This window comes from Amblyomma mixtum, chromosome 7 (genome assembly GCF_055824585.1).
Source record: "Amblyomma mixtum isolate Tamu chromosome 7, ASM5582458v1, whole genome shotgun sequence".
In the NCBI taxonomy this organism is placed as follows: Eukaryota; Metazoa; Arthropoda; class Arachnida; order Ixodida; family Ixodidae; genus Amblyomma; species Amblyomma mixtum.
The window spans coordinates 101834700-101978878 of NC_143018.1; the positions used below are offsets into that span (position 1 = coordinate 101834700).

At 46.4% G+C, this 144179-nt stretch overlaps 3 protein-coding genes and 1 pseudogene across 7 annotated transcripts in view; 2 read left to right on the forward strand and 2 right to left on the reverse strand.

Moving 5' to 3' along the window:
- The first annotated feature begins 11213 nt into the window (after positions 1-11213).
- On the forward strand, positions 11214-104622 carry LOC149337029 (ATP-binding cassette sub-family C member 3-like). The gene is made up of 26 exons (XM_089554801.1): positions 11214-11372; positions 18405-18539; positions 19111-19251; positions 20819-20953; positions 25040-25101; positions 26311-26427; positions 30000-30131; positions 41925-42087; positions 43547-43804; positions 48147-48350; positions 50480-50626; positions 53997-54093; positions 57481-57683; positions 60446-60622; positions 67623-67790; positions 73184-73365; positions 76510-76582; positions 82413-82611; positions 84398-84708; positions 86889-87221; positions 90953-91054; positions 92431-92604; positions 96460-96618; positions 99229-99395; positions 101908-102102; positions 104418-104622. The coding sequence occupies exons 1-26, from the start codon at positions 11214-11216 to the stop codon at positions 104566-104568; spliced, it is 4344 nt and encodes a 1447-aa protein (XP_089410927.1). The 3' UTR covers positions 104569-104622.
- LOC149337030 (uncharacterized) lies at positions 35427-37366 on the reverse strand (annotated as a pseudogene).
- A 24460-nt stretch (positions 104623-129082) lies between the features above and the next one.
- LOC149337031 (uncharacterized) lies at positions 129083-130857 on the forward strand. The gene is given in 6 exon segments (XM_089554307.1): positions 129083-129248; positions 129338-129397; positions 129448-129651; positions 129764-129867; positions 129869-129902; positions 130400-130857. Coding segments are annotated over 6 exon segments (1026 nt in total).
- A 1421-nt stretch (positions 130858-132278) lies between these two features.
- The window catches only part of LOC149337032 (uncharacterized), a 121687-nt gene continuing 109786 nt past the window's right edge, over positions 132279-144179 (reverse strand). The window contains exons 22-27 of one of the 5 annotated variants that reach the window (XM_089553239.1): positions 143462-143509; positions 140682-140804; positions 138543-138743; positions 135103-135215; positions 132664-132729; positions 132279-132441 (exon numbers count right to left, since the gene is read on the reverse strand). In XM_089553239.1, the coding sequence (XP_089409365.1) occupies positions 135127-135215; positions 138543-138743; positions 140682-140804; positions 143462-143509 (461 nt within the window). In that variant the 3' untranslated portion in view covers positions 132279-132441; positions 132664-132729; positions 135103-135126. Of the gene's footprint in view, positions 132442-132663; positions 132730-135102; positions 135216-137082; positions 137956-138542; positions 138744-138809; positions 138889-140681; positions 143510-144179 lie in introns of those variants that run through there. The other 4 variants (XM_089553238.1, XM_089553237.1, XM_089553241.1 and 1 more) reach the window with 4 other exon arrangements.

Sequence of the window (144179 nt, forward strand, 5' to 3'; positions counted from 1 at the left end):
TGGCCGGGAAAGTACCGCGTTTGATGTTCGCCGTGGCGTCCGTCAAGGTTGTCCGCTCTCCCCCCTTTTGTTTGTCTTAGCATTAGAGCCTTTCCTCTTGGCAGTGAATCGCCACTCCCTTATTAGAGGTCTGGCTTTGCCAGGGAGCGAAGCGGTACGCGTCACTGCTTATGCAGATGACATCACTCTGTACTTAGCTGATGAACGCAGCTTGCTTGAAACTCTAAATGTTTTTCGTGAGTACGCCTCCTTGTCTGGAGCTGCTCTTAATTACTCGAAGAGTTGTTACTTTTTTGTGGGGTCTACCCAGACTCGTATTTCATCTGCAATACCTTTGCAGTGGTGCGCGCAGATGCGCATTTTAGGTGTGACCTACGACTGTGCTGGAATATGGGATGGTGTGTGGTCTTCGGTCGTCAACGACATTACAGCTCGTGTGCGAAGGGCGCAGACATTCGACCTGCCTCTGCTTGAGAGGCGCTACCTGGTTCAGTCAGTCATTCTCGGTGCCTTCTGGTACCTTTGCTATACTGTTAAACCACCCCTCCGTGTCATAAGGCGGGTGCAGACTACAGTTTTTTCTTTTTTTTGGTCAGGCGGTACCGAGCTTGTGGCTCGTGCTGTTCTTGCACAACCACGGGAGAGAGGAGGTTTTGCCTTTCCAAATTTGTCTGTTACGTCCTCGCTGTTAGCTTTAAAGGGTATTTTGCGTATCCTGCTAGGAAACGCGTCTCCGGCGCGAACCCTGACTCGGTACTTTTTGGGCCCTTCTTTGCGCTTTTTGGATCCCGCGGCCCCTGTTAATCATGGACCTCAGTCAGAGCAACCTTCCGCTTTCTATGCCTCGTCAGTGGCCTTTTACAGGCATGTAACAGCAGTAGCACCTGATGTCAACATCGTCGCAGACCGTGTGGTGGACATTATGGGCTCGCTATTGTTGCCTGTTGTGCCGGCGGCTCGCCGCTCACTTATGCGCCGCGTTCAGTGGGCGCGCTTAGCGTCGACACCTCTCCCAGACCATCTACGCGACTTTGTCTGGAAACTTGGCTGGGCAGTGCTCCCTACTTGTGATCGGTTAGAGCGATGGGGTGTTTTACGCTCCAGTACCTGTCCGAATTGCCCGCTCCCGGAATCTAATCGCCACGCTACAGTCACCTGTGTTGTAGCGCGTGTCTTTTGGCGCGCGGTTCATGCGGGATTTCGTGGGCAGGGCATTTCGTGCTTCGTCTCCCGCGGCCGCTTCCCCAGCGGCCGTTTTGCTCGCCTGTTAATAGTTGCAGGTCTTTTTAGTTTATGGCGCAGTCGATGCGCCGCGGTCGCTAGTGGCTTTCGACGCCGCGCTGTGTGGCCAATTCTCGGCCGTCTCCGACGGGAGCTAATCAGTTTTTTGTCCGAGGAACTCTTTTTCTTGGGTGAGGAAGAGTTTCTCCGACAATGGTCATGCCAATTTATTTCTGTTAATAACGGTCGTCTTGTCTTGGTTTTTAGGCCAAACTGGCGCTAAGGTCAACTTTTCAATGTTTCAATGTCTAATTATCGACTTTTCGCTCTTCTGTCAATCGGTATATATGCATTCCTATTTTACATTGCCCATTCCTGTTAGTTACTTAGAAATGTTTATGGTACCTCTTTAATTGGCTTACCTTACATACTTAATGTCATGTGTTTTTGTAAATGTGAATGTATCTTGTAACCTTGGCATGTGTACATATGTAAATAAATTTTTTCTAATCGTACTTATCTGTTTTTTTTCAGCAGCGTCTCCTTCCGCGGACGCTGTTGTCGCTGCGGCGCGCGTCTTTCTTTTCTTTTCTTCTGACCTCTTCATTCTCCTCTATGTTAATTAGGCTAATTGATTAATTAAGCAATTAACTAAACTCAGTCCAACTTAGTTGCAGCATCACTATACGATCCCTTTGATTGGTTCATGGTTACTAGCCAAAGTACAATTGGCCCCATTTGAAATTCGCGCACTGTGACGTCACGAGCATTTCGACCAATTGAAAAGCGTTACATTGGGGGCGGAGCTGGTTACGAGGCCGACGCCGACGCCGACGCCGACGCCGACGACGACGCGAAACCCAGGAATGGACGCCAAAGAGCTGCGCTCTAAAATGAAAACAAACAGCGGCCAGGAAACGCTTTCGCCTTGCAGCACTTTAGAGAGCCAAAGTGCCCCCTGAATTTTTTTTTATAGACGCGCCTTTGTTCATTCCAAACTATCGAGCTGGCGTGCCGCAGTGGTCAGCGTTTCTCGTGTCGTATACTCCGAAGGCCCTAATTCGATTTCCCAACTCGACGAATTTCCTACTCGGTTTTATGTAGTAATGCTTCTGGGATTTTATTGCGAAAGCAATACTACGCTCATGAACGGCCTTCCGTGTAGCGGCGGCCGGTAGCCACGCGTGACATTTACAATGACCTCTGACGTCATGCCATGCCTAGTGACGTCATAGCGTGACATCATACCACGGTGAGAGACGGGCTACCAAGTCGTTGCGCAGCGGCAGCCGGTAGCCACGTGTGACCTGTAGACGCGGCGCACTGCGTTCCTTCTTTAGACGCGGCGCGCCGCGTTCCCTCGTTAGAGGCGCTGCGCTCGCTTTCGCAACCTACCAGGCTTAACAAAAGCTAAGCCCCCGCCAGTTTTTCGCTCACGGCCAACGCCGACACCGGCTTTCCTGCGATACGGAGCCCTTGACGCTGTCGCGTTAAAGGAGAGTGCACCTAAGCCACAATCGTTGCCACGTGCAGACAGAGCACAGTTGAACGATGTGAGAGGAAAGATTGACAGAACAGACGCAGTAATTCTCTGCCATCTCAGTGGACACCCGAACCGCACCGTAAAGGAAGGGAGGAACGCCACCACCCGTTCGGCGCGATGCCTTGCCCTTTGAACGCAGCGCTTCTCCCCCGGGCCCCTGTGCGCCTGCGCGGCTTTGCTTCGATGCGCGAAGCCCCTAAGAGATCACGTATGAGAACGAAGTGTAACGTGGAACTTATGTGCTTTCTGCACGCGTTATTAGAAATCGGAAATTATAATTCCGTGCATTATCAAACCCACAGCTCCACTGATATCTTGATAAACATTGAGAAGGCACTGGCAGCAGTTATTTTTTGTCTCGTTTGGAGACCAACCGGCGCTTGCATGCCGGTCGCGTAGGAGGGCTTAGAGAGTCTCGTTAAATCTCGTTAAGTCTCGTACGGTGCCCGGATGTTCTCGTTTCAGAGCCCGGATGAGTGGATTTCAGTGCCCGGATCATGGCTCTCGGTCTCGGCGTGACGTCACCACACTGCCGACAACGGGAGCTAAAAGCATCTCATGCTTAATATTCGAAGACAGTTGCGTGCTCCGTTAACTTTTGTCCGCGCCTGTACATAAGTGGGCCACGGTGCGATGTGTCACTGAGTCGAGTGCAAAAAGTTAGCGGTGGATGCAATGGCAAAAACCGAGCGATTTAACTGGTGCTGCACGGATGTACCTGTGTACCTACATCGGTTATTTTCAACATCGTAGTGCAGAGTGTTTCAGCTAAGACTTTGCGCAATTTTTCAAAAATAGCATTCAGAGTTAGGAGAGCACTTTTTGGGCATACCATTGCCAGTGTTGTAGTACATACGAATACAGCTAAGAAGTCCTGGCTAGCAGGCTATTAACTAATATTGAATAGTTAACGTTTTAACTGTTACCGTTATCCTCCCTAATTATTGAGAAGTGTGCAGCCTACCGTAATTAACATCCACATCAGTTTCTACAATCTCGAAAAAGCGGTTGCCCACAGCGCTGTGGCGCAAGAAAAATTCGCTATTTTGACGATTTACGTGCACTATAGAGGTTGCTTTGCCTGAAAGCTTCTCAAAAGCGCATGTATTTTGGCGCGATTTATCCGAAATTTGGTGGGCCACAGTTTCGAGGGCAACTGCGTCTTCGAAATTCTAAAAACTGATATGGATATTAGCTCCGGTCGGCTACACGGCCCTCAATTAATAAGGAGCCTAAAAGTAATAGTTAGAAAGTTAAATATTCAATATTAGTTAACCGGCCCGCTAATTAGCACGCTAGCTGTTTTCTGTTATACTACACCGCTGACAGCGCTGTTCTCAAAAAGGCGTTTTTTTAACTAATAAAGGCTATCTTTAAAAATTCAATAAACCTTAAATGAAACACCCTGTATACTGGGCATGCGCACAACTAAGCTTATAACGTTCATTACGCGGGTGAAGTGAGGCTGGCGGAACTTCTTCACCGGTGTGCTCTTGCAATGCTTTCGTAACGACGGGGATCATCAGATAAAATGCTCCTTGTTTGAAAAGCCAGACGCTGCCTATTTTGGGCAAGAGAAAAAATACGACGGTGTAGGGAGAAAAGTCGCATAACGCTCTAGAGTTACCCTGCTAAACGGCTTTCTAGCCAGCAAGATTTTACCGAAGGCCAGTCGTAGTGCCGCGTGTTTTCTAGCGAAGTATATGTTTGCGCGGCTCCTTAGCCTTGAATACTCTTCTGACTGCTGTACTAGAAATGCGTCAGAAGCTGACGGAGGAGGAGCGCAGCTTTCAATTTTTTAGAAAAGTTGCGCATCACATGCGTGTTCTCCACAAGACTGGATGCGAAAGCAACCTTGTGCCATACGGAGGGTCGTTTTTTTTTTTTTCATTAATTGCAATCACCTTTACTACGAGGGCGAGAGAAGATCTTTACAGACTACTGTGGAAACATTGGCTAGCTCGCCCTACCCTAGAATACTATTTTAGGCGGGACTGAACGGAGGCGGCATGTAGAGAAAACTACTCCAATTTTTGTGAAAGAGCCTGCGTGACTGTCTCTGAAACATATGTGCGTGCATACGCGCGTATCATGCTTCAAACGCTACGGCCATGCCGACCAAGAGACGTTCCCTGGGACTGCTGTTAAGGCCTTGAGTGGCATGTGTGCTAGCTAGTGTTTACGTGTTAGTCTGGGTTATAATTTGAACACCAGAGTCTGAGACATGTGGAACAGATTTATTTGCCATGTGTGCTATAGGTCACGTGTAAATAAACGTGCATTCTGGCTAGGACACCTTTCTTTGAGACACGCGTTAGGGCTCTGCGCAATGATGGCTAATTCTTGTATGTGCGCACGCGTGCATTATGTCATGAAAAACTGTGCTTGAGGCACGTTTTAAAGCAATCTGTGCCGCGTGTGCAGTTCAATAGATATTCACATTTATCAAAGACAACTGTTCTTGAGACATATGTTAAGGCGATGTATGGCTGTGCGCTCGCGGAAGTGTGCATGACGCTTGGAACATTTGGTTGAGACACGCTTTCAGGCTGGTAGCAGCGCCAAAATGCATTTTTTTTCGGCAGACCTGTGTGCCATTCTTGGAATTAAGCCGTTCTGTCTTCCCAGACGCTTCAGTCGCCACAGGGTACATGCGCACTGTAGAATTTTGGGTGAATGTACCCGCTGGAGGTAGTCGGGAAACGTAACACTCGTGATAATCTCGAGGCGCACGAAATCAACTTTTCTTGCGGTGTGGCAGTGTGAGCGAGAGACATGCGTAGCCGGGTGGAACAGCGAGTGTTGTGGATGGCCGTGTAGGCGAATGGGATGTAATCGGTTCCTCCATGGATAAGAGCCAGTCGACCGAGAAACAGCTGAGGCAAACCCAAAGCTCCGTAAAAATAGCTCCAGCATCCATAGCTTCCAGACAAGCTACGTTAGGTGACGGAACCGGTCTAAAGACGACGAAGTGCCCTAAGTGAGGCAGACACCATGAAACGTGTGCGGCGCATACCAGAGAAACGTAACACATTAACAATGGCCGCACCCGGCGTTAGGTTGTTTTTGTTCCGTGGCCATGGGTGGAGCAGTTTTCTGCGCAAGAGCACGCTTATTCTGCGAGGCTGCTGTCCGTGCATTGGTTGCCCATGTAGTGCTTTAGCTAAGTCCAGGATAAAAGTGGTGGAGTTGCGACGTAGTTAAACGTAGTTAAAGCGAATAGACATGCGAAAGTATGTGTTTAGCCTGGTTGGCTCATGGTCTCGTTTTGTTGGGGTCAGGTTAAGCTGACCTGACCTGTTCGCACAGATGGAAATTGGTGAAGAGGGAGGCGTGCAATGCACAGCGCGAGAGTGTGTTGCAGTTTAACACGAATCGCGATCGGCTAGGGAGATAGCATAGCACTCTCGGGCAGTGGCCAACGAGGCTGATCTGTTCGCACCGTCACGTAATTGAAACCCAGTCGGTTATTTATTTCATTTCTGTACACCCAAGGTCATGGACGTCATGAGATTCTTGGCTGGGTTTGACCCCGTAAAGTATTGTTTTTGTGCGTTCGCTCTAAATTGTGTCACATTGTGACAGTACCACGCATCTTTAGAGCGTGTAGCTGGCAAGTGTTCCGTGACATGTCCTCGATTTGACGTTAGAACATGTGCTGAAAAACACGAGTGACAGAAGGAGGTCGGCGTTTAGTGGTCAGTTGTTGAGGCTCGCAATGCACAGAATGAGTCAGTGTCGCACAGGTTCACGGAGTAAATGTGTTTCAGAGAGGAACAATCGGTTAAATAACGAAATGAAGGATGATACAGAGAGCTTAGACCTCAGAGAAAAATACGCATGCGGTTCAAAATATCAGATTCAGAATAGAAGACGTTACACTAAGGTTTAAGGGTACAGAACGGTAATACGACAAAGAGGCAGAAAGCAACGCGCAGATTATTCACCACGATTATTCACAGTCCGTTGACTGAAGCAAGCTAGATGTGGCCTCGAGAACATGTTAGGTATTAGAGTGCCTTGCATTTCTTCGCTAGTAAGTCGCTCTGGGCGACGATGGATTTGATCCGGCAGTCATGCTTTAGCGGTCTCTTTAAAGAGTCCAAACGGTCGTTCCTTGGCACAGGTTCTTGACATACTTTGAGCACTCTTTCATAGACTCACCGCATCTGCTTGGTTTTCAACCTCAATTTGTGGCGCACACAAACACAATCTTGACAGCGTAACTATCCTCTTAATGCATTTCGCGTCGGCGCACGTGTTCTCATTGGTCAGAAGAGAGAGAATTGTCCAGACACCTGGAGTGGTTTCCACACCGGCTGTACCGCGACTACCGAGTGAGGTGGGGAAGGAATCGTGGTAGCCAACACAAAGATACACTAAGCAGAGCAGAACGTTGGGCCAGTTGGTGTAGCGACACATTTAGGAAAACTCTGCGCGGAATAACCCAAGACGGGACGTGTCTCTCCCTCCCGTTTTGTGTTATTCTGCGCAAAGTTTTCCTAAATACAACGATACACGCTGCCTCAGTAAGTCACGCAATCTTCGCCATAATTGCAGAAATAAGGTCCATGCGGTGTGCTTCATTTCGATGCACGTCGGTTAAAGAGGCGCGCACCGCTTTTACGACGCACATTGTTCTTCTACGTCTGGTTCCCAAATCGCTGCTCTGGTGCTCACTGAACTGCGTCAGTACTGATGGGCATATCGCAGAGCTTTTAGCATGGCAAAACGCGTGAAAGCCAGACGTGTGACTGCTCGTAAATATCGGCATAGTCCAGCGAAAGCTCGTAGTAGGCTGAGGTAACTCTGCGTTCGCAATAAATGTGAGGTTTCAAATGCAGAGTTTTCGCGCAGGGCACGAACACCGTTGTTGACCTTGTCATATACGTTAAATGTGCTTAGTGTCTAGGGACATAGAATTAACGATGAAGACAGAAGTAATCAGGTTGTTCGTCCAACAAATTTTTGTGATGTTATTTAGACGTAGCCAGATAGCATGACATACCACGCATTGAGTTCGTCTTCCTTTAGGTTTTGTGAGTGATCTCAGTGCTTCCACAGGTTTTTTAATTGGTATGACTATGTATTGACATGAAACAGGACAACCAGTGTTCTGTGTTTGTAATTACACTATTTCTTCCGTTAAAGAAAGTAAGCGATGGACCTGAGCTGTTGGGCTGAGTGACTCAGCAAAAGCCACTCCAGGAGCTGGCATGCCTTAAAGATTGGGGCAGGTTCATCACTTACTTTCTTTAACGGAAGAAATAGTGTAATTACAAACACAGGACACTGGTTGTCCTGTTTCATGTGATTATATAGCTACTTTTCTGCGAGGACGGGGTGTTCAGTGCTGTCGCCAACTAAGGGCGTGCCGATGCGGCACCGAAACACTCTTTATAGGAGAACTAGCGTGCCTACGAAAAGAAAACAAATATGCGATAGCAAGCAACAAGTGCTCACGCCAGTCCTTCACGTTAAATCGGTGCCTTTATTTGCCACGCTTAGATTTGTGAGGATAGAAAACATGAGAGGTAAATAGCTTGAAGCGGTGACGCCATCTTTGTGTGTCCTGCAAACAGCTCCTAGTAATCTTTACCCTTCCTCCGCGCTCTGGGCATGATTCGCCAAACAAAATGGCAAGGCGGCGTGCCGGTAGATATGAACAAAGAACATTGCAGAACAAGCAGAAAGCTTAGTCGGGCTGGTTGGTTCATGTTGATGGAGACGACTGAAAAGCGCTAGCAGACAGGACGCATCTGTTTGTGTTCTTCTCTTCCGTCCTGTCTGTTAGCGCTGTTCAGTCGTTTCCATCAACACTGCTGAACAAACAACAAAGCTTCGCTCTAATAGCGCATTGATCATGTGGACATACGTAAGAAAACACTGTAATGCCAGCTACAAGGCTAAGCGCGAAGGTGCTTATTGTGCGTTGCGTTCGCTAGTATATGCATCTCAGTGGGGCTGTAGTCGCATAGATAAATGTAATTTAGGCCGACATCTTACGTTGTTTGTCCGCCATGGCATTAAACCAGCCTAGAAACAACTCCATTTCAATAGTGTGAAAATCTGGAGCGTTTCTTCCTTAAGACACTAGCGCTACAGCAGTATTGGTGTGTGTAACGTTCCCCGCTCTAAACACCACGTATTTGAAAGTCGAAGTTTAAATGAGTTAAGGAAATATGATTATGGAACGATTGGTTTAGTTTTATAGGATTAGCGTCCCAAAGCGACTCAGCCTGTGAGGGGCGGCGTAGTGGATAATTTTAACCACCTGTCGTTTTTTTAATGTGCACAGATATCGCACAGTGCATGGGCATGCATATAGCATTTCGATCGAGGCGAAATGTGACTGTCTCAGCCCGGATCAGACCCGTCTCTTTCGCTTTTAGGTTGAAGCAAAATGCTAGATGCTCATGTACTGTGCAATGTCTGTGCACACTGATGAACCACAGGTGGTCAAAAATATTCACTATAGCTTCTCTCACATCTTGAGTCGCTTTGGAACGTTAATCCAATAAAGCCAAACCGAAACCGAAAACAGGCGCATCAGTCAACGAGACAATTCACCGCGCACAAAGCGGATATGAAGTGGTGGTCCCTCGGTCCGAAGTGAGTAGTTCATGAGAGACCATTGTGTGTTCGGCAACTAAGCTTCGCATCAGCCCAATATGGGCAGCGCACCAAGACACCATGGGCTCTACATAGATCCGATGTGGGCAGTCCATGAGGACGAACGCCGGTTTAGCAAACGGGTTAGCTCTTCCAACACAGATACGAGATGGCGGTTGTTCCTACAGGGGCAAGCGCTCCTTCGCAGAGTGATCAGCGGTGGATCACGGATAACGCATTCCGTCTTGAGTGCAAGAGGACCGTGGTTCAAAACCTGGCGCTGCGCAATTATATAAAGAAACTAATGTCGATGGAATGAAATAACCGAGCAATGGGTGCAGTCTTAACATGGTGACTAGAGCTGACAACGCACCCTCTTACCGCAGACAGTAGATGAGTCCGACAGAAGAGGAATTCCCGCTCCACAAAAGTACCGCGGGTACTCTCTTAGTATAGAATATAGATGAGTCTAATTAGAGTACACTCCGCGCACCACTTAATTATCGCGGGTGCTCTCTTACCACAATAGGATTTCGCCATCCTTATATGCCTGGCGACACCGTCGTATTGCAAACAGCAATTAACTCCCGGCGCAAAGTCCCCAGCCTGCACCGAGTAACTGACCCTGCTGGTGGTCACACCCGTGACAAAGCTGGGGGTGCTAAGAATTTGGCTCTGGACAGGCGGCCATCTGAAAGTGAATTTCAAAACCTTAACATTCTAAAACTATTCAGAGAGGCTAGGCTAGCAGTGCATGGTGTGCAAGGAACTACCAGATATTAAATGGAACCTTTAGCGTCACCACCACCAGCCCAACCTGGCACGTGGCACCCTGCCCCAGGGTTTGAGCTACCTCCTGCCCGTGTCACGTGTCAAGTAAATTAAGCAAAGTCAATGCAGTTGGCACCTGCCAACAACGACTATGTCCATGAGCCTTACAGGAGCCCGGCAAGAGCAACCAGATTCTCGCAAGACCTGCCGGTGGCTGTGTTTGAAACAGCACCTGCCGGTTCAGTGGCGCATCGCTTAACCGCTGCAAGATTTATGAGGACTCCCCGCGATCTATGAATTGCGACTTAGATCGTCCTTACGTCATCGACACCGGGTAACTTGGCAGTTGACAAATCATAGGGCATCATAAAATTTTAAATCTATGATCAGCCCCAAAATTTCGATGTCAGCCTACCTCCGAAACTGTGAAATTGACTTAAATAGAGATAACTGCATAGAAATTGCCGAATAGAACTAACTGTCTAGAAATGGCCGAACTACATGTGTATTGTGAGGATTCAAGAATTTGTCATGAAATTCAAAAACTGTATTTGCGGTCATTGCTTCATCCTGCCACATTTCAGGGTTGTTGTGGCAAGGGATGGTCCGGGAATGGTCGCTGTGGTTTAAAGTAAACAAGCAAGAAACTGAACTTAAGGAAATGACGCAAAATTTTCTCGCGAGGAGAACATTAAGAGTCACTGTAGGCATCATAGAAGCCAACCTAAATGTCCTGAAGTTTTCTTCTCTAAGAATGTGTTTAATAAGGCACTCAATCTGTTTTGACTTTACACCTAGCGACAATGCGCTACTCGGTGAACTCTAAAGACAAATAGTATGCGTCCTAAGCCAGCCAAAGGTACTGTGTCCTTATTTACTATACGACAAATCAGCAGTGACAAATCTGCTACGACTGCTACCGCCAACTGCGCGTGATTTCAGGCAAGAAAAACCTGTGTTCTAGCTCTAATTCTTCTTCAGACATTCTGCTCTGTAGAAGTTTATTGCGACTGCAATCCCGCGCTCTATCTCCTGCATTATACTAGGAAGATGCCTTCTCTTGCAGATGGAGTACTCTGCCCAACCGTCTGAGGTCGCGTCGCAGCTGCTTAAAGGTGCTGTTCTCCTCATCCTGGTCTTGTTTCGCAAGCAGCAAACGGCTCAGGGCAACTACCCAAAGTTTCCACGAGGCCCTTTCCTGACGCTGCTGGATGGTGCACAAGTGGTACGTAGAGCTACTTTAGAGCTTATTCGCTGGTTTGAGCCACATCACGGGCGCTCTGTACTGACTAGTTATTTTACTCTTAAAAGAGCAAGCTCTGTTTATCGATGTGAGTGTGCTGCCTTATACTTTTTGCGGTCGCCAGACGAGTTATATGCTGGACAGGTGTTAGACGCTAGGATATGATCCGCATATGTTAGCGATCACAACAGCCGCTACGAAGGTGAACGGCCGTTTTTGGACGCCTGTCGTCGAAAGAGAGAGGTTTGTCATCATTGAAAATTGCAGACAGTGTAAAGTTCTTTTCTTAATTGGAAGGAAACGTGATTAATGTGCTTTATTTGCTGCTTGATAAGCTCAGTGACAGCCAGATCACAGATCTTTCAGAGAACAGAGCACGAATATGGCCGGGCCGAGCTGGTGCCCTGCGCTGGTTATCAGTGAATGCAGGCCAAGCCTGAATGGTAGTTATTGGCATGATGCAATAAGCTCCTTTAATTCCTCTGGTTTAGGTCAACAACCCGAGAAGGTTGTGCATACTCGTCTACTCGAAGTTGTTTCGTTATGATGTGCGCACTATTTCAGAGTCTCTCGGGCTACTGTAGGAGGATCTCTAGCTTTGCACGTACTGGTACCCATCAAAAACGACATCCGGGTCGGCACTAACCAGCTAAATATCGCATCGCCGATGCGAAACTCTGAAGAAGGCGTTTTATGAGTGCTGACATGCACTAGTTCTTGAACAGCTGTCAGACACTGAGTATGGAGCGAATGTTTAAAGTGACATACGTAATAATCTACGATACACAAGTTCAGCCTCGTGCTAGATAACCTGCCCCCTTTCACCGTCCAAGTAGCAAACCACGGAACTCCAGAACATTCTGCAGTTTCTCCATTTCAACTTACACTTGAAATGCAACACCCCTTTCTTCTCCTAGTTTATGTATCGCAACACCAACGTTTATGTATCGCACACCAAGCCTTTATCGCCGCGAATGTTAGGTGTGGTCGCTCAAGAGCGGCCGGGGCCAAGACACGTCAAAGAGCGAAATCAAGCGATCGACGCCATGCATGCTGCCTAGTAGTCAAGCAAGCAAGCAAGGATTATATACTGCCCTGTTTATTAATGAACCATGTACAAAGGTGGCTGGCGCATGTGTTGCGATTTATCGTTAAATCACAATACAACGGTAATTCGCAACACATGCGCCAGCCCACCTTTGTAGTTAGAGTGCTCGTTTCACTGGTTCATTAATAAACAGGGCAGTACATAGCACTTGCTTGCTTGCCTTCGGTGATCTATCTTTTTTATATATTATGTAAGAGGAATCTGGGCATCTGAGAGATAAAATGGCCCGGGCACGCGCTCTCCGCTCAAATGTCCCGGGTAGTTCATCTTGCGTTATTTGGTGGCTATGTTCGGTTTCCATGTATGGTTTTGATGCAGTACGTGCTGTCGCACTCAGCCGCTTTCTTTTTCAAACTGCTAGGCAGCATGCATGGCATCTGTCGCTTGATTTCGCTCTTTGGCGTGTCATAGCCCTCGTCCTCTCTTCAGCGGCCATAGCTAACATTCGCAGCGATGACGACATCCAAAGCATACCCAGAGAGGCTACGAGCTAAGACAGGGAGAGTGAGAGTGAGAGGCTGCAGTGATGGCAGAGGGCTCGAAGGCATCGAAAACTCTAGCGCGTCTCTGGCTCCAATTAAGATTGATTATTCTTTTTTTTTTCTACTTCATACAGTTCTGTGGCAACAGTTCTGAAATTCGGAAGCATCGAAATGGGACCTAACAGCTGCAACGAAGAGAATAAAAGACGAACCAAAGTGTGTAAAGGATAATAGATATCTTATTTTAGTTTCATGCTATTGAATTCGGATATCGAACCCAGCTACCTTTTGTTGAAACGATCGCCACTGGACAAAATAAATCTATTCGCTGTAACACATAGCGGTTGCAGATAGCCTAAGATAGGCTTGAATGTTGAAGCTTACGGCAGCCTAACATGCGAAATCAACACAAAATAGAAAAACTAATATATATTAAACTCCAGCTATTGGAATACAGTTGGAATCTAGCTACCTTGCGCGCTGTTTTTCTCGCCCACGTGACCAGTGCATGAGAGCGCTCTGTTATTTGTTTTACAACCACGGGGCCCCTATGGCAGCGCAACTAAATTGCACTGATGAACGCAGTACGAATATTACTGCACTTAGGGAGTGAAGCTGCTGGTGCCCCGGGGTTTCATGACGCTGGCCGTATATTCCTTACTTTAAGCTGTGCACACGTGTTTGCGCAAGCACTGAAATTACTATCTTAAATACACATCTTTTAATCAAACTAAAATTAAGAGGGAATAAAAATCCTGTGCGACGAAATTCTCTGCATTCGTTCTACACTCTGCTTTCGTGCGTTAGACGTGTGTTTGTTAGTGTTTCGTGTGGTTCCTGAGGTAAAGGGTGAAATTTTTCGGCAATTGACGTTTTAATAAAAATTGGCTTCTAAGCAACAAAAATAGGTTTGGTTAAACATTGCGAGAAGTCGTTTGGAGATAATTTTCTTTGAAGTGAAAAAAAGCTTTGATGTAAAATTACACTGAAGAAGTGCACGCTGATGCACGAATTTTCAGGTCAGCTGTGTATCAAATTTGGCAAAGTAAAGTAACCGCCGGTCAGCCTTAGATAACCACTGTGCAGCGTCGTGGTTAAACACGAAACAAACTGAAAAAGTCGGCTCGGACAATCCTGCCGTCGTTAAAAGTCAGCATCGCATACTGGATATTTTTAGTGTCTGAAGGCCCTGTAGCTCGCTCCAGACAAAATTGATGAGGATCCCATTGCCAACAGCGAGAGTTTTGGATAAGAGCTTTTGGTATACGTAGAGCCCTACGTCGGCAGTATTTGCCGGAATTCAGCATCATGATAGTCAACTCGCAGAACCGATGCTTCAAGAAGAACTTCTTCAGCGTTATTCATTCCATTCCTAGCCTGAAAAAGTGGATATTTGAGATCGTGTTCCTTACTGAGTCTGTGAAACGAGCATTCTCTAACTGCAAAGGTCTTTGCTGTATGTGTTGTGTTTTGCCATTTGAGGTTATGGCTGTGATAGTTCTCCCCTCCAGCAGCGCTGCACCGTACTCAGATGTGCTGTTTTGTCGTCGTGCAGTTTTCTCCTTGCGCTCTTCTCTCATGGTGCAGTTTTTTCGCTGTGCTGTTTGTCACTGTGCAGTTTTTTTCGGCGTGCTGTTTTTTCCCGGCGCTGTTTTGTCGCCATGCTGTTTTTTCGTGGTGCTATTCTGGTGCTGTACCGTTTTTTCCGTGCGCTATTTTGTCTCTGTGCTGTTTTTTGTGCGCTGTTTTGACGCTGCCATTTTCACGTGCGCTGTTCGTTCGTGTCCTCGGCTTTTTCATATAGAGATGTGGCGCGGCGCCTTGCTCATCGTTCTCCTCCACCACTACCGACCACATCCTGAGTGACTCGCGGGCGGGCTTTCGGGCTTCCTTTAACACACTACACCACAACTGCCACCCCACTAACTTACTCAGACCCTTTATGTCCTTATCACCCTCGCGACCTTATTGCCTGTGCGGGCCGCTACTCCGCTAATAAGAGTTATATGCGCTAGGCCGGAGACTGTCAAAACGGGCTGCCGCCAATGCCGGACAGCACGCTTTTCTAATACTGAAGTGACTTTGAATCGATTTGGCTTACTCGGCAGCATTAAAATTTTGTGTCAACTTACCCTGACTCGCTGAGAGACTAAACGACAGCATTACTTTACAAGCTTTACCGCTCTGCTGCTACTTCCACCTCTCTATCGATCCGCCCAAGTGGCTGTACTGCGCCAACCGTCCCACCCGTCTCCACATGGCCCGGCAATGTACGGCGGCTACTGCTACCATTTAATCTTTCGCGAGCACACCAGGACACGTTGAAGGAGCGGCTTCACAATTGCCGGCCTCTGGTCACAGCTTGCATATAGACCTTTCCGAGGCGTTGGGAGGTACCTGTGCTGCCCACACTGAAGCCTCCAAGCGAAGCGAGTCACCAACTCATAACTTTTATATTATTCAGTTAACTTCATATACCACACCCATTACACAAAATGGTAAAAGTAATTTTCAACAAAACGAGGCTGCAATGTATCGGCCAGGATTGAGTAAGGCTCATGTCGCTGGTACGTTAAGCGAGGATTTTTTATTTGAGACCCAAATTCATCTAATTATTAATGCGCTGATGAGTGCATTGGTGTGAACTTATTTGAGTGCGAAAAATGAAGCCTGTCTATGCCTCAGTAACTGCACAGTTGTTTTCAAATTGAAACTATCGTTTACTTTTCGAAGTAATACAATTGTTGGTTTTACAATTTATCTTAGATTAGGCTTCTAAATTTTTACTTACTGGCCCCTGAACAGCCGCATTTTTAATGGCTACGGACGTATTTAAATAGACAGTGCCTGATGGTGAGTATTGCCCCCAATAAATTTTTCTAGATGCAAAACAATAGTGGTACTTAAGTTTTGCGTGCCTCTAAATTTGAATTCTCGCCATCTTTCAACCTCACCGTTATGTGCGGTAACTATTCTGCCTCTGCTCTGTTGAGCACCGGAGCTGGCGCTAGGTTCCCATGGCACACCCACAAACGAGGCAGTACAGGGGGATATGAGCTCGGCATCGTTCGAAGCAGGTGAAGCTCAGAGTAAAATATTATATGAAGAACGTCTGATAAATTGAACGATAACAGGTGAGTAGCTAAGATATTTAAATACTTACTTATACAGAAAGAGTTTTGACTTAGAGTGACGGAGAAAGATTACGAACCTATCTAGTAAGAATTCAGGACACAAGAACATAGAAATAATGACCTTTAAACTATAGGTAACAAATGCAAAGTTGAAACTCCTTTATTTCATTGGAAAACAAGTGTACTGTAGAACTGTATCGAAATCCGAAAAGGCAGATCAGGAAGGAATCATTCTATGATATTTCAAAAGACAGTGCCCTACTTTTTGAAGCTAGATCTTTTTAAACTAAAAAAAAGAATCACTAACATATAAAAATGAGCGTTCCTATGCCCTCAGTTCGGCACTTGTCATGTCGTTACCAAACCCTTCACTGAAATGACGTCAGCTACTCCCCTCACCGGTACTGGCCGTTCGTGCTTTTGTGTATAACACTCACAATTCTTCAACATTGCCTTCATTTTGTGTCTACGCTTTTCTGCCTTTGTTCCTGTGTTCTGCCATTTGTGTTGTATCGAGCTAGCGCATTTTTTCCTTGTGGCTGCGTATACCACACTAAACAATGTTTATGGTTTCGTATGGTGTATCCTTACGTAATGCCCCTTAACTGGGGGTCTTTAAAGTAGTAAAGCGATGTGATGCGATCTTGAGGAAAAATACAGCGCACTCCTAAAACACGGACAAAGAAAGGCAAGACGATACAGCGCTGGAGCGCTGTAAAATGAACAAGGAGGGATGTGATCCCTCCTTGTTCATTGTCTTAATGCATTTACGGAGAACGCATAGATGTCAGTTACGGTCATCCTCTCCGAACTGCGGTGCCAACAACGACACTGCACAAATATGTGCCCTGCCAACAAGCGCTGGGCGCTTCTGCGGGCTGAGATAATACCTCTGCTTCTCGCTGAATAAAATTGTGTTGTATTATATTGTGTAAATTAAATCATGATATCTATTGCCGTGAGGCCTGCATTTCTGCACGCCACTGCAGAATGAACTAAGAAGAAGGAGGTTCACATGAAAGTCAACTGCCACTTCCGTACGGCCGTCGCTCACTTTGGGTGAGCACCGCCTGCCTTCGGGAGCATGAAAATATCCCTTGAATTGTTATAAACAATGCTGCTTTGTTCGTTTGAAGGACGAAATGAGCCCATAGAACGAGGTGCGCTTGTGCGCTGTTGAAGAGTACGATGGTTTGGAATGAACGAAATTAATTCATTTTTTTTTCAATTCAAGTTTATTTGCATGTATACATGTACAGATGGCGGGAGTGCAGACAAAAAGCCAAACGGATTTGGCTTGACGGGGTCTGTACCCACTACAGAAATGCAACTATGCACAATAAAGAGAACCCAAAGATACAATAATGGATAAACTAAAAAAAAGCATTAGTGAATATTCTATAACAGAAATACATACAGCAAAAAAAATCTACGATAGAATGCTGAAGGAATGAAATAGCAGAAAGCGTATAGCATAAAATGATACAAATAAAATAGCTTTGAAATTCACAAGCATAAATAATAAGTTACTAATAAGCAAAGAGAATTGGTTACGCATTCATGGCGTCAGTGTGTACTACAGCAAAGCCAAGAAAACAAAAAAGGAATTCACAATGAGCCCATAAAAGGAGAGATACGTTGTTTTTGAGTTTCTAATGAGTTTAACAAAGATGGCAGTGTGTGGCGTAACATTTTTTGACCGTAGTTAATGCACGCTTTAGGAACGTACCATGTTTCTCTGTGACGTGTGTTGTAAATGTTAGAACTCATTGTCAATAGAGATAAATGCGCGAAAAATTTGGTGTTCTGTTTTTTCGCAGTAGTGAAACGCTTGAGTAAAGTACTACGTTATATGGAGGTGACCGGCTGTAAGTTAAGGGCGCTGAAAAGAGGCTGCGTATGAGCGTCATGTGAGGAATTAGCGATAGCGCGCACTCCTTTCTTCTGCAAAAGATAGTTTTGGGATGTTAGGCATTGTGGTATTTCCCCGGACTAAATGGCAGTAATTCAGATGGGACAGGAAGAGAAAATTGTAAAACTGCTTTTTCACGCTCAAAGGAAGAAAAAATCGAAGTTTCGTTAGTATTCCCCTCAACACGAGTGATTTTGTTAGCAACTGAGTCTGTACAAAGATTCCAATGTAAGCTCTCTTGAAATACGACCCCGAGGCATTTAATGGATGGCACAATGTTGATAACCGAGGAACCCATTTGATCTAAATACCGTGCAGACGCTCAGCCACTCAACAATTTCGTTAATACCCAGAGCTAATAGATTGATTCCGACTTAGATGCTGCTCGTCACGTCGACTGGACTGGCTCTGGCCACTGGGTGTCGCACTCTGAAGCCCGCTCTTTCCGTTGACAATCTGGATGCGTGGACACTCCGCTCGGCGACAGCGGACTTGGCCATGGCCCTCTCCCTGGTACGTCCTGTTCCTTACGATCTCCTCCTTTCTCCTGTTGTACAGTTTATCCATAATCAGCTCTTCTGTCATGCAGCACAGATCTGAAGGAAAACACGCCGAGAGTGGACTGTGCAGTAGCCCAGAAATTTGTAGAAAGAAAAGCCTTATGTGTCGCTATTTTTACCTGTCAAGTGCCTTGACACATCGAGGACTGCAACGCGTTTTCAGCTTGCCAATCACGGAGGGAAGAGAGTTAGTAGGGAAAGGAACACTACAACGGCGGCCGTAGAAACTTAGGCTCTTCTCAAGCCATTCGCTTTCCTCTTTCACTACGCGGTGACTCCAGATTAAGTGTCACGTAGTTGAGGGCACTCTCCTGTGGCCAAAGAAATCGTCCACCCGTCGAAAGTGGGTTCGACTTGCCTTCATTTCTTATGACGGGGCTTCGCAGCTATGAGTTGACGCTTCCTCCTGATTTTTCTTTCGTCTACAGTTCTTAACTCCTGGCATCGCCGTCTTGCCGGAAGCCAAGATAGACCCTGATTGACCATCCTAATGGTCGTGATCTTCATGTCTACTTTATGTGCAGGTCCTCATGGCATCGTTGCTTGCGAAGCGCTGGATCCGATGCCTGCCACCTTCAGGTTTTGTCTGCACCCTGCTTGGGGGTCTCGCTACAGCCACGGTCCTCGACGCCTTTCGCTTCTGGGCCCCAGCACACTCGCTGCCGGTATGTACCACTGCCATTAATTGGGGTAAAACTGTTTACCCGCATTTCGAAACGAATGCCCTTGTTCCTGCAATACATAACCGTACCTAAGCGTATACCGTTCATACACACTGAGCGCTATTCCTATGAGAGGCGCTGAAACTTAGGCAAGCCTGGACAAACCATGGCTAAGAGCCTGAGCTTTTGGATCATGAGAGCAAAACAGCTTAGCCCAAAACGCAAATGAAAGCCGCCAGCTCGAAGGCATTGCGGCTGGGCGTAATCTGGCATAGCAGCATAGGCGAACAATGCTGTCTGATGCAATTAGGGAGTTTGAAAAGGGGCCGTTTACGACTACTTTGATTTTCGGTATTGTTCTTCAGGGCGTCATTTTCGCATTACTTAGCGAAACTTGATGTGGCCAGATTTTGATGTAAAAAAAAAGGAGAAACCTTAGTCACTGGAAACATGAAATTTTGTAGAAAATAGTATTACTACCGTGCTGGTCATGTAAAGAACAGCCAAACTTGGCCCATTATACACGAAGCGTTTCCACCCTTTCTACGAGCCGGTAATCAGTTTTCCAAGGCCCAGTTGAACGCGCGGGCGTGGTGTCTTCTGCTGAGTGAGCCACGTGAAAAAAAAAAAAAGCGACTCCGGCAAAGTGTTTTTAGAGCAGAGTTAAAACCGGAACTCCAAATGCGCTTGTGCCGCGCGTCACCGAGCGCCATGCGTCCCGCTCTCCAGCCAGAACCAGTCTGCACACGCGCGTGGCGCCAGACGCGAGCCCCGGCGCTCCGATCTGTCCGTCATATACGCGTATTTGGCGCGCGCCGCACTCCATCTGCACACGAGCCCAGAGTGAACGAGTGTCGATAGTGGTGCGGGCTCTGCAAGTGCTGAGTTACAGGATCACAGTGAAAAGGCGTGCTTAATTACTTGTGTACGAAACACATTCCGGACATTTTAAAATCACTTTAATGCACTAATCACTACCCCTCACCACCCTTGGCAGTTCAACTGCTTCTAGCAACATCATCGTAGCACGTGACTTTATGCTTGCCCAGACGCGAGCGGCGCGAGCCAGCTCAGGGAGAAAGGAGATGCGTACCTCTCTCGACGTCCGACGCGGCGCGGCGCTCAACGCGCCAGCGCGAGGGTGGACGCCTAGGAAATGTGATTGGATTCAGGCCTTCATGCGCTTCCGTCGAGCGGCTGTGGTCGTTCCGGTGCATAGTCGCGATGGTGACGTAACGACGCAGGGCCAGTTAAGCGACGCTGGTAATGTGACGAGTTGCACCGCCGCCGATGGCATTTGTGCCTGAAATGAACCATTAACAGCTGCGCTGCAAAACCATAGGTTCCATGAATGAATTGCGTCACAGCAGGCTCTAGATTGTCCAGCTGAGGACTGAATCGAATCGAAAGAATCAGTTGCTCGCGTGTGACGCTGGTGAGTAGGGGGCATGAACGACTAGGCACTGACTCGTTTTCCCTTTTTCTGATCGCCCCACACCCCGCAGTCTCTTGCGTACGAGAAAACACTGCACGTGCGTTTAGTGTTTACCGATGGTCTGTTGTCTTGCAGACTTCCCTGATGCAGCCCGAGTTGAGAAGCAAGCAATCGCTTGTCGTTATATTTGTGCTGGCCGCTATGATGCTCGGAAGCTTTCTAGATTCAGGCGTGCGTGATCTCGTGTTGTTCCAGCCGAGAGTGAGCAAGGTACGCCTGCACATTGACCCCTCGCACAGTATGCAAATCAGCTTTGGTATCGCACAGTATGCAAATCAGCTTTGCAAATCGGCTTTGGTATGCAAATCAGGATTTGAAAAAGGAATAATTGTCGTTAAACATATATATATATATATATATATTTGTTTCAAAATTTTTTTCCTTAATTGCACAAAACAGTGCAAAATGTATTGAGGTCTGATAGCAGGCTGTCATTTTAATTCCTGGGGCCTAAGCTTCGGGAAAAATATTCTCTCAGGTTTCTGCAATAGCAGATAAAGCTTTGCAATGTTTTCAAATATATTACAGAGAATTCATGTGAAGCTAAAGGGACAACATAGTAAAAATGACGAACCGTTTTTTCAGGGCACCGGCGCGTGGGCTTTAACAAAATAGTAGCTAGGGTCAGCCTTCACTAAAAGAGCCAGGGACTACGTCGATCTGCTTGAGTAGGGGTGCCGTTTTGTAGCTTGGAAAGTGTATATATTCCCCCTTATGAGCAGAAACAGTAAAGGCAACAGTAAAGGTATAACTTGAGTTGATATCCATTAAGGGTGCAAAGTTTGGGCACGGCATTGCTAAAATGGTTTCCGAGATAATTCTACGCCCTTGCCGTTGGCAGAGAAAATGTTGTAAATATCGCGTTAAAACATTCCACCCACGGAAATTGTAAAGACTTTCAAGAGTGTCAGAGTGCATATTTTAACTTGGAAGGCCATGTCACCGATTAAAGCTTGCTTGGACACGCGTAGAGCCTTTGTCAAAAGTTTAGAGTCCAGAGTGTTTCCTTCTAAGGCGTGTAGTGATGCTTCTGTAGTATTCCTGGAGGCCTCACTCATTGGAAGACGCAGTACCAGAGGTCTGAGACCAGGCAGGCGGGTCAGCTGTCGCTGAAGAAGTTATATTTAGCTACCGCACAGGACCACTTTGCCTTTCGAGTGCATACTGTGGGGAGGGGGGGGGGGGGTTGATGTCACTGGCAGTGTTCCGGCCACTGCGCTGTATTTCACCCGGTCCTCCTATCCGGCCCCGAAGCGATCTTGTTCTTTTGCGCTGTCACGATCGTTCTGCGCGCTCATTCCTATGGAAAGTAGTCTGCCCTGTTACCCAGAAACTGCGGTTGTAGCAAGCAGAAGAGACAATCACGCAAAGCGTTGCACAGATAATCTGGTCTAGGGTGCGACCGAAAGTATCTATCAATGTGCTTGCCGAAATGCATAATTTGTGTCAGCTTCGCGGAGCGCAGAGAGATAAGCACGTGTATTTCATGTCATTTGAAATACGTTCAAAAAGAAGTGCACCCAATCACTGAAGCTTGCTGTTTTCAACCATTAGAAAGAAAAAGTAAACGTGCAGATACACGCAATAAAAACCTCTACAGCATCAGATGCATCTCTCATGTTCAACTGCAGTTAACCTTGTCCTGAGCCCTGTTTGCCGCCCTATAACCTCCAACTTCTAAACCCAATCTGCCCGCATGATTTCTTTCGCGCCTTGCTACGTTTAGCCTTTTCTTGAAATCAATTCTGGAATTCCAAGGAACCACCACTGGCGCATGTGCTGGAAATGGTGATTAGTGACCCGAATGTATGAGTAATTTTGCGGACAGGCTTAAGGGCGACTGCCCATTTGTGCACATAATGCTAGATATTATTTCTCTGCATGAAATTTAGGTATATGTGCGTCAGGAAAAGAACGCATTCAAGATACCTTCATCTAGTCGACGGAATAAATTTGCTGTTTGTATCTGCAGCATACCATTACGCTTGTAAGCTTGTAATACACGGCGTGTTAAGTACGGCAGACATTGTAAAAAGGTTAATAGGTTTCGTCTATACTAGCGGAGTTTTATAGATCTCTGTCCTGACTGAAGAAATGCTATTTCCCAACACAATTTGCGAACGACGCATCCTTAGTGTGCGGGCTGCCATAGACACGAGAGACCTGCGGGACGATAACACTGCAAAAGCTAACCGTAGCGACAAAACAACCTTGGATTTTTGTAGGATGCTGTATTGCCTGGAAATAGCACAGTTCCTAAAGGGTGAGTAAGGAAAAATTGAATTAGGTCTGTATATAGAATGTACTGCGTTCTAATCAGTAGATCAAAAGCTAGAAAAAAACAAAAAAAACGAAAAAGAGGTTTCGCCATCACCAACCGATTTTTGAAGTAAGATGTGTGCGCCGGCTCCGAATTTTCGGAAGGAGATCTCAGAGGTTACGTTATACCATAATTTGCTTCAAACCGGGGGCAGCCCCTCCTTTTATGCAGGGGTATGACCATTTTGAATGAGCGGGCCGTAAGATTATTAAACTTAATCTTCTCCGCGGTAAGTGCGTCTTTGGCGCGGTTCAGCACCGCTGAAGAGCCTCAATGCTCGATGTCGAATGATTGGCACATTACTATAGGAACGATAATAAAGCATAATTAGATTGCACTAAAGATTTCTGACTTCCATGCATTACTCTCTTCGTGGTCTAAAGCATCGATCTGACTATTACGGTATTAATGTAACAGTAAAGTTTAGGTTCTTTTCCTTCTTCGCACCTGGCGTGTCCCGTCAGTGACGGCTTGTCGACTCGAAGGTTGAAGGTTTTCTTTGCACCAGAGGTGCCCCGTCAACAGGCAATATCCGGCAACAACACAGGAATTGCAAGAGAGATAAACTGATGCTTTATGTACGCGAATTTACATAGTTACAAGTTGAGCAGCGAGCACAACGTGGAACTGGCTAACACTTGGGGAGGCCACTACTCGACATAGACGAAGATGCATTACATCTGACCGTAGCCCATAACCCCTTTCCAGGGTTCCAGGGCCCAGTTCTAAAGATCTATACGCCCGGCCCACAATCAGCAGCATCCAGTCATGTGAAACTGTAATACGATTGGTTCATCAACCATGTGGCCCACCCTCCAATTTTCATTAGACACGTAACCCTCTCCCAAGTATACATAGCCTAAAAAGGACATCACCTTACTTCAAAAATCGTTAATTCTGAGAATGGACACACAAATTGATTGGCACCTCGGGTAACGTTCTAAGCCCCACACTTCCACTGCATTACACAAACTCTGTCTCCGCTATGAAAGAAAAAGAAAAACACATAAAAACAACATAGCAAAACATTCCCACATGTGCACTGGTCTGCCCACGACACGTGACCGTGGGGGCTGTCGGTCGGGCCCAAACGCGAGCCACCACCGTCTTGAACACCGCGTTCCCATGCGAGTCGAATTCCGTCACTCTGCTGACTTAGCAAGCGCCTCCGGAAGTCCGGTCGGTGGCATAACTCAACGGGTCGTCATTGTGTTTTACCAAGTGGCGGCATTCGCTCCATCCGGCGGCGTGTTCCTACGCCAGCCCGTCCCTTGAGAACTGTTGACGTTCAGACTTTGCAGCTGTGGAGCCATTACCGAACACCAACTATCCACACCGTCGCTGAAAACTCACATTTACCTCTCCCCGTCCAAAGTGCGCGCCTGACCCCGCTTTGTCTGGCAGTGTTTCCTCTTCAAAAGAGCCGCCGAACTCCTGAACGAAGTGTTCGCAGCTAGGTTGTGCCACGTCTGGTGTCCATCAAGACGGGGAGAACTGTCGGCGTGCGGCACTCTGTCGGTGCAACAACTCTTACCGCTCCTTGCATGTCTGGCACGAAGCAGCCCTGGCGAGAAACAAACCCCGCGACTCCGCCACTCGCGTCTTTCCCGGAAAGGGGACAATAGGGGGCTCGGGCGACCCGGTCACTCGCCCTCTACGCCACTGCTTGCTTTAAGCGCTTCACGCCGCCTCCCGCAGAGGGGTCTTCGGGGTTCTGCAGCGGAGGGACACGGGAGTAAGAAGGCCGGACGGTAGTAATGATCCCGAGCGCATCCCCCGGTACCTTTGTGGCCAACCGCTCAACGGCGAAATTGACCTCTTAGCCCCAGGAAGGATGCTGGGGGGGGGGGGGGGGGGGTGAAAACTGTGCCAAGCGCTGGCAATGCACAATTGTCGTGAACTCCAAGTGGCAACAGAAAATACCTGCACCAGCGTAATATTTTAACACCAGATGTATGTCCTTTGCCTCTTTCCAGAGATCGAAAGACGAAGATAGCTCGTCAGTATTTGCTCGGATCGCCTGCGTGACGGTTTATTCGTAAGTGACAAGAAAAACCCATCTCTGCTGCCTTATGTGATAGTAGGCATTCAACGTTTCAGAGCTGTGATTTGTCTTGTTTTTCGTAGTTTAGGCTAGAGGAAAACCGCAAATGAACAGTACAAATTTAAAAGGACAAAATAGGCGCTGAAAACAAGTTTTAGAGGATCGAGGTTTTCATTCCGGCGTGAAATTAAAAAAATAAACGTTCGAATGGCCCCGCTGCCAAAATTCTATATTGCTGTAAGCATTGATATTCCAAGCAACATAAAATGTCCTTAGAACAGGAACCTAGTTCTACGCACAATCTTCGCTTGCCAAGGTCGACAGTCTCAGCCTCGGGAGAAGTACTGCCTTCAGAGGAAGGGACGAGGACTGCGAATGAAGCACAGAAGGCTGTATCGATCACCTACTTCTTAGAGTAAGAAGAGGCACTTTAAGCTAGACCTACCTTGCGCCCCTGCGTGAGGCTGATCTTAAGCTAGTGTCGTTTTTTTAGTTATTGCTGTGAAGTTTTTTTTTTAAGGCGACATTCCCGTCATGGAAAAATTCCCAGAAGTCTGCAACATCAGTGCCTTTTCATTTGTCCTTTTCTGTTTGTCATTCTTTAAGCTAGCAGATCCGGTGCCGCTCATAAAAGAACTAAATATGCAATCATTTAATAAGCGACCTCACTGCCACGGCCAATGCGCGCGGGCGAGGCTGTCGTCCTCTTGCTCCACTGGTTGCAAACAAACCGTAAGCTTCCACTGCGCACACACATTTCATGTTAGTGACAGGCGGGAGCGACCGAGGACGACAGATTTCGAGCCAACTCTTGCCACTTCGAAAACTCATTTGGCGCCGTGTGGAGCCGCAGCGCCCCTGCGTCGACCACGGGTGCTGGTTTGCAACCAGTTTTGTGGTTACGAGACAAATTTTCGCGCTCGCCTCAGGAGAATCTTGAGGAAAAGGTGGATTATCTAGTGTTTTGACTACTGATCGTGGAGTCGATAAAGTTACTTTAGTTGCACAACAAATACTAAAAGAAGGGAATAGAAACGAAGCATTTCCTTACCCCCTGCAGAGCTCATGCCGTCATAATGGGCGTCAAAGAGTGTTCATAAATATGAATAAAGAGCTAATTTAAATGCGACTTAGTCTCGTACAGAGGAATAATTGCAGGGGTTTTGCTCTGGCTTCTATTCGCGAATATTCTTCTTCCCCAAGGCAGTGCAGAGACGCCATGAGCCGGGAAAAATTGACAAAAATCACTTTTCCCGTGGTTCGAAGAGGAATGCGCTGCAAGAGACTCCTGGAGCGACTGGCACCGCGAATGGATTCTCGGCAAGTAGAACTCGCGCCAAGAATTGGAAAAGAGAACCTGTGCAACCGCATTTAAAGTGGGCAGTGTTGTAGCCGAGAATGCTGCTGAGGAATCATCATTTCTTCCTTCAGTGGTGATGGCGTATATATTGACTTGATATGCTTGCAGCGGCATGCATTGAAATAACCCACAACTTCGCACTGTAAGCTTCCTGGGTGACCGTGTTTTCCGAGCAGAGGCTCTAGAGCGATGAACGACATAACACGTGCGTCATCCTCGACTTTAACCAGAAGAATACTCTAACTTGATATCGACTTATCCCTTTCTTGAGGCAGTAGTGGCCCCATTTTCCCACTAAACTGTGAACGAATATATGTGATATATTTTGCCATGCGGCTCTTTAATCTACATTTCGGTTCACGTGATATGTACAATGTCAATCTAAGCGAATATAGTTGAAATTCCCGCCCCATTACTTGCCGCGCTTTCATTCCCTCCGTTCCCCACATTTTAACTAGGATATCAATTTGCATTTGCTCTCGGACGAGGGCTGATCACTTGGTAAATCGGGTTTCCAGTGTTGTCTTTCATATTAGTTGCGGCTGTAGCAGTTCATTCCCAAAACCAAGATTCCAGCCGTAGCACACTGTCAATTATGCGCAGGGCACCTGATGGTTGTTTGGCAGAAAACAAGCGGGATAGTGAGGATGGATAGAAAGAGTAAAAACAGAGATGGGATGTGGAGCAAAAATGAATAGTGAGCAGATAGACTGGCTAGGCACACGCACTTAGTAAGCTAACAAAATTGCAAGGAGACATACGCATACCCCAAGAAAAGAACTAAAAGCAAGTGAATACCCGCACACAACTGTCCTGGCAGTGTCCTATACCCCATCACAAAAGTTGTAGGAAGTGCTGTGTAGGGTAAGGCGATCGGTGCCAATCTGAACGCAGTGCACCACAAAACGTGTTCCTCCACTCTCGCATCGCGATTTGTGGCTCCATCGCAGGGAAGGAAATAACACCAGTTCCAGCTGCGGCGCGCCGGAAGCTCGGCCGACTCAGCGGACACCATTTTTATGACTGGCGGCGCACCACCTCACACCAGGCTTCCGCACGAGTGTCTTCGCGCGGGCTTTCTCTTTTAATTTAACCAGTGAATGAAACGCCCCCTACTCTTTCAGAACATCATTGACGAACTACATTTCTCAGCTACTGCAATATTGTTCGAAAATAGCCGCAACTCCGGTGAGATATTTGAAGGACTTTTTGTTGTCTTCTTTGGAGCTGATCGAACTTGTACTTTCGTATTGAAGTTCTATTTTTTACAATGACTTTTCATAACTTGTGAGGTGAATTATAAGCTATACGCGAGAGATTACAGCATAAATATATAGACGGTACGTACAAAGCAATACGTGCGCCCCGTTTTGGTTAAGTCCACATGAGGTGCCTCTGACTTCTCTAATGTTCATTGCTGCGTGTCCGTTCGTAGTTGCTACCCTGTGAAGAGCCGCCCGGTTGTAGAGCAAGATCGATCGCCCAAAGCCCACAAGCTCAGTAGTGCACTGGTGCATGTGCCCTCTTTGTATCACGCCGCAGCAGCGCCGTCTTATTGCCCGGTACCAGAGGTAATGCTCCGCAGGCCGCTGCTCAATTGAGGAACACGTTTTTGAATGCTTGAACTGCATCGCATTCGTAGAAGGCGTCGCTTTTGCAAAAACCGTAGCGCAGCATGCTGCCCCCGGGCGACTGAAAGCTGGGTCGTCCGACTCGGAGACCAACGTGAAAAGACGCTTGTACACGATAGGTGGAAAATAAATTGTCAAAAACGACATTTATTCATGCTCTTATGCTATGGGGCAACATTTATTACACTACAAAAATGTTTTCATGATTTAAAATGCGCACTAATATGAAAAGTGCACTCTTGCGCAAGAGAAAAGATCCTTTTCTTGCAATATTTTTTTTTCCCAGTTCTAGCTGTACCACAAAAGTTTGCGAAGGGGTCATTAGTACGAAAAGTTAATGGCATGGTTGATTTTGAGCGAATCGCCATGTGCAGGATGGACTGCTCGAGTCCGGTATGCCTCGCGTCACCTTAAAATTTACGACATTTTTACGCGCCCGCCCTTGAAATGCGCATCTACGCTTCACTACACCTGCGCTTATTTGTCAGCCGCTCGAATCAATTTGTTTGAAGTGGAGCGTTATCATTCATCTTTCCCCTGCATCCCCGGTGCTTCTGCTGCTTTTTTGGTTATTCTATACTGTCATACACAGTTCTCTAACTTGGTATAAAGTTTGCCCGTGCGCCCCTGCTAAAAGTGCGTATGAGCTTAACCTCTATGACACATCTCATTATCAGCCGCCCTGGTGGCTCAGTAGCTATGCGTTCAGCTGGACACTTCAGTGTCACAGAAGAGAACTGTGCCCACAGCAAGCGCAGTTTTATGGAGGTGAATCTCAAGCATGCCGTTGTGATGTGCGACGCCAGTGTACTGTAAAGAACAACAGGCGGTCGGAAATAATCCTTGAAGCCTTCATTACAGCGTCTCTCATAGTGAATGTCCATCTTTATTACGTAAAACTCGAGATGCCATGCAACATGGAACCAAAGTAGCTGCCACTTTGTAGAGAGGCAATGGAAAGAAAAGTAGGATTAAGAAATGTTGAGATTGTCATTACTGTAAGATGCGATAATTATTTATTTCTTTTTATTCAAAGTACCCCTAAATGTGCTCGATTGAGGGTATACGAGGGCGGGGAGGGGAGTAAAAAACAAAATACGTTACACCTAAAAATGCTTCCTGCGCAATGTAAAGGGGGCGGCCACTTACTGCACTCAAGTGTGGGGTCTTCTCAACAAAGCTGCTATTTTTCGATTGGGGTTTGCAAAACGATCCTTGGCTTTAAGCCTGTGCTACACTTAGCAATATGCCTTCCACTTCATGCATACCAAATTTGTGTAAGCAACACAAAGAGAACGGGATGGTGGCGCGGAAATATGCATTAATAAAATGAATTCGGCCTATGGAGTGGAATGCAAATACGTACTAGAAGGAACTGAATCCACAACTTGTAACAGCGGTGAGCTTTACCTGACAGCATGCGCTGCGTTTAGCATGGCTGTTGGCTTGTAGGGGTGGTGCGTTGTCTTCACTGAATATCCTGGCGATATGCGTGTTCAGTCAGTGCGAATGTTTAAAAAAAAACTTCTTGATTGATATCTTCTCGTTATAAATGCTTGTTCTCCGTGCACCAAACAAGATTTCCGCCGACAGACGATTAGGGCGTACGCCCTCCTCTATTCATTAGTGACAAGAATATGTGCCGGACTTGGAAAGAACATAATTTATTCTTGAAGAAATAATAAAGTATCCCCTTACTGTTGTGAGAAGTATAGTGCGAAAATGTTTATTTCCAAGAGTTTAACTACTGAATGCCGCGGTCACGTTTTGTTCGCTGACGCGCTGTTTCGAGTGAAAACGCGGTTTCAGGTGCTGTACAGAATTGATTTCGGCTCGGTTTGTTCCTGCGTTTCTGATTTTCTCTGTAAAATAACAATCTTTCCTGCGTTTTTTTTTTTCAGCAATCTTCACTCCATACGCCACAGAAGTTTCATTTTTAGTGTAATGAATGTCCTTTGGATCGACGCACTGCGCCTGGTATTGTGCACGATGGCCTATTTCAGCTGCCTGTTCGCAAGAATTCCAGCTCTTGAGTTGAGTACCATAGACAACCATTTCCGTTGATAGATTCTTTTGCTTTTCGCAGAAAATGCCGACCCCCACAAGTTCAGAAAAGGGAGCTTAAAAGTAGTGTAAACATTTACAGGCGTATTTAGTCGACAAAAGTTGTGGAAGATGAGGCAGTACCGGGGTATTCCAAAAGCGAGCCCCAAACAAACAACGCATTAGAGGAACAGTTAAATTACTTTTATTGATTTTGCCATTTGGGTGCCAATGAAATGCTCATTACCAAGATAAACTAATGCTCGAGGAGGGGAGCGGGGCGCTGATAAAGGGGGCAGAACATAAAACCGGATTTTTACATACGGCAATCTTGCCTTCTCGTTGTATACGGCGTCTGAAAACCCCGCCTTCGGGGACGTGACATATATTAAGGCGGAAGCCTTTAATGTCTCATCGTTGTAAGCAGCAGTTATCGGCAGAAAATGTCACGCTTTTCAATTGGTGGAAACGGTCGTGACGTCACAGTGCGCGAATTTCAAACGGGGCCAATTGCACTTTGGCTAGTAACCATGCAACCAATTGAAGGGATCGGATAGTGATGCTCCAAGTAAGTGGGACTGAGCTTGGTTAATGGCTTAATTACCCAATTAGCCTAATTAGCTTTACTAGTCAGGCCATATAAATAAATAAAACCGATTAAGAAATTGGTCGAGCTCAGGAATCGAACCCCGGTCTTCGGCGTGAGAGACGAGCATGCTATCCACTCCGCCATGCCAGCTTTTTTTTTTCTTTATTGCCTGTCTTTGGCTCATGGCATTGCACAACGAAAATACACATAACGCTATATACATACGACACTGTCGTGGTCAGCCAGCACGAGACTGGCTTCGTCAGCTTAAAATTCCCGCAACATACACAACGGCTCTAGTCTTGAGAGCCACTCGGGAGGCTCCGAAGCTGCTTTTTGGATTGCAAGAAACCAGTCCATGCTTTCCCGAAAATAAATTCGGGCCGGTCGTGCGTCTTTGTCACAATGGTAGCCTGCCATTCTGGAGCGCCATATACAGTGGAGGCCCAAGAGCATTATGAGATCAAAAGGTGCCCCATCCTCATTATCAGTGCTTAAATAGCGAATTCCGTGCGCGTCAAGTGGTAGCTTCCGCCATGCCAGCTCGATGGTTTGGAATGAACAAAGGCGCGTCTAGTGAATACGGTGTCTTCACTCACTGTCATCCTCCTCCATTCCCTTCCGGCGAAGTTTAGGTGTCCACCGACAAATGAGAGACAGATACATTTCCTTTCCTCAAAAACCAATTTACTGACGAGCGAGGCGTAGAACCGAATGGGCAATGGCGTTCTATGGACTCCTTGGCAGCGTTGCAAGACGCTGTCACGTTCACTCTTAGGGGCGAAGCTTAATATCTTAACCACACATCAGTGACCACACTTTAGGTCAAAAAAGTGCCCCTCTGAATTTTGACGGGTGTCCACCGAGATATGTAAGACAGTTACTGCGTAATTTCCTTTCCTCAAATACAATTTTCATTTTCTTCATTACGGCTCCTCTTTGTCTATATTCTGTCACTCCCACTTCCTCCCTTCCTCTACGGTGCGGTTCAGGTGTCCACCGAGATGACAGAATTACTGCGCCATTGCCTTTCCTCAAAAAGCGTTGCGTTCAAAGGGCAAGGCATCGCGCCGAACGTGTGGTGGCGTTCCGTGGACTCCCTGGCAGCGCTACAACGCGCTGTCGCGTTCCACTCCTAAAGGCGAAGCTTAAGCGTCATTAATTAGCAGTTAATTAGTATTCAGACATTAATGAGTAATTAACAATTAATTAGTGATTTGCCATCACTTAGTAATTAGTACTCAATTATGTGTGACGCCACCAGTGCCACAGAAACAGCGAAGGTGGTGCGGAAAACGCTTCCGCCTCTGCCCACTTTAGACAGTCAGTGCCCCCTGAATTTTTAGCATAGTAACTCTGTGCCACTTCAGAGGCACAACAATATCCGCGCAAGCTTGTAAGAGTAGAGTGAAACTATTTAGCGCTGTAGTAAAACACCTGCTATGAGTAAAACACCTGGTGATATCTATCACAGATACCAGCCTCCCTTCTGTCGGCCGCATGTCAGGACCATTGGGAATATAATGGCAGTGTATTTTCCTTAAGAGAGCATAAGAGGTGATCAGAAAGTAAAGTTAACAATGCAAGAAGCGGTGACTAGTTGAAAGAGAAAAAAAAATTAAGGTGCCTGATGTTTCTTCTAGCAAAAATAAAAATATATAGCAGTATCTAATGCACTCAGTCCCATAAGTCTCATTCCAAAAGCGTTTTATATCAACTCCAGGCGGCGTTGCCCGATTATTTGGAGAGCCAAGAAGCTCTAACTGAGTAGTTGAGGATTCGGCGGGAACCCGTCCGGCAAGGGAAATTCAGCATATTGAAGAGGGCACCGAGGTCACCGAGGTCACCGAGGTCACCGAGGTCACAGAGGAAAAGAAAAACATACAGAACATAAACACATTGACGTTTCGGCACCGCTACGGGTGCCCTACTTACAATGGAAATGAAACGAGATGGGTCGTTGCTTACGAAGTTCAGGTGTTGCGTACAAAGCACAGGTACACCTCGGGTAGATTTTCTCGCGCCTATTTATCCTGTTTAGTTCACAAAGCGAAGCTCGCTCACGAGCCATCGGAGCGCTTTCCTAGCTTTAAAAAGGCAAGAATGGCTTCATCACACCCGCAGAGCAAAGAGCACTAACCAGACAGAAACAGCAGCGACGTTGTGATATTTCCTGCCGACAGAGGTAACGCCGTTGTCGTGTTGGACCGCATTCACTACGCGCAAAAAATGGATGCACTTTTGAGTGATACAACGGCATACGAAAAGCTGGCCCGAGACCCTACAATGTAAATTGAAACCGAGTTGCAGAAGCTTCTGACAGTGGTTTTCAAGTTCGTTCCTCCGGACAGGGGCTACCTGTACAATCGTCTGCTCTGCCACAATGGCTCCGCGCCAGCCATATACGGGGTACCCCAGGTGCACAAAAAGGATGTGCCGCTTCGCCCGATTCTGGACTTTGTCAGACCAGTCAGACAGACGCTCGTGATGGTGACCAAGAAATGACCCCTTTTAATGTTCCGTCGTGAAATATATACAGCCAGAACGGTCACAAGACTTATGCGAGAACTGGGCGAGGGAAAGGAAGACAGCGCATATATCAGCGCGTATCGTTGGGACGGCCGCGCGCAGAGTGCTTACCAGGATGACTGTCACATCTTCTTCTGTTTTACAAGCCCTGTGTGTGCCCACAAAGAAACACAAAATACACTTCAGCATTCAGTCATTGATACCGAGTCTTTTCGGCGTTCGTACGATGCGCCCATATCGCGTCGTTCTTTGCAGTGGTGTTGAAGTTGCATTTTCAGGTACGTTCGCTTGGGTGTTGGATGACTGCTCCGGCACGATGGTCTTGCCAAGCGAATCAAAAGCAGTTCGTGTCCTCACACCGTTGGTGCTTGTCTCTGTAAGCTGGCTGCTTTGTTGACCCTGGTCGACCTGTGCGGGGCTTTCTTCTTCAGGGAGCAGCACCAGATGAGGTCTGTTTCGGCGCATGGCTCCCCCTTCAGTCTGGACCCAGTAGGCCCTTGGTGTCGAAGACGTTCGTAGGACTTTGCTTCGGGCGCACCTGTCTTGCAGCCACGCCTGGTTACCTGCAGACAAACTGGGAAGAGATCTAGCAGCATGACGTCTGTCAAAATATAGCTTTTTTCTGTCGGTACTTTTCGTCTTACTTTTTTTCAAGACGCACCGACTACTCGAGGCTTTAGCGCGGATGGCATGCATGACACTCTTGAGCGCAAGCGACGGCTCATTAGCAGTTGCGCTGGACTATAGCCGGTTGGCCGCAGGGTATTTCTGTAGATCAACAAGGTAATGTAGGGTTCTTGCGCTTTTTTCAGCAGCCTTTTGAGAGTCCCTACCATGCACTCTGCTTCCCGGTTAGCCTGAGGGTAACGAGGGCTCGTCGTAACACGCTTGAAGCCGGAGATTCTTGCAAACTCAATGAAAGCAAATGTGATGAACTGTGGACCATTATCCGGTATCACTGTTTTCGGGATCCCGTGCCTGGCGAAGATGCTTTTGAGATGCTGGATGACCACCTCTGACGATGTACCTCGATCCAGCAGGGTCAGCTCAGGATACCTCGAGTGATAATTGACAACAGCGAGATAGACAGCTCCTTTGAACTCAAATAAATCCACTCCGATTTTTTCCCATGGAAGCTCGGCTGATTCAGAGGGGACCAGTGGTTCAGGAAACTGGGTGCGCTCTTGCGCAGAGGTTGGGCAGCTGGCTACGGTTCTTGCGATTTCCTGGCTTATGCCCGGCCACCAGACAAATCCTTTAGTATTTGCGCGACAGCGGACATCGCCCTGATGTCCCTCGTGGAGTCGTTGCAACATTTATTTCCGCCGCGCTCATGGAATTACTAGTCTGAAGTCCTTCAGAAGTAGCTTCTTGCACACCGTGATGTTGCCGCGATATGCCCAAAACTGTTTTAGAGCTTGTGGTAACCGGCCCTGTTCAGGCCAACCATGCACGCACGCTTCGAGCAGAGAGGCGTATTGGGGATCCTTTGCCTGCTCTAAGCGTATGCGGTCTAGCATGTTATCCGAGAACGCACATTGGACAACTCCGTCCACGTATGCCAGACGTCAGTTTCAGGCATTTCTCCGATAGCTAGTCCCCTGTTCATCCTTCTGGCCCGAGAAAACAGACCGCCGTAGCGCTGCTTTTGCCTGGGATGTGTCTACGTGTGAACGAGTATTGCATGAGACGCATCTTGAACCTCTGAATTCTGGGTAGGAAAGAGTCAAGGGGATCGCGACTTAGCAGCGGAAGCAGGGGCTTGTGATCTATCTCAAACATAAACGTAAGACCTCTCAGGACTTCGTCAAAGCGCTCCGCTGCCCAAGACAAAGCCAACGCTTCTCTCCCGACCTGCGAATACCTCTGCTTAATTTTCGTGAGCGATCTGGAGGCATATGCTACAGGACTGCTTTTGCCTGAGGGCTGATCTTGGAGTAGAACTCTACAAGTCCTTGCGAAGACGCGTCCGCCGACACGATTGTCGGGTACCTGAAGTTGTACCTTGCAAGGCACGTGTTCGAGCTGGGAGTAGTATTGATCTTCTCAAAGGTTTCTTCTTGTTGAGTTTCCCATAAACAATCACTGTCTGCGCTGAGGAGGCTGCGTAGGGGAGGCGACATGGACGCAGAGTCAGGAAGGAACCTTGCGAGGTGTTTCAGCATGCCTAACAAGGATCGAACTGCAGCGAGTTTTCAGGTCGCGGCAACTCCTTGATGGCCTTAACTTTTTCAGGACCTGGGCGCACACCGCTGCCGACGAAGATCATACGAAGAAAGGTTACCTGCTTGACAGAGAAACAACATTTTTCTTTGTCGAGGGTCATGCCCGTCTGTTGCAGCCGGTTGAGCACTTCACGAAGGCGGTTGTCGTGTTTCCCTTTGTTCTTGCCGTACACCAAAACGTCGTCCTTATAGTTCAGCACACGGTGTAGGCCTTATAGGACTTGCGAGAACTTTCTTTGGAAAATTTCTGGTGCGGATGTGATCCCGAACGGTAACCTGCAGTAGCAGTACCGCCCATACGGCGTAATGAAACTTGTGAACTTTTGACACTCTTGAAGGCCGTATAGGTAGAATCCGGAATTCGCGTCCAGTTTAGAGAAGACCTAAGCTTCCTAAAAGCTCCCCATGACTTGCTCCACCGTTGGCAGCTGATGGCGCTCCCGTCTTACAAACTGGTTCAGTTGTTTAAGTCAACGCAGATTCTTACTGCTCCAGACGGCTTCATTGCGGGGACAATAGGCGCCCACCACTCCGTCGGGTCTTCCATCTTTTTTTATCATTCCTTCTCGTTCTAGCCTGCCCTGGTCTTCCTTGACCCTTTCTCTCATGGGTATAGGAATCGGCCGAGGCGTAGACAACGCGTACGGGACTGCATTCGGCACGAGACGTATTTTATGCTCCCCAGATATGGACCCTGTTCCTTGGAATACTTTAGGATATCTGCTTACTATGTCGTCAGCAGTCAGCAATTCGTCTAGAAAGTGTACGATTCCTAGGCCTTTGATAGCTGGCAATCTCAACAAGGGCGTGCGCAATTGTGCACGGCGTAAATAGTTTGCTGCGAACGGTTTTCTTTACAAACTACTTCAGCGTAAATTTTTCCGATTTGTACGGATACTTGCATTACTCGGCCCGATCACATCGCCTGCTTGGTCCAAGGAACGGGGAAGGGAAGGAAACTTTTCACCTAGAACAGTCACTTCTGCTCTAGTATCTACTTTCATGCCAACCTCGTGGCCGTTAATCAGCACTTTGACGAATTGCGCAGACGATCTGTTCTGAGATTGCTCGACCGTGCCAAGAAATTTGTTATCAGCTTTGGCAATGCCGTCGAGATTTCCGTCTGCCTGCTTCTTTCTTCGGCACGCTTTTTCGAAGTGACCCAACTTTCGGCAGAATCTGCACCTTTCTTGCTGCGCTGGGCAGCTGCTTCTCGGATGAGATTGACGGGCGCAGAAGTTGCAGCTCTTTTGACTATAAGCATTCTTCTGTCCACGTGAAGACGTGCTCTTTCCCCCTGCTTTGCTCGACTTTACTGCGCCGACACAGGCTTCCGGGACCGTACAGTCGTTGCTTTTTATCTCGGCTTGCTGTTTCTTCACAGTTGCGCTCGTAAGCACTCTTGCCAAAGCCGTGTTTAGTGTGAACTTCGGATCCATTTGTAGTTCTTCCGATAAAGCTTCATCCCGTAGACCGACTACGAACCTTCTCTAATTAGGCGGTCCTTCATGTCTTTGAACTCGCATCTGTCTGCTAGCTTGTTCAGCTCGGTGGCGAACTGGTCTACTGTTTCGCCGAGCTGCTGACGGATTTTATTAAAGCGAGCACTCTCGTAGACTGTATTCTTGGTGTGGACAAAGTAGCTCTGAAACTTCGACTTTACGAAGCTGAGGTCCTTCATTTCTTCATATCTGACATTTAGTAATAGAAGAATTCCCGGCGACTTCCTGCCCATTGTATAGAGAAGAGTCCTTACTTGAACTTCGGCTGGCTTCTCGCGTAGTCCCGAGGCGAATCTGTAGTCGTCAAATTCGTCCATCCAGGCGGGTCAGTCCGCGACGTTCTGGAAGTCGAAGGGCTTCGGAAGCTTGATTCCCGCCATTCTGAAGTGTATCTTATCGCCTGTCACCGGGACGACTTGCTCTTGTTGCAGCAGCTTCTGGTCATCCCGTTGTTGGCGGCGCTGTTGCGGTGCCTCATTGGAGCCGGCCTTCATGCCACTTCTGACACCATGTCAGACCAGTCAGGCAGACGCTCGCGATGGCGACCAAGAAATGATCCCTTTTAATGTTCCGTCAAGAAATATATACAGCAAGAACGGTCACATCACTTATGTGAGAACTGAGTGAGTGAAAGGAAGGCATAACGCATATCTCAGTGCGTATCGTTGGGACGACCGCGCGCACAGTGTTTATCAGGATGACTGTCACAGACTTCATCCGGTCTCCATTGTACAAGTTGATCGGCTACTTACACCGGATACTTGCTCCTTTGGCCGGAAGAACCAGCACTCACGTGAAAGACTCAGCACAGTTTGTGGGAGAACTAAAGCGAATATCGTTTGACGACGACTACGCTATGGTGTCTTTCGACGTTGGGTACATGTTTACATGTGTGCCGGGGAACTTCGCAGTCGAATGTTGCAGAACAGGGATGAACAACGACTTGTCTGTGCTAGAACTTGCACCCATTGAAACGGACGATCTATGCCCGCTTTTCAAATTCTGCCTTTCCAACACGTACTTTATGTTCAATAGGACATTCTACAGGCAGGTCTTCAGGACAGCAATGGGTGCTTCCATCTTCGTGGTTTGTGCCAACCTCGACCTAGAAACGATTGAAAACCGCGCGCTCACGTCCTGCAACCCTCCACTAAGGCTCTTTCTTCGGTATGTTGACGATTGTTTCTGCCTCATCCGTCGAGAGGAAGCCGAAAGATTCCTGCGACACCATAACTCGCTTCAAGAAAGCGTACAGTTCACTATGGAAGAAGAAGTCAACGGGCGCCTCCCCTTCCTTGACGTTCTTGTTGAAAGAACAAGAAGTGGTTTCGCGACGAATGTATACAGAAAGCCTACCTACACGGGTAAATATCTGAATTTTCATTCAGCGCACCCAATAGGACATAAACGATCGGTTTCCTCAGCGCTTTTTAATCGGGCCTTCATGATTTGCTCAAGCCCCCAAAAAACAGATCGTGAACTGAGGCACATACGGAAGAACCTTAAAGAAAACGGATACCCATCCCAAGTCCTCCGTTCGCAAGAACTACGCGCTGCAGCCCCTCCAACCGGAGAAAGAAGAGAAAAGAAAAAGCGTGCTGTAATTCCTTATGCCCAGGGTGTCAGCGAAACCTTATGCAGGATATTCGCTGCTTACGACGTCCAAGTGTCCCATGTACCATCCAGCAAGCTCCGAAATCATCTGGTACGAGTGAAAGACCCTTTAGAGAAGACAAGCTACCCTGGCGTCGTCTACAAAATTCCTTGAGAAGATTGAAGCGCTTCCTACATAGACGAAACTGGCAATTTCAGAATTCGGTTGAAGGGACACCAACGTGACGTTAAGAACAAAAAAGTGACTTCTAACGCTCTAGCAGAGCGCAATCAAGACACGGTCCACCTGATTGACTGGGATTCCGCACGGATACTTGAAACGGAAAAACTGTTATTTACCCGCCTACTGAAAAAATCATTACACATCCGAATGACAAGCGAGGCGATAAACAGGACGCGGGAAAATCTACCCCAGATGTACATGTGCTTTGTACGCAACAGCCTAACATCATAAGCAACGGCCCATCTCGTTTCATTTTCATTGTGAACAAGGCACCCGTAGCGGTGCCGAAACGTCAATGTGTTTATGCTTTATATGTTTTTCTTTTCCTCTGTGTCCTCGGCAGGTGCTGTTTTCTTCAATAAGCTCTACCTGAGCACGATGGAACGGTTTCTTCAGGCTTGACGTTCTTTGCCAGTTTAAAACACTTTCCAGCTTAAACCGGTAGTTTCCACTGGCTGCTGCCATGATGAGGAAAGGTCCACAAGAATGAGCCGGCATCTCTATATTCGTCGTGAACACAAAAATGTACCTTTAATACAGTTTTAGACTGAACCCCTGATGATATCTACTCGAGCCTTGAAATACCAAGCATGTTTCAAATAAATGCTTCAAGACCAGAAATACAGCCGACAAATAAACACCACAAAGGAAGAAAGGACGTACACGAGGCTGACTAACAACTCACTGTTTACGTACTTTGTCACTTTCTTACTCACTTTGTTCCTGTGTGGTGTTTATTTGTCGGCTGTATTTCTGGTCATGGTCCACCGACTAGCTCAGAAACGAATTCTTTTACAAATGCCTCAAGATGCCAGGACTACACATGTTGCTAAAATGAATCTGCCTTTGTCGTTGCACCCAGATTTAAATATATATATATATATATATATATATATCAATTTTGCAGGCAGTGAAAAGTCTCCACGGTTTTAGGACTCATGAATTATGCACATCTGTCAGTAACTCAGCAGAAAGCAAAAAAATTCAGATTTTCCTGCTGTTTCTCTTCTTCGTGCGCATGATTTCAGTGCGCGAAGCAACAGATAGCTGCGTCATCCGTTGGTGGACGGACTACACACAATTGTTCAGGAGTATTGAAAACTAGGCTTTGTGATATTATGTAATAATAGGTCAAGAGAGACATGCATACAGAAGAAAAAAGAATTGCCTCAAGGCACGTAGCTACTAACAGCTGAGATCCCAATCGCTGAGGCTTTGATGCCGGTTATTAAAACGAACCAGAAAGGAAACGCAGAGCGCTGACTTTTATGACGTCGCCAGATTTGACAGTAGAGCTGCACGCAATTTCAGGCCGGAATAAAACGTCAACACTATCTATGAAGAAAACGACGTATTTTGTCTTACTTTCAGCAATAGCATACACTAGAGTTCTACAGATTTCTGTGTAATGCATCGAGTGAAGTAGCGATTCGGAAACGGTTGGAAAGAAATATATCGTTACTAAGTAGAAAAACACAGCCTAGGCATGCTCGAGTGTCATTCCAACCTGGTAGTAAATTAACTTTAAGTGCGATCCGCTCGCCCTCAGGTGTCGCACTGCAAGCCTTGTGGCATGCGAGGAAGGAGTTGGCCCTGATTTCTGCTCAAAAGTGCGGCCCTTTGCCATCTCTTCTTGCAACTAAATGCACTGACAAGGCGTATGGAAGAAAAAGGCCTGTGGCAACCCCCCTTTATCCCCACCCCCTCGAAGCTCGCCTTTTCGAGAAACATGGTTAGCATTTCTCGGCTGGTGAAGCAGTAGAAGTCTCTGAGGGAAACGGTGGAAAGCCAGAAGCACAGCGCTTAAAGCTGGAAACGCCTTCGACTGCTCCAGGTCGTTTTCGGAAAATTTATGCTCAACAGGTGTACCGAAAGTCTTTGCAGTCTATTTGTATCGAGTAGTGTTTACAAGCGGCGTTAAGTGTCCTTTACTTGCAGCCATCATTCTCGCTAGCTACAACATCGAAAGATCAGTTTTCATTGCGGGCTTTTTTTATGTTTCGAAAGAAGACACAGTTTACAAATAACGTGTATTCGCTACAGAAATTGGAACATAGGGTTAACTACAGGATGAAATTACCTCATATTTTGGTCAATAAGTGAAATTAATTTCATTCGTAATAAAAGCGGCTGAGTCTATAAAATGAAGACGATTTTCAACGAACAACCATGGGTGTGGACAATCTAAATAATCCGATTTATAGTCTATTTGCTCTCAAAAGAAAATAGCGACAAACAGACTGATTGTAACTTTGGGAGCAGTTACTTCAAACGAGGTGTTATCTATACATACTTTGGCATAACGTTTTGGTGCGTGGTGGGCGGACAAAGAGAGGAAAGACAATTTCTCTGTCTGTATCGTCCCTTTATGCTGCAGAAGATCATAAAAAATGTCGTACCAACAAGCTCAACTTTAACTTTTCATTTTTTAAAGTCTTTTTCTGAAATAGAATGCGAAAATTTTCAGCTGCTCTGCTGCCTATTGTTTCTGTGCAAACATCTCGGGTCAAGGTTCCTTTACAGACGCGCCTACCTTAACTCTGAATGCGAAAAGTTTAAGATGGCGAGTACGCAAACTGTCACTTTTAAAAATTCTCTCAAAATAATTCAGCGTGAAATTATTTCGCGCATTATTGCGCCGACGACCTCTAAGTATACCGCACGTGTAAAAAATTGTAAAGACCCTCCTCCTTGTGCGGCTGTGTTAAAAATTGCCAATTTTTTTAAAAATTATACTGCAAGATTTTCTTTTTCATATTTATTTCTTACACTTGTCTACTACCTCCCTGCCGTCAAAGCACGTAGTAGAGTTTGTAGCATACTGCTTTTTTGCCGTGTTGTTTGCTTTCGTGGTATATATGCTCTTGCATGCGAATACTATTATCAGTACCGTAGGAAACACCCGCTGGCACAGAAAAAGTTGGTTAGTTAAAAGAAACTAACCCGTTGTTTTCCTCCCTTCTGTTTAAATATTAACTTTTCGTTGCAACAGAAGCTAAAAATGTGCAGTTAAAGAAGTCCATCTCGGAGCTGAATCAGTGCAATTAGATGCTTGCTTTCAACTCAGGTTTAGGCTTTCACTGCTGTTCTATATCTTTCAGGTACATTGTAACGAGTTGTGGTACCGCCTACATGCCTACCGCGTCTCTGCTCTTCATCGTAACCTGCTTGGGTGAATTTCTTCTCTCGGTGTATACCCTGGAAATCACCCATGTCTTCGGATGCAGAGTTCGTTCCTTAATCCTATCCATCATCTACCAAAAGGTGCGACTCTATATTCTTCGCTATCATCAGATGTGCAGCGGCTACTTTTCTCAGTGATCTAAAGTCGACCCCGTATTTCGCCAGCCGCACTCGACTTATCCGAACTCTTTCTCTCATGCCTACCAAACACGAGCTCTTCGCGGTATTCGACGACCTTTATAGATACAATAGGTTTGCAACCTCGTTGCCTCAGAGACCACCGCTTTCTATTGGTATTGCTACCTATATATCGCTGTCTGTCTACTGCTGTATATATTAAAGCAATAAAAACTTGAGTAACTCTTGGTAGTTGGGGCTTCCGAAAAAAAAAGTAGATATCAAAGGAGGTTTTTGTTTCCAAATAATAAACACTTCTGCGCTGATATTTTGTATATTTTTAGACATTTTGATATTTTATTCCTAAAGTGGGTTCAAGCTCCGAAAAGCAAGCAGCCAAACTTCTTTTTAGTCACCACAGAAATAGCGACACTTAACGCCCAAAATTAGCCAATGGTGGTCATAAATAGGTGTTTCTGCGCTTAATAGTTATGAAACTGTATATATCGCGCGTGCACTTCGAAAGTAACTTTACTTTAAGTAATCTGCGAATGTGTTCTGTCCACCTGTTGTCCTCTTCCCTTCTTGTAGGTAAAAAAGTATTGACTACTGGAGCTTACACTCCGACACATGCATGATTAACTGTTAACGAAGATAGAAAACCGCAGGAAATAGATGGGTTTGCTTAAATCTCCTAACCACTTCTTTTCCATCTTTCACCTGGTTGAAGTACTTTACTTTAATAGAGAAAAGAAAATAATTTGTATAGGATGTAAAAATATTATCAAATATGCCAACTATTTCTTTTTTGAAATAATACATATGGTGGGAAAGGGAAATGCTTAAAACGCGGCGATTTTAATAAGGTGCTGTCCTGACTGTTCGGGTAATCTGCGTCATTTTGGATTAATTCCAAATTAAGCACATTGAATCTGAATTTGAATGCAAACAATCCACATGGGCTGGAAAGAATGCACATGAGGTGACTGAAAGGAAAAACTATCAACATGGGCACGTGTTGCAAATATGGAATCCAGCAGACTTCAGTTTCCCTGATAAGACCGGATTCTAAATCGCTCTTTTTGACCCCTATTTAGAAAATCCCGCTAAGGTGGACACACTCTAAAGCAGGCGCTAATTGTTATTGCAGTATTCCTGCAAATTTTCGCCTTCTGTTCTAAAGGCGGTTAGAATTACTCCATGGTGTCAGTATGCTAAATTGGCCCTCGGTTAGCATGTCTAGACCCTTGGAAATAATAAAACGGCAGTGTGTAAGGCCCTGGACCTGCGCCATGGTAGAAAAGCTGCGCCTGACAAGGACAAAATCAGAATGAAATGTCTTCTTAAGTTTGCAGCCAAAAAACTTCACCAATTTCCTGTGGGACTCACACGCACTCATACCGTGGCATTCATCTCCCGACAGGTTACCGGAATGACCTCGCGCACTCGTGCTCTCTACCCGACTGGCCGCATCCTCTCCATGCTGGGCGTCGACTGCTTGCAGCTCTGCAATCTGATTTTCGTGGCGCCCGTGCCCTTAGTGGGCTTCGTGACGCTCCCCTTCGTCCTCTGGATGCTGGCCGTGAGGGTGGGCGCAGTTCCCGCGCTCTGCTGTGCTGCTTGGATGGTACTCGTCCTGAGCCTTCCCTTCATCGTGGCGCCTGTGCAGCAGCGAATATGGGTGAGTCTGCCCGAAGAGGAGTGTCTTGGGGTATGCCAGGCGCCAGCTGTAGAACATTCAGTTGAAGCATGTATGTAAGAAAAAGAGGCATGAGGCCTACTGCAAGTGTCAAACTTTGAGGATTCTAAACACAGAACACCGAGAAGGAACTCCTATTTGTCAGCAAATGAAGGGGTCCCGGTCGGAGATATCAACGGGATAGAGTTTAAAGCACCGTTCTCTAAAAATCCAGTGTCGGCGTTGCCAGCGTTGGAGTTGTGAGCGAGAAATTACTGGCAAGGCTCTTGCAGGTGGTCCCGAGAGAGCAACCTAAGAGGTAGGTGGGCCAATCATGTGACGTAACCTTGTGGTCTTATCACAACCTGAGAAGTACTTGAAGCTGGGCTTGTTGGTGCACATTCGTGAAAGACATGAGAGCGCAAAACGGCAACACGGCTCGCCCTGTTCCCTTACTCATCCGTGTTGCCATTTTGCGCTCTCATGTCTTTCGCGATTATCACAACCTGCCCACTGGGTATTTAGCAATTTCCCACCGTGCCAGATGGCAATTAAATTAATGATTGGTCGCTCGGGAAGAGTAACCTAGGGCGCACACAGCCCACAGCTGAGAGCAACTGCCATCGCAGTGCAGTGGCGCATCGCTTAAACGCTCCACCGCTGCACCAGGAGGCTATGGCGCCTCTCAGGAATCAATAAATGTAAAGTACCTTCCTTCATGTAGGGAAATATACCCATTACGCTGTTGCTTAGTATCTTTAAGGCGGAGATTAAGTCTGCCTTCCAAGTTTTATCCTCTTCTCTTGATGCCAGTGTGTTCTCTGGAAGGCAAGCTGAATGCATGGATAATTGTTTTCCTAAATGCTTCCGTAAGTATTTAAAATTGCATAATAGTATATGTGTTACCTTTTAATTTTTTTACAAGCGCTTGAACCGTGTCTTGTAGAACACCGCTTCTTCGCGCAATTTTCTAATTTTGGAAGAGATGAGGAACTTATTACATCAATAAAATAAATATCGCTAGATCAAAGCCTTGGCGGGAGATGTCTCCTGCCTCCGATGTTTCTTTTTCGGGACCTTACGCTGCTTACTGGAAAACTTCCATTGGACTCTGCGCGTAAGCCTCAAAAACTGATCCTAGTACGTAGCTTTGAATATGTCAGAACAGTTCGTTAGAATAACAAACTTCTTTTGGACGCAATGGTGGATAAAGTTAGGCTCTTTCAACATACGTTTCATAAATGAGTCTCCAGGATGATGTCCCATGTTAGCCTGATTGGTAATTTGGGGCACGGAGCATATAAAGTGTGAAAAGTAGGCGCTTTCTGTAATTTAAACGTCAAGTGAAAATTTCAGCTGTTTGTGCCCTCAAAGCAGCTGCATTGATAGCTTTGGTAGCCAATAAAATCACAAAAAGTATGTTGCAGGGAAAAAAAGAATGAGTAATGGTCAGCATGACCAGATGTTTGCGCAAGATGTTCCGACATCCGGTTCATATTGGCACATCCGTAGGTGCGGACTACAAAGAGTGCTCCTAGTGCTGTCGCGAAAAACTCTTCGGCTGCGCTTATGCCAGCAGTCCTCTGTATATATTTCTCCTCTTTCGGAATACATCCTTATGTTCCATTAAATTGGAGACGAGGGCTAACGCGCCAGACAAAGCAGAATTCTGCAGCAGCCTCCCATGTTCCTCAGCCTTGCTTAGCGACGGTAATGCTCCACTAGTGTACTCCACCTCGACCGCCATCCCTTCCCACCCTTGTGCTCCCGGGATTTCTTGCACAAATGACAGGGTTGATGTAAGAACTGGATCGCCATGTGTGAGGTTGTTAGTGCATTCAACTGGCGGGATCCTAATTTTTCACCTTCTGCCTGGAGGGAACGGCAGGGGAGGGGGGGGGGTGGTTCGTGACTGACGAGGACGACGTCTTTACTATTTGGAACCTCTGCAGGCAGATGGACCATGGCCTTTTTGGTAAATGTGTGAGTTGCCAGCCACAACTGAAAAGGACGTCACAGGTCGCGCACAAACATAACGGTAGTCACACGTGGTGTGTGCAATATCAGAGCGCGAAAATGTTGGGCATATGTTTAAAGGCATTGCGTACGACGATTTCAATTCCTTCGTGCATAAATAATCTGTCGTGGTTGACAGGATCATCGAGTATTGTCGATGTTTTGAATAAGTGAAGAGCCGTCGCTTTACCAAGCCGCTCATCAGTCGGCGGAATTCAGGTGCGCCATCGTCGAGCCCTCACCCTATGCCACTGTGGCTGATGCCGCCATGTTACTCAAACTGTGCTCTGCGTGCTGGAGGCCATGTCGCTTGTGGCTTTTTAGCCACTAGGATATGACTCATTTAAGGAAGTACCCCTCTTTCAGGCGGTTGACCGGCTAGGATTCACAAATCTGGGACTCCACCCTGTTAATGCTATAAGTGCCCAAGACATCCATCCTGTATCTCTACACACACATGGTGGTAACCTCTCCGAGTGGAAAACACCCGATCACGGACTTATGTGTTTAAGTATCGGCGACTGGGCCACATCTCTCGACAATGATAAAGCACATGTTCATTGACATGCCGCCGCTCTTCGGATTTCGCTACTTTCCGCCATTATCAGTCGCCATCAGACCCGCACCTTTGTAAAACTTCAAGATCCTTCGTTAAGGCACGTTTATCCCTCCAGCGCTGCCAATCTCTATCGCCCCAGCCATGGCACACCTCGTCTCCTTCCACGAGTTCTCACAAAAAAATCGAATCCGCATTTCTACCTCAGTATCTCCTAGGACCATAAGGTCACCGTTTAGAAAACATTATGCTAGAAAGGAGAACTTTCTCACCACCACGAAAACAACTATCCACCTCGGACGCAATAAACCGGAGGAGAATACTAACAAATATCGTAATCTTCCCATTTTGAAACGACATTACTCACACAAAATACGCAGGTTACTGCCATTGGTGCAGAGCAAGCCCCAGGCTCTATTATACTTCTTGGGATTACCAACACCAAAAATTTGTCCACGCTGGGTTTTAAGGATTATGACAATGGACCTGTTGGAAATCATTAAAAATTTGTATGATGAGGCTGCAAGATTTCTTTGGAGATAGTCCACAACGGATGAGGTCATTCATGAAGGGCTATGAAATTTTTATCTCTTCGGAAGATTAGAGGCTGATTTGCATGACATACAAGTTGGAGATGAAAACACGTTCATTGCGCGTGCGAAAACGTGGTCTAATAACTAATCTAAGTGGCTTTACGAACGTGATTCGTGTGATGGTAGCACAGACGACTGCAGTGCAGTGATCCAGATGGATGAAATATTCAGTGGCATTTCCAAAGGTCCGAAGCTCCAATTCTTCTGCTTTCAACATTTGATTTCTCTAGTCTTGCCATTACCTAGCTATACTGGACTTCACAAACGTTTTCACCGACCTTTGTATAAGGGCACGTAAGAACACACCAGATCAGCAGTACTTCCCATATAAACCGGTTATTGTTACATGCTGCTATGGCTGCACAAATGTAGCAAACAAGCACTGGATCGATGAAGACCTTACGCAACATGTTTGAGCTGTTTGCTTCCTAGATTTTATAATTGAATCTTTTAGTTATACAATATTTTTCCCTCACGTGGTTCGGGCCCTGAGAGTCTCGAAACGTGAATGGATGAACGTAGTATCGGTGAAATGTCACGTCAGTGGCTACACAGGCACACTGCATGGACACGAAGTGCATCAACTTTACAAATCACAAATTACTGAATTAGCTTCACCTCACCAAAACATGATTCAACCTTGTCAGTTTTCCTTCAAGTATAGTTACTGAGGTAATCCGATAAGCTGAGTGTGAAAAAAATTCGCCGTAAAACAAGACATATGTGCAACAGTATAGCAGCTGCCTTCTGGCCATATTTAATCACTAACAGCTCTCACGAGGGGATATGCAACTCCTCTTTAAAAGCAGTGCCGCTTGGAAACGGATTGCCGAAGTTTACGTTTACCTAACGAAGCCGTGCTGCACAGAACAAGTACGCGTTATTAACGGCAATGCATTTTGGTAAGGATGGAGCACACCTAGTCGGAGCCAGGCGCGTTTTTGATAAGCCTATTGACAACTTCGTAGTACTGAGGCACCATTACATTACTTAAAATTGACCTGGAAACGTTTGAGGCTGAGCAGGCATTTCTAACATAAAGAGCTACAGTGTGTAATGAGGCCAGTTTTGGTACGCCTATGAACCAAAGCTCTACCAAATACTCAAAGCCAGTTGTACATCCAAGAGAGCCTTTTGCGAACGTGGAGAACCGCGCGCTTCTTTGCATGTCTCTCCGCAGATTCGTGCCCAGGCTGCTCGCGAGGAGCGCCTGAAAGCTACCTCGGACCTTCTGTCCACCATTCGCGTGGTGAAGATGTACGCCTGGGAGGACGCATTGCAGGAAAGCGTGCTGCGCGCCCGCCTTGCCGAGCAGAAGTGGCTGATCAGGGTGAACCTGCTGGATGCTGTGATGGACTCTGTGTACAGCTCGTCCAGCTCTGTGGTAGGCACTGCAACAAAGAAACAAAACTCGAAAGAAAAGCTTCCGTAGCGAGGGAAAATCGTCAACCGCTGGAAGATAGACTTTTCAGCAACAAATGAATGTTTGCGCAACATATATAGCGAGCAGATTTGCTACCGTGCCATGTGGCGCTGGCTAAGGCTGCATCTCATGCGAACAGATTTCAAAGACTAATGCATTTTGATTTGCTTGCATGGATATTTTTTCAGTGTGAAGCAATATATACTCTGGTGTTGGTTAAGCTTCCTTGAGACGTGAAGTATTGCTGATTTCCGGCCATGTTCTGGCTTTCATGCACTCCCAGTCGAAAAAACAAGTGAAAAATTTCTCTCTTGACCAGAGACTTTTGCTTAATTTTTTCCGTAAACTTCTAGTAAACAAATTGTTTCGAGATAAGAAGAAAATTTATATTCAGTAGTATGCGCTGTCCCTTGTAGCGACAGAACTAAAAACAAATACGACAATGGAACGGAAAAATACAATATAACAGAAAACATTATCGTTACGGGAAAGTAACAACATATCTGGTTGTACTTTTGGCAGAATTCTGCTGTTTTTTTGCTTGGCTGATTGAAATTACTTTGCCGCTTTCGCTGTGGGCACTGCTTTGCTACTGACAAAGGGGGCATAAAGATCGGTCAAGATGCCATAAATCAGCTTTTAAACTTCAGGCTCGCCGTCTTGTAGATATGAGGGCTAACGAAGTTGTTAGTTTTATTACAATAATGACACTAGTTTCATAGCTTTGAAATATCTCTAGTGTTGGTGACCGAAAACAAGCTACACTTCGAGGACCAAATACAAACATGATGGCTTGTGTTTTTGTTTTCCAGAGCAACCATGCCATTCCGTTTGAACATGTACGGTACATGGAAATGAGCGCACTGTATCTTTGGGCCTTTGAACTTATCACTCAGAACGCCGCCTCTGCTCGAACACCACAACAAGGACAAATGCGTGATGTCATGATGTATCTCTGAATTGGCGTTTTGAGTTATAGATTTGTGTCAGTACGGTTAATAAGAATCATGGTTATTAAGTTGCAGCCCACAAATGAGAATGAAGGCCTCGCATGGTGCATGTTTTCAATGTCTACATGTGATTTCATGACAGAAGTAATTAATGACAGTGATATAGACTCATTAATTCTACCGAACGGTCAAATTCCAAGCAAACGTTGTCGGACGAAAAAAGTTACCCCACGGTTACGTTTTTGTAACGCGAATTCGAGCGACAGCTGGGATGTCGCCCAATGCCTATGCAAGTCCCAGTGTTTAGTAACTCCGGGCGCGCGTTTAGGATGTGTTACCTTTTTGCCGCTACCACCGCAATAGTACCACGAGTAAGGTTTCTGAATGTCTTGCGATCTCACAAGTGTCGTCATCATGTTCGGCACATTCAGTAACTGACCTTCTGACCAGTGGGCCGGGCACGTTGTGATGTCATTATGTGTAACGCGACTGCACACAAAACAATCAGCGTTCCTCGTTGTCCTGAAGCCATGTGTGATGTCACTTCAGTCGGACCAGTGATCGTGATGTGTCACGCCAAGGACACCGCCACCGCATAAACGAGAAACGTAGCTTTAAGTCCATGCTATAAAGGGCGAAGTACTTACGGTATCTCTCACCCTATATAGGCTAAGAGGAGTTCGACGAGGAAGCACGGAAGGCGGGAATGGCAAGCTTTACTTTAAACTTCCTTATATGGGGAAAATGAGGGCACGTAGAGTTGTCACAAGAGTAAGGAAAAGTTGGCAGTAGAGTTATTTCAACCATTTTATAAAGATGGTCACTTCAGCCCGTCAACGCCCGTGCGGCTTTGAAGAGCGTATTTTAAAAATGCCAAATCTTACCGACGAGCTCTCTCTACACTTGGGAAATTGGGTTCGTATTTGTTCAGCCTCAAACAAAATCTTAGCCTCATCGTTGGTTCTGCTGCGGAGAATCTTGGTTCCGTCAAATCATGCGTCAGGCCCACAGGCATCCATATTTACCAGTCTGAGCATCAACAGCATTAACTGGAACTGACAATGTACTGAACACCTCGCGTCACGATTCGTAGCTTCATTAGCGTTCATGACTAAATACAACGGTCATTTTCTCTTGCAGCTCATGATTATCCTCTTTGCTGCGTTGTATTTTTTGGAGCCTCAAGTCGTCTTGAGCCCGGCGCTGTCCTTCACCTGTGTTTCTTTGATATCCATGACTGATCTGACAATGAGCGGATGTGGCCAGTTGCTGAGAGTTTCGAATCAGGTAATTACGAGCCAAAGAGGAAGGTGCTTCTTGTTTAAACACGTTTTTTTGCATGCCTGAGCATTTGGTTTACCTTAGTCATGGTTCAAATATTAGATTGGACTGCTGCAGTGTATTTGTCCAGCAGGAGCGATTTGTAGTTGATGTATTTGATTGCTTACCTCCGAAACTTAGAAACTAGTGAGCGTAAAAACTATTGGTTGATCGGGAAGCTGTTACCAAGTGCTCGGCGCATTATAAGAAATCCCTCTTCCTCTAAATCTTACGGTTCATTTACTTTGCATCAGTTTGCTACTAGAGGTTTTTCGTTTACGCCTGTGTGCACACGGTCAAATTAACTTCTGTTTCCTGCATTCGCGTTTCGCTGCTTATTTTTATCTTATTTACCGTGTATCGTTTTGTTTCCTGCCAGGCACTGCCCCTCAAGCCATCAATGGCTTTGGCAGGCCTGAATATATATATATATCTATTTTATTTTTTCATAGTAATAAAATATTATGATTATTATAATGTATTAATTTTACTGCCACAAGACCATGCTAGCTCGTCTTGGGCTATGCGATCCAGCTTGTTTTTCTTCGAAAGGTCTCATCAATTAGGAAGCATTTTAGCGATGTGCGTAATTGCTGCTTTTAATCAACGTACGTTATTTTCAGAAATATGTTTCTTATTTAAACAGACCAGAGCTGAAAGGCATGTCATTGTGCATTGATGTAGAGTGCCTCCCTGCCAACGCATCCACTTAGCTTTGTAGGAGTTGTTTTTTTATTGAGATACACTGTTTTGTTCATCAAAGCTTGCATAGAGCTCTAGGACGGACACTGAAAAAATAAATTCCTCGTTCAAACGAGACGCCTGCTCCCGACGACTTCATTCGCGATCTCGCGGCCCAGAGGGCCTAAAATGCTGGATTTCTACATAGCAGAGCGCCACGGGTTTCAGCCTGTTTGACAAAATAGCATTGCTGTCACCATCATAAGCAGTGCAGCTGGAAAGCGAAGGAAGCTAAATGGATAATTTCGGCAGACAAGTGCACATGTAACTTACTATGGTTGTAATCACAGTTTAAGCATCAAATGCATCTATGTCCCATTCATCGCGAAAAACCTGCGGTGGACCTAACGCTGAACGTCAAGAATAATTTGTCCGGAACATTACGAAACTGTCTAGCACAATGGTATCCCGCAAAAAAAAAAAACGTAATCAAGCTTCGATCGCTATACACACCAGAGCCGAAATAAATGAGCTTTGTTAAGGGATAACTTGCACCATTCGGCCATCGCAGCAGCCTCTCGCGCTGAGCATTCGAACTGGCAGCCTCTCACTGTGTGGGCTGGAAATCATCGTTTTATCGTCAACACCTTAGTTCTGCGCCACAAATGTTTGCTGAGCCATTGAAAATGAGGAAAATGCTATGGCTCGTCAAACAGCGACAACGGCGTGCAACTGTGAGCACACTCGCCAGAACAAAAAATAAATGTGCTTAACATGGCGGCTCATGGAGCACCACACGAAAGCAGGCAGGAAGATCTTTCAGGCTGCTGAGCTAAAGAAAGGCCAACTAAAGCGGGCGAAGTTGTTACTTTGTTCAGCAGCTAAAGCCGGGGGCTTATACCGTTCTGCGGCAACCACCTATGCGCCGTCCCCGAAAGCGGCACATGTTTCCAGTCATGAACTTCAAGCTTGCGTGTACTCTGGATGAGGAGAAAGATTGGTGGTGTTGAACACACGAGTCCACCTCTTTGTGTCCGCACGTTTTTACAGATACTCTTGGAAAGAAATCAGCCAAAAATTTAAAATTAGGCAGCAAAAGCTGATGTCTTAACTGTGTTCGACAGCAGGCTACATTGGTGCCCAACCCGGAGCATATCTGCATGGCACTTGCAACCACTGTGGGTTTTTATCGCATTGTCAAAGCAGAGTAGGCGAAGAAAGAGTGCAAGGCAGAAGAAAACCGGTCAACAAGGGACATTCTAAAAACGTTAAAGAATATTAAAAAGCAGGTTGTAACTTAAAGACTCCTATTCTCGCCATCAAGACTCACGTTACTGTAACTTCAAAATCTATCATCGGCAGCACTGGCTGAAAACAAACCATTAGGCTACCGCCGCAGGACTGGTGGCAATTCGTCTAGATGGTATCTGCGCAAAAACTTCTGGTGATTCAGCTTACACAGTGTAGATGGATCGTCGGATCCATCTACAACATCTAGATGGATGCGGATCGTACGCGCATATTCTAATTTTTCGCAGTTTTATGCTCACACGTGTTCACAAAGTCCACTCCGCTCAAGTAATAACTGCTGAGTTTAGATGAGTGATAGAGTGCAGTGTAGTGTAAACAGCATTTTACTCTGCATATAACTGACTTACTCGGTGTCAGATATCCGCACTTGCTAATTGATTGCTGTTTCCTCCGCAGTATGCTGACATGAACTGTAGGAATGATTTCCAGGCTTTATTTTTTTCCTTCGGTCACGAACGCCCCACCTGCACACACAAAATTGGTGACACATCTCAAAACCGCCGCTGAGAAACATCTTTGGGGAGAAAATAGAGAGGTGCAATTAGTACACAACGATTTCGAAGATGACATTGCTGGTAACTTCCCACTTTTCTAACGATTATACCAATATGTTGCTTTTTTGTGCAGCACTGGACTGCATTTATTTTGAGCATATAGGATCGCATATTCTCTACCATGATCTAAGATATTGTGACAAGAAAAAAGATAGCTCGCTTATCTATCAAACACTTATGCTGAACGGAATCAAAGATTCCAGGCCTACGTTACTTATTTTCCAATACTGGTTTTATCCTGGATCAATTCTTTTATATTTTAATGGTGACCAGGAATTATTCGCGCAGAAACAAAGAGCGGTAGGACCGAGCTCATGTCTGGAATTTGTACGGGTACGCTTAAAGAACGATGTATACAAGGTTGGTTTGAATTGGTTAGGTAGGGTATAGTCCATTACAAGCACCTCCTGGAACTAAACAGAACTGCTCATCGTCACTCTTTTTTTTTCTGCAAAAGCCCGGGACGCTAGGAAACACAAGAAGAACATGGATTGTGCGTTTTTATTTTGTTTTTGTGGCAAGCTTCGCCTTCTAACATTGTGACTGACGTGGAAGATAAGGTGTATAGAAATTATTTTCAGTGACAATCGGCTTCAATGTTAAAAACTAAAATCGAGAGGTTAAATGCGGGGCTAGGTAATTAGATGTTTTATTTTGGACAAATAATTGCACTTGGGGACTCCACAGAGAGCTAAGTGGTCAGAACAAAACTAACTTTCGGAGCATGTCAAGTTTTGAAGGACGCATGGCCGAGAATGAAGTATATGTGACGCAGTCGTTTTCCTGTTCAGGCCTTAGTCGCCCTCAAACGCATTGCCGGATTTTGTAACGCCAAAGAAATGGACGAAGAAAGGCAAAGCAAAAAATCTTCGCATGTGAACGGAGTTGGTAAGTTTTAATACCCTCCATAGGTCGGCATAAACGGAGTGCTACACGGAGCGCAATCTTTGTTTTGTATGGGGAACGTTTCAAAAATCGCACATTCATCTAATAAGGTTTGCCTGACGACAGGTTTTTGCGCAAGTTAGGTAATTGGAATTCGAGATCAGTAGGCCACATTGACTGCGTGGCTTGGGCAGTCACGAGCATTTTTATGGCCAGAAAACTATCTTTAGTGCTGTTATTTGAACTCTGCTCTCTGTTTGATCGAACGGTGTCGTCTTGCAGCTTGTCTGTCAGCACAGACCCCGGCGCATACCGGCATATGGCTTGTGCGAACATCCAGCTGTCAAGGTGCAACTGATAACTTGAGAACAAGCTCCAAACAAAAATGCCACAGTTTCCGGCAGACAGGCCGCACCCGATGTACAGTCGGCAAAGATCAAGTTTCCGTGAAGATTGCTTTGCAGGATTGGAGAACCCCAGTAGTTAATTCTCAGGGGCCCGGTGTGGATTCGTTGCTAAAATGGTATGGCGCGTGCTGAATGCCATTATCCCGCCTCTAGACGCAAAAATAGCCGTTCATTTGTACGCCCACCGATTACTCGTCATTGTATACGGAAGTTTCACTGCAATTCTCAATGTCGTCCCTACACGTCCGCCAGCCAGATTTAGTCAAACTCCTGGCGATAACACGACAAGGCATCGATTTACAGTATTTCACCAACCACTCGTACATTTCTGTGTAATTTCATGTTCTTCAAATTTAGATACAGACTGTTGCCAGTAACCATACGCGCAACCAGACAGCCACGCAATGGCAAGATGAGCATAGCGTGAGTATGAAAACACTTCTTGATGAAATCAAGTACGGCAATATTTGAAAAAAACATACCGTACAGTACGCACCAATAGGTTTCGGTTTATGGAGGTTTAACGTCCCAAAGCGACAAAGGCTATGAAGGACGCCGTAGTGAAGGGCTCCGGAAATTTCGACTACCTGGGGTTCTTTAACGTGAACCGCGGCCGCGATCGAACCCGCGTGTTTTGGATCAGCAGCCGAGAGCCATAACCTCTGAGCCACTGCGGCGGCTCCCAATAGATAGCCAGCAAAGCATAAAATTATTCTGATTTCTGCATATATATGCATAGTGTATAACGCGTAGTGTATAACGTAAATTACGGTAGTTGCATTACGCGAAGTTCTAATGCACAAGAGAAGAGTTGCTCTTCAGGACTGCCTAAGATGAACTGGACGTTCCGACACACTTGACTACAGCCTTCATTAAATATGCGAGATGTATCAGGGAAGCCCTAATTGTCAAAAATAGGTTTTTTAAGGTAAAAATATTGCTTTTTCAGAGTAGTGTTACCAGTGCCGGCTGACTCCAGAAAACCGGTGAATCGCTTTAAGTAGAATGTCCTTGCGGGCAAGTTGGTTCATTGCAGAGAAGATTAGTACCGAGCGAATGGGACAGGGCAGGAGAACGAGGAACACAGACGCCTGCGCCTGTGTTGTCGTCTGTGTTCCTCGTTCTGCTCTCCTGTCCCATTCGAGCAGTACTACTCTTTTAGTTTTATGTAGGAAGCGGAATGACTAATCGTTACTGATTAAGTTTTTGACTGTTAGAGTTAGGCGCCTGGCTGAAATTAGAGGTTTTTAGCTGGCCGTTAGCAAGAGCCACATAAGTTCTTAAAATTTAGAAAACGCGATTACCCTTTATGCTGTGGCTCCACAAAATTTGGACTTTTTGACTAGTGAAGTGCCCTATTGTCGGATACAACTTAAGTCTGCAGTGAACCTCCGCAGACATTCAGCCTACGCGCATAGAATTCCTCCACGACGGAAAAGTAGTCCGCTGCTAAAACGTTTCTTATTACGTAAACAAGAAGCTTAGCACAAAAAAAATATGACCTTTACAACTTTGATACGTGGATTGTTTGATATATTCAAACATTAAAAAGCCGACTTAGTTTGCAGTTACGACTGGACTGCAGGGTAATACAGGACGGCGGCGGACCGCGGCCCAGTGTTAGCAACTGCTGTTTTTTTAAGTTGTATCCTACTATACAAAGCTTGCTTTGCCTGCATGCTTTTGGAAAGCAGATCTATTTTAGAACGATGCAGCCAGACTTTGTCGAGCCACAACACCGAGGATAATAGCGTTTTCGAAATTCTTAAAGCGGATCAACTATCACTAACGACCGGCTACAAATTTCCAATTGCAACCAGTTGCCCAGCTCTTATAGTTAAAAAGTTAGTGATAAGAAATTGGTTAACCAGCTTACTCCTTTAGACAATGCTCCGGCTTTCCGGTGTCCGGCAATGCTGGCAACACTATACCACAAAAGTCATATTTTGAAGCAAAAAGCTTCGCTAGGCTAGTCAACACCGAGGCTACAGTGGGCCCCATCGTCAGATAAAGCCACAGGTGAGCATGCGCGAACTGCGTGACGTCACGGTTGACACCGAACCGCGCCGTAAGGGAAGGAAAATGAAAAGAAAATTGGTTTTGAAGGAACGGAAAGGACGCATGTGTCGCATATCTCGGTGGATACCTTGAAACGCGCCGTAAGGGCCTTAAGGAAAATGAAATGAAATGAAAATTGGTTTTAAGGAAAGGAAATGCCTGTCTCTCATATCTTGGTGTACACCCGAAAGGAGTGACGTCACACGCTGCACAAATAAAAATAAAGAAAAGACAAGCAGTGCATGAGGAACCTCTCATATCTCGGTGGACGCCTGAACAGCGCCGTAAGAAAAGGAAAATTAAAAGAGAATTGGTTTTAAGGAAAGGAAACGAATCTTGCCTCTCGCATACCTCGGTGGATGCCCGAACCGCGCCGTAAGGGCCTTAAAGAAAACTAAATGAAATGAAAATTGCGTTTAAGGAAAGCAAATGCCTGTCTCTCATATCTTGGTGTACACCCGAAAGGAGTGACGTCACACGCTTCACAAATGAAAATAAAGAAAAGACAAGCCGTGCATGAGGAACCTCTCATATCACGGTGGACGCCTGAACCGCGCCGTAAGAAAAGGAAAATTAAAAGAGAATTGGTTTTAAGGAAAGGAAACGAATCCTGCCTCTCTCATATCTCGGTGGATGCCCGAACCGCGCCGTAAGGGCCTTAAAGAAAATTAAATGAAATGAAAATTGCGTTTAAGGAAAGCAAATGCCTGTCTCTCATATCTTGGTGTACACCCGAAAGGAATGGACACCACAGTACATGTCTCTAAAGCAACCTTCTAAGACAGCACCGTATTCACTGCACGCGCGACTCCTCCTCCGCCTTGCCGCGGCTACCGTAAGGACTCTTTAACGCTACCGCGTTATGCCGTGAAGGTGAGATTCAGCGTCTGCAAGTTTTTTACGGGTATCTATATTTTTCCGGCAGGAGCTGTAAGAATGGCGAAGTGCTCATTCTCCTGGTACCAGGATTCGAAAAGCAAGACAGAAGCCCAACTTCAGGACATAACGCTAAACGTTGAACCCGGCTCACTGGTGGGCATCGTCGGCTTCGTGGGCAGCGGAAAATCTTCGCTGCTCTCCGCAATTCTCGGGGACATGGAGCGTGTCAAAGGAGCGTCCATGTCCGCTGTGAGTATGAGATATAGTGAGAGAACTAGTCGACGTTTCGCCCTCTTCCAAGAAGAAGCGATGGAAATAGTAAAACCGTGCTCCTAACCCGCTACTACTAGTGTGAACTGCCGGGGACAAACGTCTCTGGACCGCGTGTGCCGTAAAAGACGGCGGTACCTCTATTTTCAGCCGCCTCCTGAAGACCACACCTGTTGTTGAAATGTACAGAGGAGTAGGGGAGTAAGTGAGTAATTACTCACTGACATCTACCCGAACGCTCCCAAAGGGCTAGAAAGGGTTTGGAATCATATTTACTAGCGCTTAGTGAACACACGGGACAAGAACACAAATACACAGGACAGGCGCTAGTCTTTTGTGTTCTTGTCCCGTGTGTTCACTAAGCGCTAGCAAATATGAATCCAAACGCTCTCCAACTAGCCTAAGTTTCCGTCTTAATAGAAAGGAATGTTATACAGCTTTCTCAGAAACTTGGTAGATACAAAAGATAAACTTGAAGATACAGTAAAATGTCTGGTTTCCTTACAGGTGGTTGCTCAAACCGGCGGCTGATAAAAAGTTAGTACTTGAGCTCATAGGTGAGGTCACGCTTATGTTCTTCTGGAGTGCTTAACTTAGGCTACGCCCGAGATCGTTCAACACGTGATGATTTCAGCGCGGAATGCTAGCACTAGCTCAGCAGTAGCTCCAACTGACGCCACCTGTAGAAAGGGCTCTCCCTTTTAATTATGGCAGCGTATTTGTGAATAGTCTGCCAGCCATTACCCGAACGACAGTGAATTTAGGGAGAGGGGGGGGGGAGTCTTCAGATGAAGCGTAATGAGGCCCCTGGTACTTGACACAACTCAGCGCTCTTGCCTTGCAGGTACTGACAATATTCCGCTGGGCTCACAGTGGACACACCACCGCATTGTCACGAACATGTTTCACTTAAACGCAAAATATATCTGTTTCTCTGGGAGGCTTTTCAATTTACGGCACCACAGCTTCGCTGATGAGATATACCACACAAGCAGTGGTATATAGCCGCTTTCAAATTAATTTTGTACGAACTTGAGTTTCCAGTGGGTAAAAATTGCAGAATAATGCTTGTCTTTAATGGCTCCACCAGCATTAGTACGTCAGGTCAGTGTAAAATAGCGAGCGGGCTAACCGATCTTTTTTGAGTGGATATGATCAAGGTGCGGGCTTTGAAGTTATCCCGATGATGTTGCGCGAAGAAACCAGCTTACCCGCGGCGACATTTTTACGAGTGTTCGCTTTGCCATTTTTAATTTCGTCTCACTCAAAAGCCTCGAGCTTCAAGACGCCATCCCCCTCCCTTTCTCCCCTACAGCTTTGATAGCAATGTATATTCGCAGGACCTTTCCTTGCGAAAACTCTTCTACTTACATTCCCTGCGTCCAAAGAGTGAAGTCATAGTGCTGGAGCTATACTTATGTTGAGGAGGATTCAGTGTAAGTACGCTCACGTCTATTCCGATGTGGAGGACAAATGGCGCAGACTTTGCAGCGTACCTCTGTGGGCTCACATGCACTTTGTCGAGCCACAGAGTGAAGAGTCTGCAGCAGTGAACTAACATGCTTATCCACATGGCTGAGGCGCTTGCAGCAGAGGAAGTCTGCTGCAGCCATTGATGAAAAACACTTCATTGCTTGGCATCCTACTGCTGTCACAGTATGGCTGCGAAAGTCATGTTAACTCCTTTTACATTATCAAATAGACAAACTTCGCCTTTACTTGCTGCATTAGACGCGTAAACAGCGCCATTTTTCTCAATGTGCTACGTGGAATAGCCAGCTCAACGACTTTCCAAACGCGCATTTTTGACATTGCTTATTTGAAACAACAATGCTTATTTGTAAAAATTGAAAACTAGGCTTACCTTCTATATTGATAGTCTTCAATCTCGTAATATAACCAGACCCTAAAGTAAAAAAATAGATTGACCTCTATCACGTACTTTGTCGTGAAGCAGGGCGCAAAAAAATGTGAAACACAGCGTATAGAAAAGGACTTCTAAGGATCGCTATAACGTACAGTCTTTGTCAAAAGTAACCAGGCTGCATGTTTTTCTTCTCAGTCGTGTAGTAAAGCTATTATACCAGCCCTGAAGCACTAAATCTCTGTATGGTAAGAAGAACCCCTGTTCTCACCTTCAAAGAACCTTTTGATCTTTGGGGAAGCCGTGAGGGCTCTGTTATACGAATGAGAAGCAAACCATGGAGCCTGGTTACTTTTGACAAAGACTGTACTTAATGTCCGCCTATGTTTACACTACATTTGCGCAGACCGCACTAAATCATCTTATGCAGTTTTGAAAATAAACATCTCTAAACATTTATAAAAAATCAACTGTAATAGTTGGAGCTTGGTCATACCTATGTAACTTTTAACATGGGAGGCTGGTAAGATCCAACGGTGCCATTTGTGGGCTAATACCATATGATATAACATGGGACGGTCACATGAAGTTTTAGCATCAAGAGGTTTTGTTCTTTTCGGAGGCCCGATATTGCGCACTTTTATTGAGTACCTTTCCTACACTGATGCTGGCGCGCAGCATGCCTTAAGAAGTGTGTACTCTGCACTCAATTCGACATTGTTTTCTCGATGATACAATGGGCGGTTTTAAAACATGCCATCTTATATCTTGATTTTACCTTTCACTTCGGAATAACCATAATGGATGTTGCTGCGGACAAATCTGTGTGTTGCTTTGGAAGTGAAGAAGTCAACAATACGATCGCTTCGCATTCCAGGGCCGGATAGCATTCGTGCCTCAGCTTGCGAACGTGCACAACATGACCATTCGAGACAACATACTCTTCGGCAATCCCATGAACACGCCACTTTACCACCGCGTCATCTCTAGCTGTCAGCTGATGAGCGACTTGAACAAGCTGCAGTCTGGAGACATGACGGAGGCGGGCGAAAAGGTAATGCAGTCATTCGTATTCAGTAATCAAGCGCTATGTATTTCCTCGGTGGTGTTGGATCTTTTTGGGCTCAATTTTCGTGCACTGGCGTTGCTGACAGCAGAAGCGCACTTTTCCACATCAGCACAGCAACAAATTACTTCTACTTGTGCTCCATAAATCATTTCTAATTTCTGTCTATGTTTGCTTACCACGAAATCACTTGCATTCATGGCAAACAGATATAATCTAGAATACATGGTAGGCAAGCTACCACGGCTGCTATTATGGCCTGTGGGCAGATGAAGTTGGTATTTGGAGCCTTCCCCACGCCTTCCTTATTACTTAAATGGGTAAAGAAAATTACAAGCGCTGAGCTGCTGCTTAAAGACTAATTCAGCTAAAAGCTGTCACCGCGGGGGCCCTTCCTGCTTATGGTCGGCTTTGCGAGCTGATTGTTCCTCCATTAGCGCGTGTTTAGCAGCCGGCAGCTCCGTTGAGTGTCTGGGCAGGGCCAAAGGGCAGTTTCTCCAGAATATATTCTGTGTTCATCTGGCGAAGTTGTTCGGTAGGATAAGGAAGCCTAGTAGCTTCGCGTTCCCCCTCACGTACGGCCGGTACCTTACCGCACGTACGGTCTTTGCTGACGATCCTCACGCGTGCGAGTACGCCACACTCCGCTGCTGAACGCGGCTGACTCCATGGTCCCGTCTCTGGTGAGGCCAGGAAATCGAATGGCCCGCGCGGCCTTCGCTCTGCTTTGAGCCGTAAAGACGAAGCAGCTATGGGTGCGTGAGGTGCACTCCAGCGCATGCTTCCCAGCGAAGCACATGGGGCCAACCTGCCAGATGTGTACACTGTTGGGACTGTGACATCCCACCGCTGTCGCCTCTGTTGGGTCTGGGGCATCCCACCGCTGTCACCACTGTTGGGACTGGGAGTCCGAGCCAGGAAACGGTCGAGGCGACGGTGAGTCAAATGAACTTTATGTACAGTATGTACAAGGGCTTTTATATGATACAAGGGCCAAGAGCACCACGGGCGAGCACAAAGAAGAAGGGCGGCCCCGGCGGCGAGCGTAGCTCCGGCGTGATGGCTCTTCTGCTGCCCGTCTGCTGCTCGGGTTCAGCGCGGCTCCGTTTTTGTAGCCGCTGGTAACGGTTACGGCAGCCAGCCGTTCAAATCCTCGAATCACTGGCCACCGTTCAAATCAGACCAATGGTCGAGAGGCGGCGAGCGGCGGAGGAGTTCGCACCGACGGAGAGGAGGACAGGAGGAAGGGTCCGTGTCGGCGCCGCGGCGTCGGGGTGAGTCACGCTGCATGTCGCGACTTGACCGAAAAAGTCTGGGCCTGCTTTGAGCGTCGGCGAGCGCGCAGCGCTTGTTTAGACAGGCCCGCCAGCGAAATGTGGGCGCCGGCACGACAGCACCACCGCCGCCAGACAATGCGCCACGAAGACGAGCTACTTCCGCGTGGCTCGGATGCGGGGCGCGCTCGTACGCCAGGCTCCTCCAAGTTCTCGTCCGGTGTTCAGCCGCAGGTAGCTCCAGGCTCCTTTCCGAGAACGGGTCCCGCTCGTCAGGACAGGATCACTGCTCCGCAGCTTAGTCGCCCAGGTGACTGGATCAGCTTCGCTCGGTCCTTCGGAAGAGCTTGCTTCTCAGCATCGGTCGTTGATCGTTCTGCATGTTGCGAAGAACCGACCGACAACAGGCAACACCCAACTCGAGCAAGTGCCCTCTGTCACCCGTCAATACACCAGACTTCAAGTCAAAAAAACTCTGCTGGCTATATTTCTGTCCCCTTTTTGTTCCCTCTTCTACAAGAGACACATGTGGGATACAAGAACTCTAAAGTAATTAACTCAGACAAAGTGTCGAACACATGTCACACACAGAATAAAATGAATGCAAAATAAATTCGCTCTCTGGAGATCACTCGGCCAGGAAAATACTCAACTGAGGCCACAAATGAGGATATCAATTTTTCCCCGATCTGCGAGCGAACTTAACAGCTGTTCGCGAAGAGACAAAATGTACGTCACGAGGAGGCGAAGGCAGCCTTGCTCAGAGCGCACGGCTTAGTGCGTCTACGTTCGCGTTTTTCTCGCCTCTAAACGGACGTTAAACAACACCCGCTACAGCGGAAACTAATGACTCTGCCTCTTTCGCTGTGCTGCGCTTTTCTTTCTCTCTCTACTACCGTGGTAGCTAACGTCTCTGCCTCTTTCACGGTATACGCGCTTTTCTTTCTCTCTGTACTTGTCTTTCCAGTTTCTACGGGAGCTACAGTACGAGAGCGATTCGCTTTCATAGACTGGCAACTTCTCCCTTTCTTTGCGCTTCGCGCGCCAGTCGCGACGTCCCATAGCGAGTGCGCAACGCTTCCGATGGGACCGTTCTTTCTTTCTCTCTGTTCGTGGGGGCAAGTCAGACCTTGCGCGAGTCTTGACTTTCTCGCGCACCCGTTTGCCTTTCCGCTCGGTGTGTAGTTCGCCTCTACACGGCCTTTTGATTTTACGCCTACTAAGTGGCGTCATTTCGAATCGCGGCTTTCTATCGCGATAACTGTGCTTGGCTGAGCGCTTAGACGGTTTCTTCTTGGCAATTTTCTTGCCCCTGTCACTGCGGCCTCGTACAATCTTTCGCTCTTTGAGCCGTACACGCGCTTTCCTTCCGCGCGCGTGCCGCTTTCTATGGGAGCGCGGTTTCTCCCGTGAATGCAGCGGAAAACGAGAGCCCGCATGAGAGCACGTGCCTTTGCGCGTCTCGCTCTCTCTGTGCTGGCGGCAAGATTCACACTTGTCCCGCTCCTTAATTTTTCGCCTCCCGGGCAGCGCTCTCTTGAATCTCGGTTTGGTGCCTTGGTGCACTTTTCCCCGCGAATGTTTGCACGATTTCTTTTTGCAGTTTATTCTACTGCCCAGACCTATGTGCCCCGACACACTTATGCGCTTCGCTTTGCGCGATAGTAATGCCTCGCACACTTCTTTAGCTCTGGTTCTGACGCTAGTTTCAGGGCTGACAACGTGACTGACCTTACTGAAGTCATTTTGCCGGCGACGCTGGCGCTTCCGATGGTGGAAACCAGTTTTCGCGCGTTTGCCCTTTCTCTCTTTTCGGCGGCGTCTGTCTTTCTTATGCCTGCCTTTCATATTTGGGCGGCACCACTCTTTCTTTTGCCTGCCTTTCATCGTCTTTCGGTGACAGCTCTCTCTCTCAAGCTTGCCTTTCCTCTCCTTTCGATGGCAGCACTGTTTCTCTTGTTTCGCGATCACCTTGTGGCGATAGCTCACATTCCTGAACTGGCGGTGCCTTTCCTTCCGGTTGCAGCTTTCTTTCTCGTGCTTTCCTACCATTTTCTCCTGAGGAAGCACATGCTGCTTTCGTCGCCTAGGTTCCTGTTCTCTGACAATGTCACTATGATTCTCAGCTGATTCACGTGCGCTACCTAGATCAGACCTGTCTTTGGCGCCTTCACTAGCCTCCTCCAAACTGCGTTCTTCCTTGTCAGCGTCTCTGAGTGCGCATTCGTCCTCATCTTTCTCGGAAGGAATGACGTCTACCGCCCCTATGTCGTCTGGAACGTTCTGTTCTCCACTGTCGTCCAGCGCCTTAGCAGCTTCTTCAGGCGCAGACGAACCAGTGTTTTCTCCTGACATTAGTGTTGACACGCAGCTCGCGTCGTGCTCCTGGCGCGTTTCAGCTGATAGCGGATGAGGGTCGGCTCTGCACTCAGTCGCGGTGTTCCCGCTACTGCAGCTGCTTTCTGGAAAGTCGCAAAGCTCAGAGCAGTGCGAAAGCACGGGACTCGTTTCGCATCGCTCGCTGCAAACACTAGCGCACAACTCAGCGTCCGCAAACTCTATATGCGTCCGCATCCGTTGATCGGAAGTCTCAGGTCTCTGCATTTCTGTTAAATGCGCTGCACAACACGGTGTGCCGTCCTCATCTACTTCGCTTGCGTCGGCGCAAGTGTTTTCACTAATGTCCAGACGGACGTCCTCTCTGCCCTGTTCGGCAACTTCTCCTGCTTTCGACACGCTAGGAGATTCGCTTTCCGGTAACTCCGCCACAATTTCAATGGGCGAGACCTCTGTAACTGCATCGCCCGATGCTGTGACTACCTTTCCCGATCGTATAGAGGATTTCTCTGTTGGCGAATGCGGGGCAGTTCCCACTGTTACAGCAGCAGTTACATCTGCCAAGTACGGACTACGTTCCTCTGTGCCGCATTGGCAGTGCTGCTCCACAGCGACGCACTCTGCCTCTGTGTCCCGATCTTCCGAACCTTCAGCACTTTCGAGCCACTCTAAAATGTCGGCTTTAAACTGGTAGGGAAAATCGTAAAACGATGGGGTGCTATACTCTCGCAGGTAACTTTGGCGAAGGTCCAGCGGTGACACGTTATATCTTGTCAGTAAAAAGCTTTTCAGCTCATCGTAGTCCGCCAAGCCGCCGTCCAACAGGCGCTTGACAACGTCATACGCTTCGCTGGAAAGCAGGGCTACCAACTTCTGTGCCCAACCATTCCGCTCAACGCGCTTTCTCTCGCAGACGCGCTCGAACTCCGCAAGATATTTCGCCATATCTTCGGCGATCACGAAGGGCTGCGGCCTGTCTCTCAGCTGATGACCGTTGTTCTTACGCAGAGCGAACAATGTTCTATCTCTGTCATAAAAGATCTCGTGTGCTTCAGACTCCAGGTCCATCAGTTTCTTAGCGCGAGCATGCCGTTTTATCTCAAGCTGCCTCCGTTTTTCTGCCTCTTCGCGCTCAAGCTGCTTCTGTTTTTCAGCCTCTTCGTGCTCACGGCGTCTTTTGGCCTCCTCGCGCTCACGGCGTTCTGTGATCTCTTCCCAGGCCTCATTGGCTTCCTCAGCCGTTACATTCTCCCTTCGCATGATCTCAAGAATCGCATGCTTTCGTTTTGCGGGGCCCAAATCAATGCCCAACTCTTCACAAATTTCGATGAGTTCCTTCACTTTGAAGTTCTCCATCGCGCACAATAGCCTCTTGTAGTTTGCCCTTTTCGTAGAATTGCCTTGCCGCTCACTACTATAGCGCTACTAGTATGACACGCGCAAGTAATTCTTTCCAAAACGCCTCGTTTACTCCCTCTGCACCGGCTTTCGTTTCAAAGCGCTCCGACTTGGCTCGAAACAGCAAAGCTCTCTCCAGTGCAACACACAGCCCTACTCTAAACTACAATCACGTGTGCTAGAGCAGTCTGGCGAATGGAGGGGAAAACATCAGGCACTCACCGCGCCGAGGTAGCTGACGCCGGTCGATCCCGCAGCTGCCATCCACTGTTGGGTCTGTGACATCCCACCGCTGTCGCCTCTGTTGGGTCTGGGGCATCCCACCGCTGTCACCACTGTTGGGACTGGGAGTCCGAGCCAGGAAACGGTCGAGGCGACGGTGAGTCAAATGAACTTTATGTACAGTATGTACAAGGGCTTTTATATGATACAAGGGCCAAGAGCACCACGGGCGAGCACAAAGAAGAAGGGCGGCCCCGGCGGCGAGCGTAGCTCCGGCGTGATGGCTCTTCTGCTGCCCGTCTGCTGCTCGGGTTCAGCGCGGCTCCGTTTTTATAGCCGCTGGTAACGGTTACGGCAGCCAGCCGTTCAAATCCTCCAATCACTGGCCACCGTTCAAATCAGACCAATGGTCGAGAGGCGGCGAGCGGCGGAGGAGTTCGCACCGACGGAGAGGAGGACAGGAGGAAGGGTCCGTGTCGGCGCCGCGGCGTCGGGGTGAGTCACGCTGCATGTCGCGACTTGTCCGAAAAAGTCTTGGCCTGCTTTGAGCGTCGGCGAGCGCGCAGCGCTTGTTTAGACAGGCCCGCCAGCGAAATGTGGGCGCCGGCACGACAACACCTGGCAGGCCTTTACCTCGGTGAAGGCCTGGGCGAGGGTACACCTGGGTGAAGGTATTCGAGGTTAACGCCTTTAGGGCAAAGACCTTTATGTCAAGTGCATTTCAGTATCTTATTGTAAAGGCATTTAAGGTAAAAGCATTCATAGTAAAAGCCTTCCGGGTAAAGGCCTTTAGTTATAAGGCATGTAGGCTTTATGGCAGAGACATTTAGGTGAAATACCTATAGCACGTAAGAACCTTAAGTGCCCACCGTAACTAGTCCTACTGCAAGGTTGTCCGCTCATGGCCGTGCTAAACCGTCTGCTAAATTTTTGTAATAGATTCAACTGTTGGCGCGAAGTGCTCCTGATGGCGCCGCCGGCTTATGCCTATCATTGTGCAGCCGCAGAAACTGTCACTTAAAGGCATACGCCTTCACACCTAAAACGAGTCGTCAAGGGTGGCAGGAAAGCGATCTAGGGGTGGAAAAGTAGGATAATGCTGAATGGTGACAGTTGTTGCATGGTCAAACAAATGTCTACGTACTAGTTAGTTGTGATGGTTGTAAATTTTTCTGGCCCAAGGGCATCTGGTGCCAAAGAGCGCCATGGCATAAGGTGTTTTTGTCTTCTCAAGGTGGGGTCAGAGACCCATTTCCCAAGCAATTAGCCATAAGGAAGCCGGGCACCAGGCAAGAGAAAGCTTGCACCCATTCTATCACCGTTAGGTACTCGGCAGCACTGGGGATCGATCCCCTCACCTCCGGCATGCGAGACGGGTGCTCAAACCAATAGGCCATCGCTGCTGTATACTACTAGTCAGTTTCCCCAAAAGCAGACAGTAGCAATAATTTTCCGCTTGTGGGTTCAATGGCCGAACGAATATTTAGGACTTTGCACCTTAGGCAGTGTCCTTAAAAGCACATGAAAAGCTATGACGTTCAGGTGGATTCAAAGGCACCTTTCTTCTTTGGGTGTACGCCAGCCACAATGATCATCCATGATCCAGTCAAAGCTACGTATTTAGTTGCAGCATTAGGAGCTTGCTTAATATGCTTCTAAAACATTGGCCGAAATTCTCGAATGGAAAGGTTAAGTACTGTTTTGGGCGCAAACCTACTACTGTGGTTCAGGCCTCACCCAAAGTAAGCTTGATGCAGGGCACCAACCTGAGTGGCGGCCAGAAGCAGCGCATCTCGATCGCCCGGGCCGTGTACAGCCAAAGCGATGTATACCTGCTGGACGACCCGCTCAGCGCCCTGGACCCAGTGGTTGCCGCCCGCCTATTCAGAGAGGTTATTGGGAGTGAAGGCCTGCTCAAGAACAAGGCGAGTTTAATCAGCTGCTGATACCTACGTAAATCAACCAGATACCAGATCTGTGCTGCAAGATTGAGATTTTATTTAACATGTCTAAGTGTGACCAAGGTAGATTAACTGCGAGAAGAATGATTTCAAGGCTAACCCCCCAGCAGCTACATATAACCTAAATTTGCAGAGAAGTTTACAGTCGTGTGTGGTTGCGTCAAATGTATTCGATCTGCGCGCTTAATAAAATAGGAAAAAAAACAGAAAGGCTTAGAATTCTGTCAAAGTATGTAATCAATAGAACATGGAGAAACCGGCAATCCTTGGTTCTCATTTAGAGATCTATATGCACTCCGCGCAGAGACAACAGTAAATGAAGGCTGCGGCCAAAAAAATCAAACACCTTGGCTTTTTGTCCACTTCGGGATGAAGTGACAGGAATGGCTCTATGACCTTCTTCACGCATGTGGCAACGCTCGTAACAATCACGCCTTCGTGTAAAACTATAGCGATGGCGTTCAACGCCGATCGTAATGCACATAATGATTTGCCTGCTAGAGCGCACCGATTGCCATTGATGACGATAGAAGTTTTGTTTACTGGCGCGGACAGCAACTTCAATTGTAAATGCTAGTAAAAATGCCGTCTCCCTCGCCATCGAGAGTACATGTAAGCAAGAGATGCTTTCCAGTGTATGTCTGACACAACATAGAGAATGGCTCTCATTTAGAGGTCGCCTACCGGCCATACACAACGAAATCATCTTTAACGCAACTCAGCGGCGGAGGAGGGCATGCGTAGTGCGCAGCAGACCCTTTCCACTACGCTAGTTTTTTTTTTTAAAGCAGGTTCCGCGGCCCGCCAATGGATGGCGTTATAGCTACGCTAACTGCATAAAGTAACGAAATCCGGTATCGCGCGGAATATTTAACAGCGGTGCTAACAGAAGGGCCTTGCGCAGCTGCTCTCGCTTTGTTTACACCGTGACCAGGACGGCGCGTGCGAAGCTCTGGCCGCGTAAGCGCTGCATGGGCAAGATGTACTATCGCGCTCAACCTCAAGCAGCGTGGCCGGAGCGCTCCCCGGAAGCATGGTGGAGCCAACAAGCGACGCGCTTGAAAACTAAAGGGAAAAGATTTTGCTTTTCCACCACTCAGCTTTCTCCCCTGCGGTCTAGGCTGTACCATAACATTCGCATCGCCGGCGCTTGCGTGACGAATGCAAAGCGCAGGTCACGATTGATTTTGTTTCATTCCTTTCGCTTTCACCTGTCATGCCCGACAAACCCGAGGCCCAAATCGCTCTTCAATCACAGTATGACTGCAGCGGTTTTGACGATTTGAAATCACGCATGTGGAAGGCTAGACGCGCCGGCGCCTGTGTGAATCAACCAGCTATTTCGTTGAGCAGACGACGCGGGGGATGCGCATGGCTGCTGGAACAGCAAAATCCTTTCCCATTTAGTTTTCAGGCGCGCCGCTTGTCGGCTCCACCATGCTTCCGAAAACGCTGCGGCCACACGCTCGCGGTTTGCAAGTCATATTGAGCGCGATAGTACATACATATTTTCATGCCACGCGCTCATTTCGTTCCCCGCGTTACCACGACGGCGCTTGCGCCATTCGGCAGGGCTGACTCACAGATTCGCCAAGTTCGCTTTAGGTCCTGCTCATATTATTCCTGCGTTTGCCAGATTAGGGTTGTGAAGGTCACCATGTGTTTTGGCGTCACGGTGCTTCTCCGGCTCGACGCGGGTTGCCAGAAACGGCAGCTAAGGGCATTCCATGCTTAAAAACTTACTCCTCAGAGAAATTTACATGTTCTTCTAGCAGCTGGTACGTAGACTCATGTGGCACTAGCAGCGCTGGGATTGTTGCAGTAATGGTGGTGTTTATTTGAAGGGAACTAAAAGAACAGGACTGGGAACAGTTAATGACTAAAGATAATAAATATGCCAGTAACCTGCGATTCGCTTGCGAGATTGTCTAGCTAAGTAACTGAACCAGCCTACTGCGAAGCATGGTCGAGGAAGTTGACAGGCAAAGCAGAACGGTGGCTGAAATATTTATATGCATAAAACAAAGAAATTTGCAATAGTCTCAGAAAGAAAGGGCCGTTTATGTTTGGTAGAGACGCAGGACGTAATAAGGCAATGCGTCTACTTAGGGCAGGTATTGACCGCAGATCCAGATTATCAGTGTGAAATAACTAGGAGAAAAGAGTAGGATGAAACGTATTTAGCAGGTACTTTAATATTATGAATGACGGTTCAGAAACAGTTCTGCATTAACCGTACTCACCTGTGAGGAGAAACAAGGAGAGAAAAAAAAAGGGTTTTTCTTAGCGTAAGGAAAACACAGCGAACTATGGAAAGGAAAATGATAGGTGTAACGTTAAGAGACTGGAAGAGGGCAGAGTGAGTGAGAGAACAAACGCGTATTAATGACGTCCTAGTTGAAGTAAAAACGAAGAAATGGGGATGGACTGTTCACATAATGCGAGCACAATATAACCAACAGTCGTTCAGGCTAACAGAGTGCATTACAAGGCAGGCCAGCGTAGGAGGGAGCGGCAGAAGGTCAAGTAAGCTGATGAGGTCAAGTGAGTTGATGAAGAACCGCAGGAGGGCTTGCTAGGCCCTCACCGCCGACGATCTTCGCGGCCTGTGTCCCAGAATCTGGAAGTCCGTTAGTTGGCGTGAAGCAGTGGTCTCCAGCGCAAGGCGGAGAGAATGTCTTGGAGAACTCTACGCTGGACATTCACAAAGAATATGAGATATGGTCTCATCACGGCCCCAGATGTCGCAGGCAGGGTTATTAGCCATGCCGATAACAGTAGTGAAGTGGTCTGTGAATGCGCCATTAAGCCACAGGCGACACGGCAAAGTTGCCTCACGTCGTGATAGGCCGGATGGAAGCTGTAACTTCAGGTCAGGACCTAGGGATAACAGACGCCGGTTCGAATACTGGGCAGAAGTCCACAAGGCAGGCGTGATCTTTCGCGCCAGCGTTCGACGCCTATCCGCTGCGTCGCCTCTCGAGATGGGGATGGACACAAAATCGCCCTCGTGGTGAGCGGTTCACGCAGCCTCGTCCACGCGGTGGTTGCCGACGATGCCGCTGTGTCCTGGCAGTCATTGGTAGGTAATATCGTGCCCTTTATTGATGGCGGTGTGGTGTAGCTGTCGGATTTCCGCGACCAGTTGTTCATTAGACCCACGGCGAAGAGCAGATTGTAAGGCTTGGAGGGCTGCTTTTGAATCAGCGAAAGCAGACCGATGCTGGAGTGTTTCTTCACTAATATGTTCAATGGCGACGCGAACAGGCGTAAGTTGTGCACCAGTGGATGAAGTCTGGTGTGATGTTTTCACTTTCTTAACTATGGCCCTTACGAGGATGACCACGGAGCCCGAGGAACCGGAAGGAATCACTGAGCCATCGGTGTAGACGTGCAGTCAGTGTCCGTGCTTCTCATACAAATATTCAAGAGTGATCTGTTTAAATGCTGCTGGCAATAAAGCAGCCTTCTTTTTAATCCCTGGTATGGAAAGAAGCAAATGACGTTGGTGCAGGTTCCATAATGGAGAGCACGGTCTGGAGGCTGGTGTAAACTCGGATTGTATAAAGTCGCGATCGGCATCAATAATTTTCGCAAAGGATGTAAGCGATCGGTTAGCAGAAAGACCGGCAAGGTGGTGAGCTGAAATCCGAGAGAGGTGTCGAATATGCGCTCTGAAGGCGTCGATGGTTATGTAGGCAGTCACTGGATTCTCCTGGGCGATGAGTACTGTTGCGGCTGTGTACGCGCATTTGGGCAGTCCTAGACACGTCCGGAGAGCTTGAGCTTGAATGCTTTGTAGACACCGTATGTTCGCTTTCCTCAAGTTTCCAAGTGCAGGGAGACTGTACCGAAGGAGGGCCATGAATAATGCGGTATACAGCTGGAGCATCGACTGCACTGAGGCACCCCACGACTTCCCTCCAAAAAAGTAGAGGATATGAACGATCGATGTCAGTCGCTATTTCATGTACGAGACATGTGGGCTGCACGATAGGCTACGATCAATGATTACCTCAAGTAAGCGATGGCTCCTTTCACAGGGTGTCGAATATAGCTTGATGAGTGACGTTGTCGTATGCCCTTTTAACATCCCGAAACAACGCTGCGGCCAAGCGCTTCAGATGTTTCTGATGTTGAACTGATGATACCAGGTCAAGCACATTGCCAATAGACGAATGTCCACGTAAAAATCCGGACATTACATCGGCGTATATTTGCTAGCGCTCTGCATGTCGCTCAATTCGCGTAAGTGCCATCCTTACCATGAGTTTGCCCACGCAACTAGCCAACGTAACTGTACGATACGATGCAAGGTCAAGCGGTGATTTTCAGCGCTTAAGGACTGGAACCGGCCGACTTGATTTCCACGCATCCGGAACTGTATCCGCACTCCATGATGAATGGAAATGTTCGAAAAGAGCATGTCCAGCCTCCTGACCAAGGTTTGCAACTGCAGATCGTGTTACTCCATCGGGTCCCGGCGACAATGACTGCGTGCAACCAGCCATGGCGGCGTCTAGTTCTTCGTGGAGAAAAGGAGGTCAATTTGCAAGTCCATAGATCTGGGCACTTCGTAGCAATTCAGAGTTTTGTGTAGGTTCTTGGGGCCTGCTATTCTTGCGCAAAAATCTTCACCAATCTCCGCTTCACTGCGTCCTTGGTGAAGTGCCTGAGGCTTGAATGTGTGGAGCTGCTGAGGAGATGTTCGTAGACCATGCACCACGCTCCAAACGCGTGAGAGAGGCTTTCGCGGATCCAGCGATTCAGGGAATGTCTTCAAACGGTCAGCATGCAAGATTTGAATTCTGTGCTGGATTTTCTTCTGCATGCGCCTTGCAACACCGAGGTCAAGCAGCGACTTTGTGCACCTGTATCTTCGTTTTGCTATGCAAAACGCGAGATGTTTCTTGATTCCCCTACCAAAGTTCACAGACTTGGATGTGGAGCTGCAGCAGAGGCCCTAAAATTTTGTGAACTTATAACGCCCTTCGGAGATTTAAACTATACAGTTATTTCTTGAACTCCTTATTTGGTCCTCTATTGAGCAGAGAGCCAAAGTGAGGAGTTTTATAGGAATCCTTATTTTTTCTAATGCAGATCCTATGCGCACATAAGTGGGTGCTTTTCCAGTGGGTGATATAAACAATTGAAAGCAGTTGTTATCAATAAGTTTGAACGGAGTGTTTGTTTTGCCTTCTATTTTAAGGGCCATGGCTTGCCCAGACACCCTTTATCAGAAATGTTCGAAACATCTGCGCCAAGTAAATAGTGCAATTGAATAAGATGCTTATTGATCCACGCCAGTGGTTTTAAAGCGATAACCGCTTATTTTTCTATTGCTTTCATTTTTTCAGACTCGAATCATGGTGTGCAATCAGGCGAATTATCTATGTTACATGGACAAGCTTGTTTTGGTGCACGACAGACGGATCCGTAGTTACAAAAGTTTAGAAGACCTGGTTCAAGACCCGCAGGCACCAAAGAATTTAAATGATTGTTTACGGCACAGTCCGTCTGAAGATACCTCAAGTGCGCGGTGAGCTTTCAAAATACTGCAGTCAGAATTCTGCGCTGTAAGATTTGCATGCTTTCAGGAAGTTTGCGCGTGTTAACGTAAGAAAAACATGGCAAATAAATGTAAATGTGAAAGGAAAATTAAGTATAAATGACACTGAACTGCAGCGAGGAGAAAAATGGAAAATATTACACTTTTTATATTGATTTAGTTCCTCTTGTGTGAAAGCAACCGAAAGCAACCGAAAGCAATCCAGTGCCATTAACACCTTCGTTGGCAACTGGCAAAAGCTCCTGCTAGTTCGAATAAGCTGTGGTGAGTTTGAATGGTAACAATGGATTGTTGATTGTAGATGTGCGTTCGCACTCGTAAAATGTATGAGCAGAGTGATATCTTCCTAGTATCAATAAGCACTGTTTCTCAATCCATCAATCACATTTATTTCTATCTAATTATAGATTTGACGCATCAAGGCGCTATATACTACTCCCAAAGTTGCAAAAATTACAGCCAGTACTGTGCACATAATTGTGCGCACCAGGTCGAACTGAGACTTCGATTACTGATAGGCCTCTCTGACTCTGAACATGCCGTCTAGTCGAGCAGATGTTTCCCGCGATATTCCCTCTACGGTAGTGCAAGCGTTAGAGACCATATGCAGCTGGGCAAACGAAATTCTAAAATAGCTTAAATGGGTCTTTATGATTGATCTGCTCATTTGTAATGCGGGAGCGGAAAAAGGCAGCCTGGATGCAGTGGATGCAAATCCTAGCAGTACGACCAAAAAGGAAGAGCACTATAGAACCTCGTTTCACGGGAGACTTTCCGCTTTAAAGTATAGAAACGAGAACGGAAACAAGAAAGCGGTCTTCAACAAAAAGCTGTGAAAAGGCCCTGTGGTGTCGTACGAAGTGCGTGTGACGTCACATTGATAGCGCGTCGCTTATCGGTATATAAGCGCTGACAGCTGGGCTTTCCATGTTCTTTCCGCTACGCACTGACGAGCTAATAGACCGTCTACGTTGGTCGTCATTCTGGTTCTGCCTCGTTGTTCGCGGCTACAACAGGACTGCTTGTCGCCTGGTGGCTATTGCATTCATACCACTACCCTGAGTCCTTCTGAACGCATCGTGTTCCTCTTTTTCATTGCCTAGTGCAGTGTATGATGTTAAAAGGACCTTCCTAAGCGCTGTCCCTTTGTTGGTATCTGCGTGCAAATCCACCGGACTTTACTGCTAAACGGCAACTGTGTAATAAAAAGGTGTTATGCGCTTATCAACCGCGCTTATAAAATGCGTTGTCACGCCGGTTGTGTTTTCTCCAAGGCATGACGAAGTCGCGAGAATTTACAATGGGGTAAACCTGAGGTCTCAGCGTGGGAGTGAACACACAAAACTTGCGGTTGCTACAAGGAAGTTGTTACAAGCAAAGATGCCGCAAGCTGAACTTGCGACGCATAGGCTCGGCAGAGATAGGGGAGAAGCTAGTTTACACTTCTTTTTATAACTTTCTTTCCCTTTTTCTTTATGCCTAATGGCAAAGAGCTCGAATAAAAAAAAAGAAGCAACAGCGAGCAACGCGGCTGGCACTGCGGCGCTCGGCCGCTGTGTTCGACCTCGCCCTCAATTAAACATAATGAAGACGACGACTGACGTTACACAGCGGCGCCTCTCAAGCTGCTACGCAACATACTCATCTCTCCATTCTTCCTAACCACACCTGTGTAGCCTAGACTAAAAATAATTCCTTACTTAGTCATCACCTTTCTATATAAACCTGTCCTGTGCCAGCTGCGTCCCTGCAAACGTTTTGATCTCATCATCCCATCTAACTTTCTGCCGCCCCCTACTGCACTTGCCTCCTCTTGGAATCCCGTCCATTATTGTTAACGACCATCGGTTATCTTACTTTCGCATTACATGCCCTGCCAGAGCACATTTCTTTCTCTAGATTTCGACTTGGATGTCATTAATCGGCGTTTGCTCCCTGATAGACTTTATCCCCCTCCTGTCTCTTAACTTTACACCTATCATTTTACTTTCCATAACTAGCGCGTTCTCCTTAACTTCAGATGAACCCTTTTGTTAACCTCCATGTTTAGCCCCCTAAGTGAGTACCGGTAGGACATGTTACTTATTCCGTTAGCTGCTTATCCCCAAGGAGTCATCAGTTCATTGAGCCATGCAATATTCAATAGGCACGAAATAGCGGCATGTGGATAAAAATTTATGTGCTTTTCTTAGTTTGATTTCATATTACGTTGATGCGTCTAGCTAGAACGTAAGAGTACGCATTCCAGATGGAGAGCATAGAGCAGTCTTTATATAAGGTGGTGGAGACCGACGGTGTTTGGCAGTGTACTCAACTTTCCAAATATTTCTAGTGATGCGCGCGAAGCTGAGAGTTAGACGCCAGTGTGTGCCTTTTTACCGCACTGCCATGCGCTCTTCATATTTTAAACTATTCACAACTGCTCATTAAGACTGATATGCTTGGCAGATACTGCTGACGGTCGCGCGCGCATTCATAATGTGAGGCTTGTTTCTTGATTTTTCTCGTTCAAATTTCACATATACGCCCAGATTCATTTGCAGGAGGTATTTATTTGTACCCTCTTGTATAATGACATTTTGTCTGATTATCGTCTCACAGAGGCTGAAAAGAAACATTGGCGAGCATTATTACGGAAAGCATGCATCTACAAATCTTTTGTGCTGCCACTGACCTGCTTGGCGCTCTTTTCCACCACATCCCTGTACTGACCTTAAACAAATGTTTCGTGCTTTTGTGATTTATATATCATAAAGGCCATGTTTTGGAGCATGATGAAAGTTAAATGGCACCGCAATTAGAACTTTTTCATAATATAGCGTTATATTTATTTGCGATATATCACATATCTTATAGTACACAGAAGAAAATATACTAAGGTCGCATGCTCCTGTGTAACAATGATTCATAGTCGTTCAGTAAAAACAGGAACGCACGTTTTCGTAGTGCTACGACTGATTAGACAACTTGTCGCCTGTGTATACAGTTCGAGACACACGCGATAACATGATTGTCTTACTGATATTTTAGATCTGTTTCACAACTATGGAACTATAGCATTGTTGCGTGAACCCTTAAGTTCCTCCCCTTATATACCTATCTGAATTTTTCCAGCATGCGCGATGATCTCGAAGACAATGATTCAGTTGGCAGAGTGACGGTGGACGAAACTGGAGTGTTTAAAAAGGTAAGCGACATGCGGCAAATGTGGAACATCCACGGCTAATAATATTCAACAATGGTGACTAAATTAAAGTGATGGAAATCGACAGGCATCCCATTTTTAGTCTTTCGAGGAAATTCTACATGGGATCGTTTGGCTGCTTGCAGTTAGTGTGACTCAGCAGGCCTTAAATAGAAGTATTGCTGAGACCCCACGTCGTTGAGGTAATTCAGTCACGCCCATTAAAAACAAGACCATCGTACCTTTCATGTAAAATTTGTAATCACTGATTTTTCTACGGTATGTGTTGTATAAATATTAGACTCATTTAACACAAAGCGTTTTTTGCTAGCGTTACACGAGTATCGGTGACGCGACTGCGCCAGCGTGAAGGTGAAAGCCAACGGGCCTCAGGGCCGACGCCTTTCGCCTTCAGACGAGTAAAAATTCGCACTTGTTTTTCGCTCGGTCGCTTAATTGGCCACGACAGCAAACGTTTCCGACGAGCTGTGACCTACGCTCGTATCGAAGACACTACATATATCCGTATTGTGAATGCGTCGCGTGGACGCGTCACGTAAAAAAGGTACCGATGTCTAATCTAGTGCGAAGGCTTGTCAGCGACTGACCCCCAAAATTTGCACTTGAAACCAGATTCGCATGCCCACATTGTAGAGTGACATATATTTAGGCAGTCTCTTATCGAATCACTATACTCACAGGCCGGTCAAGTGAAGTGCTATTTGGATAGCGTCTTATCTGATCACTATACTCACAGGCCTTAGTTATCGCAGAGTGTAGTCATTTGAAAAAAATGAATTCAGAACAAGGCAATAAGCTCCGAAAGTCCCAGTTGGCACGGCCTGACTGCACTGTCTGTATGTACTCCGATAGCTCTTTTTAGAAGTGAATGCGTTTGCACAAGGCCGATAAGGAGGTTTGATGGAAAATTATGTGAACTGAACGACAAGTGGCTCCTGCACGGGCTGAAATAAAACAAACACCTCCACAGTGAAAGCATATGACCGGCGATTACAGTAATTGACGAAAATATGGAAGGCATTTTGCCCTAATGTTGTCAAGGGTTGCAGTCTTCTTCTGCCGCTCAAGCGTTTGCAGTTCGATTCCCACTCTCGCGCATTTTTTTGTTCATGCTACCTATTGCTTTTCTTTTTTAACTTGATGCTGTCCACAGAATGAATACAGTCACTGACTACTTCGCAGATAAGGGGCTGTGGAAGGAAGTAATACAGCTGTTTTATGTCCAAAGAAAAGGCGTAAAGCTTTCCCGTCCTACCGCTTTCTTTTATGTATATTTTCTGCCGTACCGCTTTCTTATATATGGTTTGGTTTATAGGGCTTCACGTCCCAAAGCGACTAAGGCTATGAGAGACGCCGTAGTGGAGGGCTCCGGATATTTCGACCACCTGGGGTTCTTTAGCGTGCACTGACATCGCACAGTACACGGGCCTCGAATTTCTCCTCCAAAGAAATTCAGCCGCCGCGGCCGGGATCGAACCCGCGTCTTTCGGGCCAGCAGCCGAGCACCATAGCCACTGAGCCACCGCGGCGGCTGGGCTTTCTTATATATATATATATATATATATATATATATATATATGTATATATATATATATATATATATATATATATATATATATATATATATATATATATATATATGCATGCTCCACTTACAATAAAGCTTCAGTTGTCAGTAGCGCTCTTGTTCTCGTCTCTCTTCTTCTCGTCCCATCTTGTGCGCTGAATTCTTGCAGTGGCGCAAAATAAACGGGGTTACAAATGACATAGTTAAGTTCTCTCTCTCTCCGAGTCAACGAATAATTCCCCTGAAATACTTTAGCGCCAGAATTATGTCATTTCCGAAATGTTCGTGCAACAGCTACCCCCCCCCCCCCCCCCGAGCAAAACCATTCAAAAAATAGTATTCTTGAGATTTTTCTCCTTTGAGAAAAATACAACTATAGCCAACACCAAAAAATAAGCAAGCTAGCCTTCAGTGACTTTTTTTTTCTCTGTGGAATCTCGACCCTGCTATTCCTGTTAGGCTGATACATCTCCTTATGTGTAATTTACTTACTACTATTGAGGTCGCCGCGGTGGCTCAGTGGTTATGGTGCTCGGCTGCTGACCCGAAAGATGCGGGTTCGAACCCGGCCGCGGCTGTTGAATTTCTTTGGAGGAGAAATTCTAGAGGCCCGTGTACTGTGCGATGTCAGTGCACGCTAAAGAACCCCAGGTGGTAGAAATTTCTGGAGCCCTTCACTACGGCGTCTCTGAATAGCCTTAGTCGCTTTGGGACGTTAAACCCCATAAACCAAACCAAACCAAACTTACTAGTATTGAACGAAAAGGCTCTCAAAGACCCTCTATGTATGCGCAAGAGCCCTCCAAGGCACCCCAAATTCAAGCCTCGACACGGTCCATGCCTGGCAAGAGTGGGCCTTTTCTAGCCCAGCCCGGGTCTTTCTTTTTCCTCTCCGCGGCACTTACGACCTCCCCACACAGTAAGCCCCTAACATTTCCTGCACATCGTAATTCAGGAGACACCAGCGCTGTTTCATTATCTCAAAGACACATCCTCTGTGTCCCACGAACCTCGTATTACATGTACCGATCTTCTGATATTAATTCGTACTCTTCAGAGCGCTTTAACTTTCTCCACGCACTGCTTCTCAGACATATCCTTCATATCCTCCTTCAGGCGGCGCCGACATTGCTGTATGCGAGGAGCGGCCGCCAAACAGCTACCCTCTTAAATGTTCGCAGATAGAAAAGACACTGTTTATTGTATGCCACATGAGTGTGTGTGTATTAACGCATTTATATCTGCATGTTTAGTGGAAGTTTAAATGCATGCATTGTATGTGAGCCATACTTATTACAGGAAAAAAGAAATAATCAAGCCCGATAGCTAATTCAGATGCGGGCATTACTTTATCTGTGCCTCTATTCTTGTCAGTGACATGATATTTTTACGAAAAGTAAAAAAATATATAATTGGTCTATTGATTGATTTATATCATGTTGAGGTTATTCTGGACAATGCTCTGACGATATTGCTGCTTTTGTTCATAATGATGATAAGGCGCCACAGTGGAAGCGCATGGTTGACCGAAGTCTTCGTGTTTGTTACCGATGCGCACTAATTTCAAGTTCATGTACCCATACACTCTTAGAAAAAAGGGGCTAACAGGGGGCGAGAGGTTATTCGTTTTGTGGTCTAACTGACCTGCCACTGACATTCGTCCTTCTCGGGACTAACTGCAAAGTGTGTAACTGTTGGTCCCCTTCGAAAGGGTGCAACAGGTAGTCCCCGGGAGCAGCCATTTAATGAAGCAGACGACGTGTGATTTACAGCGTAATTTAAAGCGGGATAGTTTCAGACAGAACTTCACACATATAACAACGATAAAGGAAACAGAAACAAATATACATGAAAACACTTGGATTCGAACCGACAACCTTTGGATTATGAGCCGAGCGCGGATACGACTACGACACCACAGCAAACGGTCTACGGCAGGAAATAAAAGCATTATATGCGAAACACACACATTTTCTGTCTGTACCGCTAAAATTGTGATCAAACATACTGCTGTTTAGAGCACAGTACGGTTATTTTGGTGTCATAACCTTTGTAAACAACCTGCGGTAAGCTTTAATGCGCACGCGCAACGGTCTAAATCGTGTTTTGGCCAAAAAAAGAAGTGCTGAACTGTGTATACATTACGGCCGGTACTCCACAACCACAACAGTTGTTTTTTTTTAGTTTCTTTTTTTTTTGCGTATAAAGTGGTCTTATTTCTTGCAACTGGCAGCTGCACATTACAGCCTGTTGAAAACATAGAAGGCGATGGTTCACTTCATTTTTTTGTTTTTGGCGGACAGCTGTGACAGGGAATTAACGGCAACGATATGAAACTACGAGTACTTGCTCAACCCTAACCTTTACAACTCACATTTGACACGTATTGAAGCCCGTAGTATTTGTTTATGCACTTGCACAGCTGCCAGCCGTTCCGGCGGCACGAAGCCTTTTTCTCACGCAAAAGGGTATCCGCTTCGTCACAGTCAGCGGTGATGCTCTTACTGGCCTTAGACCACGCCCTGCGCTTCAAAAATCAAGTACTATTGCAGTATGGGTCTATTCGCGCGATTTTCACGTGCTGCTAGGCTGCGATTCGACCCCCATTAGTCTCTTGGTTGGTTGGTTTATGGGGTTTAACGTCCCAAAGCGACTAAGGCTATGAGAGACGCCGTAGTGAAGGGCTCCGGAAATTTCGACCACCTGGGGTTCTTTAACGTGCACTGACATGGCACAGTACACGGACCTCGAATTTCTCCTCCAAAGAAATTCCGCCGCCGCGGCCGGGATCGAACCCGCGTCTTTCGGGCCAGCAGCCGAGCACCATAGCCACTGAGCCACCGCGGCGGCCCTCATTAGTCTCTTACTTGGCAGTTAGTCCGTTGAGTTTGCACACGGCGCGCCTTTTTGGCAAGAAGAGTGTCGTGTGCAAATTTAGGGACTAAAGAGCCCTTTTGAGGACTAAAGTTGTCTTTACTCCCCCCTGAGCCGGTTTTTTTCTTAGAGTGTAGTTTTTCAGCGTTCTCCAGTTAATTACTTATTTTGCCTCCTAGGGAGAACATTTAACGCCATGAAATAAAGCTCGCGCTTGAACGTGAGCAGATTTCGTCATCCAAAATACAGCAATTTTCAAACAATGCGTACGTGGCAAATGAAGCAGGGAACGAATTTACACAGGACGAACTAGTTGGCTAGCTGGTTGCACATACCAAACGATTCTCGGTGCACAAGAAAGAGATGACACTGATAGAAAACGCAAAACAAACCACCGTCCTTAAACTAATTTATTTTCACGCAGTGCGCCTAGATATAGAATACAAGACAGCGCATAAGCGCACACAGGAAAAATCACAAGCATAAAAGCGATACGTCAGGCCCTTCTTTGATAGCGGCGATGAACAACGTGTGGCACGAGGCGACTTCACGAACTAAACACAAATACATTACTGCACACCGAGCGTGAATGGACAGCCTTGGAAGAAGCGTTATTGTGTCACTGTGCAAGAAAAATGACGCTACTTGTCAGTTAAGAGTAGTGAAGACGTGCTGACGCAATTTTTTTTATGCTTTGCGATTTCCGCAGCATCAACAATTTCCTTTGTGTTCATTTCTGCACTCCAGCGCAGAACTGTGGTCTGCCCAAACAAAGGCCTTTGTTCCTTGCACTGTTTGCAGTCACGGCAAGATACTATCGCGCTCAATATGAGTTGCAACGCGCGGTCATGGACCGGAGCTCGTTCCGTGGGGTGCCTCCTCCAAAGAGTCGCTCGGAATTCTGGGAGAAACTGCTGTTCCAGGAAACAACAGCAGCCCCGCTCAGGGAAAAGTTTCTGCCAGAATTCCGAGCGACTGTTTGGAGGAGGCACCCCACGGAACGAGCCCCGGTCGATGACCGCGCGTTGCAACTCATGTTGAGCGCGATAGTACGCTTAGGTGTCGAGAGCCAACCATGACGTTTTAGTTGAGCTCTTCGAGCCTCTCATTCAGACATCTGCCAGGCTGGCCTACGTATGCTCGTCCACAGGTCAAGGGAATTCGTGTTCGCATTTATGTTTGTGGTGTTTCCTGCTCGCGCTTATGCGCTCTATTGTATAAACCTAGGCACATTGCGTGAAATATATAAAAAAGTCTAGTTGAAGTACGGCGCTTTGTGGTATGTCTTGTGTCAGTCTTCAGTCTCTTTCTTGTGCGCCGGGAATCATTTTAAACGAAGTAGTGCATCTCATGTGACCGTGTCCCCTGCAGACCTCCTGGCAGCTGATGTGTGCTCTCCTGAGGCTGGGCGGGTGGCAAGGGCCCCTGGCTGTGGCCGCGTTCTGCGTGGCGGCGTGCGCCCTGGGCTGGGAGCAGGTTTGGATCAAGCAGTGGACGGACGCCGCGGTGACATCGCAGGCGACACACGCTCCTTGGGTGCAGGTGCTGCTGGGGCTGTGCCTTATCGACGGTAGGCGTTCCTGCCAACACTGCATGTTCTAATTCCTCTTTGGGGGGAAGAGGCGTTGCGCAACGACAAATGACCAACACAAAAGCTGATACTACCAGAGTGCCGCTTTACTTCAGCACATGCTAAGTACCTTTGAAGAGTTCACGGGCAAACCTTTCCTTTCTTGGGCGCCGCCATGTGGTGACGAGGAATGCTGGTAATCATCTCTATAACTGTAAACTTCTGAACCACGACACAAAAGCACAGAAAATCTCGAAAGCGATTCATGTTAACTTGTGAAGTGATTACCAAATTCTAATAGTAAGTTTTTTAACTATTACTGATGAGTGCCTGACTGAGATCAGAGATTTGTAGCGGGCCATTAGTAATAGCCATATTAGTTTTTACAATTTCGAAAATAGGACTACTCTCACCACTGTTGCTAAAAATATTTGGGCGTTTTCACTCACAATTCGAAAACGGCGTGCCTGGGAAGAGCGCAAAGCGACGTTTATCACATTGGGACACTCCTTGGCGCACGCACGCATTGGCAATCTCTGCCCCGCCCGTGCTGCGGAACTCCCCACTCCTCGCGACTTTCATGTCCGAGCGCAGGTAAGGCAGAGAATGGCACGTATCACGTGGATACAGTGAACTATATACACGTGCACCACGGAGCGACGAAATTCCTGTTGTCGAAATTATAAAAACTAACATGGCTACTTGTAATGACCGGCTACGAATCTAACAGCTGTCAGGCGTCTATCGATAACAGGTAAAAAGTTAACTATTACAGTTTCTTTAATCAATTTACTATTTAACAGGAACCACTTGTTTTCTGAGCTCTGCCAACGCTGGTATCACCATGCCGCGAAAAACGTCTCTTTACCTGAAAAAACGTAGTTTTAAAAATTTCTTACAGCGTTCCCTGAAACACCTGGTATATGTTTCATGTATCCTACATTTATCATGTGTTTCATCAGGGCGCCTATACAAGCTTATACAGCAACCCTAGTGCACCAGCTCCCCTTCCCCCAGCGCCGACGTGATACACTATCTCTTCCATTCCCCCATCGCTCTCGCCTCCCACTCTTGTCCCAAACGCGCTGGATCTGCCTGGGCCGCCTAGCTGGGGAACCCCAGCGACGACCTGTAGCGAGCCATGGCCGCGCTTGCCATTCATATCCTGGGTGTATAAATTAATACTGTCAATAAAAGTGTTTTCCGCCTACTCTCTCACATTTACTTATGCCTACTGCTGCTTCGTGCCCCCTGAGTGTGATCCATGTAAGTGTATTTTGATGCGTTAGGATTACTTACCTCACTTTCTCAAGATATTCGCTGTTCAGTGAGTCCGCCACCCTCGAGGAGGACATCGCCCACTACCCATCCGCCTTCGCCTACATCGGTCACTTCAATCAAAAATCGTTACCATCCCCTAACAATTCAAAACTACCCACCAGAAGCTTCGGCCGCCTACAACTTACAAACGGCCTTCACCCACTGCCCCTACTTTTGTACTCCCCCACCTTCATCGTTCAGAATCTAGCAGCCAGCCCCCACCAACCTACTGAAGCATAACCAAACACCCCGTGGCACCCTCCAGAAGGGTCCTTTCCCAACCCATCCACTGAATTGCAGCCTCCAGACACCCCCACCCGCAAGAAGCCCACGCAGCCCTGGCTAATAAAAGCGACAACGAAATAAAATTCAAACCGGCAAGGGGTGCTACTAACGCAGATTTGTCGCATCACCTTGTATAATCGCCGGGGCATTTTTTTTTACAAAGACATTTGTTTTCTCGCAGTTTCCTTCCGTGTTCTGGGCGCCGTACTGCTGGGCTTCACCGCGCGGCACCTGTCCGCTAGCGTGCACAGTCAGATGCTTAACGGCGTTCTGCGGAGTCCAGTGTCCTTCTTCGATGCGACACCCCGCGGACGAATCTTGAACCGCTTCACGACCGACATGGACTTAATGGACGCACGGATCTTCTTGGCCGGCAAGCAAACCGTGCAGAACACGCTGCTCACGCTGGCTAAGGTGGCCGTCATAGCTACGCAGTCTCCAGTAGTGGTCGCGGCGACTGCTGTCGTCATCATTCTTGGGGGCTTTGGGCTGGTAAGTGCACATTTTGCCCATCGGCATTGCAGACCACTGAAACAGGGTTCTCAACTTGAAGCTCCACTCTCCTAGCGCCAAATTTTCCACACAACGTGAATGAAGATTTTTTTGTTGCTGACGTAATGCATGACATATGGTAACTATACATTGGACAAGTGTCGTATACTCCTATTTGGATAGTTTACAGCAGCATTGCAATTTCTGTTTTCGAAATCAGGTGCTCAAACCGGCAGAACGCTGAGGGACCCCGGGCTTTGGTAGCAGGCTGTGCCACGAAAAGTCATTTTTGTTTTATTTAAATATTGTAGCCGGTTATTCTGCAGTCACTCAAGTGGATGTAGAAAGAAGACACCGTGCTGCTTCTGCGTTACTTATGGACACAAAATCTCGGCTAGCGCTGAGACAGTCATAGCAGACCTACTACCGGTCAACTGTGCTGTGTAAGGTTGTGCTCTAACGCACATTTCCATTTGCCTTGTGCGATGAAGACATTATTGTATGGCTTTTTACTTCTGTCTGAACTAATCTACTACGGTTTTTCGAAAGCTGCACTGTTTACGAAAATAAACAAACTTCACAAACTGCACACAAAGGCTTTCGCATGGTGTCCAGGACTTCTATTGATATCTATCGGCAACCTTCGATCCCTCATTTCATTAGGTTTAGTGGAGGATGCCTGCTTCTGTGCCGCAATATTCAGTTGCTGGTAACAAACAGTAACATTTTTACGCCGACAACTCTTAAACTCTGTTTCCCTGGATCTTGTGAGGGCCAACTGGCACCCGATGGAGTGCGAAGAGAGGAGGAGAAAGCGGCGCCGAAGAGAGAGGATGCTTGTGGCAAGGTCTGTAAGAGCATGATGCATAAATTGAGATAGCGGAGGGGAGGAGGGAAGGCACACCGCGTGGACAGGATGAAGGTGGCAATTCCTGAAGGAGAGCGGATCGCGGCTGGACAGGATAAGGACGTGTGCCGAGCAGCGTCTTGGATTGTTTTGGCTTTGAGGAGGAAAGGCACAGTACTGGAAGGCTTCACATCAATTTGAGCACCCTGGGGTCTTTTAACAGGAGCTTACGTTGTAAAAGACTGGCGCCTCACATTTTGTCTCGACCATTCACGTCGTGTTCCCAACCCTTATATGTGAACATACTGTTGTCATGAAAACCCGAATTTATAGAAGTTGCCAGCTATGAACGGGGTATGGGTGGTGTGAAGGCACAGTCCATTTTCAAGGTTTGCTCGCGCGTCTCTGTTAGGCCATTAGCCAAAAAATACCGCTCGGGAAAACTATGGTCTTCTGTCGTGTTCTTTCGAAATACTGGCTACAATTCTGCTGCAACACGTAGCGGGATAGGAGAGAGGGGTTTCGTCTTTAAGGTTCCGTATGCAAGTAGCTGTGTGATAAGGGACTAATTACTCCTAAGCATCCAGCCAAGCGCAGCCATCCGGCTACAAAGAAAAGCTATGGAGCTTCCGGAGACACTTTGTAGTTAACGAAAAATTGTTCCTGGTCCGGGGTTCGAAACCATGACCACCGCTTCACCTTTGTAGCAATACGGCTGCACTTCGGTGGATCGCAGTGAGTAATTATTACAAATCTACTCCGCCTTCAGGGATTCCCCTAAACCTTTCACCAAAAAGTAGCTGCCTCTGAGCTTTTGGCAGAGATACAGGGCTTTGAAAAGGTAGTTACGGTGTACCTAACTATGCATAGCCTCAACACCGAGGGCTTGCTTTTACCTTTACCACTTTCTAGAGCTCTTGAACATGCCCAGCGAAGCTCCCGCATAGCAGAGCCTATGCTGCCATCATAAGCTAACTGTCCTTGTGATTAAGTCTTACATAAACGCAACTAGAACTGAACCTTATACAGCAAGACCCGTCGTGCTTGGTCAGAAGGTACGTTTGATGTTGAGCTGCTGAGGACGTGAATTTTACGTCCTCGCAGTTGCACGTCCTGGAAGAGGGTGTGGACACACATTTGTATTAAAGGATTTTGAAGCATGGTCCAAATATACGATATTGAAATCAATTTACAGCTCTTTACTGCGGCTTTCCTGACATTCCAACTGTGCTTTCGAGACAAAGAAACTTCATGTTATTGCCGACGTACATCTTACTTGGTGTCCGCCAGCGGCACCGCCATAAAATCTGTGTTCTCGCCTTTCTTATTGCAGAACTTAACCGTGAAGGTGTCGTACAGGGCTACATTCGGGGACAGCCTCGCCATGTCCCGGGTCATGCAGCTTGTCACCGAGACCGTGCAGGCACTGAGCAGCCTACGGGCCTATGGAATGCTGGCGCAATTCCGGCAGCATTACTGCCGCCTGACAGATGCGACCATAAGTGCCTACAGCTTGTTCATCATTTGCTACCGCTTCACTCGGGCGATTGCATCGAGTGCTGCATTCGTGGTGGTCTTAAGCACACTGGTTGCAAACACCACGTTCGCCGGTGACGGAGGACCGAATCCCAGCAGCCTAGGTCTGGCTTTAAGCGCTGCCTGCTCGGTATGTGTTCCGACGGGCATTTGCGGCGTTTCCAGCTGTTGCATTAATTGCCACAATGAACTTCCTCACCATGCATAATGCACCACTTGACAGGCCGTACAAAGGCAACCATGATGAAATAGATCGGAGACAGAAGAATATTTGCTCCGCTTAACTACGATTCTAATCACAGCCATACGAATACTGATGCACCAATGTTCTCTCACTCTTACTAAAGACGAAATGCTGGATTAGTTGGTTGTACATGCTCCAATTCCTCTCAATGCACACAAACGACACTGACAGAAACAACCCAGAAGCGCTGCTTGTGGGGGTTTTCTGTCTGTCCATGTCTTTTGTGTGTGCTGGGAGGAATTGAAGCTCCTACTCTTCTTACGAAGGTTATTGGAGCCTACATTTCGACACTAGGGCTGATATTCAGTATTGAATTTTCTTTATTTACTTCTGCCTCTGTACTTATCCTTTCACAATGATATTTCAGCAACAGAGCCAGGGTTGGAAACGAATTGTTTCATGGTGTCTGCACTCATTTAATTTCAGCCGAGAAACAGTGAGGAAATTTTTTAGTAAACATTGTCACGCCGCTGGAACGTTAGGCGAGGCTGTATATCAAAGTCTTACTGGAGCAAAATTCAACTGCTAATTGTGTAACTTGTCCCACAGACAGAAAACAAGTCGGTGCCATCGCTAGCAGAAGGTGCACTCTGGAGTGGTTCGGTTTAGAATGGCCGTTGCTTTGTGTTGCGATTATTTGAAAGGGGAATGCGAACCTTCAATACGATGCGACTAAAACTATGAACGTTATCTCTAGCATCGCAGAAATCACCACAATGGGCACTGAAACGCCCCTCGACGTCCCCAGGATGTCCCATACGTCCCCAGGACGTTAAAGGGAGTTTCAGTGCCCATTGGGACCACCTTAAATCACAGTCGTTGCAAAGCATTCTCCAATTGGCTTTTGTAACCGCCCGTTTGTTTCCCGACCCTATGTTATACTTCACGGGCGGCCGTTGATGTAGGCCGGGGCCGACCACATCAAGTAAAGAAAACCGTAAGGAAGTCAAACAAAACAAAAGCTGTAAACTGCGACCCCTGGTTGCTACTGGCACAGCGATCAAAGTTTAAACCAACTGGCCGGAAGAAAGCTGAGCGAGAATATATTAACACATGTTTCATTTACTGTCAGTTTTAGTTTCAGGAGTGTCCTGATTATCCGACTGGGATGGAAGCACGCGCATTCGGTTTATCAGGTTCGATGGCGTCAATGTTGTAAGTTACGAACCTTGCAGGAAAAATCTAAATAAAAGTGCAGGACACAACACTCTTCCAAGTAAAGTACTCGGCACATCAGGCATGGGGCAGCATGATAGTTGCATTGATTTATGCCTTTGTAGTTCATAAATCTTGTCGTCAGACTTTATCTTGTCACCGACACGCGAGGGGCTTGTCGGAACTATGAGGTGGGATGGGCTCCCCCGCTTGCCTGGCGCATACTGGATTCTAGCTGCCGATACGAAGATCCAACTCCACGTAACCTGATTTGGGCCCCTGATAACCAGGGACTCCACGGAAACGAGCAGGCCGATAGGCCGCCCGCACACTCTCTCCCCGTGCTACCTCAGTGTCCTTGGAAGCCTACTCCTAATCAGACAATCTGGCCCTTACATTCAAACACATCACCGATTACTACAAGGAGGAGCACCGGCTCTACCCGGCCCCTTGTAAGGGACTGGATCGCGCTGACGAGCGCCTCCTGATCAAAATTCTCACAAACACTGTACTGTGCCCGGCGGTGCTTAAGCCTTTCAACACATCCTTGGATGGCGCGTGCCAGTTCTATGGGGAGGTGGCTAACACCTCCCACGTGGTTTCGGTGTGCCAATCAAACACATCTACCCTCTCCAATCCCACCAGAGAGTACTGGGAGGCGGCCCTGCTCGGCTGTCAGGACCTAAAGACCCAAAAGGCCTTGGTTCAACGGACGCGTGCGGTGCTGCTTGCCAATTGGGCCCAGAATAGGGGCTCCACCTAGTATTGTGAGGGGAAAGGGCCAATAGGACTCTGCCTCAATCACCCCTCTGTAAAAATTTTATAGAAGATAGATGTTTTTCACCACCATCACCAGCTGATTGCTGTCCACTCCAGGCATGGGACGCTCTCTCTGTCTCATCTCATTATCTGATATTCATTTTGGATGAGACCCGTTCTTAATGGAATTCTCGAAGTTTTCATCTAGAGAAGGCAACAATGTCGTCCCCCTACAAATTTTTCAGCACATGCTGAAAGTTACATGTGTTACGTTACGTGAAAGTTACGTTATGTGCTGAAAGTCCTCGTTACGTACTGCCTATACATTGGATACCGCCTAACTGAATCGAATACTGTCTTGAGCTAGAGCTGTGGTTTGGTCTTTTTGGTCTTGCTGCACGGCTACAGCTTGTTCCCTCTAGCCGGCCTGGTAATTCATAAAGACTATATGAAAAGGAATTTGCAAAGTTCTGTAAATTGTCTGACGCCCAAATAATGGCATTGAAATGCTTGATTGTTGACTCTTATTCTCTGTTTACTACGCTATTAAATCCCCATGTTGTTCAGATACTCTTGCGACCTAGTTCAATAATTATATCATAGCAGTTAAAAGTAAGGTGATTTGTCCCAAATTTATTGTGCCTTTTACGTCATCTGCAAAAAGGTAAGGATCTTATTAGCGCTCCCTTGTGTTTATGATGCATGTGTTGTTCAATTCATGCGCGGAATTATTATATTTGAAGATTTGGGGGTAAAAGTATGCAACACCCTTTAAGTTTAAAATCCCATAAGCATCAAGTGTCGTAAACCAATCGTTCTGTTGTCATGCTTTTGCGGCGTGCTTCTGCTAAAGAAAATAATTAACTATGAGCATTCGTTTTGTTGGGGGCATAAAGTTCGGTATTCCTGATTGTAGTTTTTTAAAAACAATCTTAAAACTACAGGCTGCAGCAAGTAAGTGAGAGATCGGTGATATTTCACATTTTTTCGTCCTTTATAACTGTTTTGTTTATCATATTGCCATCCCCATGCGGAACACTTCTTCCTCTGTCCCCACGTTCGGAGTAGAAACATTGCCTCATCGAAACAACTGTCCTTAATAACACAGAACAACGCTCAAGAAAGGCATCGCTGCCGGGGGTAGCTCTTGACAAAATTTTACCACTCAGAATTCAGTCCTCTACCTATGGTCACGTAAGCTGTACAGCGAATGGTAGACCGTAAATGAAGGTCGGCAAGGAACAAAGAACGGCATATGACGGTTCATGGAACAAGTTCAAGGTGTCGTTTCTCCGCCAGGAATATTCAGCCGTCTGCAGTAGCAGCCTACGCTTTCTTCAAAGCTCCTTCCATAACGGGAACAAGCTTTTTAACCCATATTTTGACAGTTTTACGAGGGTGAAGGAACCTATAATAATCAGGTTTCAACCCAAAGTAGGGAATACTGCACCGAGGTTGTAACCTGTCCTAATACATTTCCTGCGTCCTTCATTCTCTCTTAAGGAGCATAGCCCTTACCAGTGGGAACATGTTGTTATAAGAGAAAACTAGCTCAAAATCTACATTTTCGGCGGGGAAAACGCTGCACTATTCTATGTTTTACTGCCTAGTTGTATCTCCTAGATGGGCTTGCACATCTCGAGCAGATGTATTTGTTTGTCCTTGTGCAATGAGTTCTCTTATACTATTCTACACCCGCGCAGGTACCCCTGGGGCTTATGACACTTGGCGTCATGCTCTTTGGTGTACTACAGATGATCGTATCCTTCGAACGTTGCTTGGAATACACAGAACTCAGTCCTGAGGTAATAACATACTTTCTTGAGCCCAAAATAGAGCTATCGGAAATGTGCGCATTTCAAAGAACTGAAGAAGATTGCAAGGCAACAGTGGAAGAGAGAACCCTTTTTGTACTAGTGCAGCGTCATAAAACTTCGATAATCCTAGTTCGCCACTGCCATCTATATGGGTATGTTGATTTGGGGCTTTCATCGCAGGCGGTACAAAAGTGCAGACCTAAGAGAGAGATGAAATGAGTTCTGGATTAGTGCCTCTCCCAGTTTGGTAGAAGATGTAGTGCTAGCTAAAATGAAAGGCAGCGGTGACAACACCGTAAGGTTATGAAATGCAGAATTAAAAGCGAGAGCGAAAAAAATTACAAATAATTCATATTTATAACTGAGTGAAGAGGGTTGAGGTGCAGAATCCAGTCGATAATAAATGTCCAGCTTTTACAGAAGCGAAGGATCATAGTGTAGTGACGACTATTAAAATCCTTAGCAATCTTCGCCCGGGCAGTCCTTAGCTCGCTAGGATATCATGGCAGTGAGTACTTAATATAGGAGGTAAGGTAGCAGAGAAAGGGAGAGTTTTAATCACTCCTAGAATGTAAACATACCTTTAAAAGGAACTCCTGTGCAAGGAAGGGTCAAACCTGAGTAATCAGGTAGAATTAGCTGAATCTTTGCTGTAAGTGGAATCGTATGTCTTAAGCCCGGTTGTCTTGGAGAGGTTTCAGTGAGTAGAGAAGCGCACAGGAAGCGAAAAACAGCAAAGAAAAATCGGGAGCGAACAAAAGTCAGGTGCATGATTGGCTTCAAAAGTTTCCGGGATCTGCTTGTTTTCAGAAAAAAAAAATATTGAAGCGCTGCCTCACTACCCAGTCGCATGGTATTCTAACTCGTCGTCCGATCAGCTATGCTCCCTCATACCTTCTAACATTTCAAGCAGCTGTCATACATGAATGCATGAAAATATTTCTTGCTAAAATCCATATCTCATATATGATTTTTGTGCCGATAGTTCGTAATGAGAAGAAAAAACGGTAGTGCCATTAGGGACTTCAATGAAAAGATAAAGCGTGAATGTCATACGAGCAACTCAGAAAAAAAAGGGACTGAAGTAGAGTCAAAGCTGTTCTTATGAAGAACGGTGATGATATTGTTCAGGAAAGCATGATACCTTGTGTCTACACAGATTCACGACTTCAAGTGGATTCAAATTTAAAATAAACAATCCAAGTTAAAAAAGTAGATAAGCAAAATTGAGACATGAAAAACTTAAAAATTATTGCCCGATTTTCCTAGTGATTGTGCTATACAAAGTAAATACTGTCTTCATTGATACCAAAATCGCCAAGCACCTGTTGACAAAATTTATGTTCAAATCTCTCATTTTTCAGAAAGATGTTGCTGACACTTGGACAGAAGAAAAAAAGGCGGCCGTCGAAAAGTGCTTAGCCAACTGGCCCACCGAGGGCAAGGTGGAGTTCCAAAACTACTCGGCTTCGTACAGACCTGGCATCTTGCCTAACGTGCTCAACGACATCACATTCACAGTGAAGCCGCAGGAGAAAGTGAGAACCTTTTACGGCCGTTTACTTAGCATTATAATAATCTGTATAAAGTCTGGAAAAACCATGAAAACTGCAAACCACGAAAGTAAGCCGCGCTACAAGAATAGAGTGCGCTTGTCTTGTCCTATACCGAATAGTTTCCAGGAGCCTTAATTTTTTATTCTTATTTATGTATCACTGGACACTTCCACAAAGGGTAGTCATCGCAGAGTGCACTCGGCCTCTCAAATAATTCATGCAAAAAATCTCAAATCACGTTTCTAAGAGAGCATTGAATGATATGTTGAATGCACTGAAAGAACTGGTGGCAGTCCCATCTCCCACTCCACTCGCGCGCTGTGACAGAACACCCTCTGGCCTTCGCACTAGTAACGCATAGGCGGAAATGTAGGAAGAGACTTTTGTCTCAGTAGAATAAAGCTGATAATAAAAGGACACTGATAACAATTACACTACTGTTGGGAGTAGAATTCAGTAGATTAAGAACAGCTGCCTCAGTAGCTTAGTGTTTCCGTCGCTGGGCTCAGTGCTCAAGACCTAGGTTCGATCTCGGCCCTGGCGGTTGCAATTCGATTGAGGCGAAATGCTAGAGGCCCTATACTGTGCGAAGTCAGTGCACTTTTACGAACCCCAGGTGGTTGAAATTATCTGGAGCCCTCCAATACGATGTCCCTCATAGCCTCAGTCGCTTTCGATCGTGAATCCCCATAAACCAAACACATTAAGGTTTTGTGGATGTGGTGGATTTTCTTCGTCAACAAAGTAAGAATTTATTGCTAAAATAGTTGGAGTTGATGTCCGAATACTTTTGCTACCGGCAGTTTGTATACAATTTTACATTTGGGGGGGGGGGGGGATTAGAAAGTTTTCAAGAGCACATGCAGACTTACGCAAGCTGAACGCAATCAGTTCACAGTGCTTGCCCTGTATTTCACAGCCGGCGGTAGTTGTTCAGCGTATCCAAACAAAACTCAACGATAATTTCACGCATTTTGGCGTCATATGATTTTCAGAAAGGAGACCACTTTTGTCATGAAATCGACGCTTGTCGTTAGGCCTAGGAGTTGGAGAGTTGCAAAACAGTCTAAAAAGTATAGCCATCTTATCGCTGATACATTTTTTTTGTATGCAAATTTGGAAGCATCTAATGTCCAAGCCTCATTTATGGCCAGTAAAAACACTGAAAAGGCATTAAAACTATGTATTCACTGTGAAGCCAAGCGTCTTGAATCAGAGTGCATCGCAATGTTCGAAACGTTACCCCTGCGTACGCAGGACCTACGCACGCTCAACTCAGAAAGTAGGGTATGTAACGCGCGCGCAGGTTAAGGCCCGATTTGAATTAGCATTTGGCGCATTGGTACTACGGAGTACACTGCTTGTACCAAGGAACCATTGAACAATAAATTAATTTTGTAGATTGTTATGTAAGTTGCAAACTCTACATGTTACATTGAAACGCGATTTTGGTTTTCTGCGTAAATAACGTTAAATGTTTCGCGGAAGAAATTAGCGTTCGAACTTAATAATATGACAATGCGGCCTTCAGAATGTTACTTTAAAGTTCACGTCATGTAAACAATACATTAAGAATTTTACTCTTCTAACACTCGAATGATAACGAAAAAATCTCAGAACGAATACTTTCAAGCAATATGCGAGAGAAGTTTTCCCTAATTTTCCGTACTGTTCGTGTAGTTCAGCAAAGCAGAAAGTTGGGCTAGTTGGTAGCGATTCATCTAAAAACGGCGCATGGAAAAACACGCAAAACATAGGGAGAACCTTGTGCGACAGGTGTCGTGTATCGCATTCTCCTTAGCTGTGGCCGGATTTATGTGGGCCAGACGGGGAAATATGTGAATGAAAGGTTGCGCGAACACGCAGTTTCGGTAAGGACGGGTCATGGTTCGAACCTTCCCCTGCACTGCAAAAAAAGTAAGGATTGCGAGGGCAGCTGTCTGCTCAACTTGGGTGCGACAAGCATCATCGGGCGCGGTAGAAAAAGAGTGGATAGAGAGATATTGGAGGCCTCGAACATAATCACCGCAGGTGACGACTTGCGTGTCAGTTCCACTTCGGTGTTTTTGCTGGAAAAAGAGCGCAAGTTCCTCGGTATCTGTTAGCAGGAGTGGTAGCGCTTTCATTCAGGTTTCGCCTTTCGCATGTGCTGATTATGTGCTTCGGTCATCCCATGCGTTTAGGTTCTTGTCTTAATTCTTGTCTTACATATTTTCTAATTTTTTATCTTAGTTTAGTCCGTTTGTCTATTTTAAAGCAACGTCACGTTTTTATTTGGGTTTTTATCTTGTTGACCCGTGCTGAATTTCCTGGCGCATGCTTACCGAGTGAGAAGTGTTTTTCGACCAAACTTCAGTTGCTAGTGAGCTCTTGTCCTGTCTGTTCTCCCTGTGTTTTGCGTGTTTTTCTGCGCGCCGTTTTTAGATGTTTGTTAGTAAGTATGTTTTTCAACTATCAGAACCTCTGCAATTAAATATGGATGATTGTGCTTACCATATGTCACGTGCAGATGCCTGCAATTTTAAATAAAGACCCTGGCACGTCATCCATCCTGCACTATTACTAACGGCACTCTTAACGGCAGGCTATATAAGCGTGGAGACATGCTATGCGTTCGAAGGTAAGCTTTCGCATCGCATATGTTTGTATTACTGCATTGTAGTGCGTATAGCCATGTAGCTGCCCCTAACTACTCGTGAAATGTTGGTTAAAGTTGTGGCTGATCAGAATTCGCAATGTAATCTGGCTTAACTACGTTACCAATCTAGCAAAGTTTGCATACATTTCGCTTAAATGGTCAATTATTGTTATGAAAAGGTTATACCACTGTTATCTGGAACGTTTCAAAAATGTTGGAAATAAAGAAAAATTCCGAATATTGTATGAACTCTCGGCTACAAAAAAAAAGGAAGTGATGTTGTTCTAATGTTATCGGTGCACTGGGCATTCCTTTATTTAATTCTTCGTACTCTAGACCAACACGCTCTGCTCGCGCCGAGAAAACGTGAGTATCTAGGAATGGTGATGTATACCAGCAAAAATATTCCCGTTGACTGGACCTCAGTCTGGTCGTGAAAACGATCTGTGGCAGATATACCCGCCTTTGTTTTAGTCTTCCTTACATTTTAAAGCTTCGTTTCAGCTGAAATTTAAATATTCGGCCATCAGGAAGAGGTACTCGACACAGAATAACATCAATTTGCTTCAAAGTTCCCTTTAAATACTTATTACTCTCGCACTATCTGAAAACCATGAAACGTGCCACGTGACAGCCGACTGAGTAGCCTTGGTGCAGAGTGCAGGTTGCGCTTTTTCGGAACACTGTTCAACAGTTGTAGGCAATGGCAGGCACGAAGAATTTGGTTTTCTTCGTTGTGATGTATGTAATCATTCCGGTTGCGAGTTTTGGGTTCCCATGAATCTCTACAGTTTATACTCAATAAGGAATTAAGGCGTGCAGATATATAGACAGGCAATGTTCTTCATTCGTAATAAGGACATAGACAGGCAATGTTCTTCATTCGTAATAAGGACATTGAACGAGTACACAAGCGTGGTTACGAGCGCCTATCATCAATCACTTGAAGATTATAAATGATTAATTAAAAAATTGCCAACGAGTGACCGCCAAGGGTTCGCGCCATAAAACCTTTTCAATGGGTGTGTAGGGTTCACCGTATGAAAAACATGTTCGTCTTGCGGACACACTGCGGCAGGGCACATTGCGCCCATGAAAAGGAGGCTATAATCTTTTTACTTCCGCTAAAATAGTGCTCTAAGTCACAAAAATTTAAGCTTTACATTTAAGGCAGAGCCTCGCGCAACTTTCGTGCGCAGATTGGCGTCGTCGGTCGCACGGGCGCAGGCAAGTCTTCAATGGTGCTGGCCCTTTTGCGCATGCTCGATGCCTCTCAGGGGCGAATCGTCATCGACGGCGTTGAAATTTCTGAGGTACCGCTGCCGAAGCTGCGCAGAAGCATCACCGTCATCCCCCAGGTGAGAGCAAGTGTCGAGGGCGATGACAGCCGTGATGTGCACATTTTTACCTTCGTGCTCTGAGTGATTCTTTTCAGCAGAAGATTCCCAGAAAATCAGAACGGATGATGACAGAAGCCATAGCGAAAGAAACAGTGACATTTCTAAAATAGAATGTTGCACACCTTACAGCATGGTTAGAATTCTGTAAAGCGAGGTTCAGCGGTCCTGTAAGGTATATGCATCATTATCATCATCATCATCATCAGCCTGACTACGCCCACTGCAGGGTAAAGGCCTCTCCCATGTCTCTCCAATTCCTTCGCCAGTTGCGGCCACCATATTCCCGGAAACTTCTTAATCTCTTCCGCCCACCTAGCTTTCAGCCGCCCCCTGCTACGCTTGCCTTCTCTTGGAATCAATTCCGTTACCCTTAACGACAAGCGGTTATCTCATTTCTATGTTACGATTGATTGACGCAGGGCTTATGAGAGCGACTTCACATATATGTATCGTTTTACAGCTTTGTTTTTAGTTTCGCATGTACACATCATGTTCCTCGCCTAACCCTCTTTTCAATTCCGCCACTGGGGACGCGTGGCGCCACCACAGCTCAGCTTATCTTAGTAACCGCCAAACATGGAGCATGCCGCCGCAGCTGGACTGTGCCCCAGTTGCGGCGCTGGGGGCATCAGGCAGTGGCAGTCATGACGCTTCCATATCTAGAGGCGGGGAGGAGCATCACGGTGCTTTTTCCAGTGACTACCGCCAGCGGTTGGACTGCGCCGCGCCGCGGAGGCTATAAAAAGTGCTGCGCAGTGCCCCAGACACAATAAAGTAATGCGAAGGCGGATGGTAATGCATAACGGACGACTAGTGAACGAAGCGTCCGCGCGCTGGGTTCCGTTGGAAAGAAGATAATCTGAGAAACAATCATTAGCGGAGACAGAAGTGGTAATAGTGCTGCAGCAAGACCTACACAAAAAAGACTGACACAGGATATGCGCTAACTTCATCTGAGTTTATTTACTGCAAAGCCAGCAAATATATAGAAAAATTCAGGGAGCACTTTGACTGTCTAAAGTGGGTAGAGGCGGAAGCGTTTTCCGCACCACCTTCGCTGTTTCTGTGGCGCTGGTGGCGTCACATATAATTGAGTACTAATTACAAAGTGATGACAAATCACTAATTGATGGTTAATTACTTATTAATGCCTAAATACTAATTAACTGCTAGTTAATGACGCTTAAGCTTCGCCTTTAGGAGTGGAACGCGACAGCGCGTTGTAGCGCTGCCAGGGAGTCCACGGAACACCAGCACCCGTTCGACGCGATGCCTTGCCCTTTGAACGCAACGCTTTTTGAGGAAAGGAAATGGCGCAGTAATTCTCTGTCATCTCGGTGGACACCTGAACCGCACCGTAGAGGAAGGGAGGAAGTGGGAGTGAAAGAAGATAGATAAAGAGGAGCCGTAATGAAGAAAATGAAAATTGTGTTTGAGGAAAGGAAACTACGCAGTAACTGCCTCACAAAATTCAGGGGGGCACTTTTTTGACCTAAAGTGTGGTCACTGATGTGTGGTTAAGATGTTAAGCTTCGCCCCTAAGAGTGGAACGCGACAGCGTCTTGCAACACTGCCAAGGAGTCCATAGAACGCCATCGCCCATTCGGTTCTACGCCTCGCTCGTCGGTAAATTGGTTTTTGAGGAAATGAAACGTATCTGTCTCTCATTTGTCGGTGGACTCCTAAACCTCGCCGGAAGGGAATGGAGGAGGATGAGAGCGAGTGAAGACACCGTATTCACTAGACGCGCCTTTGTTCATTCCAAACCATCGAGCTGGCATGGCAGAGTGGATAGCGTGCTCGTCTCTCACGCCGAAGACCGGGGTTCGATTCCTGAGCTCGACCGATTTCTTAATCGGTTTTATTTACTTATATGGCCTGACTAGTAAAGCTAATTAGGCTAATTGGGTAATTAAGCAATTAACTAAGCTCAGACCCACTTGGAGCATCACTATACGATCCCTTCAATTGGTTGCATGGTTACTAGCCAAAGTACAATTGGCCCCGTTTGAAATTCGCGCACTGTGACGTCACGACCGTTTCCACCAATTGAAAAGCGTGACATTTTCTGTGGACAACTGCTGCTTACAACGATGAGACATTAAAGGCTTCCGCCTTAAAATTTGAGGCATGCGCAAAAACCGGTTATTGTGTGCATCTTGCTGTAGCGCTATTACCATTTCTGTCTCAAATAATGTACCATCTAGCCCAAATTAACATTCTTCTAAGTCATTACCGAGGCGGTGGTGGATAAGGCGTCTATAGCTCCGCCAGTATTATTTTGTTAAACTTATGAACGTCGCACATTTTCGTTTTGGAAAAGCACGACTTCTTCTGTGTTGTATTGCGGAGATACTCGCTCGCGTGCTTCATTAGAAGCGGAAGATTGCATGCTTGCCACCACTGCAATATTTTGGGCACCCTTTAGACCAACTCATTCTGGCTCGCAATAAACAGCTTTTTTTCTCTCTTATTGTGCGTCCATCACTCAGCTGGTGGTACACATGACTCCCAAATACTCGTTCCTGGAAAGCGTTCCGGTGAGGTTTTAATGCAGCATATTTTCAGGATCCAAGCCTCGTGAGGGGAACGTTGCGAGTAAACTTGGACCCTGGCAACTCATACTCAGACGAAAAAATATGGTGGGCCCTTGAGAAAGCACACCTTGCCGGCATTGTAAGGGATGATCCCAAGAAGCTGCTCCTGGAAACAAGCGATGGCGGCTGCAACCTAAGGCAAGTATTTCGCCCTTATTTGTTCAGGCGGGAGCGCAGTGCGACCGCTTTTATAGCGGAGAGCAGCGCGCACGGTTAAGATGTTCGAAGTATCTAGGTTATTGTGGGCACAGCTGAGAAGAAAATAAAATGGGAGAACAAAGAAATAGGAATAGGTAAACAGAAGCTCTATCCAAACCCTGTGTACCTGTCCAAACGTGCTATCAAGTGGTGTCTACTTCTTCAACTGCATAAACAACGTTAGTATGACCAGCTTTTGGTCATAGTACTGTATACGCATGCTAGCTCTTAGGTTTGTGAGAATAAGAATAATTAAGAACGCCTTAAAGTACCTCAACATGTACATTTCGGCCTGCATGCGCCTTTGTCAATGCATGCATATTGAAAAACAAATACAGTACAAAGTATACACGCTATTTTTTCGTTTGCTGAAAATAGTCGTGATTATTCTATCATTATTCAAGATAAAGCTAAAATACCTTTGCATGATACCTACACCATAAACAAGATACGTAATGCGCTCCTCAGATACCATATCCCGGAGGTAACAGGGAAGTTTATGGGCCAATTATGTCGCTTGTTTGTTGTCCCTCATATTGCGTTTTAAAGAAAAACTAGGCGACAAATACTTTCTGCGAATAGTCTTCTGGCTCATTTCGCGGTCAGACAAACAGTTCATCTGGAAAACAAGTGTCCTTATATGAGCCTTGACTGAGCACAAGTCCAGTCAAGAAAAAAAAAATATGTGATGAAAAAAGATTCATGCGAGTATTTTTACAAATACATTTTTACATTTTTTAATGTCTACGTCTTTGAAAAAATATGTGTATAAAAATTTCCTGCTGATTGGATAACATCCCGTTAGTTGAGGGACATTGAAACAAGGGACAATACATATTTATGTTATTCATTTAAGTTACCTAGAATGCTGTGCACAAAAAGAACCGCAGAGATGTGCTCTCGTAAGGCAGATGGGAGTTTGTCAATCGCTGTTATATATACCGCAATGTTTTCGCACAATTGTGCTGTATTTCCCGTTCGAAGAGAAGGCCAGTGTCTGTGGAACGGTAATTCGCCATTGGTCGAAACGGACTGTGACGTTACAACCCTCACCGGATACTCTGTAGCAGGTGAAAAATGAAGAACGCGATAACAGCAATGAGCGCACGCTAAGAAAGAAGGCCACGGTTGTGCCCTAAAGGCGCAAAGTCGCCCACAACATGAAAAGAATGGCAAGCCAGCATAGCGTCCGAGTGATTTTTCTCAGCACGACGAAGCTCGCCGGGTTATGCCCTAGGATCTGCAGTGAAGGATCCCGACGAAGTGTATGGAGAATAAAACATGTCCCAACTTTCATGATATGTGCCATGGGCGTAGTATACGAAATCCCGCTCAAGTGTGGCCGCCTGCGTGTTGGCCAGACAGGCCACTACGGGATAGAACGCGCAGGCGAATATGCGCGGTCAGTTCGGAACAGGGAAGGAGCAAATTTGCCGGCCCATCGCATTACATGCGAAGGTTCTGAGCTACGGCTCAAGAAGATTAAGATTCTAGGCAGTAGTGAAGAAAAAGCAGGCCATGAGCTTCTAGAACTGTACTACACAAATTTCAAGGGCGAGGAATGTATTAGTGACACATAAGTTATCCTGTGTAATGCTGAAAACGAAAAAACTTTCTGCGCGCATTAAGATGATTTGTGCCCGGGCTTGAGTAGCCCTCTATCTCTCTCTCGCATCCACCACTTTCTTTTTTTAGGCACATGTGCACACTGCGCGTACAAGGAGCATTGATCCGTATTAAAACAGTTCATAGTTGTTGTAGCCTTTGAAAGAATAACACATACCCACACTGGGGGATCGGCCAAGAATCGGCAGGTAAAGGTTGGCATTCACCTGTACATAGTAAAGGCAAAAGAAAAGCACACGGGAGAGCAAGAGCAACACCGGGGGGAGTCTACCACAAGGAGGGCAGGGAGTTTGCGCTCTTTCAGGCTTCATCGTCTTTCGTGTGTTCGTCGTTTAAGTATGCGCAACTTGTTCTTAAAAATAGCCGCAGTTCTCTCAGCGAATCATTTTTGGCGTTGACGGCAGAGATCACAAGGTGGACCAAAAGTTCAAAGGTACATACAAGGAAATAAATTATTGCGAGATAACATAACATTGTCAATTAGTGGGCAGTGGCGATCGAAATTGGGACTCCTGTGAAGAAAAGCGAGCGCGCTTCCTCGACGGCAGACACGTGTTCAACAGCGACTAAGGGAGGCAAATGTGCTGGTAGAGCACCGGATTTCATCAGTTATGATGGATGTACGGAGGTATCCTCGTGTCTGGCACCACGGAGCTGCGTGCGTGCCAGAGAGTGGGGTCCGAAGGTGAAAGCGTGCTGGGATCTCTCTTACTAGATGCCCTATTGCTTCAGATCGGACGCATGCCTCGCTTGCAACCTTTTCATATGTTTTTCCTTCGACATCGCGGCCGTCACGCCAACGCATGCTTTCCTTTTGTTCATGAAGCGTGGGTCAGCGGCAGCTGGTGTGCCTTGCCCGGGCCCTGCTTCGCGACACGCGGATCCTGCTACTGGACGAGGCCACTTCGCAGATGGACGGGGACACAGATCGCCTCATCCAGGCAGCACTCAGGGATGCCTTCGCTCAGTGCACGCTGTTCACCATCGCCCACCGCATCAACACAGTCCTCGACTACGACAGGTGAGATATGGACCTCCGATTTAAGGACCGGAGGCATGAGTCTTTGTCACCTGGTTTTGCCAGTTGCTGAGAAAGAGTTTAAGATCCAGTGCAGTCAAACTATGTCTTTTTTATATTGACGTCGGCAGCAATGCAAGCCTATAATTCTTGGGCATCAGTTTTAATTGTGAGGCAACTGTGAACTTTTGTAAGCTACTTTTATGGAATTAACAATGGTAACTGTCGAATCTTTTCATCGGTTCTTTCTTTTAAAGTTTACCCTTCACTCGCATCCAGTAGCTAAGGAGAAGTTAAGAAACTCAATGGGAAACTTGACTCTAGAAAAAAATTTATCTAAAAACTCCAAACCTCCCGAAAAGTGGCCTGCGAATGTATTGTCATAGTGGAATCTTAGAAAATGTGAAAAAATTGCGCTCATGAATGCGTTGAAAAATTCTGTTGTCTTCAATTTCTGAGTAAGGTTTAACAATGCGCAGTATAAGTATTTAATAATCGTTCATAATCGCACTCCACTAGACAGCTCATCGCTCTCTGCTGTTCCTGCCAAAACAACGAGAAAAGGAAAAAGCGTCCATTACTTCTGGGAAAGTTGGTTAATAGTACTAAACAAGACATCTCAGTTGATGCTTAAACAGGCTTACTTGCATCAATTTTGGGGCTGCAAGAATCGCACTTCGAACTCAATTCGCATCATCGCCAACAAAGGCAACATGAAAACTCATTCAGCGTGGCCAGTGATTTACAACATGTAGCTTTTAAAAATTTACTTTTGTATTTACTTAGGTTATTTTTTAATACTGATCATTTATGTGAATTTTGTAAAATGTATGGGAAACACATATAGCACTTTTCTCGAGGGAGTTTCAAGCACAAGGCTTGCTAAGGGAATAGCACAAGGCAATAATCATAAGGAAGGGAAAGGAAGGGAAAACTTTATTTACAGTAATGGTTCTTCTGCGGTTTGGGGGCTTCTTCAGAGACGTCTTGGTTCTACCCCCAGGAGCCTTCTCTGTCGAAGTCGTCCGCCTCTAATCAGTGGTCGGTTGCCCTCAGTCCAGGGCTCCGCTGGCCACTGCCGCCCGTTGAGCTCGCTGTACCAGACCTTGTTGGTCATCGCAGCGGTCGCTGGACAGCAGAGTCTCCCACTGCTCCGCACTCGGGTTTTGTATTTTGGGGACCACGTCTATGTTTTGGCAGGCCCATGTGATGTGGTATAGTGTAGGTTTTTCGTCGCACCAGGGACATTTGTTCGTGTATATCGTAGGGTGCATTTTGTTTAGTATATGTAGGTTTGGGAAAGAGCCTGTTTGTAATTGTCTCCAAGTGACAGCTTCCTCTCTGCTGAGAGATTTGTGCGGTGGGGGATATCGCATTCTTCTGCCTCTATAGTTTTGTAGTATGGCCGAGTATTCCCTGGGTGCTGGCGCGAGTTCCGCGGTCTCGTCGGAAGCTCGGAAAGTAATGTATCCTCGAGCTATCCTGTCGGCCTCTCGGTTCCCTGCAACCCCCGTGTGCCCCGGTACCCACACAATTTTGTGTAGGATCTTGTCGTTTTGTTCTTCCCGGTTTTTAATTCTGTCACTCGCTGCGAGAAGTATACGGAGCGCGTGACGACCTATCCTGCCATTCATGTAATTTCGGCAGGCTGTTTGAGAGTCCGTAAGTATTGTTAGTGACCGCCCGGTTCTATAGCCCTCCGCCACCGCTAGAGCAACGGCTACTTCCTCGGACTCTGCAGCTGTGCAGCCTCGGAGAGACGCGCTGGTCATTTCGCGTAAAGACGAATCGACCACCGCCGCTAAAGCGATTTTGGTATCTCCTCCTCTCCAAGACGCGTCTGTATTCACGGTCGTGGCTTGAGGAGCGTATGTTTTCTCGATGAATTCGGCCCTCGCTTCTCTTCTGCCTCGATGGAGGTTGGGATCCATGTTTTTTGGTATTGGCGCTACCTTGAGGGTCTTGCGAAGCTCGTCGGGGATCGTTGCCGTCCTCGACATTTCTCGCATCTGCTCGCGGTATCCGAGCCTCTGCAGGAGCGCTCTTCCTGTCGTTGTTTGCAACAGCCTTGAGTTTCATAAGAAAAAAAGCGAAAGAGCGGATATTTCGCTGCTATCGCTAAAGACGCCATGGTTATCTTAGGAAGAGCAAATTACTTATACGTCTAGTGCTATGATGCCATTTTTGATGCTAACACTGATTTGGTACTGGTATTAGCGGCAGCCGCGTATTATATTTTTCCAACAAAAATCACAAACTTTGATGCATGCACAAATGCCGGAACGTAACAAATGATGACCTCTGGCTTCTCTACGCAGGATACTTGTGCTCGAAGACGGCCGGGTTCGAGAGCTTGATTCACCAGCCCGATTACTATCGGACCCCCGATCGAGTTTCCATGCCATGGCTCTTGACGCTGGAATTCCGAATGTGCCCGATGGGCAGCCAAAGACCAAAACTTATCTATGATCATGCCATATATACTTTTTGCTGTCAGTGGCGTTGCGCAGGCATATTCATACATTTGAGACTTTTTTTGACATGCAACAAAATACTTCATTGATCACTCGCGTCGTCTTTACACAAACTGATGAATGATATTTATCCACTACGGAGACAGAAGGAAATAAATAACCAAAAGTTTCGCTGCTCCTGCGGGCGCCTTCATAACCGTCCTCCTAGATCAGGACAAACGTGCATGCTACCGTATCTCATAGCTGGCGTCAGTGTTCACTTAGTCTCGGCTTGTACAAATGAAACCTCTATACCTTACGGCCCGGAAAAGCCAGCACACAACTTGTGAGGGGACTTATCACGGGATCTTCGCCGACCGTCTTCTCCGCGCGTTAAGAACAACAGAGTAACACACACATAAGCGGCATTATTAATAGGAAAACGTTATTGCTCATCGGCAACCAATCCGGGCATTCTCGTCGTTGACCGCAAAAGTTGTCACGAATGATGTCAGATGACGTCAACGTGATATGTAAGAAAAATAAAACTTTTTCCGAAAGCGCGGGGAATTTAATCCAGTACTTCCAGATTGCTAGGTGAGAACACAACCCCGTAGAACACAAGAGTGCGTTGCATTTTGGCGAATAATGGTGATACTAGTCGATATATTGCATACGGTCTATGCTAATGAGTAGGTGCGTCATTGGAAAGAAGGATTAAGCGGTATTGTGTTGGAATAAGCGTAATACGCGATCAAAACACCGGACGCATCGGTGCACATTCACGGCATGCCCTAAGGCGCCTGCAGCACGTATGATTTTTCGCCTTTTCGCCGTAAAATGGGAAATGAAAACTCGCATAACCGGCGTATCCTTACCGTTCGCGCACTCGGCATGTGTAGCCTGTGCTGGGATCCAAGAACACAATGGGCAATTTGTTTACAAGCTTGTAACTTTCCCCATAAGTGGCGCGTCTGGTGTGCGCCACGTACGAATAGAAATAAGCACGTGGCACACTAAATGAATAAAAAGGAAAGAAGCACAAGACAGTTCTTTTTAGAAGACTTCTGCGGGTAGCATCACTGTGTCATCGGCTCCTAGGCAGCAGGTATATGGAGAGGAGGGAAAACTTCGTGGCTTTATTGTGTATAAAAGGTAGCTGCTGATGGCGCTAAAGAAAATGCTTTTTAGGGCATTTACTAAGAGCGTTTGCAACGCTAGTTGACAGCTCGCACTGGTGTCTAGAATTATCCTGTGCTTCTCTGCATGATGTTACAATGGCTGACATGAACAAGGTTTGCCTCTCTGGTGTTTTCTCCTGCGCTCACGTGGGACGTGGGAGATCTTAACACAGGAATTTCAATTATTGATTGAGCCAATGTTTTTGCCAAATTATAAATTAGAAAAAAAACTCTACAAGATTAGCAGATTCTAAAGTCGCCTCGTGACTACTTTAAGGCTCTTAAAGAAGTGCATGCCCAAAACTAGTGCCTTCAATCATATTACCTTCCTTTACCTTCCTGGTAAATGCGCTTTTTAATGCTATAAACAGCTGAACAGTGGATTTATTAGTGGGTTATGGCGACCAACGCACGCAGCGGTCAAGTCGTAGCAAGACGGCAGAGCCAGCCGAAAGAAGCAGCTCCAGCACGAGCCTCGCTCCGGAACCACCAGCGGTGACGACGAAGTGCGGCACCGTGGAGACGTCCTCTTCTTCTTCTTACACAGCATATCAAACCTTCAAGCCAGGTAGCACACTAAGGGGCCCTCTTTAGGCCGTACTGAGCACGCCTCTTAACCAGCCCCACAAAGGCCTACTGTGGGCCCTAAAGGGGTTTTGCATGGGTTTGGGCAACCAAAGGTTTTATTCTCCCTCTTTGCTGCACTGACAGTCTGCGCTGCGAACTTTTGGTCTTGTGGAGAATAGTGAAAGAAGACACAGTCAGACCTATGTGGAACCTACAGGGGCACAGAGCAGTAGCTGGATAGTTTCCCAGCGCCGCCAGGACCCATGTGGGACCACATGGGTCCCCATTGGTTCCACATGGGCTGTGGCGGCGCTGGGGAACTGGTATGCCCAATTGCTGCTGTTTGTCCCTATAGGTTCCACATAGGCCGCAATTGTGTCACCTTCCACAGTCCTCCATAAAATCAAAAGCTCGCAGCGCAGACTGTCGTTGCTCCGAAGTGGGAGAAAAAACCTCTGCTCTGTGCTGGTTTCCTGCCTACTTACCGGTTAGTGCGATGCATACGCTGATTGTCGTACGCACCACCAAAAGACACTATTAAAGAAGAACAGAAGCCCCAGCTGCGGTCTGAGTACCCGGGTTTCGGGTGCTGTTTATTCCAGATGACTGAAGTTTAGTGACCGGCTACCACAAACTCAAGAACAAGTCAAGACGCTATGGTTCCTATCAATGACCGTGGCCACAGTTTCGTGCAGTTCCGCATCTTCAAATTCAGCAAGACTTCATGGCGTTCCAAGCCGCATACGGCACCTGCAATGCAAAGTTTGCTTTGGTTTACTGAGGTTTAACGTCCCAAAGCAACTCAGGCTATGAGGGAGGCCGTAGTGAAGGGCTCCGGAAATTTCGACCACCTGAGGTTTTTTAACGTGCACTGACATTGCACAGTACACGGGCCTCTAGAATAACGCCCTCAACGAAATTCGGCCACCGCGGCCGGGTGTTAAGCCTCGGTGGCTGCAGTAATATGGGCCTACATAAACATCGAGCAATGTTTTATGGCCTCTCCGTATGCATCACCTATTCTTGATTGTTCGAGTGCACCACTGAAGGCTCTATTCAAGGTGAACATAAGCCTGAAGACTCCTGGTTAACTACATGCACGACAGAATACGTGCAAGATAAAGTAACATGAAAATTCACAAGAATGACCAGTGAATCGCTGTGACCAGTGATGGGTGCCAGTGTTTGTACCTCTGCCCACGTCCCTGTTGCCTTTTACTGCGTTGTACTGTAACATGGGAGAGAGAAGGCGTTTTTTAGGTAAATGCGCTTTTCAATGGATATGTGGTTGGTGCGCCGCAGACAAACCTGCTCATCGGCACCTATGTGTCTGCACCACATCTCCAGTCATGCCTTTTTGTTTTGTGTGCATCGTGTGCAACGAGTCCCGCTCATGTAACCCCATTTTCTGAACACTTGTGCACCATAAAATAGATGTCTTTCAGGCGGAATTGAAGACGGCTATGTGTATCTATGTGTGTTTGAGTTAATAATTATGTACACATGCTAGTGGCGTTCAATACATTCTTTGGCGCCCGGACGTCTTCTCGTATTACAACTATAGGCTGTTTTGCTGCCAGTTTCCGGACATATTTTAGCTAAAGCTACACTGGGCTAGCAGAAGCACATTTCGCGGAGACGGGTAAAGGACACTACTGCGCATGCGCTGCTGCCAATTGCGCTGATTAAAAGGTACATGCTGGAGATAGTGCAGACCTACGTGTCAACATTCAACTACGTTGACCAGATAGTTGAGGGATATGAGGACATGGAATCGGCAATGACCAAAGTAAAATCCCAGTATGATGGGCGACTTCAATGCAATGGTGGGCAAGAAGCAGGCTGGAACCAGGTGCTCGGCGACTGTGGAATAGGATCCAGGAATAGCAGGGGGAGTTTGTTATTAGTAGAGTTCACAGAGAGAAATAATTTAGGGATCATAAATACCTTCTTCTGGAAACAAGAGGACAGGGAGTGGACTTGGAAGAACCTCAATGGTGAGAGTAAAATAGAATACTTCATTCAATGCGCCCACCACGGCATCATGCAGGTTGCGAAGGTCCTACGAAAGGCGCATGGTGGCGACCACAGAATGTTATCTTGAGTTCGCTTAGTTTTGAAGACGACACAAGAAACTGGTGAAACGAAAGGCCATTAACGAGTTAGCAGTAAGAGGGAAAGCAGAGGAGTTCAGAGTATCGCTGCAGGACATTTGGGTTTAAATGAGGAAGACCATCAAATCAATGTTATCGGTAGAAGGGAAAGAGGAATTCAGAATATCACCGCAGAATAGGTAGGATCAATCGACATACCGGCAAAGCTATCCCAGGAGATGAAATATCTGATTAAGAAACACCTAAGCATGAAAACATCTAAGCCCACAGGCAGAGCCGAACTGATAGAGCTATCAAATTTAATCAATGACTTCAATGTAGCGGACATAAGGAAGTTTAATGGAGAAGGAATCGATCATGCTCTAAGGAATGGAGGTAGCCTAAAAGCGGTGAAGAGGAAAGTCGTCGTAAGTAAAAACCAGATGTATGCATTAGAGGAGGAGGAGGTGAATGCAATCAGAAATATGGATAAGATAGTTAATGTAGCCAAAGAGTTCACAAATTTAAAGAGTAGCCAATACAATAATGAGAAAGGAAGCTGCGCACACAAATAGCACACTCTGCCAATAACGGAGGAAAGCGGGAAACGGCTGGTGAGCATCAGGTAACTGGAGATCTCTTGAAGGGCAGAGGAAATATTGTACTAGATAAGGTAGCCACCCAGTATACAAAATGCCTTATGACCTCGAGTGCACGAGAAGCTTGAAGAATGTTAATATTATCATAATTCCTCAGAAATAAGACGTCAATGACTTTAAAGATACAGACCGATCGGCTTACTGCGCATTGCCTACAGGGTATTTACTAGTGTAATCGCTCACACATAGATTCAGGACAACCAAATTATCAGGCAGGCTCTCGTAAATCGTACTCGGCAATAGACTATATTGCCACTCTAAATGAGGTAATAGATAAATGCGCAAAATACAACCGAACCCCATATATAGCAGTCATTGATTATGAGACAGCATTTTACTCAGTGGAGACCTCAGCAGGCACGCATGCATTGCGGAATCATTGTAGAAGAGCCTTACATGAAAATACTGGAAGATATCTATAATGACTGCAGAGCTACTATAGTTCTCTCCAAAGTTAACAACAAAATTACAATAATGAAGGTTTCAGGCAGGCAGACTATCTCGCCAATGTTATTCCCCGCATGTTTACAGGAAGTATTCAGAGGCATGGATTCAAAACAGGCCTTTGCCTTGCTAATTCACTCAGGAGATGAACTGGAAAGCATGATCAATGAGTGTGACGGGAAAGCAGAAATGTGGGTCTAAAATTAGCAAGCAGAAAGCTGAAGCAATCTTCAACTGTTTCGCAGGAGAACACCAGTTCACAATTGGTAGCGAGGTACTGGAAGTGGTAAGGAAATACGTCTACCTAAGGCACGTAGCGACCATTGATCCGGAATAAGAGGGGGAAATAGCTAAAGAATAAGAATAGGGTCGACTGCATAAGGCAGGAGGGGGAAATAACTAAAGGATAAGAATGGAGTGGAGGGCATATGGCAGGTTCTTTCAGATCATGAATGGCAATTTACCAATATCGATCAAGAGAAAAGTATACAAAAGCTATCTTTCATCAGTACTCACCTATGCAGCGGAAAAGCGAAGGCTAACGAAAAGCATTCAGCTCAAGTTGAGGACAGCACAATCAGCTAGGGGAAGAAAAAATAATAGGTGTAATGTTAGTAGGCAGGATGAGGGCAGAGCGGGTAGGAGCGGAGTGGAGATCAAATATGGGTTAAAGACATCCTAGTCGAAATCAAGAGAAATAAATGGGCTTGCAAAGATAACCCTTGGTCCTTAATGGTAGTGGAGTGGATTCTAAAAGAAGGCAAGCGTAACAGAGGGAGGCAGAAAGTTAGGTGCGCGTCTCATCTTTTCCTTCCAAGTCTTTACGCTTTACTCCGCTTTACTCCTTAGTACTAGGTGTGAGGCACTACCCACATTTGATGCTGTCATGCACCTTGTTATTGTCGAGCCTAAGGAAAAGTACTGCTAGTGCATTTGCTAGCTGTTCTCAATGTGAATTTTTGTTGTGTTTGTTGCTTTCTCTTTTATTGCTCGCAGGTATGATTATTCTGTACTGCATCAGCTGCATTGGAATTATGTGGAATAAATAAAACAGCACGACCTTCGTACAGGGTGTTAGAGGAAGTCATTCAGTGCAATTAGTCGAACAACCAAAATGTTCCAAGTGGTGACTCGAGTTCTGTATAAGATTGCTCGGTAACTGTAGCAGTGATTATCGCCCCTATTTTAGTTCGTTTCAATGTTTTTTCTAGTTAGACAAAATGTGTTCTGGAGGTATGATATTGTTAGCTATGATTTAATGGCCAACAAGCCACATCAGCAAACTCCAAGAATTATGCATACGCAAGTATATTATAATGTACGTGCGTTATTGGCCGGGTTCGTGACTGAATATTAGGAAGGAACACAGCAGAAAAGAACGAAACAGGAGAGAACAGATATAGACGAGCGCTGACTAACAATTGAATGGATTTACGGCGCGAGCGCATAAATATATATTGTCACGTTGTAGTGACGGCAGTCCAGCGGTCAGGAAGACACCAGAAATACTTGCAAACGAAGCTCTTTATTAGGGCTGACTTGCGCCCGCAAAAGAGAACTGAATCACTCGGTGGCGGCGTAAGCAACAAGCGTGCTCGTCAATCGTCGATCTACGAATGCCCGCCGCTCGCGGCATCGCTCAATTTAAAGCCGGCAAAGAAACTTCCAGATAGCAGGACAAGATCATCTACAGTAATCTGGAAAAACCTAGATGCAGCCTTTCATGGCTGCGATCAATCGAGATTAGACTGGTCGCTTCTCGCGACACGAACAAAAATGATAACAGCCCTTTCCTGCAGCCTTGAGCGTGAACGAACAAACACTACAATGATACTTGGCATTACCCCCCTTTCAAAGAAGCATCGTCTCGATGCTTTAAAATCAAAATAAGCACGGAAAATGAAACTTCGAGTCCTTTAGCGTTCATAATATGGCTTCAGGCGTACGACATGTACGACTTCCGGGCGTGTGCGGCGTCGCTGAGATGTTGTCGCGCCGTCGGGGATGACTTCGTAGTCGAGGTCACCGATGCGACGGAGAACCTTGTACGGGCCGAAGTAGCGTCGCAGCAACTTTTCACTCAATCCACGGCGGCGAACTGGCGTCCATATCCAAACCCGATCACCTGGCTTGTAATGCGTGTCTCGTCGGCGCAGACTGTAGCGTCGGGCGTCGGTGTGCTGCTGGTCTTGAATGCGAAGCCGCGCAAGTCTTCGGGCTTCCTCGGCGCGATGAAGGTAGGCGGCGACGTCGAGGTTGTCTTCGTCGGAAACGTGCGGGAGCATTGCGTCGAGTGTTGTCTTGGGCTTCCTGCCGTATACCAGCTGGAATGGGGTAAACCTGGTTGTCTCCTGGACGGCAGTATTATAAGCGAAGATCACGTAGGGCAGAATGGAGTCCCACGTCTTGTGTTCGGCATCGATGTACATAGAGATCATGTCTGCGATGGTCTTGTTCAGACGCTCTGTGAGTCCGTTGGTTTGTGGATGATAGGCAGTGGTCCTCCGATGGCTTGTCTGGCTGTAGTTTAAAATGGCTTGCGTCAGCTCCGTTGTAAACGCCGTTCCTCTGTCTGTGATGAGCACTTCCGGGGCGCCGTGTCGCAGGAGAATTTGTTCGACAAAAAATTTTGCGACTTCTGTTGCGGTACCACTAGGTAACGCTTTTGCTTCGGTGTAGCGGGTCATGTAGTCGGTGGCCACGATGATCCACTAGCTTCCTGATGAAGAGGTCGGAAAGGGGCCGAGGAGGTCCATCCCTATAAGCTGAAAGGGCTTAGTTGGCGGTGGTATGGGGTTCAGGAGTCCGGCTGGTCTAATCGGAGGCATTTTGCGTCGCTGACACTCACGGCACGTTTTCACGAAATGGGAAACGTCGGTAGCTAGCCGTGGCCAATAGTACTTCTCCTGGATGCGGTGCAACGTGCGAGCAATCCCGAGATGTCCTGCAGTCGGCTCATGATGACATGCCTGCATAATTTCTTGCCTGAGATTTTTGGGCACGACAAGAAGATGCACTGTCCTGTTCGGCGAGAAGTTCTTCTTCAGGAGGACATTATTGTGAAGGACAAAGGACGACAGTTGCCACTTGAACCCTCGGGGAGGCGATGCGGTCTTGCCTTTCAGATAATCAACTAGGCTTTGCAAGTCAGGATCCGAGTGCTGCTGCTGCTCGAAACTGCTGGCGCTTACCAGTCCTAAGAAAGCGTCGTCGTCTTCCTCTTCGGGTGCTGCGTCGGCAGGAGCTCGTGACAAGCAGTCTGCATCGGAATGCTTGCGGCCAGATTTGTAGACTACAGTTATGTCGAATTCTTGAAGACGTAGGCTCCAACGAGCAAGGCGGCCGGAGGGATCTTTCAAATTGGCGAGCCAGCACAGAGCATGGTGATCGCTCACCACCTTGAATGGTCGTCCGTATAGGTAGGGGCGAAATTTGGACGTGGCCCAAATAATGGCGAGGCATTCTTTCTCTGTCGTCGAATAGTTGGCTTCGGCTCTCGACAGTGAACGGCTAGCGTACGCGATAACTTTCTCCTGTCTGCCATTTTTCTGAACCAGGACCGCTCCTAAGCCCACCCCTCTTGCATCGGTATGAACTTCGGTTTCGGCGTTTTCATCAAAGTGGCCGAGCACAGAAGGGGACTGTAAGCGGCGCTTCAGCTCTTTGAAAGCTTCCTCTTGTGGCCTTTCCCATTTAAAAGGCACGTCAGCCTTGGTAAGTTGAGTCAAAGGTTCAGCGATGCGCGAAAAGTTCTTGACGAATCGTCGGTAATAAGCGCACAATCCAAGGAATCTGCGTATAGCCTTCTTGTCATTAGGCTCTGGAAACTCTGCTATCGCAGCCGTCTTCTAGGGGTCTGGGCGAACTCCATCCTTGCTTACGATGTGACCAAGGAACAGCAGCTCCTCGTAGGCGAAGTGGCACTTCTCTGGTTTCAGTGTCAGACCTGAAGACTTGATCGTTTCCAGCACTATCCAAAGCCTTCTGAGGTGGTCTTCAAAGCTTGAGGAGAAGACAACAACGTCATCTAAGTAGACTAGGCAAATCTGCCACTTCAAGCCTGCGAGCACCGTATCCATTACTCGCTGGAACGTCGCTGGGGCAGAGCAGAGGACGAATGGCATCACCTTGAACTCGAAGAGTCCGTGTGGCGTGATGAACGCAGTCTTCTCGCGATCTCTTTCGTCGACTTCAATTTGCCAGTAGCCGCTCTTCAGGTCCATCGATGAGAAGTACTTAGCGTTGCACAGCCGGTCCAGTGTATCGTCGATGCGGGGGAGGGGGTAGACATCCTTCTTCGTAATGTTGTTCAGGCGGCGGTAATCGACGCAAAAGCGAAGGGTGCCGTCTTTCTTTTTCACTAGGACGACCGGTGCTGCCCAGGGGCTCCTCGATGGCTGTATGACGTCGTCACGAAGCATTTCCTCAACTTGCTTGCGGATAGCTTGGCGTTCTAGCGGCGATACGCGGTAGGGGCTCTGTCGCAGTGGTCGTGCGTGTTCGTTTGTGACAATGCGGTGCTTGGCAAGCCGGGTTCGTCGCACATTCGATGCTGATGAGAAGCAATCGGTGTACCTTTGAAGAAGACTGCGTATTTGGTCTTGTCTGCTCCGGGGTAATGCCGGGTTGATGTCGAACGTGGGTTGATGGCCTTGGTCAGATGGTTCTGCGGGTTGGTCGGGTAGGGCAAATACGTCTCTGATGTCTGCCAGCTCGTCGAGGAAAGCGATCGTCGTACCTCTGTTTAGATGCCGGTATTCTTCCGTGAAGTTGGTTAGCAACACCTGGGCTTGGCCATTTCGGATTTCGGCGACTCCCCTCGCGACGCCCAATCCTCGATCCAGGAGTAACTGGGTGTTCCCCTCGATAACGCCTTCGGCATTTTCGATGTTTCCAGTACCTATGCCGACGAGAACACTTGATCGGGGCGGCACGCTCAATGCTTCATCGAGGACGTTTAAGGTAACGTGATGAGTCGCGCCCGTCGCAACAGGTATGGCTTTTTCCGTGGAAAGCTTGATCGACTTAGATCGAAGGTCGATGATCGCCCGATGTTCCTTCAGGAAGTCTATTCCCAAAATCACATCTCTCGAGCATTGCTGTAGGATCAGGAAGGTTGTCGCATAGGTTCTCCCATTTACAGTAACTCTCGCGGTGCAGCGTCCTGACGGCGTAATCACGTTGCCACCTGCGGTCCGGATCAGCGGGCCATCCCAGGTTGTTGTTACCTTCCTGAATCGGACAGCGAGTGGGCCACTCATTACAGAGTAGTCAGCTCCCGTGTCCACCAAGGCAGTAACCGCGTGACCGTCGACCGTAACTTCAAGGTCACTTGTTCGCGTTCTCGTATTTGTACGTTGTCTTCGGTGTTCGATCTCGGCTTTGTCGAGTAGTGAGGCTGCGGTGAGCGTACTGCGACGTTACTTCACTGGGCAGCGGTAAAAGCTTTAAGTCTGGCCGCGTCGTCGTCGTCGTTGTCGGTGTCGTCGTCGTCGGTGTTGTCGTCGTAGTTGAGGCATGGTCTTGAGTACTCGTCGATGGAGGATCTTTGTCATTGCGCTTAGAAGCAACCTCACCTCCAGAGGCTGCTTTATTTAGTTTAACTTTCGGGGACTGGGGGAGCGTCCATGCACGGCGTAACCTCGGCTAGGAGATACAAAGCGCGGGGACGATGGCGACGGGGAACGTGATAGGCGGCTCGGCGATGAGTATTCTTCCCGACGTAAAAACTCCTCGATTTCAGCTGGTCGCTGGCCGGGTCGGGGTCGTGGAGCGTCGTAAGAGAACCCTCCGATGCCAAGTCTGCTGTATGGGCAGTGCCGGAGGACGTGACCGGCTTCGCCACAGTGGAAGCATAGTGGGCGGCGCTGGTCGGGAGTTCTCCACTCGTCGCATTTCCTCGGCTGCGCGCGTCGCTCGTAGGACGGGCGGGTTGGGCGAGTGGGCGGCGGTCCAACGCAGCTGGCTGAGGGCGATAGGGGCTTGGGTCCCGTCGTCGAGGTGCAGGACGGCGCACAGCTGCGGCGTAAGTCATGGCTGGGGGCTGCAGAGGCTGCGTGGGTGTCGGCGTCACACCCAAGGCCTGTTGAACCTCGTCCCGGATGACGTCAGTGAGCGATGAAAGTTGCGGATGCGTTCCCGTTGGCAGCAATCGTCGGAGCTCCTCTCGCACAACTTCACGTATAACCTCCCGCAGGTTATCGTTGTTAGCGGTATCCATGCAGCCTGCTCACAAAAAGCGCTGCTGGCGGTCATACTAGCGGGCTCGGGCGTCAAGAGTTTTCTCCATTGTGGATGCCTCTTCTACGAATTCCGCGACGGTTTTCGGTGGGTTGCGAACGAGGCCGGCAAATAGTTGCTCTTTTAACTCCTCGCATAAGCAACTTCACCTTCTCTTCTTCCTTCATGTTCATGTCGGCACGCCGGAAGAGACGCTTCATCTCCTCAGTATACACTGCAACGGTCTCGTTTGGGTGTTGTACGCGAGACTGTAGCAGCTGCTGGGCTCTCTCCTTTCGCACGACGTTTGTGAAGGTCTTCAGAAGCTGTTCCTTGAAGGTTTCCCAGTTGGCAAAGCCGGCTTCCTCATTCTTGAACCAGACTCTTGCTGGTCCCTCCAGGGCGAAGAAGACGTACCTAAGTTTCGTGGCATCGTCCCAGTTGTTGAAGATAGCCGCACGGTCGAACTTCTCCAGCCATTCTTCGGGGTCGGCGCCAGGCGAAGCGTCGAAGGTTGGTGGCACTCGGGGCTGCTGAAGAATGATTGGAGTCATCGTCTGGGGCAAGCTCATGGTAGGCGTTTCTCCTGGCTTTCGTTTCCGGGTAGGGTCCGGCAGAATCCCGAACTCTGGTGCGTCCCCTTGCAGGCGTCGGCTAGCGCGGTGGACTGGACTCAGGTCCTGCGGTTGATGACTCAGAGGGCTGGCGTCACGGCTTGTAGGGGGTGTCCGGAACATGGGAGGCTACCCCGCACCTCCACCAGATGTCACGTTGTAGTGACGGCAGTCCAGCGGTCAGGAAGACACCAGAAATACTTGCAAACGAAGCTCTTTATTAGGGCTGACTTGCGCCCGCAAAAGAGAACTGAATCACTCGGTGGCGGCGTAAGCAACAAGCGTGCTCGTCAATCGTCGATCTACGAATGCCCGCCGCTCGCGGCATCGCTCAATTTAAAGCCGGCAAAGAAACTTCCAGATAGCAGGACAAGATCATCTACAGTAATCTGGAAAAACCTAGATGCAGCCTTTCATGGCTGCGATCAATCGAGATTAGACTGGTCGCTTCTCGCGACACGAACAAAAATGATAACAGCCCTTTCCTGCAGCCTTGAGCGTGAACGAACAAACACTACAATGATACGTGGCAATATGATTGCTTGCCTAGTGCCCTTGCTTTTGGTGATGACTTATTACTTATTATTATTATTACTTATTATACTTATTATTTCTTGGAATAAATGCATCCAGTTGCTTGTTAGCACTCGTGTATATCTGTACTTTTGTTTGCCGTTCCTTTTTTCGCCGTGTTCCTTTGTGATATATATTCGCATTTATCGACGGTAGAACAGCTGACCACTTTAACATGGACAAAAGCAGTAGCACGGATATCTCCTTGGTGCTTCTCGAGCTCTTTGGACATGTTTATTCGCTATCTAAATTCAGCAATGTCTGGGGCTACCTTGTGAATTAAGTTATTTCAGCACTGAAAACTAGCTTAAGTGCTCCAGGCCACTTCTTCAAGGCAAAGTTTATCGGGCGCTGCTCTAAGCATTGCACCACAGTTCCTACCATTGGCTTTTGATATTGCACCTTTCGTTCTGAGGCCTGCTGTGACACCCAAGCATTTAACATATTCGTTGTACTAGAACCGCTCACTGCAGTGACGATAGGTGCTGACCGCCAGCATGACTGCTCCATCTTTCCACGAGCGTACAGCAGTTGGCCACTGAGGCGTGTTCTCTCTTCTGATACTAATCAGCAAGAACGTTTATATTCTAATGAAGAAAACTATCTTCTTACTATGTCGAGAAATGTCTGAGTAGTCTCCATATCGTACCAGCGTCCCTTACAGTTCAAGCGGTCGGTCGGGACTCCTCTTTGTCAAGCGCATATCTAAAAAGTTAAATTTACTTCAGCGAAATATTTTATTAGTTCCTAAAACATCATCTCCACATGTGAACCCCCCTCCTTGCTTTTGACAGGTGAATTACAAGACATGCGAAAAAAGCTAACCACCGTTTCAGCAGTTAATCTTGGCTGAACACGGATAAGAAAACCAGGATTGATATGAATAAGCTCCGTTTAACATTTTTCAGATTTGATACATCAATAACTGCGTATTTTTTGTTTAACTCTTGTGGTCTGGGTAATTGAGTGCAATAAAATCTGACAAAATACCAACATATTCTTATTGCTATAGATCTAACGATTCGTAGCATTGCAGTACTGGCATGAAGCCTAGGTATGCAAAAATCCCTGAACTTACAATGTCGAGAAATGTGTGAGTTCCTACCTCGTAAGCATCAGGTGGCGCATCACTACTCTCGAAGCACACATCTCCTGTCGAACTGAATGATTTCAGAGGAGCCATGCCCGGAGTAGTTGTGATGCCTACTGAGAATGCCAGCTTTTTCTGTACTAGAACAGCACGTGTCTGGAAAAAAATGACAGGTATTCGGTTAAAGGTGCCTTAACGACTACCACAGTAGTAATTATGAAACTATCCTACATCTTGCAAAGGAATAATAATTCGGTTAAACTAATTCCGCGATCTATTTAACCATGATAAATTCCGCGTCCAGGACTAGGCATTAACCACTAACGGTCACTAACTTCTGTGTACAGAGCGAGAGGTGTCGAAGGCAGATGCTGAACGACGCTGTCTTAATTTCGGATATCTTATATGGCTTAACTTCTGCGTTAGGTTAGAAAACTTGGACCCTGTGTTATAACAAACTTTGGCAACAGTGATTCCACTATATTTTGAAACAACTGACATGAAAAATTCTGCGCAATTTATTTCCTACTTTTCGTAGCCTTTGAAACTTCTGATGCACGTTTCAGCGCACTTTTAATGACATCAAGGATGCCTACAGCGGAGAAGCTAAACTATACCGTAATCTGTCCAGTTTTGGTGCTTTGCATTTCAAGAAGAAAACCAGTGCTGATATGGATAAGCTCTGTTTAACTCTTCCCGATTTGATACACCAATAATTGAACATGTGGCGAGCTCAACCCAATGGCTCATCCTGTGTTCTCGTGTGTGGTAGTAGACACGTGACTAAGGAGCTGAGCAGACGCGCTTTGCATGTGCTCCATAGAAACCCCAGCTTTTGGCCAGCGAATAACGCTACTACTAGTTAAAACAATTTTTTTTCTAATGTTGCCAGGTCTCCTTAGACACCAACAAACCCCTAAGTTGGTCTTTTGTCAATTCACTAGACTTTCACAGCACCCGGCATTGCGGTAGATTTAACGACGAGTTCGAGACATGCTGGTGGGAGGTCGGAACCGCCCGGCCTAACCACACCATGGAGGCACCCCTGACTCTCAAGCCAGCGAAACTCTCTCTACGGCACCAGCAATTATCACCCTCTTGTCACAGAGCTTGGACCACAAGGAAGAGACATATGGAATTAAGCCATTTAACGACGAGTTCGAGACATGCTGGTGGGAGGTCGGAACCGCCCGGCCTAACCACACCATGGAGGCACCCCTGACTCTCAAGCCAGCGAAACTCTCTCTACGGCACCAGCAATTATCACCCTCTTGTCACAGAGCTTGGACCACAAGGAAGAGACATATGGAATTAAGCCCAAGTATTTGGCTTAGTTACCTCAGTACTCTCGAAGAGGCGAGAGGCATGAGGCTCCCAGCCGCGAAACAAAAACGTGGGGACGACTGAAGGCTCACCTGCCAGCCTATGATATATACTCTCAGCATGTCTCGCCACCTCACCTAGCGCGCCGAAAACGTAACCAAGGAAGCACGACTACGACTACGACTACGTAACCAAGGAAGCACGAACTGCTCAAGGGAAGATTCAAGGTCATTACCAAATTTGTAAACCAGAATCTGAGGATGTATGCCTTTAAACTCGGTGACCACATTCAAGCCCTTGTAAAGGAGAGTTAGAAATCACGCCCATTGGCGACATGCTCGTCGAGGTTAATGACACTCGCAACATCATAATGATTCTTTCTCCGGATGGCGCCAAGGTGGAGGCCCTACAGCAGGCAAAAAAACTGAGTTCAGCGCATTCTGCTGTACATAAGGGCATTACGCTGTCGACGCGATGATGCTAGGCCAGCCACAGAGGGCGATGGTCGCTTTCCAGAGCTCAAAGTTTTAAGACTGTCATCGTTACGAGGGGACTCTACAAGGTGCATCCCTGTATCGGCCGACTTAGCAATTATGGCTCAGATATCACGCACAGGGTCATCAAATTGACGCTTGCCCAGAACCAAAACCCTACATCAGTGTGCAAACTCACGAATATCGAAGGACATGTACTTGGTTCCTCCAGTAGTGAGTGGTGGGGCGAAGCTCATGAAAACGAGGAGATCGGAAGAAATACAAGACAAAGCTAATAGACTGCCAAGATGATGCTATAAAGGGTGCGCCGGTTCAGAGGTACTTCCCCACTGCTCGTAACCTAACAATATTAGCGAGAAGGCTGCAAAGATCACTGACTAAGCTTAGGGAAGCGAGAGTCGCAGAGTAGCTTCGCTAGAAAAAAAGATGCAGACAGCAACACTCTATATAGAAAGGCGAATGAGTTATGACCCCGGGCACCGCCGTTGACACACACCTGCCCCCTTACACAAGCTGCCACGAACACAAAACATAGCATGAGTTTCGCGCAACAGTTGAGCAACATGGTTATGGAAATCATCCCAAAGAAAATGGGCGTGTGCAGCGTACCCTTATAAAAATTTCTAGACAGTCCATAGACTGTCTATAGACTTTAGTCTATGAAGTCTATAGACTGTCTATAGACAAATCCTTTAGACTGGTCTATAGACCGTCTATAGATTTATGGCCATACACTTTTAGTAGACTTTTGTCTATAGACAGTCTATAGACAAATGTCTACTGAAAGTCTATGGGTCTATAGGAAGTCTATAGACACAGGTCTATAGACAGTCTATAGACGATCTATAGACTTATGTCATACATTTCCTATAGAGGTGTCTATAGACCGTCTATAGACACTTGTCTATAGACGGACTATAGATGACCTATAGACTTATGGCCATAGACTTCCTGTAGATTACCGTCTATAGACAGTCTACAGACAAAAGTCCACTGGTCCAGTAGACATATGTCTATAGACTGTCTACAGACATTCCATAGGTGTGTAGCCTGGCAGTGCTATAGACCTTTGTCTATAGACAGTCTATAGACCTCTGTCTACTAAACTGTTAGTAGACCATTATCTATAGACTGCATATAGACTGTCTACAATCATTGAAAAAGGTCACCAGACAGAGTTCACACATGAAACAATCAATATACTTACAAATTTAGTTTATTTCCAAGCTATCCAAGCTGGGAATATGCAATACATGCACCATAAGAATGCACCACAGTTACTAAAAGTTCAAAGTAACAGTACGGCTAGTTTCCTCAGAAGCATTCTTGTGGCCTGTTGTCTGCAGTAAATCGTCCGGGCACGTTTACCTGAACAGCACAAAGGAAAAAAATAATATAAGAGGAACTGAAAAAAAAAATTCCCATTCCATCTCTACACATGTGTTTTACAATGCAAGCTGGCTATGCCATTCTAGAAAGGCAATCTTGATCTTTTGGTTTGGGTTTATGGGGTTCAAAAACCCAAGGCGACACAGGCTACGAGACGCTGAAGTGAAAGGTTGGGGAATAATTTCGGCCACCTGTGCAGAGTACACAGGCCTTTAGCATTTTGCCTCTATTAAAATGCGACCGCCTAGGCCGGAATCGACCCTGCATCTTTCAGGTCGCCATACGAACATGATAGCCACTGAGCTATCACGCGGGCTCAATAATATCAGTAAATACACGAAAGATTATATGCGTCGTCACAAAACATTGTAACAAAGAACCCTAAGCCCTGGAGCACTCCACTCTGAATCCAGTACTGATACTGATTTCTGTATGGCAATACTGTTACAGCCAATACTGACCTCTTTATGGCAATCCTTTTACTTTATTTGTAACAGAAGACTTCGAACAATTGTGCCACATATCTGCATTGTCTCGCAAGGAGCTGTTAAGAATGCCACCTCCATAAAATACACATTCAGTGGACCTCACACAGGGATCCAATAAGGAGAATATTGCAGCATTTATTCTTATAACCGCTATAGAAGAAGCGCTTCAAAATACCCTGCGTGAAGCCTGGTACACCCCGTCAAATTTTTAACTGGCTCGGGTGTTGCATCGCTAAATGCACCTTGTAAAAAAAGGTGCCTTTCGGCAACACTGCTGGCATATTCATGCTGTAATTTAACGAGTGAAATGTCATTTCGTGCTTCCTTTTTGTTCATATAATGTTTGAGAGCAGTACTTGCGTGTTTAGATCAACGTTATCAGAAACATTCGTCTGCCACTACGAACAGCTGAAACAAGCGGCATACGCAGAAATGGATCTGGTCCATATGGCCTCATTCTCTGGGTAAAGTACCACTCCTTTCATGGCGGACAAGTCGTGTAGCCAGATTAGTGCAAATGCGCCACCAGAACCATTGCTTCGTATTCCGCTTGTTTCGGCTCTTCGTATAGCGGCAGACGATGAATATTTCTGATAACTTTGATCTAAACATGCACGTACTCCACTCAAACATTATATTAACAAAAAGAAACTATGAAATGCCATCTCACGCGTCAAATTACAACATGAATATGCCAGCAGTGTAGCCAAAAGGCACCTTTTTACAAGGTGCATTTAGCGATGCAACACCTGAGCCAGTTAAAGATTTGGCCGAGTGTACGTAAGCTGATACTCAAACGGGCACCAGCCATACAAAACCAGCAGGCAGAAACAACCAGTTCACCACAAATTTTCGCCTATAACTTGAAGCACAAAAACGGAACAGCATACTCATACATCTGCGCGCGCTCTTAGAAACAAGCGGGTTGCAGCGCTTCCATGCCGCGCTCATTATTCAGAATACTAATACAGCACACAGAGGCTGCAGCTGCGCCGTTTCAAATGCAGTCGCGAGGTTGAGACAGCAAATTACTGTCACGATAAAATACCGTCTGAAATTCACTTAGTTTTTCCTTCAAGTGCAGCCCCAACAGCGCAGTAAAGAGGTGTGTTTATTGCATGGAGGTAGCCTAACCCAACGCTGCTAGAAAAATCACCGAAAGCATTGAACGTGTTTAAAGTAGGAAGTATTTCAATGAAACAATTACAGGCGCAGCTATAATAACACGAGAGCTTAATTTAATTTTAGATGCAAATAAGCGGCGAGTCACATCGGCGCTTTCGTAACGTAGAAGTCTTAAATCAGAAACACATACTTTGGCTCTAGCGCAAATGGTATTCGAGAAATCTGTGCACGTGTGAGCGGGAGTCATGAACGAACCACTCGGAACGAAATGTAAGCCACCTCTTGTCGAGCCGACCTTTACCCAGCTTTCAAAATGAAGTGCCCGCAAGCCAGCGGCGGCGGCCAACGGCTCTGATGACAGACACGGACGAATCCATACGTGTGCAACGAAGGGGAGATGGGATGGAGCTCGTGGGTTCTTCGCGGTGTTTGAGCACGCCGTCCATTCGCACCGGCAACGAATTTTATTCACCCATCACACTACAAGCATTCCTCCAGCGCCGCTTGACTACAACTTTGACAAACGTCTCGCGCTCCAGTCTATAGCGTTACAAGACAACTTTGTTGAAACGTCGGCGTCCACGACGCGCACCGAGCGAGCGTCCATACGTAGCAAGCAATGCACACCTCCAAAAGAACAGCACTCCATGGTCCAGACAGACGATAACACAAAGATAAGAAAATAAATGTAATCCACCACTGAACGAGACTGTATGTAGGTACGTTTTCGGAGGTGCAAAGTAAATAGAGCTCACACGGCGCTAACTAACACACAGTTCCATTTCGGCCATCATTCACAGGCTAAACGACATTTCTGGTCGCGCATCTACCTTGCAGCACGAAAAATCTAGTAGACAGCTCGCGAGGAGCGGCTTATCAAGGGCATCGCACAGACTGCCTTTCCGCGCGTTAGTAAAGACAGCGGCACAGAGATAAGCGGCATTAGTCGAGAGCCCGATGGCTTCCGCCTTAGAAACGAAGATAGGACGTTTGTAACTGCGCACATAATCTGTTCTGCACACACAGCTCTGCTTAGAGTGGTTTAGGAGACCAAATGAATAAAATATAAACGTGTAGACTTACCATAAGGGGACGATGAAGCTGGATTTTGAAGAAAACGTAATCCGCGAGAAACACGCCACCACCATTGATGCAGCCACGCACAGGGTTGTTTGCAGCCCGAATGATTTTCCGCCGTCTCGGGGTAAAATGGGTAAAACGTGAAACAGAAACCCATTTCACGGTCGTATCTTTATCGCTCGCACTCTTGCCGTGTGCAGCTTGATCTGATATCCAAGACCACAGAAGGCAATCGGTTTATAAGCTTAAATTATTCGCTTACCCCCTAAAAATTTTGTTTTCGTGAAAACACAACCGAAATCTAACTTCTTGTCGGTATACGCGCCGCATCTCCCACCGAATAGTATGTGGTACAATTCTCAAATAATAATTATAAGGTTACATAGCATAACGTCTTTTTTGCGTGTGTTCGTGTTTAGAAAACTGATATGCGCCACATCAGCGTGTCATCGGCTCCGAAGCAACAGGTGCAAGGGTAGGAACGAAAAAATACTGGCTTTGTGATTGTTGCGTCGCAGCACTTATTCACGTGAATACAAACTGCAAAGGTAGAAATGGCAGATGTTAATCGGAGAAAGGACCAGGCTCTTTGAGATTAATCTAAGATGTTTCTAAGGCATGGGCGCTTCCTTGAATTCTCACACCCGTATTTCCCCCTTTATTTTCAGGACGTTCTAAAGAGAAATGTAGATCCGTTGATACAATGTTTCTGATTTCAGCACGTTGGACAGTAAGGATTGAAAGATGGGATGGAATTTTGTCGAGCGATTCCTTTAAGGGACAGCGTATTCGTTCGATGTAGTACAGTTTGCGGGTGCCCTTACTTCAAGAACGGCTGCTTTTCCTCGGCTTACTTGTTAGCATTAAATATTTAATTGTATTGACAATATACGTCACGGTATAACGAAAAGGAGCTTGTCAAGGCTCCTGAAAACAATATACAGGAGGGTGTTGTAATGGCCTTACGCAATACATTTTAATTTGTGTAATAGCGAAGGAGGTGGGGGAATCCCGACATAGTTGCGGTCACTAGATGCAGGTCCCCTCAACATACAGTGCAAAAAGAAATTGACATTGTTCTGGACTTAGTCGAAGGTCAGTGTATCGAACATTGTTAGATAAATTACGATTGTTATAGACTGGTCTATAGGCAGTAGACTATCTATAGTGTACAGTCTATAGACGAAAGCAAATTGAGGTAGTAGTAGACTGTAGTCTGTAGAGAGTCTATAGACCGTCTATAGACGAAAGGAAATTGAAGCAGCTATAGACCGTAGTCTATAGAGAGTCTATAGACCGTCTATAGACGAAAGGAAATTGAAGCAGATATAGACCGTAGTCTATAGAGAGTCTATAGACCGTCTATAGACGAAAGTAAATTGTGACAGCTATAGACCTTAGTCTATAGACCGCCTATAGACGAAAGGAAATTGAAGCAGTTATAGACTTGTCTATAGACAGTCTATAGACAAAAGGAAATTGAGGCAGCTATAGACCTTAGTCTATAGCGAGTCTATAGACCGTCTATAGACGAAAGGAAATTGAAGCAGTTATAGACTTTAGTCTATAGACAGTCTATAGACAAAAGGAAATTGAGGCAGCTATAGACCCTAGGCTATAGAGAGTCTATAGACCATCTATAACAAAAGGAAATTGAGGTAGTTATAGACTTCAGTCTATAGAAAGTCTATAGACCGTCTATAGACAAAAGGAAATTGAGTCAGCTATAGACTTTAGTCTATAAAGTGTCTATAGACAGTCTATAGACGAAAGGAAATTGAGGCAGCTATAGACCTTAGTCTATAGAGAGTCTATAGACGAAAGGAAATTCAGGCAGCTATAGACCTTAGTCTATAGAGGGTCTATAGACAGTCTATAGACGAAAGGAAATTGAGGCGGCTATAGACCTTAGTCTATAGAGGGTCTATAGACAGTCTATAGACGAAAGGAAATTGAGGCGGCTATAGACCTTAGTCTATAGAGAGTCTATAGACCGTCTATAGACGAAAGGAAATTGAAGCAGCTATAGACTTTAATCCATAGATTTTCTATAGACTGTCTATAGACAAAAGGAAAAGTCTATAGGATGGCTATAGAGTCTATAAAAAGTCTATAGAAAGTCTATAGACCACTTTTATAAGGGTATACTTCGTAAACGTGTACTCAATCCCCCCCCCCCCCCCCCCCGCCCACATTCTTTTGAGATCACAGAGCCAACGTCGATCCTTCAACAACATGGATAGGCATTACCTGAAGCTTCTTGCAGATCCTTGCTACCCTACCAGAAGGGGAAACTGTCTCCAGGGACACATGCCCGGCCTGGCACTACTCCGCAACTTGGAAAAATCTCTATGGACCCAGATGAACCAAAATTTTGCCAGTATAAGTGCTGCAAACAAACGAGCTTCGCAGATACAGCAGACTCCAGAGTAACGTTAAAACCAGCGACTGGAACAAGTTAAGAGCAAAAACAACGAAAACCGAAGTGATCGCCAAAGACAACAAAAAGTCACAACCGTAGAACGCTTCATAATTGGAAGCAAAAACTTATGACACCTGTGGGACACACATCAGGCCGGACAGAGGGTTTGGCTTCATGCTTAAGCAATGCCCACTGCACATCCTACTGCCGTTCAAAGTGTCAAACAATGTGCGCAGAAAATGAAAGCACCATACTGACCTCAGAACATTGCGCAATAAATTTTGGACAAAGGAACCTCGAGTTCAGTAACTAATTATGGTAATCAAATGCTTCAGTGTCACCGACCCAAACTTCTAGTTTTCACAATACAGGCGTAAAATTCTCAACCAAGCTCTGTCAGAATGTAGGATGGTCATGAAATGTTATGTCTAATCATTATGTTCCGCCACATGCAATACTGTTGCATTACTAATATCTCTATTTTTTTAAGCAATACCGTCTTTAGATCCTTACGTTATATACAGTTTTTTGCTTTACTGTACCTAATATGATTATGTCACCCTGTGAAAGTACTTCCTAAAGTGTTTGTAGGCCTTCCGCGGCTGTTGCTTGTAAGGGAGTTGAAGGTTCCCCAAGCTGCTTGCATGCCATTTTTGCCTCGGCTTCTTCAATCCAAGACAAGAATGAATGATGTATGCGAATGAATGAATGAATGAATTAATGAATGAATGAATGAATGAATGAGTGAGTGAATGAATGAATGAATGAATGAATGAATGAATGAATGAAACGAGCTCGGAATGCAATTTTCTTCGGAGAAGTCTCAATACAAACGACTACACTCCCCCTGATACAAACCAGCGGACAAAGGTGGTTATGGATGGCCACCCAACTTACAGACCAAGTAGCAGTAGTAGGCATGTGGCTAGACATATGGGCATAAAAAATAAGCGTGCAAAATAATTGCGGGGATCAGTGAGCAAGAAGCTACACAGTATAGTAACTGCACTCATCCCGTGCCTCACTATACGGTCTCCCATGCCAGAAATCAACCATGCCGGACATCAAGTTAGATAAGTAGTAGCTGAGTAGAAAGGCGCACAAATTGGCACTAGGATTACCCCAATGGGCTTCGAACAGCACGCCCAGCTATCTGGGAGTCCACTGCAGCTTCCAAGAACACCCCGACATAGAGGAGTATCAACAACATGGATCAAACCACAAATATATTCATAGTTAGACTGCTGCCCATGATGCCAGAGCTAAAAACCCTGGCTCAAAAGAAACAAACCTGGAAAAAAAGAATCCTGCCACTCTATTAATCGCGTTAGGTGCAGTAAGGTTACTGCAGCCATGGTCAGCGACTCACAGGACAAGCCAATATATGGAACAACTTTACCAAAAATGCATCCCGTTAGAAACAGAGGTGGTGATAGCCCTAGCAATCTCAGAATCCTAGAGGAGACAAAAAGCCACCTGTCGAGCCTTCCGAAACAATTAGTAAGGCTCACAGCAAGCAAGTTCATGTCCAACCAGCCAGCCTAGACAGACCCAGATAGGCAAACATGATCGTTTGGGTCCCCGACAGTGGGGTAGAGGGCGACACTGGTGTAGACTCCGCTGTCGGAGGTTTTACCTGCATGGGGACAGAAACACCGATAGAGACAATCACAACACCAGAAACATGGAAGGAAACGCTCCAGGGGTGTAAAGAAAGGCGCAGGAAGGAAGCACTCAAGGCAGCCTCAGCCGAGAGCAAGCCACAAAACATGGGTGCCTACAAAAGAACACGTGTCTAAAACAGTACTATTCCTCAAGATATGGGCCATACGGTACAGTAGCAAGTTTGGTTTGGTTTATGGGGTTTAACGTCCCAAAGCGACTAAGGCTATGAGAGACGCCGTAGTGGAGGGCTCCGGAAATTTCGACCACCTGGGGTTCTTTAACGTGCACTGACATCGCACAGTACACGGGCCTCTAGAATTTCTCCTCCAAAGAAATTCAGCCGCCGCGGCCGGGATCGAAGCAAGTGTGCCCAGTGCGACGACACTGCTACGTTGTACCACTCATCATGAAGATGCAAGTAGCCCATAATGCCTAAAATACTTAAGTGTTGAGCAGTGGGAGAACCTAGCCGACTCGCACCCGGAACGTAAGTTAAAACAGGTACAAGTAAGAGCTGCAGTTGATGCCAGCGGGCTCCTGGGCCAAGAAATGCAAGCTACTACTCTCCCCATCATCTTCCTAAACCGCCACATGGCAGCCTAAGCCGAGAGCAAGCTACAAACACGTGTGCCTGCAGACCAACATGTATCCAAACAGCGTACACCACATGACATAGCCCACACGATACAACAGCGAATAAGTATCATGCACTTGTGTCTACATTACTTTTCGATGTCTCAGCCAATGTATCAGCTGTGCTGACTTGCATTGGAGAATTACCTTGGTTGCATGTTGTCGAAATGTGTGACGACTATATTATTACATTATTTGCACTCCTTTCATTTTCAGCATTTTCCTCATTGCCTTTATTTCTTTCCCTGGGGCCGTATTCTGCATCGCTCTCGATACTAAAAAGTTACTAAAACGGTCACAATGCCGCCATATCCAATGCTCCTATTGGTCGGCCTTGGCTGGCGGCTTTTGCGTCAACGGTGACGTAGTGAACACGGCTGAAGTGGTGACGTTGCGCACCTAATTATGCGGGCTGAAAATTGAGAGCGAAAACGGTAGCCCATAAACCGCTCACAATCTTTGTGATCGAAAATGGCGGCCATTAGTGCAGCGTACTTTGCGGTGCACCGGTTGCTTCGGCGGCGCGAGCAACGACGTCGGAGAGTGCATGAAGACGCATTTGGCATGCCAGACGAGTTATTTCGGCGCGAATTTCTCTTGGAGGACACTGCGCGGCGGCTGTGTTACGAGCTCGCCGGTGAACTGTCAGGCTTGCTGTAAGGCTTGCGAACGAACGCGGAGTCAGTGGAGTGGAAAGTTCTGTGCGCGCTGCGCTTTTTGCAACAGGCGGTTTTCAAAGCGCCGTCGGCAACGAGGCCATTGTCAGCGTTGCGCAGCCAACGGTCAGTAGGTGCGTGGGGCGGGCAGCCGAAGCTATTGTGAAGGTTGGGTCGCAGGGTGGCTGGGTTCTCTTTCCGGCGAGCCGCGAAGAGAAGTTGGCAGCGAAGGAGGGCTTCCATCGCCTCGGCAGGATCCCCGGCATCGTTGGGTGTGTCGATGGCACACTAATTGTAATTGCTATCGAGGCGCCGCGGGGCAATGCTCCACACAAGGCAGCCTTCTGGACCCCCAAGGGCTATTACGCCTTCAACACCATGATAGTGAGTAGACTTCGTTCTCTTCTCTGCTGTTTTATACTGCATGCGTTCGGCTGCAAGTCCGGGCTGCGACAGCCGAAGTTCATGTTTGAGTTTGTGTTGTATTTTGTTTCAGGTCTGCGACTCCAACCTTCGCATCCTGGCACTAGGCCGCCGCTGCCCCGGCTAGTGCCACGACACATTTTCCTGGCAGCACTCGTGGCTGCGGCGTGAGGTGGTGAGAGGTATGTTGGAGGACGGAGAGTTTCTTCTGGGTAAGCAACAAGAAAGCTCCGCCTCGTCTACATATATCGAGCTACAGTGGTCCGCATGCACTGCAGCTACAAGAACGAAGCGTGCTGCTGCACTTGGGAATAAGCGCTGCGGTACGATACACGCGCCTCGTGCGAGTTGTCGCCCTTTGTTGTTGCTGAATGCAGAAGAAACACAAGCCACCCAAAGCATTGCTGAAATGCATGGTATTTCAGCCCTAAACCAAACGAGAAGGCATTAGTATGGCACTTGTGGCGTGTTGGAATTAGTAGTGAATCGTTTACATGAATATCAGCTTACAAGGGTGGCCTTACATATGTCTTTGGCTAAACAGCTCAGTCGTGCATTCCCTACACGCCCATGAATGTCATATTCAGCAAAACATGCAAGCGGGCTGCTTCCTCTGAACCCTTCATTCTATAGTAGGGCATACATGAAGGCTGTTGAGATCAGTCACGACAAAGAACATTCTCAACACTACATCATTCTGGTTATGCAGGAGACAGTGGGTACCCTCTTGAGCCTTGGCCGCTGACACCAGTGCCAGGCCACCCAAGTTCATCGTCTCCAGAGGGGCTGTACAACGCGGCACACACCTCAATGCGATCGGTGGTCGAGCGCGCCATTGGCGTGCTAAAGAGCCGCTTCCGGTGCCTGCAAAGGTACCGGTCGCTCCATTACGAGCCGGAGCGAGCGGCTCTCATCGCAGCGTGTGCTGCGCTGCACAACTCACGCTTGGAGGCCCCTATGCCAGCGGTCGACGAGGATACCCCTACCCCAGAGGACAACGGCCCGCCTCTCCCTGCTGGCTATTCGCCATGCACTGCGACCAGACTGACTTACTTGCGAGGGAAAGCCGTGCGCGCACGTGTCATTAGTCAGCTGCGAAGAAACCATCTACAGCAGCGACTGGCGCGGTTGCGCAGGCTACACCATTACAAGCTACACCAGAGGTAATGGACTAGCCGGCTAAGTCGTCGCAGCAATTGAAGGCAGTGTTCAGGGAATGCTTCTGTTTGTCTCGTGGTTGTTTTGGTTACAGCTAGCCAAGTGGCATTTTTTTTATTGTTTCTTGTTCGCGGTGTGTCTGGAAGCCTGCAGTGGCAACGAAGCAAGCGTGCCCACCAGCTGCCACTTTGCCTTCATCGTTAGTGCCACCTCCCAGTTCATCGTACAGACACTCGTTCTCCTTCTGCAGTCGAAACGTGCGCGGAAAAAACTCTCCCAGCAAGCCAAAGGACTTCATGCACCCTCCTATGCCGTTGCCCATGTGGACTCACCTGCCCCTCCACTGCTATCCTCTTGCAGCCCGCCTGTGCTGTGCTGACTGTTTGCGTGATGAAGTGCGTGAATAGCTAGTGCAATGTTGGAACAAGGCAGGAAATGTTCAAAATGATTGTTGTAACCGGAAAGTAGCACCAAAGAATTTTTTCTGTGCACACCATTAAGTTTTTACCGCATGCAGCACCATTTCACACAGGTGGTTGAATCAGTACAGCCATTAGCAAAACATACTGCATGCTATGAACATTGACACCAAATTCCATATGTCATGTCAAGTGCAGCACCAATCGTCACGCAGACATGATAATAAAAAGATCTGAAGACTACAAGTTGACATGGTAATTATCACAGCTTGTGCAGGCAGGAAGTCCACTTTTGTGCGCGAGCATACACACATGGTGCACAACTAGTATAATGTTCAGTAAGTGCTACATAATACAATTAACATGACTGCAATTGTAAAAAGTTTGTAAAAAATGTTCAAAAGCGTGCATATCACAAATGGCCATTATCACTACAAATGGTGAACAGTGGAGCAGTCGCGATGAAAATGGCGCGTGACTAAACGCATGACATTTAGTACAAGTCACAATGGGCACAATGTTTGCAGCATTAGCACAAAGCTCCCATAGAGACATGTAAACATCACAGCTGTGTTAAATAGGTGGTTTGCAAGTAGTCTTTCACTGAACAGCAAAACATGAAGCACAGTCATGCAGACCTGTAAAAAATACATAGCTTGTTGCAGTGCAGGCAACACTGTATAGAAGCTCCATTGCAGGAGCTCAATGGTGAGGCCAGTAACACGTGCATCTTGCAGAATCAAAAACTGGAGACATCAGAAAAATGCAGATAGAGACTGACTAGACATCGTACATTCGCTACTTTCAGAATGTAAAAAGGCACCATTGGAAATATGCAAAAGCAAACTGACTCGAAAATATCCATACATCTTTATTTTGCAGAAGTTAAAAAGGCACCATAATAAAAAAAAACTATAATACATATACAAAGCTAGGCACCGTAATAAAAAAAGTCTACATATCCCATATAGCCTTCTGCACCTTGCAGAAGGCTTAAAAAAATGTAGCCTATCAAATAAAACAGTCAATTTAATGGCCGCTACACGTGGTTGCACAGGAGCAACATAAAACATATCGCCACCACAAGGTGCTCCTGGAGGCGCACCAACTCCGCCCTTGTCGCTCTCAACGCTCCCGCCAGGTTTGACACAGCGGTAGAAGCCTCGCTGAGGTGCTGCACATAAAAGATTCAGTTGCAAATTTGTGCTCCAAACAGACGTTCAAGGCTCATTTTTCTTGCGTGTTAAAAATGACCTACTGAAATATACTCGGGCACGTCCCACAAGAGAGGCCATACATAGGTACAGCACAGGTTTGGAACCATGAATATAGCAACATTATGTTGCGTGCAGCCGCTTCTGATGTAAAAAGTGTGGTGGATGCTGTCAGCACGTACCTGCAGGGGGCGTGTCTGAAATTCGGCATGCTGCCTGTTCCGCGCCTCTGCGAGGCGGCCTTTGTACTGAAGTAAATAGAGTTAAAATACGGCGGTGTTTCTATCCGCAGTTCCGACACAAATCGCGTTGTTCGGAAAAAGGTTTCATGATTCAGTATTGATTAGGAGATATTTTGTGGAAAATGGCAATTCAGAATGTGTGCTCGCTTTTATGCACATGGTTTCGAATACAATGTAGAACGAGCAGGTTGTACTAAAAATATTCCATACAATCAGGCATATATATATATATATATATATATAGGGTCAGGTTTTATTTTATTTTTATCATTTTTTATTTTTTTGCTCTCGCGGCCAGGAGAAGGAACAAGTTTTCGCATTTTTCTACGAAAGTTGCTGCACGGCCACGCACCTGTCGAGCACCCCCGAGCTGGACACGCCTGTGAATAAGCAAGCCTGCGGTGCTTAACAAAGCAAAGGCCGCATCTGGACGTTGTATTTTCTTACTGAGTACCTGTTCCTCGCACTCTTTCTTATTTTTCCGTGTCGGTCGCACTCCCTCGAATAATTTTTGGTGTGTATTTTTCTGCTATGTGCTTTTGTGTTTCTCACTTGCCTGTTTTGTGCCCACCCCTATAAGAGGGGATCCATTAACAATGTAAAATCACTCCTGAAGAAGATCGGTCTTCCGATCGAAACGTCGAGTCGAATAAATATGTTTCCTTTAACGAAGCGCATACTTCGCTATATATTCTTGTAAGCAGTCAAATACTTCATGCTTTCGCAATCTGGTTTTTTGTGGGTTTTTTTTCGCAATCTCTCTCTCTCTCTCTCTCTCTCTCTATATATATATATATATATATATATATATAGAAGTTACCACTTCCCAGCATGCATTTTTATCTACTGCCCAGCACTTTAAACATCAGTCTTTTCTTGACTCAAACAACATTATTTCGCCAACAGTGCTATCTTTTTAAACACAGGAGAGATATGCAGCAGGACGCCGTTAACGTGGGCCCTACTTGATAATGTAACGCCAGTAATCGCACTTTCCCTTTCTGCTTCTGAAATGTTCTGCTGGAAATGGGCCTGAAATTAAGCACTCTCATAAGTAAACAGCCTTAAAAGCAGTTTGAAATGACCACTTCGATGAAAACACCCCTTTGGATGTACACTTCGCATTGCGCCCGCGATTCATCACCTTCACCCTGACTATGCCAAATTCACCATATGCACTCTGCGGATCACTTGAGATTTGACAATTTCCGAATACGAAAATTATAGGATGTGCTGGAAATGTTTAGAAGCGTAAAAGGCAGATAGACGCATTGTGACTTTATTCAGTGCTCTGGGGGAGCGGAGTTAGCATCCAGAAGTGCTTATCCATTTGCCTAATTCCCTAAATTAATGTTCACCAAATAGAGCGGCGCAATGTGAAACTGAGTACTGAGCAGCGTCGTCATCGAACACATCGCCGAGATTGATGCTCTTTCATTCAAGGCGCTTTTAAGAACCATTATAGCAGAACCCATATAAAGCTGGACAGACGACATTCAGGACACCTCAGCTATAGTTTGAGAAGACTCCTGAAGACCACCTACTACCACGAGCCTGCGGGCTCGATGAGTGCCGTCGACTTTTGCCTGAAAACTTTTTCATAGTACAGCGTACACAGTATAATTCTATCCGGAATTGCGCTTATATAAAGGAAGCAGTGTACAGTAAGTCGCCTCCTCGTGCATTTTTTTTTTCATTTCATTTTCATTTATTGTACTCCTCAGGGCCAAAGGCATTACAGAGAGCGATTGGAAAAACACAAGAATAAGATTAGAAAATACAGCAAATAGATGATTTTAAATAACACATGAGTATACAATGCTAGCTATAGCTTCGTGGAACACCTCATAATTATTGATGTCTGCAATATCTATGGGTGTTATATTTGGTGTTAGAAGAAACTTAACTTACTTTATTTTTATGGTCAGTACGATGGGATACATAAAATGGCTGTGGGATAAGGGGATCGCGCAGTACAGGATGATGGTACAATTTGTGAAATAATGCGATACGAGACACTTTTCGACGAAGTGACAGCGATGGAAGAGAAAGGCTAGACTTCATAGTAGTTATGCTTGCAGTGCGATTGTAATTAGTGAGGATGAAATGCTCAGAGTTATTCTGAACCATCTCAAGAGCAGTAACATGACTGTCATAAGTACGGTCCCAGACTGATGATGCCTACTACAGTTTAGAACGAATGAGTGTTTTTAATAGCAAAAGTTTCACAGAAGAAGGAACATATTTACTGGATATCTAAGCATGAGTATATCAAGCTGTATTTTGTTCATAGGCAGTGCGCTGTTTTCTGCTTTCTAAAAGAATAGCTGAAAGAAGCCTCCCAAGTATACTGAGAGGAAGTGCAGATATTTTGCTTACCCTTGGAAAATGGATGGTGATGCTTTATATAGAATTTCGTCTCCAAAGTTTAAGGTGTCCGTCCCGATTATGATCTTTTCTTTCTTGATGTCTTTTACGCTTGTGAGGAAAGCCTGCGAGGAATTGAAGTCCTGATGAGTGAATACTGTGGACAAGCATATGTTTTATTGAAAGTATACCAAAGTGTGTCCAAGATACAAGTGTGGCAGCACAACAAGCCATCAGTGACCACGCTATTCATAATGATATGCATACGTCATCAACGGCTATAGTTAAAAGTGAAAACGCTTTCTAGAGCTGGCCACATTACCGCGGTCCACACTAGCAGTAAAGCTTTCAGTGCGCCGATCAAATAAGGTATGGCTGGGCCCAAGCACTCTAAACTGCACCATAGCATGAGGCACAGCTTCGAGGGACTAGAAGTCATGAAGACAGTGGAATACTGCTGCGCAGCCATAGCAAATATTCTGGACACCAGTGAGAGTCAACTTTCGAGATTAGGAGCGGGGAATGCTGGCGCTTTTTTGTGTTCAAGCAGCATTAAAGTAGTGGAGTCCACATGTGCGGGAAGTAATAAAGGCCAATTTAATACGGCGACTAATTATTTGTGCATGCATTACTATTTCAAAAAACAAACAATTTCTTGTGGCTGTCTTAAAGAGAGCACATGTAAGGTAATTTGCTTTAAGTCTCATAAATATGGCTCATGGCAAAATTGCTAAGCAGAAAGAATAATTAAACGTGAGGTTCGCTTGTATTATCTTCATTATTAGCGTGGGAAAGGAAAGCGCTCAGCTGCCTGCAGTACATCCATATTAGTAAAGGACAGTAAGTTTCTTGTCGTTCCTGGCTTAAATGTTGTGCATGGTAAAAGATTATTAGGCTCAAAGACTAACTTTTGGAGGTTGTGCCGTAGGCTAGTCATACCTAAAGTGTTGTACTGTACGCGTAAGGATGCATAACGCAACGCTTCCTGCAACCTACAGTTATGAGATCACAACATGGCATTTGCGGCCTAGGGTAATGATCGCACAGTGTCTCTCAACACACAGGGGTGAACGACCTAAGAAGTGGGAGGAGAGCTCTGGATATTGGCTGCCTCGACTGCCTTATGTCCACAACCTTCATTTTCTCTTTGTCACTAAGTCTTGCAGCCGTCAGCTTTTATTTTTATTATTCCCACAAATTCCAAGCTACATATTCATCAGTCTGGTATCCGTCGCTCGCGTACCAGAGTTTGCTGACATCACCGCTATCATATTCAGAATCACTACTTCTTCAGGTTACAAGCATTGATTATGGTGCCTTAAATAGGGATGCTGGCTGTATCTATCTCGTGAAATGCTCATGACGCCAAACTATTTGCTGCTCCTTTGAAAAGGCGGCTTGGCGCACCATCTAACAATGGGAAATAAGCCATGCTTTGAGACACAGTGTGTGTAGATACATGTCAGTGTAATCGCACAATGGGTGCCTAGTTTAGAGTTTTCAAAAATTTATATATATATATATATATATATATATATATATATATATATATATATATATATATATATAAGAAGGGGGTGAAGATCGGATGGATCCGGTAGAGCATAAACGTAATTCGGTTGACACACGGTAGAAAAACAACTTTATTCTAACGTTTCGACCAGGGTCTGGCCTTCGTCAGAGTGACGAAGGCCAGACCCTAGTCGAAACGTTAGAATAAAGTTGTTGTTTTTTTACCGTGTGTCAACCGAATTACGTTTATATATATATATATATATATATATATATATATATATATATATATATATATATATATATATATATATATATATATAACAGCTTCAATGCGATGCATGACAGTAGTTCCACAGAACTCACCGCTAAGAGTAAATGCCAGAAAGTGACTTAGGCTATTAGGAACGCTGTAGTGGAAGGCTTCCGATAATTTCAATCACCTGAGGTTCTTTAACGAGTACTGACATCGCACAGTACCTTCTTGCATTTCGCCTCCTTTGAAATCCGACCTCCTAGGGAGGGACCGCCCTCGCGTCCTTCAGGTCAGCGGGCGAGCACCATAAACATCGAGCCACTGCGGCGGCAATGAAGTCAAACTAATTCCAGCATATGCATATTTTTTAGCCCCATGGCTACGCGGATGGTTTACAAACTCTGCTCACATAGAAAGTATGAGCACATTGCTGTGCACAGAACGCGGGCTGTTATAAATATGAAATATCCGCGCTACCTGAATGAATAGCTAATATTCCCTGGCAGAGAGTGATCCCCCGGAATCTGAAGGTAACCTGTTCAGGCTGAATAACAAAACAGGCCCAGCGCTAGTTCATCTGTGGGATATCGCAGTGAAACCTATCGAGCTTCGCTGTAGAATCTAGGCTAGATATTGAGCACTCAAGAAAAGAAAGATGACGCATTGACGTTACCGTTTCTCAAGCCATAAAGGACTAAACACAAGTTAAAGGCAATCCAGAAAGCTATTGGAAAGAAAAATGATAGCTGTAATGTTAACAGACAGGAAGCAGGTAGAGTGGGAAAGGAAACAAAAGGCGGGTCAATGGCATCCTAGCTGAAATCAAGAAGAAGAAATGGGCTTCGGCATGGTATATAGTGCGAAGGTAAGAGATGCAGCGGTTTTTAAGCGTAACAGAGTGGATTACAAGAGAATTCAAGCTTAGCAGGGGGCGGCAGAATGTTAGGTGCACGATGAGGTTAAGAAGTTTGCGAGGATACGGTGGCCGCATCTGGAGAGAGGCCTTTGCCGTGCAGTGGGCGTAGTCAGGCTTGTGAAGATGATGTCATGCTTGTGTGCCCATGATCTCGGTGCCATGAAACTTGGGAAGCCGGGCACTAAATGGAGATAATGTCGCACACTATAGTGGTTGCGAACCTAAACCAAACTCAAACCTCTGGCCACCACACCTCCCATTAACCACCGCTATGTTACACCATGATGCTGCAGAGCAGTTTCTGCCACACACCGGTGATGTCAGCATCACAGGCAAGCACTGGTTGTGTTTCTGAGCAACCACTGGGCTCAATGATGCGACTGATCTTGGAGAAAATCAGTACTGCAGTCTATTGAGATGGGATTGCCGAGCGCCTCCTCGTACGACAAAACTTTCAACAAGGCATCTATCTCCTTACAGCCTCGAAACAAATGGGATAATTTGATTGCATACGAAATTTTGTGACTGTACCTCATGACCTCCACTTTTCTTGCAAATGTGTGTGACAGTTAAGCTTGTGTCTGGCGCCTAAATATTAACCCCATTTCTCAGATTGGAAATATTAACGCATGGCTTCGTGTACACATACGTGCCCGGGAGGGGCAAAAGGTACGAGGAGGGAAGCCGCACGGAAACTCCAAGAAGTTAACGCATTACATGAGGCCCATTTGGAGAAAGAGTGTCCAAAGTTGGCCGTTGTATACTTACTTGTAAGATGCCAGTTTTGAGGAGTTCCTGGAAGGAAATTTGCATGAAGCCCAGCCGGCTGTGTTGGCTCGTACTCATGAATCTTGTGTTCATCAAAATATCTTGGATTATCCGCCCACAGGTTTTGGATAGCAGTGTCGTAGGTGAAAAAGAAGCGGTGCTTGTACTTGCCCCGGAGCTCTTTATTCTCATCCCGTAGCTCTGAAAAAGGAATCGCAAAGGAAAATCAGTTTTCAACACCTTTTAGCCCGAATGAGTGCTTCTCACCCCATTGCAAACCTGTATATCCAACTGGCGAGAATTCGGCGGCGGCAGTCAATGAAATCATATTTCATCCTTGGTTGTGCTACGACATCAAGCAGAAGTCTTGGTTAGGTTTACAACCTGCTAAATCAGGACTGGGCACAACATAGAATATTAATTTTAACTAGTATTGCCGACACATTTAGATTAAGTCTGCTTCTCGTCTGGGGAGAAACGCTTCAGTAGAAGAAATGGTAACTTCTGCAATCCACTTTAAGCCTTATCATATATAAGTACTTACGTCACACCTAATTTACCTTCTGGTTGGGCACATTGCAAATTTAGTGTACCATTTTTAGTGCAACTGGTATTCTTAATAGAATCGGTTTTCAATCAAAATATTCGGTCCTTAGTCATTACCCGAGGAATGTCCTGTTGTGTCTGGCAGAGTCACTCAAGTGTCATAAACCGTAGCAATGCAAAAATTGGTTCCTGCTAATGCGATAGTGTTACAGGCACTGGAGTACAGAAAATTTGGTATCGGCGCCGGGGTATCGAGGGACAGTTCACGGGCATGACCCTGGTGGGTGGCTACGAATGAGCAACTAGAAGGCAGGTGGGCTACTTAGGTCACGTAACCTTGCGGTATCATCCCAACCTGCTCACCAGATGCTGAGCAAACTGATCACCATGTTGCAAGTAAATTAATGATTGGTCAGTCAGGAAAAGCAACCTGGGCCGCACGAAGTCCTCCGCTGGGAGCATCTGCCATTGCAGGGTCGTGGCACATCGCTTAACTACTGCACCACTGTGTGAGGAGCAGGAATCCCAGGGATCAGTCAACGTAAACCACACAATGACCTTCCGCATGAGGAGAATTGACCATTTACGTTATCGCCTCATACTCCTCAAGCGAGCTTAAGCGTCCACTTCAGTGTTTTCTTACCTAAACAAGAAACTTCCAAACGCATCGGTCAGATATTAACAAACAGCCTCGAACAGTGGTCTTCATGGCAAAACCATTACCGTAACCGAAGACGAAGGTCTGATCGCGCTGTTTGTGCCTTACTTTTTTAAATGATGAAAGACACCAAAGTTTTGCTTTCATGTTTTTTTTTCTTTCAGGCGATACGCTATAAACTCATATACATGGAGAACCCTATGCTATTCGCCTACGACCGCAAAATATTTACATCTAAATCTCTTTTATGTGCTGTTCCGGCTTCGACAACAGAGCGATGGCGAGCCGCAAAAATGATATATCTGCTGGTACACAGTTTTGTTTTATTTCTATCTCTTGAATAAGCTGTATTAGCGGCTGTAGTAAGTTAGAACTGCATTTCAGCGTTACTATTGTATTTTTCCTTTGCCTCTTGTGACCTAAAGTATAGCTGGAAATCATAGCCATCGTTCTGTTGATAAAACGGGAACAGCATGACAGGATTTGGATTGGATTGTAAAACGTTTATTGCCAACAGTCTGAAGGGCATATAGGCCCCCCGCCTAAACGACGGCCAGAAGGTCTTGGCTCCTGGCGGCGTCTTCGGCCAGTTGGACGACTTTTGTTTGAGTCTCCGGATCGGAGCTGAGTAGGAGAGCCTCCCATTGTTCAAGTGACTTTATTTTTTGTCCCTCCAGGGGGGCAAAAGGGCATTTCCAGAGAATATGGTTGAAGGAGAAATTCAGTTAGGAGGTATTCAACGGTAATAGGTGTGAATACCCCGTAGTGCTACACTCCTGTATTTTCAATGTCCCACTTTTCATTTTAAAACTGAAAACTTGCGATATGATAAAGTGTCTCCAGTCCGTTTAGGAACTAGAAGCAAGAGCGATAACATAAAGCACGTTTGTTGGAACAAATGGCAATTCTGGGCGCTCTCGTCGTCAGGTACTTACTGAAGTGAAGTCTTCTGTTAGTATCAATCTCAGCCGGAGGTTCAGCTCTCAAACATAACTCAAGAATCCCCGCCGTCCGGGTGTAAACCCTCTGATGATCATGAGTAACACAGGACAGAACAGCTGAAAAAAAAATAAACACATTAGTCTACGTAACGCACACAATGACCTTCCGCATAAAGAGAATTGACCACCATAAGGTGCGTTAAAGCTGGGACCGGCTCTTTGCTCAGCGGGTTGCTGATTAAACACATCGGATATGCGACTTCTTGATCATGGTGTAAGAAAACATGTCAGCATTAATGCGATTGTTGGAGGGCCACTTAATTATTGTAAGTTGGCAAATCAACTGTCCTAAGAACATGGAACTAGTACACAGTCCAGTAACTCCTATTATATAATACGGACATTTAGCTGCACCAGTTTCGCGCTGACATGTCTGTGCACACTATGGAAATCCAACTTTTAATGGCAAAACAAAGTTCAGGGGCTGTATAAAGTTGTAATGGTTTTTTACGAACCGAAAAAATGAAGTTTTTATTTCCTAAGAAGAGGCTCATAAAGTGTCTCTTATCCATATTGATGCTGTTTAGTGGCACACATGATGTAATCTACTGGTTTCCACAGATTTCACGCTTCTTTAGTACATTGCGCAAAAACGATCAAATTGTTACATCTAAGTATGTTTCGAAAGCATGGAAGTTACTATTTGAACTGTACAAATTTGCTATAAACAACAGCAAATACCGAAATGTATTGTGAAGCATATTTTTTACATTATACAGAGCTCATATGGGCCTGGTTGATGCTATATTTCGTGCCCTACAGAGCATCACCGGAACATCCTGTTGCCGCAAATCTTTGTAGTCATGTTAAGATGCGCCCAGATTTTTATAGATTGATAGCATCTACACGGAGCTGTTTCTACATTGTTCTAGAATATCCCAGCCGTTTTCCAGGCCTGTCTTCAATCTTTGCTATCAGCTTTAAAACGAGCATGGCTGAGAGCGGCGGTCATTCGGTTCGACGACCACAGAGCACACTTGTTGCTACGCCGCCGCGAGTCGTTCAGTTCTTTGCGTTCTTTGCAGGCTAGTGCCCGCCCAAATAAAGAGTTTTGTTTAGATGCCATCTTCACTGTCTTCCTGCTCTTCGGACTGCAGTCACCACTGCGTGATATGTGGTGGAGATGCTACCTGATGCCCCTGCCGCCCACACCCCCTGGGTTCCGTCAAAGCCGCCCGAGCCGTCTTGAAGAAAAAATAAAGCTGTCTTGCACTTCTACAAGCTGAAAAAAATGAAGCTTTTATTTCCTAAGAGGCTCAGAAAATTTCCATTATTCATGTCTATGCTGTTTCGCGGCACACCTGATGTAATCTACTTGTTTCCAAAGTAGATGCTTCATTCGCGTATTGGACGGAAACAATCAAAAGGCAACATCGAAATATATTTCGAAGACTGAGCCCTTCCTTCAATATACTCAATTAGTACCGGGAGTTCAGTGTCGTCTCGTTGAGCGAGAATAGATGTCGAGGTACTGCCAAGAAAAACAGTCGGTTGTCGTGAATAAGAGCACAAGAAATACAGTCTGTATCCCTTGCTTCCTTCCGAATTTGCAGACGATGGTGGCATCGAATCTTGCTTTCGAAGGCTGGCTTCAGTGTGCAAGTCGTTTCAGGCTAACAGAGCGAGTGGTAGTCATTGATGACTTCGAAAGAGCGGCTATACAAATATGGAGTTTAAGAGAGTACATTGTGGGGCCAGTTGGCTATACATAATCTGAACGAAAAAACGTAGCGTTGAAACAGGACGCAGAAAGATGAGGACAGGACAGGGCTGCAACTTACAACTGAATGAAATCGATCAACGAAAGACACATCACTTCTCGAGCGAAGACACGCATGCACGAACTTGAAAGAATTGCAAAACTATGATAATCTAGAAAAATCCGGTAAAAGAAAAAAGAAAAAAGAGACGAAAAGGGGAGGAATAGCAACCGCTGATGAAGGCTGTTGTACAAACAATAAGTGCGTCTAAGAAACTTTCCTTCTTTTTCCATTAGGTAAATAGATGGTGTGCTAATGCACGTGTCACTACTGCGTTGTGATTATATCATGGCTTCCAAGATTTCCCTCGCCAATTTATCTTCACCTCTTCCTAAGATCTTCGTGCGGTTCAAAGAGGGAAAGCAACCTGGGCAGCTCTTGCATTGCTTTGGCAAGTGCTCAGTTTGCTGACGAAGCGAAGATGTTGTTCACTCAGCCTAACGTTAGGCATCTGCCCGTCTTCCCAATGTGCACACTTCTGCAGCGGAGAGGGATCTGATAAACAACATCTGTGGCGCATGAGACGTGCGGCTTCTTGTTTTTTGTGCTACGCCTTGAATTCTTGACGCTCTCATGATCTGCCAGAGCGCAAAGCTTTGCAAGCTTGAGGGGAGCTGAAAAAACAACATCAATACCGAAATCTTGCTGCCTCTCTCTTCAAGCTGTGCGAGAGCATGTGTAAATAGGGCATAACAGAAACGGAAGTTTGAAGTTATACCCTATGTACACAGGCTCTCGCACAACTTGAAGAGAGTGGAGGCGTGAAGCGGTTACTGCAGCCTGCTACTGTTGCCATATTAATGTTTGTAATTGCAAGAAAACTTTAAATTCTTTCTTTTTAATTATCCACTTTCAATTATTAAATTTTTCATTATCTGTTTAATTATCCAGAATGCACGAAAGTATCCATGCACGCAGCATATATTATGACAACAACTTGTTCTATCAATACACGCTTATCTTTCTGGATCCTGGCGTCTTCCTCGCTGATTGTGCCGGGCTCTATAAAGAAGTACAAAGTGTTGTTGCCTTATTTAGTCAGTGTCAGCTTTTAAGACCTAAGCTAAGAAGAAACTCTAAAAATGCTTCCTCAAGTGCTTGTCCAGACAACGTGTCATACTGAGCAAGGAGTCACCTACATTGCCTTATGTGGCAGTAATCATGTCAATATGCGCACAGAATTCAGGTATGGCATAAGAAAAAGTCAGTGACAAAACTTTGCATTGCGCTAAAAGCGCTTAAGAACACAAAATGTTAGGTGTGCTAAACAGCATGTCAATACACAGCTAAGGCATAAATACAGTAAATAATGTCTCAAGCAAAATATTGTGGGCTAAGAAAAACTGACTGTTGATTACGAGGGAACTGCTGCTACTTAGCCACATGCTTTCGACACCTCATTTTGAACCACAGGTTTAGAAATTAGCCAATTATGCTGTGAAATAGAAAGTAGGCGGCAAATAATGCAGCGAGGTGCGACTGCTTAAAGTGGCTTGTTTGGATGTCTAACACTTGTCTTTGTGTGCTAGCACTGGAGCTCGCACTCCCCGAGAATTTTTTCTTTTTCCCTACAATGGCAGATGCCCACCATGCCCATTATGGAAGGTGGCAGTAAAATTAATGATATGTTGAGAGAGCTTGCTCGGGAAGAGCAATCTGGGCTCAAGCCCCG

What these genes read in the sequence shown, in the direction of transcription:
- LOC149337029 (XM_089554801.1), top strand. Translation starts at nt 11,214, where the DNA reads ATGGAGTACTCTGCCCAACCGTCTGAGGTCGCGTCGCAGCTGCTTAAA. An exon ending in CCCCAGCACACTCGCTGCCG is followed by an intron (nt 19,252 to 20,818) that starts GTATGTACCACT and finishes GTTGTCTTGCAG; the next exon opens with ACTTCCCTGATGCAGCCCGA. An exon ending in ACACAGAACTCAGTCCTGAG is followed by an intron (nt 91,055 to 92,430) that starts GTAATAACATAC and finishes CTCATTTTTCAG; the next exon opens with AAAGATGTTGCTGACACTTG.